This window comes from Moschus berezovskii, chromosome 1 (assembly GCF_049115385.1).
Source record: "Moschus berezovskii isolate FMDL1 chromosome 1, NW_MosBer_1.0, whole genome shotgun sequence".
In the NCBI taxonomy this organism is placed as follows: Eukaryota; Metazoa; Chordata; class Mammalia; order Artiodactyla; family Moschidae; genus Moschus; species Moschus berezovskii.
In genome coordinates this window covers 95,486,646-95,621,160 of record NC_142460.1, presented here as the reverse complement: position 1 = coordinate 95,621,160, position 134,515 = coordinate 95,486,646, and the positions used below count along the sequence as shown (strand labels likewise).

General features: G+C 37.9%; 1 protein-coding gene across 4 annotated transcripts; it reads left to right on the top strand.

Annotated features, from left to right (window-relative positions):
* Positions 1–31,581: 31,581 nt before the first annotated feature.
* Positions 31,582–118,260, top strand: OPA1 (OPA1 mitochondrial dynamin like GTPase). 4 transcript variants are annotated; one of them, XM_055407679.2, is made up of 31 exons: positions 31,582–31,793; positions 36,443–36,761; positions 37,423–37,519; positions 39,140–39,247; positions 39,866–39,919; positions 40,579–40,646; positions 50,102–50,212; positions 55,062–55,115; positions 57,984–58,088; positions 60,374–60,460; positions 61,082–61,195; positions 61,892–61,972; positions 62,099–62,173; positions 62,499–62,570; positions 62,653–62,752; positions 63,308–63,438; positions 66,533–66,605; positions 66,694–66,766; positions 67,889–68,004; positions 69,183–69,247; positions 70,009–70,085; positions 72,136–72,301; positions 74,268–74,420; positions 75,688–75,796; positions 76,251–76,330; positions 79,555–79,695; positions 81,433–81,549; positions 83,584–83,677; positions 85,434–85,544; positions 112,464–112,538; positions 115,085–118,260. In XM_055407679.2, the coding sequence occupies exons 1-30, from the start codon at positions 31,762–31,764 to the stop codon at positions 112,526–112,528; spliced, it is 3,048 nt and encodes a 1,015-aa protein (XP_055263654.1). In that variant the 5' UTR covers positions 31,582–31,761; the 3' UTR covers positions 112,529–112,538; positions 115,085–118,260. The 4 variants fall into 4 exon arrangements, with proteins under 4 accessions (XP_055263654.1, XP_055263662.1, XP_055263671.1 ...); XM_055407687.2 differs by lacking the exon at positions 39,866–39,919; XM_055407696.2 differs by lacking the exon at positions 50,102–50,212.
* Positions 118,261–134,515: the final 16,255 nt, after the last annotated feature.

The window sequence follows — 134,515 nt, the reverse complement described above, 5'->3', positions numbered from 1 at the left end:
ATCTGACTGTGATACTAAGCGACTTATTTTGCCTTATGAGTCAAGCAAGCCCACATTGTTTCAGAATTTTTCCATTACTTTCTTGAGTGATTATTAGTCCTACTGTTGTCTCCCCAATCTCCTAAATTTCCCTTTCTATCTACAATTCCCTAATAGGATTTCTAAGCTAACTATTTGACCATCCTATTCTGTCTCTATCAAGAGCACTGCCTCTGGTCAGATTGGTGGGTAGTATGACTTGGAGCTCCTGGTGTAGAGTGAGGCTGGTCTGGGTTTGGTATCCCAACTGTGGGATGACCCAGGAAAAGGGCTGAGCCTCCTTGCGGGAATCAAGAACAGGTCCCTGCTGGAGATGGAGTACAGTTCAGTCACTCAGTCGTGTCCAACTCTTTGAGATGCCATGGACTGCAGCACTCCAGGCCTTCCAGTCCATCACCAACTCCCAGAGTTTACTCAAACTCATGTCCATTGAGCTGGTGATGCTATTCAACCATCTCATCTTCTGTCGTCCCCTTCTCCTCCCACCTTCAATCTTTCCCAGCATCAGGAACTTTTCAAATGAATCAGCTCTTTGCATCAGGTGGCCAAGGTATTTCAGTTTCAGCTTCAACATCACTCCTTTCAATGAATATTCAAGACCGATTTCCTTTAGGGTGGACTGGTTGGATCTCCTTGCAGTCCAAGGGACTCTCAAGAGTCTTCTCCAACACCACAGTTCAAAAACACCAGTTCTTCGGTGCTCAGATTTCTTTATAGTCCAACTCTCACATCCATACATGACTACTAGAAAAACCATAGCCTTGACTAGACAGACCTTTATTGGCAAAGCAATGTCTTTGCTTTTTAATATGCTATCTGGGTTGGTATAATTTTTCTTCCAAGGAGCAAGCGTCTTTTAATTTCATGGCTGCAGTCACCATATGCAATGATTTTGGAGCCCCCCAAAATAAAGTCTGCCACTGTTTCCCTGTCTGTTTGCCATGAAGTGATGGGACCGGATGCCATGATCTTAGTTTTCTGGATGTTGACGTTTAAGCCAAATTTTTCACTCTCCTCTTTCACGTTCATCAAGAGGCTCTTTAGTTCTTCTTCACTTTCTGCCATAAGGGTGGTATCACCTGCATATCTGAGTTGATATTTCTCCCAGCAATCTTGATAACAGCTTGTGCTTTATCCAGCCCAGCGTTTCTCATGATGTACTCTGCGCATAAGTCAAATAAGCAGGGTGACAATATATAGCGTTGACGTACTCCTTTTCCTGTTCAGAACCACTCTGTTGTTCCATATCCAGTTCTAACTGTTGCTTCCTGACAGATTTCTCAAGAGGTAGGTCAAGTGGTTTGGTATTCCCATTTTTTTCAGAATTTTTCACAGTTTACTGTGATCCACACAGTCAAAGGCTTTGGCATAGTCAATAAAGCAGAAATAGATGTTTTTCTGGAACTCTTTTTTTGATGATCCAGCGGATGTTGGCAATTTGATCTCTGGTTCCCCTGCCTTTTCTAAAACCAGCTTAAACTTCTGGAAGTTCATGGTTCACATATTGCTGAAGCCTGACTTGGAGAATTTTGAGCATGACTTTACTAGCGTGTGAGATGAGTGCAATTGTGCGGTATTTTGAGCATTCTTTGGCATTGCCTTTCTTTGGGATTGGAATGAAAACTGACCTTTTCCAGTCCTGCGGCCACTGCTGAGGTTTCCAAATTTGCTGGCATGTTGAGTGCAGCTCTTTCACAGAATCATCTTTTAGGATTTGAAATAGCTCAACTGGAATTCCCTCACCTCCACTAGCTTTGTTTGTAGTGATGCTTCCTAAAACCCACTTGACTACACATTCCAGGATGTCTAGCTCTAGGTGAGTGATCACACCATAGTTATTATCTGGGTCATGAAGGTCTTTTTTGTATAGTTCTTCTGTGTATTCTTGCCACCTGTTCTTAATTTCTTCTGCTTCTGTTAGGTCCATACCATTTCTGTCCTTTATTGAGCCCATCTTTGCATGAAATGTTCCCTTGGTATCTCTAAATTTCTTGAAGTGATCTCTTGTCTTTCCCATTCTATTATTCTCCTCAATTTCTTTGCACAAATCACTGATGAAGGCTTTCTTATCTCTCCTTGCTATTCTTTGGAACTCTGCATTCAAATGGGTATATCTTTCCTTTTCTCCTTTGCTTTTTGCTTCTCTTCTTTTCACAGCTATTTGTAAGGCCTCCTTAGACAGCCATTTTGCTTTTTTTGCATTTCTTTTCCATGGGGATGGTCTTGATCCTTGTCTCCTGTACAATGTCACAAACCTCCCTCTATAGTTCATCAGGCACTCTGTCTATCAGATCTAGTCCCTTAAATCTATTTCTCACTTCCACTGTACAATCGTAAGGGATTTGATTTAGGTCATACCTGAATGATCTAGTGGTTTTCCCTACTTTGTTCAATTTAAGTCTGAATTTGGCAATAAGGAGTTCATGATCTGAGCCACAGTCGGCTCCCAGTCTTTCTTTTGCTGACTGTATAGAGCTTCTCCACCTTTGGCTACAAAGAATATAATCAATCTGATTTTGGTGTTCACCATTTGGTGATGTCCATGTGTAGAGTCTTCTCTTCTGTTGTTGGAAGAGGGTGTTTGCTATGACCAGTGCGTTCTCTTGGCAAAACTCTATTAGCCTTTTCCCTGCTTCATTCTGTACTCCAAGGCCAAATTTGCCCGTTACTTCAGGTGTTTCTTGACTTCCTACTTTTGCATTCCAGTCCCCTATAATGAAAAGGACATCTTTTGAGGGTGTTAGTTCTAGAAGGTCCTGTAGGTCTTCATAGAATCATTCAACTTCAGCTTCTTCACCATTGCTGGTCAGGGCATAGACTTGGATTACCGTGATATTGAATGGTTTGCCTTGGAAACGAACAGAGAGCATTCTGTTGTTTTTGAGATTATATCCAAGTACTGCATTTCACACTTTTTTGTTGACTGTGATGGCTACTCCATTTCTTCTAAGGGATTCCTGCCCACAGTAGTAGATATAATGGTCATCTGAGTTAAATACACACATTCCAGTTCATTTTATTTCACTGATTCCTAAAACGTTGACGTTCACTCTTGCCGTCTCCTATTGGACCACTTCCAATTTGCCTTGATTCATGGACCTAACATTCCAGGTTCCTATGCAATATTGCTCTTTACAGCATCAGACCTTGCTTCCATCACCAGTCACATCCAAAAGTGGGTGTTGCTTTTGCTTTGGCTCTGTCTCTTCCTTCTTTCTGGAGTTATTTCTCCACTGATCTCTAGTAGCATATTGGGCACCTACCATCCTGGGGAGTTCCTCTTTCAGTGTCCTATCTTTTTGCCCTTTCATACTGTTCATGGGGTTCTCAAGGCAAGAATACTGAAGTGGTTTGCCATTCCCTTCTCCAGTGGACCACATTTTGTCAGAACTCTCCCCCATGGAGATGGAAAGAGAAAGTCAAAACTTGGAGTGGCTACTGGGGCTCCTTGTTTGCCATCTCCCTTATGTCCACTTTAGGATGACTTTTGCTAGTTATGGTTTCCATCATTCATCAGCAAGTGACACTGCACAGAAAGAAAGAGATTCTCAAGTGTATCAAGCAGTGATATTTGGGAAGGGAGAAGAGACTGTAATGAATGTCTCATAAAGTTCAGAGCTTGTATTTGTTCAGCTTACAGGTGTCGTCCAATGCCTTAAGCAAATGGGTGCTGCTGCTGCTGCTGCTAAATCGCTTTAGTCATGTCCGACTCTGTGTGACCCCATAGACGGAAGCCCACCAGGCTCCCCCATCACTGGGATTCTCCAGGCAAGAACACTGGAGTGGGTTGCCATTTCCTTCTCCAGCAAATGGGTGAGGGAAGTGTTATTTCCTGATGGGAAACTGAGTAGAAATTGGAACTGAAGCACTTCTAGTACTCAGACCTGTCCCTCCATCGTGAGGTATCAAAGGGGGCTTGCTGAGGTCTTTGGCTTGCCCAGGCCCTCCACTAACTCTACTTAATCATCTTAGATTAATAATCTAAGGAAAAACTGAGTTTGTCATGCAAACACAAGTCTAAAACAAGTCCCCCTGCTTCCAGCTTAATCTCTGTTCTAACAGAGGTTTTCGGGGGGCCTTCTCTGTCTTGCCACTGACCTCCTCTGCAAGGCTCCGTGAAACATTGCTTTCTTCGCGTGTCTTCCTGGAAGGTCCCTGTTCTTCTCCTTGCACTGGGGCCTGAGCAGTTTGCTACCTCTTTAGTCTTCCTCTGGTCCCAGGACACTCGTCGTTGTCTGCCTGCTGTGTCTCTCTGGTAGTTTACATCCCATTCACCTTATAGGGCATGAGTTTACTTTTTCATTTGTGAAATGGACTAATACTGCTGCTCCACTCTGTGAGGTGGTTGTAAGGATGAGTAAGATAGTGTACACATACCCAGACTAGTGCCAAACAAATTATAAAAATATTTTTTAAAGGAAAAATTAGTGGAAGTTAAAGATAACTATACCTGGGAACTTTTTCTTCTCTAAAAATATTTTTATATGAAACAGATAAACATGTTTAATATACATACAAAGCACATATAAATACAACGCATATTATAAATACTATTTGTATATTTATTCTACATAGACACAGAAAATGGGGAAAAAAGACAAATCATTTTTATTCTAGCAGGGAGGGGCAAGATAGGGGTATGTGATCAGGAGATACAAACTACAATGTATAAAACAGATAAGCAACAAAGATTTATTGCACAGCACAGCAAAATACAGCCATTATTCTGTAATAACGTTAAGGGCAATATCATCTAAAAGTACTGAATCACTATGCTGTATACCTGTAAATAAACCATACTTTGATAAAAATAAATAATAAGATAAAATAATTTTATTAATCTTTTAAAATAAACACACACACAAACCAACTGGTTGAAAGATGTCATCATTTGGAGCAGGCCGTTAAGTCAAAGACATCCCAACTCTGGCCACTGTGCCTGCCTCGCTCGGCCTTGCTCTGGGCACTGCAGCCTGCCACCTACAGGCCTGGTTGTGCCCTATGTGCTCTGTGACAATATTACATAGTTTTTGGCAGATTGAAGAATCATCCAAATATTCAGTTACCTGGGCAAAATCAGTTTGGGAGGGTTAACAAGCTGATAAGAGAAACTCAGTTATGTCCCATGAAGTGCATTTGCAAGAACTCTCAAAGATACTTGAGGAATAGAAGAACAGAAGATTTAGGAAGCACAGGTTGGTCATCTGCCTGCTTGACATGTAGGATGGAGCTGACATTGATCTAGTGAAGCCAAGAGAAGAGTTAGGATTAATAGAGAGAAGCTGCTACCCAGTGTTGATGAGAAAGGGCTTCAGTCCTCTTGACTGTGGTGATCATCTCACAGGCATACACTTGACATATTTTATACTTCATGTATTCTCAGTGTGTTGTAGTCCATTTATACGGCAATAAAGTCAAAAAGCATATGAGCTTTTATGTCCAGTGTCTCGGGCTCCAATTATTGCCTTGCCACTTAAATTCAGTGTGATCTAAAACAAATTCCTTAACCTCTAATAAATCTCTTGCATTTTGATAAGAAGACAGGTGAGATAATGCATATAAAGTGCTTAGTGCAGAGTCAATGTGGCAAACATTTGCCTAGGAACTTTCTTTGAATTTCACAGGTCTCCTGCCAGTCCTAGTGGGGGAGCAGATTTGGGGTGGTAGATTTCCAGGGAATTTTGAAAGACCATAAAAGAGGACTGCAAAGTGGTAGAATCCCAGCCAAGTTTTGTTAGCCTCACTGTCCAAGGTGGGCAACCTCACCTTTTTAAATGAGAGGAATTCAGAGTCAGATAATCTTGCCATTAGCAAGAACTCTAGGGATTGGCTGGGGCAATTTCAATCTAGACGTCCCACTCTGTCCCAGCCTGCCCCTGCTCTCTACTTCCGGTACATCTGCACAGGGCACCTTCCTTGGTCAGCACGCTTCTGGCATCTGGCAACCAGGAGCTCATATACTAAATGCCTATTAATAGTCAAGTATTTGGGACAGCAGGTGGGAAACACATTAACTTCCTGTCTCTTGTTCTCTTGCTATGCGATCCTGACAAGCCACTTCACTGCCGTGAGCCTCAGTTTCCTCATCTGTTTGATGAAAGCTACAATTTGCCTCATCCTGTGATCTTGTAAAGCACTTAGTACTGCTCAGAATAGGATCAAGTACTCCATGAAGGGCAGATCACAAGTCCACAGTGAATGAGCATCATGGGAAGTAATAAAGGTAAAATCCACACAGAAGGGAGTGTCCAGGTCCTCAGTTCACCAACCTGTGTGGCTGCTGAAAGGAGCAAATCAAAGCACTTTCTTCCCCTCCAGGGGAAGAAACACAGACTCATATTATTTTTTTTTTAATTTTTATTGGAGTACAGTTGGAGTACAATGGTGTGTTTGTTTCAGGCGTATAGCAAAGTGAATCAGTTATATATATATATATATACACTATTTTTTAGATTCTTTTCCCATAGAGGCCATCACAGAGCATTGAGTAGAGTTCCCTGTGCTATACATTAGGTCCTTATTAGTTATCTAGTTTATAAGTAGTGGTGGTGTTGGGTTTGACCTGCACAAACCTACAAGGCCTGCGCTTGCCCAGCTTCAAGACTGAAGAAGGAGCCCAGAGTCAGCAACAGAGCCAATAATGATTTAATGGATGGGGGCAGTTTACACATCTGAAGCAAGGTCCTGGAGTAACACCCCACCATGTGTGGGGCACAGCAGGCAGGACATGGTGGCACTCTTTGTTCCCAGGGGGAAGGGGGTGGAGGAGAGGGGAGATGATCAGTTATAGGGGGAAATGAACTCAGATAGGCTCATTAGTTACTAGGGAAACCAGCAGAGGGGCATACCCCTCATCACTGCATGGATAAGCCATCATTAGCTGGGGCCTGGGTCAAGTATGCAGGAAAGTCAGTCATGTGAGTAGGGTGCAAGTGAAGCAAGCCCTGGTCGGGCGAGGGATGCACAGAGAGCAAAAGAACAGCCATCTTTGGAGACCTGACCATACACTCCACCCCTAAATCCCCTACACAACCCTTACAATCTCAGTCCGCCAACCCAGATGCATTTTAGACTGTGAGTCCCCAGATGCAATGCTCCACCCTTGCTGTTTTAGACTACTCTTTTTGATACCTTCCTAAATCCCAGTATCCTTTACTGAAATTTACTTCCTCGATGATCATCCTTAATTTAAGATCTCCCGGATTTTCCTTTCTGTGATCTTTTAACCTCTATGATAGAACAGATGGTCCCCAGCTTATACCTTGTCCACAACTGAATATTCCATTCCGATCTGGACAACAGTTGGCCTGCCTCCTTCCTCAAAGCACTGACCCCATTCGGCTTGTTTTCTGCCTTCAGTAATCTGTGACTGCTCCTAGGTGCATAGCCCCAAACCTGATCTGCTGGGGACCCCCAGTCCCAGGAAGATGTTAGGCATCACAAGAGCCTTGCATCTCTTTCCCTCAGGTGCCACAGTGTCACACACACACACACACTCACACACACACACACCATTCCAGCATGAGCCCTGGTCACATTTCCATCAAGATGCAATGGGGACATTTGTCTCACCATCCCTTTCCATGGTATTTCTCACCCCGTTAACCTAGTCTTGGAAGGGCTATTGCTAATTTCTTCAATTCCCTTATGCCAAAACCCCATTTCTTACCCCATATGTCATTCACAAAGCTTAGCATTCTGGTTCACAGATTTTCAATTACTGTTAAAATATTTAATGACGTGCTTATGTTAAGAATGACAAGGGGTCTTCTGGAAGGCTAGTTTTTAATATTGACCAAGTGTAATAGACTTGTAACAATTATATCTAACATTCATTGAATGTTTGCCATGTACCGAACACTGTTGTGAGTGTTCTAATTTCTCTGATCTCATTTTCCTGACATCAGCTCTCTGGAACACACACTTTTGATGTTGTTGTTGCTGTTGCTGTTCAGTCACTCAGTTGTGTCCAACTCTTTGTGACCCCATGGACTGCAGCACACCAGGCTTCCTTGTCCTGTACCATCTCCCGGAGTTTGCTCAAACTCATGTCCATTGAGTCAGTGATGCCATCCAGCCATCTCATCCTCTGTCATCCCCTTCTCCTCCTGCCCTCAGTCTTTCCCAGCATCAGGGTCTTTTCCAATGAGTTGGCTGTTTTCATCAGGTGGCCAAAGCATTGGAGCTCCAGCTTCATCATCAGTCCTTCCAGTGAACATTCAGGGTTGATTTCCTTTAGGATACTGCTGCTGCTGCTGCTAAGTCCCTTCAGTCATGTCCGACTCCGTGCAACCCCATAGATGGCAACCCATCAGGCTCCCCCATCCATGGGATTCTCCAGGCAAGAACACTGGAGTGGGTTGCCATTGCCTTTTGCAATGCATAAAAGTGAAAGTGAAGTTGCTCAGTCATGTCCAACTCTTCGCGACCCCATGGACTGCAGCCTACCAGCGACCCCATGAACTGCAGCCTACCAGGCTCCTCCGCCCATGGTATTTTCCAGGAATGGGCGGGTTCAATCTCCTTGCTGTCCAAGGGACTCTCAAGAGTCTCCTCTGGTACCATAGTTCGAAGGCATCAATTCTTTGGCACTCAGCCTTTTTTATTGTCCAGTTCTCACATCCGTACATGACTACTGGAAAAGCCATAGCTTTTGTTATAACCACTTTATTCCACTTCTAGAAATTTTTCCTAAGGTAATAATCTTGGCCATATTAAAAATGTACATATACAAAAAATTTATCAAAACATACTTAAAAGTGAGTATATCCAATATGATGTAATATAGTGGATATCAAATTCACAAATATTTAATAAAATGAAAAGGTAGTCAAATATTAAGTGAAAAACAAGATGTAGGGGACTTCCCTGGTGGTTCATTCGTTAAGATTTCACCTTCCAGTGAAGAGGATGTAGGATCAATCCCTGGTCAGGGACCTAAGATCCCACATGCCTTGCAGCTAAAAAACCAAACCATAAAGCAGGAGCAATATTGTACAAATTCAATAAAGACTTTAAAAATGGTCCCCATTAAAAAAATCTATTTAAAAAATGCAAGATGCAAATTTGTACATGCAACATGAACCACATGTTCAAGTTTTTTATCCACAGACACATAGATGAAGAAAAAAGAGGAAACACAGCAAAATTCTAAGAGTAAATACCTTTAATAGGAGAATTTTTGTTTGTCTGCATCTTCTGCAAAAAAAGAGAAAGTGAAAATCTTCTAAATTTCCACAACAAACATGCCTTAAAGTCATAATCAGGAAAAAGTAAATTTTATTAAAAATACCTTTTGCTATAGCATAATTTCTTCAAGTTCTACTTAGCTTCTACTAGACTAGAGCAAGTCTCTTACTTGCCTTCATTGAGAACTTTGCATTGTCAACGTCTTTGATGGGACCATCTGCTAGAAGTTAATATTATTACCAAAGATAAGGAGTTGGAAAGGTAATGCAAATTTATTCCAATTACACAGAAAATATCCAAATAAAGAGCCTATGTACCTTACTCTGTGGCTGGCAGGAAATTTGTCCTCATTAAGGAGCCACTGAATCTCCTTAACTGCCCAGAGAAATGGAAATCTAGCTACCACGCATTAGGTTTTCTCTTTTCAGCCAGAATGTTTCCTCCTTCCGGGTTTTTCTTCTCAGTGATGTTCTTTGTTTCTTTCCTCCCTGCCATCCCCTGACCCTCCAAATCAGACTGGCCCAGGTCCTGTTCAAAGCCTACCAAGCATCCTCCCGAGAGACCATCTCCCTCTAATCCTGTAAGCCAGGTCAGCATAGCCTAACTGAGGTCCTGGGTCCATGATGGTGCCCTCAGTAAATCGGGGGTGCTAGAAATACCACTTTTCTTTAACTACCAGAGAGCTTCAGTGAACAATTAACTGCAAGACAAATTCTTTCTCTGGGGAGATAAAAAGTAAAGGGAAACTCTTTCATCCAACTGCAGGGAATAATGTCTACTCCTCTTCCACTTTAACCATTATTTCTGGGCATACTGAAAGGAATATGGGTTTGTAGTCACTTCACATCTGGACATGAGGCCAGACTCTACTATAAAAGCAGGGGGAGCTTTTGCACGGCTGTGAAGAATGCTCATCTTCAAAATAAGACTAATAACTTTATAAGTTGTTGTTGTTTAGTCACTAAATTGTGTCCGATTCTGATTCTTTTGCAACCCCGTGGTCTGTAGCCAGCCAGGCTCCTCTGTCCATGGGATTTTCCAAGCAAGAATACTGGAGTGGGTTTCCACATCCTTCTCCAGGGGAACTTCCTGACCCAGGGATCGAACTTGTGTCTCCTGCCTTGGCAGGCAGATTCTTTACAACTGAGCCACCAGGGAAGCCACAGTTGGAAGAATAGAATTATACAAAATGTATAGTTAAGTGAACATAAATCTAGCACTCTGATTTTTGCTTCTAATACCATTCTCCAACAACAGAGACCAGGGCTTCATGGGAAGAAAAATGGCTGATTCCAGAACTAGGATTTTCCAGATGTTGCTAGTGGTAAAGAATCAGTCTGCCAATGAAGGAAATGCAAGAGACATGGGTTCCATCCCTGGGTTGGGAAGATCCCCTGGAGTAGGAAAAGGCAACCCACTCCAGTATTCTCACCTGGAACATTCCATGGGCAGAGGAACCTGGCGGGTTATAGTCCATGGGGTTGCAAAAAGTCAGACACAACTGAGCACATAATCCTTCTTTTCCAGAACTAAGGCAGCAAAGGTGAACTGGGAGCCTCTCAGACAGCCAGGAAGTTATGAAGTGCTCACATAAAAACACACAACAAAGACAAAAAGAAAAATGATGGGTATATTGAAAGGGTACTGGAGAAACTGAAAAAGTTTTCAAGGGCCGAAACAATCTGAGAAAGAAAATTTTTAAATTGGATTTGGATTATAACCCAAAGTATAAAGTAACTACCCGTGAGTCCACATTGATATAAACAAAGGATAAAGTAAATAAATAAATGCGGAAGAAGAGACAAATCTCTGAAGCCGAAGAATCCGTATAATGAATGTAAATACTGCCTCCTTCAGGAGGGTTACACAGCTCCCTACTCCTTAAGTGTGGGCACCTCATCGTGACTACCTTTCACAGCGACTGCAAAGTGAGGGAAGGAGTCAAAGAGTAACTTAGCAGTGGAGATGCTTGACAAATACTAGCCCAGTCAGGTGATCAAGGTCAACATCAACAGTCCTAAATCGTGTTCACAGTATGTACTCTCAATAAGATGAGATGAGAGTGATACTTTCCATCTGTGATATTCTTCTCTCAAATTCATAATAAAAGTCTAATAATGAGAAGAAGAAAAAAAAAAAAAACCACTAGCCAAATCCCCATAGAGGGACAATGTACAAAATACTTGACCACCATACCTCAAAACTTCCAAGATCATCAAAACAAAGAAATTTCAAGAAACTGTCATAGTCGAGAGGAACCTAAGGAGCCATGACAACTACATGAAATGTGGTATCCTGTAACAAATACAGAACATCACCGACTCAATGGACATGGGTTTGGGTGGACTCCGGGAGTTGGTGACGGACAGGGAGGCCTGGCGTGCTGCGGTTCATGGGGCCGCAGAGAGTCGGACACGACTGAGCGACTGAACTGAACTGAACTGAAGGAGAGTTGAATAAACTACACGCTTTGGTTAGTAATAATTTGTCAATACTGGTTCATTAGTTGTGATAAGTGTATCATACTAATGCCAGATGTTAGCAGTAGAGAACACTGGGTTTGGAACATATGGGAACTCTCTACACAATTTTCACACTTTTCCTGTAAATCTAAAACTATTCTAAAATTAAAAGCTCATTCTTTAAAAAGTAGTATGAATAAAAGTTTGAGTCACTGGAAACTGCTTATTTTAAATATATAGCAACTCAGTCTTTATCATCTTGTTAAAATAATCGAAGCCACCTAGGTGGCAATGTCAGGATTTAGATCTAAATTTGATAGTATAAACTGATTTAAGAAAGAAATAATACCTTAGTTTAGTGGGATAGCTCTGCCCTCTAGTGGCTTAATATAATGTCTACAATTTGTATCAAAGGACAGCCTTCAGCTCCAAATTTGATGTTTCAAAGCCTAGATAAGAGTCAGAGCCCTTGACCTCCTGGAGTATATCTCACTTCATTCATACACATAGATCTTTGCCCTTTGAGTAGTCTCTGAAGAAAGAGACATGAAGGAATCAGCTAATGGGAACATAAATGGTATGAACAGGCAAGAGTTGTGTTAGTCTCTCAGTTGTGTTCAACTCTTAGCGATCTATCCTTGGAATTCTCCAGGCAATAATATTGGAGTGGGTAGTCATTCCCTTCTCCAGGGGATCTTCCAGACCCAGGGACTGACCCCAGGTCTCCTGCATTGCGGTCAGATTCTTTACCTTCTTTACACCATTGGACAATGTGAATAGAAAGATTCAAAACTATTTATATACCTTTACCCAATAATTTCACTTTTGGAAATTGTTCCTCAGAAAGTAATACAAGTTATAGTAAAAGGTTTAAGTTGTTTTTAAAAATGCTTCATATAACAGTGAAAAATTAGAAACTAAGTAAATATCGAACAATCAGGGAAGTATGGAAGGAAGTAAAGAAGGAGGTAAGAGAGGAAGGAAGGAATGTAGGCAGGGGAAAGGAAACTATACCTACATGACAGTTTTATTATGCAGTCAGCAAAAATATGCCCAAGAATATTTAATGGCATGCTTAAACTGCTTGTGATAGAATGTTTAGTAAAACTCTATAAACAGTGTGATGGAAACTTTAGGGACTAACATAGATGACCACACATACATATATATATATATAAACAACGATGCGTGTTTCTTAGGTCACAGTGTGCAGGAAATGTAACTTTATGCTTTTATATCTCAACTTGATTTTTTCTTTTACTACCTCATTTTGCCTGATGGCAAGAAATGAATCTAGTCAACTATGAGTTAGCTAAGTCACCCCAGGATACTCCGAAGCACTTTGTATTTAAACAGTCAATTAAGGATTTCCCCCTTTCCACTTCTTCCATCAGATTCCATTCCCCAAATGTTCGTGTCCCAGAGCGGGGAAGACTGGCCTTTCACTGTCCTCCATCCTTCACTGGCACATGTTGAGCCATCATTTGCATACACAGTCATTTGCATTTCCAGGCTTGCATCTTTTGAGACATCTGTGGCTCTACTGTGGGGTGTACCTCAGCCTTCTCTCAGCGCTTCTCCACACCTTTAGGCCAAATGAAACACTAGGGCACTTCCAAAGCCTCCTGGACCGCCGTTAATGTAGGGGGTGAGCCCCTGCTAGGCTTTTCCTGCCTCGTTAGCTTCTTCACTTCTGCTGTGAACTCCAGACTTCTCTGTCAATGTCACTGTCCTCTCAGACTTCCCCAGGACTCAGGATCCAGTTCTCTGCTTGAGGTGCCCAGCCCCACTGCTCTGAGCCATCTGTCATTCCACAAGGTACAGGTGTGTCTCTGGGACTGACACCAGCACAAAACTCAGACTTCCCAAATCTCTCCTTCATCAGCTGTGAAATGTTTGTCAAATCTGTGATCCCAAAACTGGATCTTTCATTCGTTCTTCCAAAGTTTACTATTTATAAAGTAAAATTTAGCTTTTGTACAAAAAAAATCAGACTCTAAGATACAGAAGGACTTCTCTGGTGGTCCAGTGGTTAAGACTTAATGATTCCACTGCAGTAGGCACAGGTTCAATCCCAGGGCAGGGAACTAAGATTCTGTATGCTGTGCAGCATGGCCAAAAAGGAAAAAAAAAAAATTGCTTTAAAAAAGGGGGAAAATGACTCAGAAATCCTTTTTCTCTAAGTAAAGTATCTTTCAGAAATTTCAAGTCTATTTCAAAAACTTAAGTACTGATGATTGTCTCGTTTCTTTTTCTTTGCTTTCCTATTGTAAACTTACACTGACTGCCCATGGAAAAGTCTCGTTGGTGATTAAGCAATTGGAGAAAGGATAAAAGTAAAAAGAAGTGGGTATATGTACACATACACAAACATATATCGATGCTTAAACATACGTATTTATATAAAGAATAGGAAAATCAATTCAACAAAAAGATTTTAATGGTTACCTATACATTTATCCCCACATTTCCTAAATTCCTAGAAGGAATAGGTTTCAACTCATCAGAAAAGGAAAATGGAATATAAAATAGAATATAAAACGGTATAAAAAATAAATCAATGAATAAAATCTCTGACTCCCAGCATCAGCACCCGCAGTGGAGGAGGAAAAGCATGGTACCCAACCCATCTGTTGGCCTCACCCAAATTCCTCTTCTCATCAGTCTCTGCGTTACATGATCTTTGACCACTCTCTTCTTGAACCCTCTCTTTTCCTCAGTTTTCAGAGCACCAAGGTCTCTTAGCTCTTTTCCTAATTCTTTTATCCACCTCAATTCTGAGTCTGTTGCTTTAATAAAATGAGACACTTGCAGGTTCTTGGAGGGAAACAGGGCAATCTGCATGAAGGAGTACTGTCTGAATTTGTGGCCAGAGGCTGTACTATGGTAATAAAGATGACTGCACATTGGCTTGAATCGGACAGGCTCTGTGATTGCTTTATCCAATATGCCAGACATGACACTGAGGGGTCACACTTTAAGAGACTGGCAGCTTCTACCTCTGTCAGGAGGACTCTTTTCTCTAGGAGTCCTGAGCCACAACATGAAAGGTGAACTAGTCTGAGAATAAATACTCCGCTGCAAGGAGCCCAAGCTAACCATGTGATATGCCATTTGGAGAGAGGTAGGGAAGATCGAAGCAAGAAGAGAAGGGGATGACAGAGGATGAGATGGTTGGATGACATCACCAATTCAAAGGCCTTGAGTTTGAGCAAGCTCTGGGAGTTCGTGATGGACAGGGAAGCCTGGCATCCATGTGGTCGCAAAGATTCGGACAAGACTGAGCAACTGAACTGACTGACTGAGGATGAAAGGGTGGTTGTTTTAAGTCACTAAATTTTGGGTAGCGTCTATACTGCAATGGGTAATTAGAAAAGATTCCTTCCAATAATAAAAGGGGCCTAATACTACAATAGTTCTAGGAGGAGCTGTAATGAGAATTATCTTCACTGTAGGTTCCAGAATTTCTATGGGGGGCTTTTCTTTTTAGGAAATTACCTTGATAAGCCAAGATAAGTCCCTAAGAGGATGAGTTGGTACAGAGAAATAAAAAGATATAACTAAACCACTCTGATTTGAAAATGGACAGGAATTTGGAGACAGGGAAGAGGAAAAAAAGAGAGAGAGAGAGAAGAATGCAGTGATAAAGGAAGATAAATGGGAAAAGGGGCAAATAATGTGGTCAGAAGCTAGAAAGCAAGTTGCAGAAATGACCAAAACATTTTTTGAAAACATGCTGCTGCTGCTAAGTCACTTCAGTCGTGTCCGACTCTGCGACCCCATAGACGTCAGCCCACCAGGCTCCCCCGTCCCTGGGATTCTCCAGGCAAGAACACTGGAGTGGGTTGTCATTTCCTTCTCCAATGTGTGAAAGTGAAAAGTGAAAGTGAAGTCGCTCAGTCGTGTCCGACCCTTAGCGACACCATGAACTGCAGCCCACCAGCTCCTCCATCCATGGAATTTTCCAGGCAGGAGTACTGGAGAGGGGTGCCATTGCCTTCTCCATTTGAAAAATGAGCATCTAACAAATTTGTTTACATATTTGTGATGAAAATCTATTTCTCCACAACTTCCATCAAATTTGGTATTAGTATTAGATTAGAATGAAATTAAAGATTTAAAAAATTTTTTTTAATTTACATTGAAAAATTTTGGTGGAAATAGAGATAAATGTCTGATTGCCACATGTATACAGACTTGGTGAGAACAGAGACAACAGGTGGCAGTTCCTACACGGCATTAAGTTAGAATAGTGGTTCCAACAGGGAGTGATTTTGCACCACCATCCCATGAACTACAGGGAACATTTAGTATTGTCTGGGTACAATTTTGTCATTACTGGGGACACGGCAGTCATGACATTCGAACTGGCATTAAATGGGTATGCTGCCAAAAATTCCTTCAATGTATAGACAGTCACCCACAATAAAGAACTGTACAGTCCAAAACATCAATAGTCCCAAGGTTGAGAAATCTTGATTTAGAGGATACAAATGTTCTGAGTCACATGTGTCTGTGAGAACCCAAGTCTCCTACAGAATTGATAGAAATCTTGGAGAAGGTATTAGACTCTGCAATCCATGGAATAGAATTGCAATCAATCTTATCTAAATTATCAGGGAAGGGTTATTCTAGTCAACATTTGGGTTATGACATCAAATAAGAAAACTGATTTAGTTATGGTTCTAATTTGCAAGTAACTGAAACTAACTCTGGGGAAATTAAGCAGGAAAGGAATGTATCAAGCAACAGTGGGTAGCTCGTAGAGTCTCTGGAAGAGGTGGAGAATACAGGCCTAGAGGCTATGCAGAAAAGAAGAGTCATAAATGCATACTGCAGAATGGCTCTATGGAGACAGCGGTGCTCCCGTCATAGCACAGACACTGCAGGGATGAAGGCAGGAAGCATGGAGGTACTAGCGATTGTGATAGAACGGATGCTTCAAAGAGAAAAGGAAAAAGAAACATGATGTCAAAAAGTCTATTACAAAAACATACAAATACTGGGACTTCCGTGGTTAAGATTTCACCTTCCAATGCAGTGGGTGTGAGTTCGATGCTTGGTTAGGGAGCTAAGATCCCACATGCCTCATATCAAAGAAACAAAATATAAAACAGAAGCAATATTACTACAAATTCAATAAAGACTAAAAAATGGTCCACATCAAAAAAAAAAAACACTTAAAAAAAAGCATACAACTATCTTTAAGGCTTAACATTGAAAAAAACAACTTCAGCCATTTAGGCTAAAAGCTTCACTGTCACCTTTGACCTCATAATCCTAATCCAAGTCAGAACACATTGGATAATTAAAATATCCTCCTAAATGGGCTCGCTGCTTTTGTCTCCCACCTTTACTTGCCTGGAGAACCCCATGGACAGAGGAGCCTGGTAGGCTACAGTCCACAGGGTCTCAAAGAGTCAGACACAACTGAGCGACTTCACTTTCACTTTAAATAATACTACCATCCACTGGTAGATTAACCTCCACAGAGCATCATATGGATCATGGTGCTTTCCCACAAAGAAATTACACGTTCCTTTCGCCAAAAGAAAAATACCCAAATGTAATCTGACATCTTCAAAACACTCTTGTGTTTTGCTCTGAACCTACTTTTCTGTTTTCTCTTCCATTACTCTTTTAGGCAAATTGTTTGCAAACGGAGCTGTAAAAACACCATACTTGAACTTGAAAAAGTTCGTGTGAGCTTGATAAAATGAACATATTTCTCTGAACCCATAAAAATAGAACAAGGAAGTCATACAGTCTACACTGCTCCTTGGGATACTAGAACGTGGAAATCATATGGTCTACACTGTTTATCGGTCTCACTGGTAGCCCTAAATCCAGTGTCCAACATAACAGAAAGGTAAACATTAGAGCAAGTCTTTCTCATGTCTTTTCAGCCGATGCAGTGGGATTCATTTCCAAGTCCAATGTCTTATCAAATGGATCTCTAAGTTGCAACCCAGCATGTAGACATCTACATCCCACAAAAACCTTTCTGTTAGGGCTCTTAAAAGAACTAGGATTTATTAACAATTCTGAAAGTTGAAAATACTTCAGTTTCTTTCAATCTCTCTGCATAAAGTGTGTATTTAATGGAGTAGGTATAAATCACAGACTGTAAACTCAGGTGTGTGATAAATATTGTGTTTATTTAAATCAACTAAATTTTAATTATGAGCCTTCATGTATTTGGTTTCTGAGAAATTCAATCACTTTCAATATGATGGTCCTGTTACAGAAAGTAAAATAAAACTAGACTATGGGACTTACCAACTTGTCAGTGGTTAAGACTCTGCCTTTCAATGCAGGGGGCACAGGTTCGATCCCTGGTCAGGGAACTAAGGTCCCACATGCTGCAGAGTGTGACCAAAAAAAATTTTTTAATAAAAAATAAAGTTAGGGTATTCTCTCTTTATGGAGAATAAAAGTAATAAAAGTAGGTTTTAGAAACAGAAGGACATGAGTTAAAAAGTAATCTAAAACTCTAACTTCAATGGAAATATAGATAGCAATAATACTTAGAAGAAAATATCTCATTTTTGGAGAGTAATGAATGACATTATTCTTATTATAACTAATGCTTATATAATGAAGCATTAGCAGAGATAGGCACTCAGAACAACTGTCCATGTTCTCAGTAGTTTTGAGCTTTACTGGTGGTTAAGTTGGTCAAGGGACTATGTTCTGGCCAATAGAATGTGAGCAGAAGTGAACTTTGCCCCTCTTAACCACTCACATAGTGGTCATACTATGAAATCATTTCCAGCCCTTAAAAATACCAGACAACGCTCCATGCTCACCAAAGTGGCCTTGAAGGCCGAATGTTTCAGATGGTATAGGGTCAAGCAACTTGGGCATCCAAGTCAGCTGCCTTCAGGAGACCCTCCCTGCCCAGGGCACATCAGACTATCATGTAAGAGGGAAATAACTCTATTGGGATTAAGTCCTTGAGACTTGGAAGTTTATCTTCTAGAGCAGCCCATCTAAACCTGTCTCAACCTACAATTATTATGTTCTTGCTCTGTACCAGGCTTTGCTTTAAATGCCTCATATGTATTAACTCATTTTGTACTCAGATAGACACATCAGCATGTACTATAATGTCATAGTAACAGATTGATCTGTTGTTGTTCAGTTGCTCAGTTATGTATGACTCTTTGAGACCCCATGGACTGCAGCACACCAGGCTTTCCTGTCCTTCACCATCTCCCAGAGCTTGCTCAAACTCAAGTCCATTGAGTCAGTGATGCCAGCCATCTCATCCTCTGTCATCCCCTTCTCCTCCTGCCTTCAGTCTTTCCCATCATCCAGGTCTTTTCTAATGAGTTGGCTCTTCACATCAGGTGGCCAAAGTACTGGAACTTCAGAACGGCGCAGAAGTACAAACATAAAATGGTCAGTGACCCCCAGATTCACCACACACACCCTTATCGTATTTCTTCCCCCCATCCTTTCTGCTTGTCTAAATCTCACCCAACCCCTAGGAGGGCACAAAATGGCAAGCTGGGTAAGGTAAAGGAAACAAAAGAAGGTGTTCTAATTTGTGTTCATTTTATACAAACAGGTAAATCCAATTCTGCTTATTAAGAACTTCTTGGAGGCTACGCATTCCTATCATCTCTCCTACCAGTATAAGCCGATAAATGAATTACCTGCACACAGATTCAGTTTGCCTTCTCTAAGTGCAAGCACCATTGCTGCTAAGCTGGGTCTCCTGACCACGGGACGGTGGATCTCACTCTCATGGTGGTGTTTGTAAACTGGATCAGCATTGTTGTAGCAGACTGCTGCCTCAACCACCCATTTTGGCCCTTCCTGCCATGAAGGAAAGTTAAGGCGAACCAAAGTATGAGAGAATGAGGAGGCTGTCGACAATAGCAAGCATGTGGGAGCTTATCCCTTTGCAAGGCACACTGTTGAATCTACTTCTGCTGAGAAGGAAACCAGAAAGCTGGAAAACCTCGATTACCCTGCAATGTTACTTAACAGATAGTATATTTCTTGAACAGCTGAGCTTGGAAATCGGGGGTAGGTAGGGGATATGTTATTAATCTAAAAGACAAGAAAGGAGGAAATGTTTCAAAGTGTAGAGAAAAAATATCTCTAAGTAGGAGGAAGAAAGCTCAGAACCCCGGGAATGGAGAAAGGAATATTCTTCAGGCTTTAGACGTGACATTAGCCCAAAAGAAGACATGGCTGTGTAAGTGGCCAGAGGTACAAGAAATGTCAAAACAAAGAAAAAAAACTAAATGGCACAATTTTTTATTTGTTTGCGGGGTGAGGGGTGGGGGGAGATTGGTCACACCACATACCATGTGGGATACCAGTTCCCCAACCAGGGATTGAACCCATGCCCCACCTTCAGAGGAAGCATGGAGTCTTACTCATTAGACAGCTGGGGAAGTCCCATAAGTGGCACAAGTTTTCAGTGATGGAAAGGTGGAAGAAGAGTAGCCTGTTATCTGAGCACACATGTGCACACCGGTGTTGTCCTGGGAAATGTTCAGGAACAGCTCTTCCAAAAAAGCATGCATCCATATGCATAAGGTCATTATAAATTTACCAGGATTAAATGCTTGATTATTTTTATTACTATTGATACTGAAGAATGTACTATCAATTACTAAAGGTACTAAAGAAGTTGCTTATATCACTGGCCTATGAGTTCAGATCCGACACAAATATAAGTTGATATTCTCTATTCATAAACAAGTAAGAGAAATGTGAAATGACAAAGGCATTAGATCATCCACGATGATGTGTAAGATTTCTTTCCTGAATCAGATAACAGATTTTAAATACCAGAAGAGTATTTCCTCAATGTTCTGTGCTGTTCACAATGGAACAGCCACAGACACAACACACTTTTAAATTGAACTTGCAGTATTGCCATTTCTCTATCACCTACTTAAGACTAAGCAATCAACAAAACAATAAATCAAGTCTTGATTGATTTATAACTAATATAACTAATTTCAACCTCCCAGCAAGATGTCACTGAAAGAAGAGTTGGGGAAAGATACACAGTAGCACACTATTATACAGTATTTCCATCAGACATAAATAATAGACATAATAAATAATCGCATGTTTAAAAAATAACCACATGTAAAAAAAAATAACTTTCTTTACAATAAGTGGTCATAGATAACTTCTGGAGTCCTACAATTTCCTAATCTTCATCATGCCTTTGAATCTGATGAATCTGCTGTTTCCAATCATGTTTTTTCATTGTTTTTGTTGTTTAGTCTCTAAGTCATGTCTGACTCTTCTGTGACCCCATGGTCTCTAGCCCACCAGGCTCCTCTGTCCATGGGATTTTCCAGGCAAGAATATTGGAATGGGTTGCCATTTCCTTCTCCAGGGGTTCTTCCCAACCCAGGGATTGAACCCACGTCTCCTGCATTGGCAGGCAAATTCTTTACCACCGAACCACCAGGGAAGCCTATGTTGAACAATACATACTTTGCAATAGAAAACAAAGTAAACCTACTGGCCTAGAAAAGCAAGGAAGAAAAAGTGAAGCCTGTGAAAAAAATGTTATACAAAAGAATGGAAGGAGGGATGTGTAAAGAGGGAGCTTGGTGCCCACCACATTCAAAGAGCATCCACAAATACACCACATTAACAAACTGAAAAATAAAAATCATATGATTATCTCAATAGATGCAGAGAAAGCCTTTGACAAAATACAACATCCATTTATGATAAAAACTCTCCAGAAAGTGGGAATAGAAGGGACATATCTCAACATAATAAAAGCTATATACGACAAACCCACAGCAAACATTATCCTCAATGGTGAAAAACTGAAAGCATTTCCCCTAAAGTCAGGAACAAGACAAGGGTGCCCACTCTCACCACTACTATTCAACATAGTTCTGGAAGTTTTGGCTACAGCAATTAGAGCAGAAAAAGACATAAAAGGAATACAAATTGGAAAAGAAGAAGTAAAACTTTCGCTGTTCGCTGATGACATGATCCTCTACACAGAAAACCCTAAAGACTCTACCAAAAAACTACTAGAGCTAATCATTGAATACAGTAAAGTTGCAGGATATAAAATCAACACACAGAAATCCCTTGCATTCCTATACACTAATAATGAGAAAATAGAAAAATTAAGGAAACTATTCCATTCACTGTTGCAATGAAAAGAATTAAATACTTAGGAATATATCTACCTAAGGAAACAAAAGACTTATACATAGAAAACTATAAAACACTAGTGAAAGTAATCAAAGAGGACACTAATAGATGGAGAAATATACCATGTTCGTGGATTGGAAGAATAAATATTGTGAAAATGAGTATACTACCCAAAGTAATTTATACATTCAATGCAATCCCTATCAAGCTACCAATGATATTTTTCACAGAACTAGAACAAATAATCTCACAATTTGTATGGAAATACAAAAAACCTCGAATAGCCAAAGCAATCTTGAAGAAGAAAAATGGAACTGGAGGAATTAACCTGCCAGACTTCAGGCTCTACTACAAAGCCACAGTCATCAAGACAGTATGGTACTGGCATAAAGACAGAAATATAGATCAATGGAACAAAATAGAAAGCCCAGAGATAAACCCATGCACCTATGGACACCTTATCTTCGACAAAGGAGGCAAGAATATAAAATGGACAAAAGACAGTCTCTTTAACAAGTGGTGCTGGGAAAAATGGTCAGCCACTTGTAAAAGAATGAAACTAGAACACTTGCTAACACCATACACCAAAATAAACTCAAAATGGATTAGAGAGCTAAATGTAAGACCAGATACTATAAAACTCCTAGAGGAGAACGTAGGCAAAACACTCTCTGACATAAATCACAGCAGGATCCTCCAAGACCCACCTCCCAGAATATTGGAAATAAAAGCAAAAATAAACAAATGGGACCTAATTAAAATCAAAAGCTTCTGCACAGCAAAGGAAACTCTAAGCAAGGTGAAAAGACAGCCTTCAGAATGGGAGAAAATAATAGCAAATGAAGCAACTGATAAAGGATTAATCTCCAAAATATACAAGCAGCTCCTGCAGCTCAATTCCAGAAAACTAAGTGACCCAATCAAAAAATGGGCCAAAGAACTAAACAGACATTTCTCCAAAGAAGACATAAAGATGGCTAACAAACACATGAAAAAATGCTCAACATCCCTCACAATCAGAGAAATGCAAACCAAAACCACAATGAGATACCCTTTCACACCAGTCAGAATGGCTGCTATCCAAAAGTCTACATGTAATAAATGCTGGAGAGGGTGTGGAGAAAAGGGAACCCTCTTACACTGTTGGTGGGAATGCAAACTAGTACAGCCACTATGGAGAACAGTGTGGAGATTCCTCAAAAAACTGGAAATAGAACTGCCATATGATCCAGCAATCGCACTCCTGGGCGTACACACTGAGGAAACCAGAATTGAAAGAGACACATGTACTCCAATGTTCATTTCAGCACTGTTTATAATAGCCAGGACATGGAAGCAACCTAGATGTCCATCTGCAGACGAATGGATAAGAAAGCTTTGGTACACATACACAATGCAGTATTTCTCAGCCATCAAAAAGAATGCATTTGAATCAGTTTTAATGAGGTGGATGAAATTGGAGCCAATTATACAGAGTGAAATAAGCCAGAAAGAAAAACATCAATACAGTATACTAACACATATATATGGAATTTAGAAAGATGGTAACCTGAACCCTCTTTACGAGACAGCAAAAGAGACATAGGCATATAGAACAGTCTTTGGGACTCTGTGGGAGAGGGTGAAGGTGGGATGATTGGGGAGAACGGCATTGTAGCATGTATATTATCATAAGTGACCAGTCCAGGTTCGACGCATGATACAGGATGCTTGGGGCTGGTGCACGGGGATGACCCAGAGGGAGGATATGGGGAAGAGGGAGGTGGGAGGGGGGTTCAAGAAAGGGAACACATGTACACCCGGGGCGGATTCATGTCAACGTATGGCAAAACCAACCAATATATTAACGTAAGGTAATTTGCCTCCAATAAAATAAATTAAAAAAAAAAACAAAGAGCATCCACAGGTGACAGTATCACAACAGCCATAATAGACGGAGAGGAAGATGATATCCATGGCTTTACTCTCTATGAGATTCTTTACAAGGAAAAAATCTAGACATAATTTTGCATCTTTAAGATAATGAAAAATCTTTACCTCTACAGGCAGAGAAAGCAATAAAGATAAGTAAGGGCAATATCTCAAGATTTACAAGGCGGCTGCTGCTGCTGCTGCTAAGTCACTTCAGTCGTGTCCGACTCTGTGTGACCCCATAGACGTCAGCCCACCAGGCTCCCCCGTCCCTGGGATTCTCCAGGCAAGAACACTGGAGTGGGTTGCCATTTCCTTCTCCAATGTGTGAAAGTGAAAAGTGAAAGTGAAGTTGCTCAGTTGTGTCCGACCCTTAGCGACCCCATGGACTGCAGCCTACCAGGCTCTTCCATCCATGGGATTTTCTAGGCAAGAGTACTGGAGTGGCTTGCCATTGCCTTCTCCAAGGCTAAAGAATATTAAAAATGACTTAGAAATCAGGAAACACAACAGTACCATTGCAGAAAATGACATTTGTGACATGGAATGCACACTTGAGATTTCCCTTTAGACTGCAGGAAAAAAGATGACAAATGTATAAAAACATTAAAAATAAGAAAATGATAAATTTGTAGATTTAGAAGATTAGAAGTACAAATTTAAAACTACAGATATTCCCAGATGTAGCTGGGTGAACGGTGGAGCGTGATACTTCAGACACACACACACACACGCACACATACACACATACATCCCATAGTATCAGAGAGAGATCAGTCAAAAAATTTAAATGGAGCTGTGTTGTAGGCAGGAGAATGCCTCCCACAAAGTCCATCATAATTCCTGGAATTTGTGACTGTGGAAAGGTGAGCTAAGGATGCAGTTGAAACTAAGGTTGTTATCAGTCGATTTTAAAACAGGAAGATAAATGTAGATTATCTATGTGGGACCGATGTAATCACAAGGGTCCCTAAATGTGGAAGAGGGAGAAGAGTTAGCATCAGAGTGTTACCAAAAGAATGTGTGGGGTCCGTCTGCTCACCGTCCAAAAAGCCAATAAACAGGCTAGGTTGATGGAAAGGAAAGTTTGCTTTACTTCAGATGCTGGCAACTGAGGGCAATGGGTGGAGGACATCTGTCCAAAGGCCAACTCATCCCACTGGCCACCAGTGGGGCAAGAGCTTTTATAGGCAGAATGAGGGGGCTACATGCAGAAACAGCACAGTCAGCTCTGACAGTCATCTTCAAACTGGTCATCGATGGTCTGACCAGAGTCATCTTGATTATTTTAGGTACAGTTATTCTTCAGTTCCAAGGTCCATTTGTTCCATTTCTCTGAGGCCAATTCTCATAACTGTGCAGCTCCTAGGTATAGTCTAGTCATCATGTAGTTAACTTCTCCACCTGGTATTTCAGTATCTACAAGACAGCTCACAGGATATGGCTCAGAATATTATCTACAGCCCTTGAGAAAGAACTAAAGGTCCTTGACCATGCTTGATGACTACATTATTATTATTATTTAGTCTCCTTTGACTGTTTTCCTTTGTTTCCACATTTCTCATTTCTCTAATTAAACCTATCCTTTGACTAAAGTTTTTCCACAGACAAAAGGCAGACCGATGACACGGTGCGGGGGCAAAGACCATAGGGTCCTGCTCCATTTCAGCTATATGACTTAACATTCCCATCAGCAGTGCCTGAGAGTTCTGGTTGCTGCACATCTTCATCAAATGCAGTGTTGTAAGTCTTTAATTTTAGCAGCTTTAGTGGAAACATAATCAGTATCTTGTGATTTTCACTTGCAAGGAAATGGTAACCCACTCCAGTATTCTTGCCTGGAGAATCCCATGGATGGAGAAGCCTGGTAGGCTACAGTCCATGGGGTCGCAAAGAGTCGGACACGACTGAGCGATGGAACGGAACGGAACCCTGATGAATAATAGGGATTCCCTGGTGACTCAGTGGCAAAGAATCCATCTCCATTGCAGGAGCACAACAGATGCGGGTTTGATCCCTGGGTCAGGAAGATCCACTTGGGGAGGGCATGGCAACCCACTCCAGTATTCTCGCCTAGAGAATTCCATGGACAGAGGAGCCTGGTGAGCTACACTCCACGGGGTCGCACAGAGTCGGACACAACTGAAGTGACTGAGCATTACGACTGATAACACTCAGCACTTCATTTATGAGTTCCACGGTGTGTGCTGTGATGTTTGGATTAAGGACTTCGTCCTTTACCTTATACTTTGAATAAGATAACAGTTTGATCCTTTGGTTCAGATACTTTAAGGGCTGTGGGTTGGCACTCTCTTTGAGCAAATTCACTAAGGCCAGACCCATGGCCATTGATTTCAGATCAAATATGGGTAATAATTGAAGAAAGAAATGGCAACCCACTCCAGTATTCTTGTCTGGAGAATCCCATGGACAGAGGAGCCTGGCAGGCTACAGTCCATGGGGTTGCAAGTCAGATATGACTTAGCAGCTAAACCACCACCACCATGGGGTGTGTGTGTATATATACACACACACACATATATATTCCTTTATGTAGTGTTTGTTTGAATTTTTGCCCATTTTTAATTGGGTTGTGCCTTAGTCAATTAGGGCTGCTATAATAAAATACCATACACTAGGCAGCTTAAAAAGAATAGAAACATTTTTCACAGTTCTGCAGGCTAGAAAGTCCAAGATCATGGTTCCAGCATGGTCTCTTTCTAGTTGATTAGATCCTCTGATCTCTGCTTCATCTTCACATTGCCTCCTTCGTTTGTATGTGTGAAATCTTACTCTTGTCAGGATATATGTAATGGCATTTAGGGCCCACTTGAATAATCCAAAATACTCTCCTCAGATCAAGATCCTTACTATAACACCTGCAAAAACCCTTTCCCCAATTAAGGTAACATTTACAAATTCCAAGAATTTGGACCTGATATATACACAGGTGTCTTTGCAAGTATATGAAAACACAATTATTTTTTATATATACTTTTTTTGGGACTCAACTCATTGAATATTGCTACTGGCTTTTTTTTAAATTTCTTAAGGTTTTCAATGTAAACAATCAATTGAAAGTGTCATGCCTTGTATTTCTTTTTTTTTTTTTTGCATTATTTCACTGCATGTAATACTTTCAGTCCTAAAATATAAACATTATAAAATAATGTGGATTTAATAATTTATAAACAATTTCAAGTTCTTGCACAGTTTTACAAAGGTTAATGTCATTCAGTTTCACGTTTATAAAGACAATTCTCAAATCTGTATTGCAAGCTTTACCTCCCTCTGGAATTCCAGGATTTGATTTCTAAGAGCCTCATAGATTTTTCCACCTAGATAACTCATTAATGCCTCAGCATTAATCATCAATCCAAAACCAGCATGACTGTCTCTACTCTAGATTAGCTTCCCAGTATGTGACTACCACTAGCACTGTTCATTTACTACAGATTGAAATACCAATCATCTGCGATTCCTGCCCTGAATTTATGCATTCAGCTTTCCATTGCTTTAAATACTCAGAAATATTCTTTTAGATAATCTTTCACCTCTATCCCCACTGTTGTACCTGGCCCTCTCACACTTACATTTCTCCATAGCTTCTTATCTAGCCTTCCCAAAATTCAGTCCCTCTTTACAAATTCCTCCTTTTCTGTTTTCTCCAGAATTCTCTTTCTTCAGCCCACTTGCTTATGCTATAGTTCTGCCTGTAGCAGAACTTCCATTCCTTACTTGGGCCTCAGTGTCCACTCAACTCAATCTTTGTAAGCACTGTTTATACTGCTTACCTTTTTAGGTGTGGGTCTCTGTAGCCAGACCATGGACACTTGAGAACAGGGTTGGGTTTTACTCATTTTTGAAAATATATATCATTTTTTTAAAATCCCCAAATGACGATTTGTAGAAAATAATTAATAGATGTTTGTTGATAAAGATTATGACATCCTTTTTTGAAGGGTGGGAATAGTTTGATAACCATAATGGTGCAGTTACGCATGACTTAGCTAGTTTCTCTCCCCAGGAAACTGAGGAAGAACAGTGCAGTGTCAGGGAATTTGGGCATCTCCCAGGAAGAACCTGACAAAAGCTCCTATTATAAAAATTTTAATATACAACTTAAAAAATAAATGCAAATATTTCAGTTTCCATTAACATCTCCCTTTCTGAAGATCTCTGGGATTAAAAGATAAACTGAGTCATTAAAAATTTAAAGGGTTTATTTTTTAATGATGCTGATTCTAATCTTCTATTTCAGAAGTGCAGAAAGAAACATCATGCATACATCTTTGCACAGTTTGTAAGCAGATAAGGTAGAGGATCTGGAAACAGAAAATCAGATGTAGCTTTCTTGGCATGAGAAGTCATTTCCAGCCTAAGCCAATTTGTGATCTAAGCCTGGCCACAAAGCTTGTCCTCAGGTCTCAGGAATTAATGATCTTAAGGGAACAGAGAACTGGACCATAAAGAAGGCTGATTGCCAAAGAAATGATGCTTTCAAATTGTGGTGCTGGAGAAGACTCTTTAGAATCCCTTGGAGTACCAGGAGATCAAACCAGTCAATCCTAAAGGAAATCAATCCAGAATATTCATTGGAAGGACTGATGCTGAAGCTGAAGCTCCAATACTTTGGCCATCTGATGTGAAAAGCCAACTCACTGGAAAAGACCCTGATGCTGGGAAAGACAGAAGGCAAATGGTTAGATAGCATCACTGATTCAATGGACATAATCCTGAACAATCTCCAGGAGATAATAAAGGACAGGGAGGTCTGGCATGCTGCAGTCCATGGGCTCTTGAAGAGTCGGATTTGACTTAGTGACTAGACAGCAATAACAACAAAAGGGAACAAAGCAAAAGAATGCAGAAACAAAACTGTTATCAGGCAAGAGAAGCAACAACGCATGAGTTGTAAAAACTTCCAGTTCTAGTTCACTGGTAAAGGTTAGCCTGAAGCCTCAATCATCAGATCAACAGGAACCTAAGGGATGATGATGTTGACCTTTTCTGATCCATGTGACTCCAATCAGCTAAAGCTTAGATTCTGTTAACTGGCCAAGCCCCTTCATGAATATGCATGTACCTTTAGCTCAAAAACTTCCCCAGCTTTTTAAGAAAGGATGCACTGCTTTGGAAAAGATTCCCAGTGGTCTCATTCCGTTCCGTTCCGTTCCATCGCTCAGTCGTGTCCGACTCTCTGCGACCCCGTGGACTGTAGCCTACCAGAATTCTCCGTCCATGGGATTCTCCAGGCAAGAATCCTGGAATGGGTTACCATTTCCTTCTCCAGGGGATCTTCCCAACCCAGGGATCGAACCCGGGTCCCCCGCATTGGAGGCGGACGCTTTAACCTCTGAGCCACCAGGGAAGCCCGTGGTCTCATTACATGCTGCAAATGATAACTTCTCCCCTTTCCCCAGCTTTGGCTTAGTTGTGTCTTTTGGCTCAATATCCCCCAAGAGGAGAACCCAATTGTTGGGGAACGGATTCAGCAGGCTAAATGCCTAGAATTAAAATCACAAAACAAGAGTTTTGTAAGATGTAAAGATAACCCATACAGGAAAGGAGTTGCCATTATATGGTTTCCATTTTTTCCCCCATTAAAACAACTGGGACTTAACAGTAACAGGAATTTTTGCATAACTCCAGAGTTCTGCAAAAAGATAGTTTGTACAGATCAGTACAGCAAGTTCCTATTTGCTCTTTTCATTAACACAGTCACCACACTAAATATAATAAAGCAAATTCCCAGAGTCTTTCATGTGGGAAATTTACTACCAAAAGCTGGTGTCACTTTGAAGGAATGGATACTGACTTCAGTTCAGTCACTCAGTCGTGTCCAACTCTTTGTGACCCCATGAACCGCAGCACGCCAGGCCTCCCTATCCATCACCAACTCCCGGAGTTTACCCAAACTCATGTCCATTGAGCCAGTGATGCCATCCAACCATCTCATCCTCTGTCATCCCCTTCTCCTCCTGCCCTAAATCTTTCCCAGCATCAGGGTATAAATGAGTCAGCTCTTCGCATCAGGTGGCCAAAGTATTGGAGCTTCAGCTCCAACATCAATCCTCCCAATGAACACCCAGAACTGATCTCCAGAATGGACTGATTGGATCTTCTTACAGTCCAAGGGACTGTCAAGTGTCTTCTCCAACACCACAGATCAAAAGCATCAATTCTTCTGCACTCAGCTTTCTTCACAGTCCAACTCTCACATCCATACATGACCACTGGAAAAACCATAGCCTTGACTAGATGGACCTTTGTTGACATAGTAACGTCTCTGCTTTTTAATATGCCATCTAAGTTGGTCACAACTTTCCTTTCAAGGAGTAAGTGTCTTTTAATTTCATGGCTGCAATCACCATCTGCAGTGATTTTAGAGCCCCCCAAAATAAAGTCAGCCATTGTGGGTTCTGATAATTTAAGGGAAAGGAATTTTGTGTATAGCATGTGTGGGGGTGGAGTCCTTAAAACTAAGGGGGTTCTTAGTTTTAAACCCAGCCCTTTTATTTTGGTTCTGGCTATACCACTAATTTGGAGAAGGCAATGGCAAGCCACTCTAGTACTCTTGCCTAGAAAGTCCCATGGATGGAGGAGCCTGGTAGGCTGCAGTCCCTGGGGTGGCTAAGGGTCGGATACGACCGAGCAACTTCACTTTCACTTTCACACATTGGAGAAGGAAATGGCAACCCACTCCAGTGTTCTTGCCTGGAGAATCCCAGGGACGGGGGAGCCTGGTGGGCTTCTGTCTATGGGGTCACACAGAGTCGGACACGACAGAAGTGACTTAGCAGCAGCAGCAGCATACCACTAATTGACTTCACTACCTTTCACAGGCCATGTCCCTCGTATGGGCCCAGTCCCACATAAAAGATAGAATGGTAAGAATTGTAAGGGGAAAAAAAGATATTTAAAGTTATAGAACTGCCTTAGACTACTGGCAGAGATGATGAAGATAGAGATGGGGTCCAGGATTTCTTGGGCTCTGGAACAGTTCATTGAAATGCTGGGAGGAGAAAACAACAAAGGAAACTGAGGAGTAGCAGGTCCTGGAGAAAAGGTTTATGTGGGTCCTGAAAGCCAGGAGAGTGCTGACCAATATTCTCAGCTGAACGTGGAGCAGTCCAGTAACCACTGGCAATATGGAATTGTTGGTGACTTTTGACAACAGCAATATCAACAAATTAGTGAGATTAAAAGCCAGATGACTGCCAGTTAAGGAGTGAATGAATAAAATTATTTTTGATGCCTTTATAAACTGCTCATGCATGTTCCAAGTCTTCAGCTCGCCCAATTCATGAGCTTCTCTTGGATCTCCTTCAGATTCTAAAGCATTTAACCTGTCCATTACTCCTCTCAGCCTCCCGAGACTGCTCTAAACTTATTAAAGTTCTTCCTAAACAAAGACATCATACAAAGGAGCAGAGCAAAGAGGCAGCAGTGGGTTTTCATTCCTCTATTCCATTGCTCTATCCCTGTATTAATTCATTCTGTATTCCCTAGCCTCCTGTAAGCTCCAGCAATATTAAATTTTCTTAAATTGGTAGCCACCCAGTGAGAATTTATCACCTGTAATTCACGCCTTTCGGCCCCTGCCCTGCACCTCCACCCTTCCGCTCCTCAAGAATTTAACTAGAGAGGCACAAGTTCCCAGTTCCACCCCGGAAACAAAGAGGGCGGGGTGGGGAGAGGGCCGGGGGAAATAAAGTGGTTCCTACAGAGGCTTTGAGTGTGTGCGCGAGTCCTCCGCCGGACCGTTTTTGCTGCCCTCCTGGAAGAGCGGGGTGGAGGTTTGGCCGACGGACCGAGTACGGGTGCCGAGCAGGCTCTTACGGAAGTCCATTCGCCATTGGGAGGGCCGCAGAAGCTGCTCTGTGCCCTTGTTGCTGCGGGCCTCTTCCTGGGTCATTCCCGGAGCAGGAGCCGGACTGGGGCTGACACCGGGGCTCCCAGCTGGCCGCCTCGGCGCCTGTGTGACCTCCCCGCCGGCGGGATGTGGCGAGTACGCCGGGCTGCCGTGGCCTGGTAAGTCCGGGCTTCGACCTGGCCCCGTTATTTCTGGGGCGTCCAGAAAACGGGGCTGCCCCATCACTACCTCCAGATTGTGCAGGTAACTCTCGGGCCAGGCGGAGGGCAGCTGGATGGTTCCGGGATATTTTTGAGGTCCCAGAGTGACAGGAGCCCTGACTGGTTTCACCTGAGATGCTGGCCTCAGTGCTGGCCCCTGTCCCTATTACTCTCGGAAGATTCTGGGCCCATTTCAGTCTTGGCCTGTTTCTGTTGTCCTTTTGTGTCTGCCCCTTCACCCTTCTGTCCTCGCTGTTATCTCTGTCTCTGGTGGCTTCTGGTTTCTGTCCCCTCTCTCTCAGGCTCTATGGTGCTTGCTATCCATGTGTCACCTTTTCCGCGTCTTTTTCTTCTACCTCCACGCTAGGTTTACATTGCTTTTGCAGGTACCCGAGCTGTTCATTTCGGGTAAAGAGGACTCTGCCTCTTTCCTTAGTCCTCTGAAGAACATGATTTGGAGTCAGATTTGGAGCAGTGACGCATACAGTGTCAGAGATGGTTATTAGAGATATTCTCTTAATAGCAGCTTTCTCATCAGTGTTCATGGAGGGAGAGTTGATTTTTGGATGTGAGGTGGTGAATGTAGCACCACTTTTCTAATCACCGTGTTATTGTTGACCTGGTCTGACTTAATCCTAAACCGAAAATGATAGAAGTATTTACATTTCTATGGGTTGCTATGTGCATTTTAATGAAATTAAATTTGGCTCTAATTTTTACTGGTAGTTGTGTTCTCATGTCCTTAAATACCTTCAGATTTAACTCATTGTTGCAGGCATTCAATGAGAAGTAACATGTATCAAGCTAAGTTGGAAAAACCTGAATTTTCTGAATTAACTCAGTCTCTAAACACCTGTCCCGAATATTTTTTTAGGAGTGTTTTAAGTGGTGTAATTTATAGTGTTGGTAAGTGATGGAATCCATTTGCTTTATATTGATTAACCTTGAGTCTAAATTTAGAACTGAAAACAGCACACAATAGTTGTAGTTTTAGTCAATTAGAATACTTGGATAAGTTACTTCTGACCTCATGGAATTTTAATTTCTGAGTATATCCACAGCCCTTGGTACTAAACTAAGTTATTTACAACCTTTTTATTTCTACTTCTCAGTATTTACTGAGGAAATATACCTAGTTTTCTTTAAGAAGAGGAAAGACTTTTCAGAAAATAGCCCACTTTGTTGAATTGATTAAGATATTTAGGGAATGCTTTAAAAATTGAGTTTAGAAACAAACTAGATATCAACTGATAATTATTCAATTGGATTCTTTCAGCGAAACTGTTTCTAAAATTACTATTGACTCTATAGTCATGGTTTAAGATATCCTATGTTGAGTGCACAGTTTAACTGCCTGCCCAAGTAGAGATGAGGCAGGTCAGATGCCCCATGTTCTGGAGTTTGTCCTTTGATGTAGTTCCTATGAACGTTATGAGGGAGTACATTTAAATTCTTACTCTTTAACAAACATTCTTTGACGTGTATATCCAAGTACATACTCATAGACATGTAAGAAGACTAATGACCAACATTTATTTAGGTGCAATAAGTATTTGCATAAAATTGTTGAAAAAATAATTACATGCTCGGAAACAGTGCATAGGTTAAATGAAGATGGATAAATGAGAATAGATGATTTCTGGAGTGAGGTTCGGGGAGCCTTGTTTTGCATCACATTTGATTTTTAGTTTGACCTAAATATAGAAGTATATATTCAAATTCTTTTCCACCATTCACTAGTCATTCTACCTTAGGTGAAACACAGTTTAAATGTCAACCCACTCCAGTATTCTTGCCTGGAGAATCCCATGGATAGAGGAGCCTGGTAGGCTAGGCTGTAGTCCATGGGGTCGCAAAGAGTCGGACACGACTGAGCGACCACTCACTCACTCACCAGGTTTTTCTGAGAGTTAACAGTAGCATTTGTGCAAACATCTGACATAATGCCTGTCAGTTACATACCCTTTCCCCTTACTGTCCTTCTTCACAACATGATTTCAGTGTTCTTCAATTCCTTTTTCTTAAGATATTTCTAGTCCTATGCAATTAAATGTAATGTTTTAATTTTTTAGAACGGGGCCTGGCCCGTAGTAAGCTCTATGACTGTGTGTTGAATGAGATAATCAAGTGTATGTTTGTTGGTAGGAGACTTTCATTCTCTGCCAGGAAGAACAAGAGGGAAGAGCTCAGATAGTAACGTGTGCATTTAGATCCTTTTCCCTTTGGGGTTTTTTGTTCTCTTTCTGTTTCTGGGGAGGCTGGTACCTGAGGTGTTAATTTTTCTTAATTTCCATCTCTGAACCATCTCTGGAATGTGAGACATGAGAAGGCAAAGAATAGATGTTGTAGGCTACTGGAACTTTTGTGATTAAAAGTAAAAGCTTATGTGCCCCTTTTTGTATAGGTGCATCCATAATTCACATTTATTTTCTTTCTTTTAAAAAAAACTTTCAGTCATTTTATTTATGTCTGTGATAGGTCTTTGTTGCTGCACAGGACTTTCTCTAGCTGCAGTGAGTGGGGTCTGCTCTCTAGAGTGAGGGCCCTAGGGCACATGGGCTCAGTAGTTGTAGCGCTGGACTCAGTTGTCCCCCAACATGTGTAATCTTTCCAGACCAGGGATCGAACGCATGTCTCCTGTATATGCAGGTGAGTTCTTTACTACTGAGCCACCAGGGAAGCCCACATTTATTTTCATGTCACTGGTTTAACCTAACATTACATGAAGTCTTTTGGTGTATCTACATGGGCTTCATATTTATCACTTTAATGGCTCTACAGTATCCTCTTTTGTTTATAAGCCATAGTTGATAAATTTTTGCTCTTAATATTATATATTTAAGTGGTAACATTATTTTTTACTATTATAACACATCTTTTTTACCAGTTTTATTGAGATATAATTGACATACATCACTATATAAGTTTAAGGTGAGCAGCATAGTGATTTAAATACATCATGAAGTGGTTATGACAATAAATTTAGTGAACAGCTATAGTCTCATATAGATTCAAAACTAAATAGAAGAAACATTTTTGTGATGACAGTTCTTAGGATTTACTGTCTTAACTTGCATATATAGTATAATAGCTGTGCTAATTATATCTATCATGTCGTACACTACAGTCTTAGTATTTATCTTCAGTTCAGTTCAGTCGCTCAGTCGTGTCTGACTCTCCATGACCCCATGAATCACAGCCCGCCAGGCCTCCCTGTCTATCACCAACTCCCGGAGTTTACCCAGACTCATGTCCATCAAGTCGATGATGCCATCCAACCATCTCATCCTTCGTCATGCCCTTCTCTTCCTGCCCTCAATCTTTCCCAGCATCAGGGTCTTTTCCAGTCAGTCAACTCGTCACATCATCAGGTGGCCAAAGTATTGGAGCTTCAGCTTCAATATCAGTCCTTCCATTGAACACCCAGGACTGATCTCCTTTAGGATGGACCGGTTGGATCTCCTTGCAGCCCAAGGGACTCTCAAGAGTCTTCTCCAACACCACAGTTCAAAAGCATCAATACTTCGGCACTCAGCTTTCTTTATAGTCCAACTCTCACATCCATACATGACCACTGGAAAAACCATAGCCTTGACTAGACAGACTTTATTGGCAAAGTAATGTCTCTGCTTTTTAATATGCTGTCTAGGTTGGTCATAACTTTCCTTCCATGGAGTAAGTGTTTTTTAATTTCATGGCTGCAGTCACCATCTGCAGTGATTTTGGAGCCCAGGAAAATAAATTCTGACACTGTTTCCACTGTTTTCCCATCTATTTCCCATGAAGTGATGGGACCAGATGCCATGATCTTAGTTTTCTGAACGTTGAGCTTTAAGCCAACTTTTTCATTCTCCTCTTTCACTTTCATCAAGAGGCTCTTTAATTCTTCTTCAGTTTCTGCCTTAGAACTGTAAATTTGTGCCTTTTGACTGCCTTCATCCAATTCCCTCTTATACCACCATGCCTGTAGTAACCACAAATCTGATCTCTTTTCTAAGTGTGAATGTTTGGTTTTGAAATATAATTGACCTACAACACTACATTGGGTCCTATTACACAGCATAGTGATTTGGTATTTCTATACCATTTCAAAATGATCACAGTGGTAAAGTCTAGGTCGGATATGTCACTAAATAAAGATATTTTGTTTTCAAATTTACTGACAGCCAATAGCTGACAATAGCTAATAAAATAAGTCTCTTTTTTCCTTCAGTTTTTATTTTTTGGGCCATGATCATAACCCACATACAGTAAATCAAGGGACAGACTCTGGAGTCCCGCTGTCTAGGTTTGAATCCCTCCATTACTTTTTATATCAGTGGGGACCTCAGTAACTTACTTATATCTGTCTGCCTTTTCCTTGTTGATAAAATGGGGCTGATCCTGGTACTTTTATCATAGGATTATCGGCAGGATTAACTGAATTAGCTCCCACTGCAGCAGCGTCTGGCACACAGTAAATGGTTAGTGCCTGTGCATTGTTGTAAGACAGTTTAATTGGTTAGGTGTGCCCTGTGTGTTTTCCCTTTTGCATATTGCTTTTTTAATATCATTTCTTTACATTGTTTCCCTGTCTGATCTTTCTCCCACACCTACTTTTCTTACAGTGAGGTCTGCCAATCCTTAGTGAAACACAGCTCTGGAACAAAAGGAAATTTACCACTACAAAAACTACATCTGGTTTCACGAAGTATTTATCATACACATCATCCTACCTTAAAGCTTCAAAGACCCCAATTAAGGACGTCCTTGCAGCAGTTCTCCTCTCTAACTAGCCTTCCTTTACGTAGACTGAAACTTTCTCCAGTTAAATATGGATACCAGCCCCACAGGAATTTTTGGCCAGCCAGATTAGCAGCAAGACTCTTGAAACTCCGGTATCTCATACTCGGATCTGCTGTTGGGGGTGGCTATACAGCCAAAAAGGTGAGCTTGACTTTGCTACTGCTTTTCCAGTTATTCCAGCAAATATTTTAATGTTTCATAGCATATGTCATTTTTCTTTAGTGCCGTAGAATATAATTAAATGTTTAAACATTTATTGTGTGTGTCTGTCATGTGGTAAACTGTTTTAATGGTGCTAATAGGAAAATGCTCTCAGAATCTTAGTTATTAATAAGAAGTGAAGATGACCTAATGAAAGGAGCACTGACCTGGGAGTGAGAATACCTTGGTTTGATTTGCAACTCTGCCATTTAGTAGCCCAGGAAGGGAAGTAGGTGGCATGCTCCTGCAACCACTTTTTGGCAACTCTGGGACCAAAGACAGGGTCTCCTGATCCCTGGTTTGTCTTCCCTCTCTTCCTGAAATCATGTTTAAATTCAAATCATGAAACCTATTTGAAATAGAAGTGAATTTTGAATTTTTCCATTTTCTATATTTAGTAAAGAAATATTTACATGCTTTATACGCTTGTCTGTTAATTTATTTTTAGAAGAGCAAAGGCCACTTTGTTTCTCAAAATTGTGAACATAATACATTACTCTTAGCAGCTTAGCAAGTTTTAACAAAATAAATTTAGCTAGTTTTTCTTTATATTTTATATGGCATTCAGATCATTTGATTGGTATACTTTCTTATCTTTTAGACTTTTGATCAGTGGAAAGACATGATACCTGACCTTAGTGACTATAAATGGATTGTGCCCGACATCGTGTGGGAGATTGATGAGTATATAGATTTGGGTTTGTATCAACATTAGATTACTTTTCTTGGTTGTCTCTTTAGGAAAGAAAAATAGTTGTATTGAGATAGCTCCTTAACTCTAAATTTAAGGTTGCAGCAGTTTTATTTTTATGATGAAAGTAACAGACTAGCAGAGGAAAAATTGGTAAGAAACAAAAATAATCCACTGGTTTGTCACTTTAATACAGCTGCCACTGTAGTCTCTTTTAATTGTACCTATTTTGTGTATGCGCTTAATATTTTACTTTCCTTTTTAAAAATTGTGTAGTCATAGTGAACAAACACTTTGCCGTCTTGTCTTTTGTTACCTAGCACATTTGTCAGCGCTTTCCTCGCTGCCAAGCAGCCTTCTTGAACATCATTTTCAGTGTTGTATGTTACACAGAACAGCTTCACCTAACTAACTCTCTTTGTGTACCTAGGTTACCTCTACTTTTTATTACCAAGTTCCTTAAAACTCTGCTAGTGGCCAGAGTGATTTCTCTTGTTAGTCTGCCATTGTTCCCTTTTTCTAGAAGTAGATGAAAAACAGGTATATTTGATAGTTGTGATTGCCAGTAAGTCATGGTGATCTTTAGAAAAAAAGAATTGTCTCATGAAATTGTTTTCCTCAGGTCTCTCTTTATAGACTTTGTGTAGACTGTTTTTAGACTTTAGCTTAGGTGTATGCAGGGATGGATTTAATCTCTGCATGCATTATTCACAGCACTTCCTTAAAGATTGTTGCATTGATAAAGATACATACAGGAAAAGTGCGCCTTCAAATTATTTTTCTAACATTTATGAGGAGAGCTTTTTAACTTGATACATTCACCAGTAATACACAGTACTGGCTACAAGCCTCGGTTCTGAAGGCAGGCTGCCTAGGCTTAAACCTGACTGCCCCACTTTGCTGGGTGCACAGGTCCTGTTAGCGTTCCATTCCTTATCTGTAAAGTGGGGCTGATAACTGTTTTGTAGCTTTTCCACAAAGATGAAACAAGTTAATGCTTTTATTGCATTTAGAATAAGACCTAATAAATATTTTTATTTTGAGAAACTTTGTGTTTTATCTTCTCCAGAGAAAGTTAGAAAAGCCCTTCTTGAATCAGAAGACACTGTAAAGTTGTATCAAACTTGGACAGAATTGTTGAGTGTTTGTAAACAGAAATAAATACTTGGTCACTTTATAAATAAGGCTAGCAAAAGTAAAGGCTTGTCTTGGGTTCATACACAGTTTTTTCAAAATGGTAACATAAAAGGAGAAAGAGAAGTAATGAAATTCTGTTCTTGAGTTTAAACTGACATTATTTTTTAGAATTTGGGGCAGGTGCTACAAAAGATTTTTAAAGTACTTCTGATTCCAATCCAGTGTTAACATTTATACCTTGCTTCTGTTTCAAGGCATTTAACTTATGAATCAAAAATATCTAAGCCATATGTTTGAGTCTTTTTAAAAAATTTTCATGGCTTATAGAATATCATCAGAATAACACATTGTTTCAGATACATGTAGCAGTTATAGTTGGAATAGGGAGAAAAATGGAAAACCTATTTAAGTTTGTATATGATTATTTAAATTGTATGAATGGTTCATTAGTCACATTTTAATTTGGATACTATCCTTTTCTTTTCTTCAGAGAAAATTAGAAAAGCCCTTCCTAATTCAGAGGACCTTGCAAAATTGGCACCTGACTTTGACAAGATTGCTGAAAGCCTCAGCTTACTAAAGGACTTTTTCACCACAGGTAAGGAAAGACCTGTGTTTGAGCTCACTTAAAATTCAGGAAACACATAGGAAAGATACTTAAGATACATTCATTTTTTCCATTTTTTAAATGAAAATGTTTAGTACAAATAAAAGCCAGGTTTTTTAATTAGATAAAATTTTGTTGCTCCATGGTTTTAATTTTTTTTAATTTATTTTTATTTTTTGGCCACATTGCACAGCATGTGGGATCTTAGTTCCCTGATCAGGGATTGAACCCACGCCTCCTGCAGTGGAAACACAGAGTCTTATCACTGGACCACCAGGGAAGTTCCCATGGTTTTAATTTTTGTTTGGCCCAGCAAAATGAAAATTTTCAAGAACTTAAAACATCTTGGCTTTAGTCAGTGAGGGGAAAATAAGTCATTTGTTCTTGACAAATAGATGAGACTTCCTGTGTGTTTGCTTTTCATAATTGATTAGAGCCGATTTTAAAACATTCAATGGACCATTATGAGTAGAATTTGCTAAGGTCAATCCTGGTGTATTTGCCCAATTCTGCCATACCATGATATAAATCTGAGGTCTCAGACATCTTTGTTTGCTCATTCCTGTTAAATTTTACATTTCTATTTCCCCTTTTGCTGATTTTTCACAGGTCACAAATTGGTTAGTGAAGTCATAGAAGCTTCTGACCTACTTCTCTTGTTAGGTGTGTAAACAGATATTTTTGCTGATCTTAACATGTCTTTTAAATGCTTCTAATAAACTAGTTGCAAATAAAATTGCAGACCAAATTTATAATGCTGCTTGTGCTGAATTTTAAAATGTCAGAATTATATTGGGCAAATTCATTATCCTAAATTTAGGTGGAAATAATAAAATAATTATTTTGTAATAAAACTAAAATTCCTAAGTATGTATGTTAAAAAGAAAATTTGCTTAATCAAACTATTTTCTTGAACCAGATCTGGTTGTTTCTCATAATTGAAATAAAGTCATTTTAGTTTGTCTCATCTGTCCTGTCACAGTTGACATTTTTACATTTTTTACTGTATGTGATCTGTTATGGCAGTAGTATATGGCCAAACTGTAAGTACTCTCATGTAAAATAATCCTTATCAAGATTCTTATTTTTTAATTGTACTTTTCAGTGACATTTTTAAAAATCAGTTAAACAGGTCCTATAATGGTTTTGAAAATTTTTTTTCTTAGGTTACCACTTTGTTCCTTAAAATAAGAATAGCTTTCCAAAATGATTTTTGCTCTAAAAAATCCACTTACCTTTCAACTGACTAAATATAATACGGAATTTAGTTTAGACTTTTGGCTTCACTGGAGAATTTATAAGACTGCATATATATCTTTAAGGTTCACCTGGAGAAACAGCCTTTAGAGCGACAGATCCCGGATCTGAAAGTGACAAGCGTTATAGAAAGGTAAGTATAAAGGAGCATTCTTCACATAGGTAGTCTTGAAAGATTTTTTTAAAGTTTTTACCTGCCCTGGAAGATTTTAAAATGGTACATCTGAGAAGCAAACATAAAATTATTCAATGGAGATATTGTTATTATTCTTGGTACAAAATGCAAGGCATTTATGCAACAGTTCTGGAAATATAATTGGATAAGCCGGTTTCCCTCAAATATATTTGAGAAATATTAGTTTCCAGGGTTTCGGCAACAAAGGGTTTTGTTGTTAAATATGTGTGGGGGAAAACTGGTGTAAATAAAACAAGCAGGCTTCTCTTCTCCAGGATTTCTCAGAACTTGATATATGTATGTGCATTGTGAAGCTGTAAGAGATTTGTCAAAATATGCAGAGTTTTCTAGATATATTTACCAACAAAATCCTTTTTTCCATGAAATATCTTCTAGATACCAATGTTTCATGATATATACTTAGGGGAAATCTTAAGTAAATAGCAAGTTTATTACTGAGGGATATAGATTTCTATTACATTGGTAGTCAACAAAATTATATATAGAGTTATTTAGGATATGCTAATTTTCATACATGCTTTAAAATCCATATAAAGTTTTAGGAGATTTGCTGATATAAAATAACATACGTTTAATAAATGGTACAAAGCACAATGCCAAAAACATTAACAGTTAAAATTTCACCAAATGAAAAAATACTATAGAATACACAGTTGTAAAAAGCTACATTGTTATTTTACAACTGCCTCAGGCTGCAAAAAGAAGAAAAAAACCCAATGCCATACCTAAGTTATCCCTCTCTCAAAATAATGCCATTTATATTATAAACCACGAGCTCCCCATCAGAAGACGGGAACTGCTTTTGTTAATTCATATATATATATATATATATATATATATGACTGTATCACTTTGCTATACACCTGAAACAAACACAACACTGTAAATGAAATATAGTACAATATAAAACAAAAGTAACAGACCTTTGGGGCTTTACACTGAGTTAGAGTTCCTATCAAAGGGATAATAGCACCACAGCCGTACTGAATCCTCATGAAGGAGGCACACGAATGACTGGATTATAAGAGTTACAGGAATGAGAGCTGCTCACTTCCCAGAAACTACAGTTCACAGAAAACCAACAAAGGCACGAGATCCAGACCATTTACTTATGAATGTGTAAAACTCAAGAAAGTCCACATTATGCCTACAACATGTTGAAAGTGCTTCAGAATTCACACAATACTAATTTTCTTTTGGTTCTGGTTAAATTATATATACCAGTTTATCACAAATGGTAAAATCTGTAACTCTGTTCAAAGTTTTAAAAAAGATTACTTAAGAATGGTTTCTTGTATTTCTGTGCCACCTTTATAGTTCTGGTTTCTCATTTCTTAATTAGTAAATTCAGCATGCAGGTTCTATCCCAGGCTAATTTATACACTTCCGGAAGGAATGGCCTCTTGAATCCACAGAGTGTTGAGGTGGGGAACCCCCAATCACGTCAGATTCATTTCACATGTGATAATATACATGTTTCAATACCATTCTCCCATTTTTTTTCATTTGGTAAAATTTTAACTGTTAATGTGTTTGGCATTGTGCTTTGTACCATTTATTAAATAAAAATTTCAGAAAAATAACATACGTTTTGTGTATTTATATTCATGTTAGCCTGATATTGTCTTAATCTTCACTTTGTTCATCTTTTCAAAATTGTAATATGTGATTCTTTGAAAGCTTTTTTCATAATAATACCTAGATAAATAGATATCTGGAAAATACTCTGAACATTTAAAAATTAAGTGCAAACATTTAACAATTAAATAATGAAGGTTATTGTGGTTTTAGTGCATTGAGGTAAATAATTTCATGGCTTTTGGGGAAGCAGGAAGAAAACTAATTCCTTTGTGTAGATTTCCATCTGGTTTCCTATCCTTCAGCTTTGAACTTTTTACGTGATATTCCACGTGTCAATTATATTTCAAAAGATTTTTTTTCTTTTGTCTTTTAACTTGATCTTTTGGAGAAAACATTTTTCACGATGTGTGTATATGTGTGCATGTGTATTTGTCTTTTAATCATTTTTGATATCCTTTTCCTTTTCCCTTGGCATTATTTTGACCAGGGACACCCTAGACTATGCATGCTACTGGGAAGAAAAATCTGAATAGAAATTAGCCTATATTGATCAACTTTTTTTTGAGACAAAGGCTTGACCCTTGATGCAGGTGGATTTAATGTACAGAGAGAAACGAACGTATCTGAGGAGAAGGAACCTCTGTTACAGAGGTGGTAGTATGATTTTCAAGTGACAAGATTTCTTGTTGCCTGGATCAGTTAGGCGAGGCCTGCATCTCTGTTCTTTTCTGACATGGCCTTGATTGTTTTGGTTCATGAGAATTCTGCCTGTTTTGGACCTGACAGATAATTCCCTTATAATCCTGCTAAAGTGATCAATGAGTAGTAATAATTGATAAATTGTCAGGGGCTCTGCAGTACAGAAGAAAGAAGAGAAATAATCTCTGAAAATTTATTTATATTTACAGATTTTATTTTATACAGTAGACATGAGAGCAAATTTATTGCTTTATTTTATAATTTACTTTGCTTGAAGATAAATACTGCTGTAGACTATTTCTTTTTAACTTTTCCATAGTTTATGGTGATTATCTTTCCATTAAAAACTCATCAGTTATTTCCAACTATTTGTTATAAATACTACATTGAGTTCTAATTAAGCCATTTTCATAGGTTAAATCAGATAGTATTAAATTTAGTATAAATATTTACTATACAGAGAAAGTATTGTCAGCCTCAACTGGTGGTTTTGAATTTTATTAATATGCAGCATTTTTTCAAGGCTTAACTGTGTACCTGTGATGTTTGAAAATAATGAACTACTCAGACAAGATACAGATACATGGATTGTAAGAAACTTGTCTGTAATTGGATGGTTGAATGTAAGCATGGAAAGGGAGACCTAAGCAGAAGCCTCTTTGAAATTACTCTAAAACATCAAATTTGAAAATTTGGGCAATAATCAGAGGTGGTAGGATGATATCCAGAGTTCAGGTGGTGCCTTTTTGATTGGTTTAGTTTGGTGTCTGAGAGCCCCAAGATTTAAAATAATGGTCATGGCTTAGCTTAATGATCGACTGGTTTATACCAAAGTTTCTAGCTAGACTTATCTTAGAAATATAAATGTGAGTCAGATTTTTTTAATGTAATAAAAAACATTTCTATGAATAGAACTAAAAAGAAAAATGTGTTCTTTTTAATAAGAGAAAACATCTGGAAAAATACCGATGAATAGAAGGACAGTTAGGAGCCTTTGTAAAGTCAACTTAAGTGAAAGTGACAGGGAGTTGCAGGGACATTGAGGTCGATTGACTTGAGTCAACAGAATGAAAACAAAATAGATTACCTGAGGTTCCCAGTCTGGAGTTGTTAGACTTTAGATGTTCTGAAAAATTATAATTGAGGTCTTCAGAAAGTCAAAAAGCATATATTTCCACATAATGCTGCACAGGCTAACTAAACATCAATCAGATTTCTTTGATTTTGCCTGGATTTATATCTGTTCAGTTTGTGGACAGCAGTTACGTTGATCAAAAGTTCTTTTTTTTTTTTGTCCATTCAGATTTTTATTTATTTATTTATTTATTTATTTTTTTTCTAAAAAAGAATTTTATTAAAAAAGCACAAATGCAAAGAAATGAACAGGAAAATCCATGCGTCGAACCTGGACTGGTCACTTATGATAATATACATGCTACAATTCCATGTGTTTTTGATAAATAAAAAGTGGAAAAATACTGAAACTACATTTTAGTAAATGCTTTTAATCAGAAAATGTTAAACTTGTGTCCGCTATAGAGTAAAACTGGAAAGAGCCCTTAGTGTGAACTTAATAATGTTTTTGAGACCTGGATACTTGAAGACAAATTCAGAATTGGAGTGGCAAGCCTTCTTTAGTGAATTAATGGACTCACCTGATTTGTAAATCCCCAGATTTCTGTATTCAGTCATTATATATATAGTAACAGGACCACATAGTGTATATCCTCTTTTTAGATTCAGTAACATTGCTGTGTTCTAGTGAAAAATTTGTTAAATGAGACATTATCTGTGCTTTTGTTCTATCATGTTTCTGATTAGTCATAAACATCTCACAGAAGTAGGGAATATGATTATTCTGGAGGTTATAAGTACATTTATAATTTATAGAAAACATTTGAAGTCCAAATCATGAAGTGTTGTTACCATTTTAAAAATAATCATTAAATTGTAATGTTCTTTCTTTCCACATGTTACTATAATTCTTATTTGTGTGGCTTTACTTATTTTGTACTTCACCACTTCTCTCTTCCCTTTTCTCTGCCTAATTTTCCCTCATCCTCAAAGTCCAGCTTCATGAAGCCTTCTGTAACCATTTTAGTCCCAATAGTTATGCTCTTAACTTTAAAGACATTAGACAGATGAAACACTATTTACTTTGGGTTCCATTCTTAGTATTTAATGGGCTATTTCTGTCACAAAATCTCTGTTCTCAAAGCACGTAGGATATTGCTGAACTCTTAAAAAAAATAATCTGTCAATTGATTTAACTACGTAAAAGGCTAATTTAAAGTAAGTAAATTTGACTAATGCTAACAAGAGTGGCCCAAATTTTTATGTAATGTGTCTTTTTTGCTCTGATTACCTGTGAATTTCTCTTGGCCTTCAATATTTGAACAACTATTGAGGAGAATAAGAATGTGAAGGAGCACATGTACTTGGATTTCTGAATTGTAACAAAGCAGTATTGCTCAGGTGGGATTTACATTTCTGGAAATCCTCATGCAACAAATGATATAAACTGTGGCTAAATGAAATTCTCACAACCAGCACCATCAAGAAGCCACAGATTCAGGAAGCTTAAGTTTCCTAAGCAGCTAACAACTAGCAACTGTACGTGATTAGATACTTGTTTTATTCATTAATAATAAGCATATTGCATTTTTATGTTTTTTTTTACATTAAATATATAATGTCTACATAACACTACCTTCAGGTGTAATAATTTGAAACAAAGGGGATTTGGTAGAAATTGTAATTTTGATAAAAACTATTGGTAATAGACTGATTTGTTCATCTTTTAAAATTATCATTTGTAGAAATCGTCCAAATAGTATAATAGGATATGGTATTTCTGAATTGGGGCAAGTTAAATAATTCAAGTAGAAAGACTTATTTCCTTCTGATATCCAATATTAAACATATTTTGATTGGCTCTGAATATCTTGAGAAGAATTATGTATTACTAGGAGGGAGAAAAGTAGATCTTTATAGCTAATAGCAGAATTATTCAAACTTTGAAAAGTAGATTAGTGCCTAGAAATATTTTTTAAGTGGAACGGGAAAGAAGTTTTTACTTTCACAAAGTTGTTTTCTGGACCCCAAACTAATAGAACAGAGGTTGGCACGCTTTTTCTTAGAGGTCTAGATTGGAAATATTTTAGGTTTGCAAGCCATATGGGCTCAGCCAGCCCACTATAGTTTGCCAGCTCCTTCTCTAAAGAGTAATTTACATGTGTCCTCTGAAGTGTTGTAGCTTTGCCATTTTCCTTATTTATGTGTAGATTGAACCTGAAGGGTCAAAGACACTGAAAATAGTGAGACTGAAGAGCTCACAGGATGCTATCAGGTGCAGACGCTGGAGTCACATTGACTGTATTCAGACCCTGCCCTTCCAGTTTTCTGAGGTGTATGACCTTGGATAAGTTCCTTAGTTTCTCCAAGTTTTTGGTTTCCTCTTCAGTAATAGGGGCATGCTACCTGATAATGGTTAGTGTGGGCATTTCATAAATCCCTTCAGCACAAGATCTGGCACATAATAAAACTCAATAAATATTAATATGATGATATTATTAATATCTAATACTTCAAATTGTTGCATGAGTTAACGGCATATTAATGTTATTTGATGAATTTCTTCTTCTTTTCTTATTTCCTGTTGAGTGTGTTCTAGAAATTGTGATAAGTGGGAAAAATGGATTGTAGGGTTGATGTGTAGCTTATTTACAGAGTAAGCAATTTTTAGGAAACCCAATTTGGATTTTATGCTATAAACTTTGTGTATTTTTGCAACAAACATGTGCCAAGCCCTAACCTAGGTGCTGGCCATAACATACCTAAAGTGTCAAGACCTTAATTCTATGTGCTATAGACCCTGCTCTGCTATTACTATTTAGAATACTGTTAAAAATACAATATTTTATTTTTTTTGGCCATGCCTTGTGGCTTACAGGATCTTAACTCTCTGACCACCAAGGATCAAACCTAGGGCCTTAGCAGTGACAGCTCCAAGTCCTAACTACTGGACAGCCAGGGAATTGCCAAAATGTAGTATTTTAATGTATTCACATAAAAATGAGTCATAATTTCATGGTTTTTAAAAATAATAACCATCAACTTTTAGAGGTCTTTTAGCACTTTCAGTTTATGTCTTGGTTTTTGGAGTTATCACTGATTTTCTTGGTCTGACACTATACTTTTTAAAAGTCCAAGAACATTGTACATGCAGTATACCATGAGAGCAGCAGTGTCAAATTGCCAGTAACCAAGAGATGTTTTGAGAGTGTATCTCATGTGGTTGTTATATGAACTATTATTATAGACCGCAATTACTGCATTTTTAATATGTATCATTTAAAAATTATGTGCTGTTTCTTGAAAGAAAATGTCTGAACTTGGGAAAATATTTATTAAGTGTTTTGTTCATATAAGGATGTATCTTAAACAGGAGGCACACACATTTTTCTTACTCCTTATTCAACATGACCTTGGCTTTAAAAGCTAGCCTAGCAGTGCTTAGAGATGTGATGCCTAAAATAAAAGTAACCTTTTTTAGTTGTATAGTGTAAATAGTTTTTTTCTGTGTCTAATTCTTGTTTTCTTCCTACTTTTTTCAGGAGGTAACAGTTAATTTCAACTACCTTCACATAACAGTGCTTCAGTAACAGACTTGGAAGGAAAGTGAGGTGTCACTAGAAAGAGGGTGTTTTTCTTACACTTTAACAGATGTTAGAGTATTTATCATACAGTTTGTATATACATGTAAGCAATGGATTAGAGAGGGGTGTTTAAGTTATCAATAAATAAGAAACCTGTGCCTGAGAGACCAGCACAGTTTAGAAACGTGGAATATTTTCTTACTGCTTTGGCATTTTATAAACTATAATAATGGGGATTATGTTAATTAAAGCACAGGCACATTAATGTGTAAGCCAACATGGGATGCCTTCTTTAAAAGACAACTATTTTGAGAAATCTAAACACTTGGATGAGTAGAAGCTACTATGATAAATGACTGAATAAAAATGAGCTGGGTGATTTCTTTCTGCCTGATAAAAGGCAGTGATACATGAAATGAAAGAAAAGGACATAAAAAGTTATGCGAATGATGAGGCTAGTGAGTTGACATTGCATTTCTAGATTTATCAATGACCATAAAAATGTTTATTTAAAGAATATATCTAAAAGATAACTGCAGTTTTTTATAAGTTTATTTTGTATTTTTGGAAACAAATGTCAAAATTTCAGTTATGTTACTTGCCACTTTGATGTTCTCTTACTTGTCATGCAGAAATATCAACTAGTTTCATCCTTTGATTTATAGTAAGTCAACCAGTTTCATTATATTGGTACAGCTTAATGTATTAAACCTAAGAATCAAGGTAAAAATTCCCCTAATTGTTTGTTAATATTTCCCTTAAAGTGCTGTACTATAATACAGCTTTTCTTTTTGTATTTATTTCTTTTCTGGTAAACTTTTTTATTTGTATAAATCTTTGGATTATATAAAGTAACTTATTAAGCTTCCAGGTGAGTCTGCTAATTAAAATGCAAATGTATCATTAATCAATATTTCATTTTAAGAAGCTTTATGATTATGTTAAAGAAAATAAAATCTTTTTGGCAGTTATTTATAAAGCTGTGAGGCTATTTGAAACTCCTAACTTAGATTATTTTAATGAGTGTTAATTTTCCTAGCTTTTTATTTTTATGATTTAGTAAAAATTGAGCCCATTGTTCTCCCAGGTAAACTATTCTTATGAAGATTAAAGGGTGACTTCATTGCAACTTTACCTTTTTAGGGTTTCTAATTGAGAAAATATAAGGTTCATAGCATTGTCAGTTCCCAATTGTTACTTCTCCTACCTTTCTTGAGGTTGATTATCTAATAGACCAGCAATTAAAAACACTGTATAGAAAATGACATATATTTTAGTTTCATTCCACATATGAATGCACTGCGTTAGATGAGCATTTCATTATTATAAATGGAATGAAATTTTAAACATAGAAATGGTGATTACTTTGTACATAGGTCCAAACTGAGTTTTTTTCCTTTCTTGTTTTGGTAACAACTGTATTATCTTCATGTTTTAATTATGTTCTTTAATGGAACTTGTGCTTTAGTAGTTAATGTACCCTTGGTTATATTTTCAGAAGCTGTTTTTACTTAATGTCAGAACAGCTCATAAAAAGTGAAAATTCAGTCACACTTCTTATTTGTTGTTGTATAAAACTAAAACAGTACCTCAAACATTTTTTAATTAAACTCTTAAATTTTAATCAAATAAGATTATGTGTGTAGGCATGTAAAATTATGAATTAATGTAAAACCTTGATTAACTTGATGCTCAAAACTAAGTTTTCAGGGATATTTATTGATTTATTTACTTTTTGGCCATGCCACATGGCATGCAGCATCTTAGTTCCTGGACCAGGGATTGAACCCACGCTCCCTGCAATAGAAGCAGGCAGAGTCTTAACTAGACCACCAGGGAAGTGCCTTAAGGGATCTTTAGTTGAAGACATTAGATGTCAAGGAAAAATATTTACTTAAAAATAATGATTTAATAAGTAATTAAGCTATTATGTATTCTCCATTTAGTCTTAAGAGACTTAATGGTTGAGAATTAGATTCAGGCCCGTATATCAACACTTGAACAGTCCGTTTTGGGTTTATTTTTTGCCCCCTATGTATCAAGTCCGGAACATACACTGGCTCATATTGGGGGCTCAAACGTAAGGGTGAAAGTGACAGTGTCCCTGTCACTCATTTAGTTAGCTGAGTGCACTCCAGTCAGTCTAGGTGTTACTGTGTGTTGGTATTGTATCTGGCTCATTTTATTCAGCAAACACTCACTCACTGCATTTTCCTTTTCACTTTTTAGACTATGGTGTTTTATATTTGAGACATAATTTTACTGAGGGGAAAAGTGGAAATGTGGTACAGAGCCCAGTTATATAGTGGCTCTAAAGGTACATAACTGAGTTTCCATTTTTGTTACAAGCTATCCATTCCTCCCTAACTTACATCTGTTCCTTTCTTGTACCCTTTGGTTAACATTGTTCTCCTCCCCAATTTTCCTCTTCTCCTGGCTGTAAACTCATGGCAGGGTCTGCTTGGTGAGCTCATTCTCTTACAACAGCAAATTCAAGAGCATGAAGAGGAAGCACGCAGAGCTGCTGGCCAATATAGCACGAGCTATGCCCAACAGAAGCGCAAGGTGATGGATGGTTTAAGGGGGCTACTGATTTGTTTACACTAATCAGCCATTTCTGCCAATATCATGTCACCTTAATCCATTCATGGACTACAATTATGAGAAATTAGTTTTGACAAGATAAAAATATGAAAGATAATACAGATATGCAACTTTTTAGAGTATGCAAACAAACCCAAAATATTAAACAAAGTAATTTATTTTCTGAAAATTAGATTATCTGTGAGGGTTCATGAACTTGTACTTAGATAACTGTGAATTGCGGTTTACTTGGCCCAGTTATTGAGTCACACTAAATCTGTGGCCAACTTGTCTATTCTCTAAGTTTTCACTTCTAAAATGAAAAGCGTTACTGTGAATGACCATGTTAAATTAAAGAATGAAATGGTTTTGTTTTAGTTAAAATGATTCAGCAGAGAATTCTTGTTTCCTTCAAAATAAAACCATTTTGACCTGACTTTTGGACAGTTACTCTTAAATACTTTGATAAACTTGTAAAAAGACTTTTGACATTTATCAGCAAAGTCAGCACAGATTTTCACCTTGTCCACTGAAAAATTGAACATTGGAAATTTGATATAATTCTGGTCACTGAAGGACAGATTCTAATAAAACTTAGTGTAACACTGTACAAATATTTGCTTATAGGTGTCACCAAGAAATCCTTAAAAATAATGCTTTTGGCTTTAGATGATCCTATAGTGTAGATCCCCAGGTTAATGTCCTAAAGAGACTAGAGTCAAATAAAGTGTTTAAAATGATTTTTAAAATTTTATTGTAAGATCTTGACGTTGGCTAGTTACATATATTAGAAAGGTTTTACAGTTAGGTACAAATCTTAGGAAAAATGATCCAGTCATATAATTAGCTTCCTGTACATTCTGATATTGAAATCAACCAATATTACAGATAATTAGTGAAATGATCCTGCTGGCTAACCCTATTGCATTTGGTGGTGGTTAGTACTTAAGAGTACTAATCATAGTTTATTTTTTCAGTGTCGCTTCCTGGCTTTTCTCAATTCCATGGCTGTGAAATCAACTACTATATGTCATTTAGCTTTCAGTAAGTGAATAATATAGGTGGAAATAGAAAACAAATTATTTTCCTACTTGTGCTAAATCACAGGAGGACTTAGTGTAGATGGTGCTTTAGCACCATTCTCTGTTCCTCTTGCTGTTCAAAGTAACACTTAAATATACTAACAAGTTGGATGCTCAGGCTAAGCTTCTGTCCTTCATTACAAAAAAGAGGGAAAGGTACTGTTATGTTTTGGTGTGTTAGTTAGAAATACGAATATAGCTCTTGTTTTCAAGACCAGTAGATCTTGTTTTTTTCTTAATGGTAAAATAATTTACAGTGAGCCCCATAGATCTGCTATTTTAAGATTCTAAGATACAGTTTAAGATTATTAATATCCTATTGAATCTGACAGATTAAATGAAAGCAATAGTGAATCCTGTTTATTTTCTACACTGCCAAGGGTTAGTGTTCATTTGGGGCCTTTTTTCAGACCTAGAGTTATCCTTCCTCTTCCTAATATTTATTGGATTATCCATGTATAACCCTTTTATTCCTCACTCTCCATATTTGTGAAGGAGCTACTGACAGGGCTGTACCTCTGTCTATTTTGTTTATTAAGATGTGCTTAGAAGGGCACAAAACGGGGCTTGTTCCTGCCCACTTACCTTGTATGAAAGTAAATGAGACGGGAAACAATTTGTGCACCTCTGTAACAGTATCATTCTTCCACTGTCCTTAAAGATGATGTCCTTACTGTATCTTCCCTCCATTCCCCTTATAGTTCGTACACTGGTGACTTCAGCCTTACATTGTCATAATGACCACAGTGCTAATCTGGTGAGACTTTTATCTTTCCAGGCATTTGAGGTTTACTTGAGGTACAAAACCACAGCTACTTTTTGTCATTTTTTGATGATTCTTTCCTACTACATTTTGAAAATATTAGTAGGCCTTCATTTTTTTTTTTAATGCTTTCTTTTTTTTTTTTTTTGTAATACTGTGCAGCATGTGAGATCTTAGCTCGCTGATCAGGGATCAGACCCTCACCCTCTCCAAGGATCTTAACCACTGGACCTCCAGGGAAGTCCCTATTTATGTGTTATTGATAGCAGCTAGTAGATTTTCCCTGTATCATCCAAGCAGAGGAGCTCATACAGAGATAGTAGATTAAAACTGCCATTGGTAGATTTGCCTTCTGTGAATATGTACATACGCATACATAAAAATTTTTGTGAGTCTTATATATTTCCGTATTTCAGAATGGCTACAGTTGCTTAGTAGGAAGAAATACTTAAAATTTAAAAATCAGGCTTGCTTTTGTTAGGAGCTAGTAAAGGTTTTTCTCTTTCAGCTTTAGCTTGTTTCTGCAGAGGGTTCCGCTCTTTCTCCATCAGTTTTACAGCCCTGGAATTGTAGGAAAGCTCTGGTTTCAAGACTATTGATACCCATTTCTGTCAGGGTGAGTTTTGAACTAATTTCATAATGAAATCTAAATATATTAAACAACATGACAAGGACTTAATGTAAGTAGCTGAATTTTACTAGTAAAGTGCATCAAAATAAAATATATCCCAGGTTGCTAGTTAAGACCTCAAATAAGTGATAGACTAACAATAGCATGTATTATTCTCTTAAAATATGTCAAAGTATCTTATCACTAATCTTTAAGGCTTATTTTGTGAACCTAAAGGTTTTAATCTTGTTTCCTGTAAAATCCTAGATCTAATTCTTGACTCATCATCAACCTGTCTTTTATATAATATAGTATTAACCTTTTAATTTAACGTTAAGCAGATAGGAAGTGTATTGGTGAAACTATGCATGAGTTATTCCTAACAGTCATGCCAGAAGGGCACATGATAAATTTAAATACTCCTAAAAATACAAATTTATAAAAATCCTGAGTCGTTGTTACTAAATACTAATATTGGCATAAAAATTGTGTTTGTAATATTCTAATAACCTTATATCATTTTAACTCTTTATATATCTTTTTTATTTTACCAAATTGTCAAGGTTAGTCCTTTATAGTCCTTGGCTTGTATAAACATTCTGTTTTGTGTAATTATATTGCTTTCTTAATTATTGCCCCAGTTGTAGAGATATGTTGGATTTTCTACTGTAACTTATATTGCATGATATCATTAAATATTCACATCCTATACTAATGCTGTTTATACATTTCATACTACTTTAACTTCAGTTGGATGAATATTTAATGAAACAGTAAATCAGAGTAACTTTCCAGATGAATTGGGATTATAATCTGCATAAAAATTTTTGTGATCACATTATTACAGTGTGATGTAATGCCATATGATCAAAATATGGAATTTATTTCTTCATTGGCCTTCAGGATTTTGTTCTTTGGGTTGTGGGCTCCTCAACATGCTTGTTTTCTCACATTTTAGGAGATGATTAATAATTCTTGTCCATTTTACACAAACACATGGTCAAATGAAAAATGCTTCTATCCACTAATTACTGCTTGCTGTACTGGAGTAAGAAGCAGTAATGCAAAGTTTGTTTTATGTTGCATTTTTCTGATTTGCAAAATAAAATTTGAAATTTTTAGACGTAGGCTTTTTAGGAAAAAGCAATTATGGATTATATAACTATCATTTCTAGCAACTATTGTCATTTTTATTTAAAAGAAGTTTGGGGGGAATTTTGAGAAAGCATTTGGAAATAGGAATTAAAATCTCAAAATAACATTTTATTGCATGGATAAGAGTTATTAATGTCCACTTCAATAAGCAAATCATTTAGAATATTTTCATATGTATTTGCTACCATGAGGTCTTGGCTGCTTAAGTAGCCAGTGAAATCAGGATGAATAAAGATTTACCTGAGTTTTAACTTGATTTTTGTCTCCTGTGGAATAAAATCATGTTTAAAAATTTTGAGTACAGAAGTTAGATAATTATTTTAAGATTGAGAATGGCAACTTCGGCATCTCACTAAGGAGTCAAAGCAGTTATATGGATTTGTCATAAATGACATCATTTTAATTGCAACTGATTATTGTGTTTTATATTTAGAATTGTGATTACTTTAAAGCCTGTCGTAGAATCAAGTTCTTTATTTTGAATATCTTATCTTAGAACTATTAGCATTAGTAATAATTAGGAGTAGTTTCCCCAATACCTGTGGATTTTATCCTACTTTTGTTTTATTTTCAAATCAGTTTTGTTTGCTTTACTCAACTTCACTGCCTCTGATGCATTCGCTTTATTATGGGTTAGAAGATCTTGCAGTGGAACTAAATTTAAAAACAAGCATCTGGCTCCACTTAAAGCTCCGAAAATGCAATTGTTCTTTGCATATATTAAACACTTTCCTACTTATGGAATGGAAATGGATAAGTGTTTGCTTAAAAGATACACTGTGACCAATGAATTTTTTCAGTGTCTGTACATTATAATGTGTCTGACTTCCGAAAGCATTACTATAAGGATTTCAGTGCCTTATTTCTCAAGCATCCAAGTCCCTGTGCTTGAGTACAAAACAACCTGTCCTGAACATAGTAAATGTATGTGTTGATCTCTTATTTTTCTAACAAGCCAGTCATAAGAAATTACTAGAACGGCAATAGGAAGATGATTTCTTTTTAAGGTTTTCATTTATATAAACTTTCATGAGCTGTTTTTGTTGATGAATAAGACTACTTTCTTAAATAAGCATTTGATATAAAATTTCCATTGATTAAATATCTATATAAAGTGTATAGTTTCTACTCTTAAAAATGGTTTCTTTAAAAAGTTAACTTACTGTGTATTCTATATAAACATAATTCTATTCAAATAAAAAATTTATTTTAAATATTTAGGTGTCAGACAAAGAGAAAATTGACCAACTTCAAGAAGAGCTTCTACATACTCAGGTAATACTAATGTAATTCATAGTCTCATAGTCAGGTAAAAAGAACCAAAGAGTTTGTCTTGTACTCTAAATTTGCTGATGTGGAAATTTATCTTTTTAACCGAGCAAAGTTTGTAGTGATTTAATGATAGAACCTTATTATTATCAATAAATGCCCCCACAAATGCAAAAGCTAATTGAGAAATAAAGAATAATGAAGGAGCTTGATAAGTTTAATTAACTCATTTATGTGTAAAACCTATTTTTGAGTGAATCTTATGCTTTTAATTTTAGAGGAAGACTGGCAGAAAAGACTGGGGAAAGTGACTTGTCCTTGTATAAACCTGTGCTTGCATTTTTACATTGATTGCCTAATTAGAGTAACAGTTAAAAGAAATTGGAGTGGAATCTATTACAGTTCTCTAAAGCCCAAAGCCAATCAGATAATAATCTTTCCAAAGGTATTAATATTTCTGACACTACTTTAAAGAGTTATTCTCTTATAGTTGATGATACAATTATTATTTTAAAGACTTGTTCTGTGCAGTGTAATCAAGTAGAGAACATTGTCGTGAAAAATTGCCACATTATCCACTCTATCATTAATTATTCTCTATAGATACATTGATAAGTGGTAATTAAGTTTAAATTAAAAAGACTCATCAGGTCTCTTTTTAGGGAAAAGTACAACAAAGCAATTTAAATGAAATTAGGAACCAGTGTATGTTGAGTCTCAGGTTTTCTTAATATCTATGTATTGATTCTTATACTCAACTATATGTTAGAAAAGTGTGCTCTGAGCAGCCCTAACATTATTATGGCTTCACAGCTGGGTGATTATAGTATGCACTCAGAGATTAAGAATCACTGGGCTCAGAATGTGATCTCTGGAGCATTAGCATCAGTAATACTCTTTGGGAACTTATTGGAAATGCAGATTATTGGTCCCATCCCAAATGCACTGAATCAGAAACTCTGGATATGGAACTGAGAAGTCGTCTTTGTTCTTAAAAACCCTCAAGTGATGTTGATGAGTTCTTAAGTTTGAGAATTACTGGCCTGGAACTTTGCAGGATGGCCCAGTAGCACATCTCTGCATGAAGCCTGCAGACTGACATATACTAAAGAGTGTTTCCAGCCCCAGAAAATGTAGACCCCATAATTGATTCCGTATTTACCAAGTGAACCAGTAGAAATCCTTCCACCATTATATATACCTATTGATATCAGTCCTTCCATTTGTTGGAAGCTGCTAGGCATTGATGAAAGTACTTTATGGAGAATTCACGATATAATAATGGCATCACCGATATTAATAGTGTCCAGTTGAAATAAAATGCAAGCCATGTGTACTTTTAAATTTTTGCGTTAAAATAAGGATAAAAAGAAATAGGTAGAATTTTAATGTTAATAATATATTTAACAAAGTAGATCTAAAATAGTTACAGATCTAGTTAGTATAAAAATATTAATGTGGTATTTATGTATTTTTACTGAATTATAGAAATCTGATGTGTATTTTATTCTTAACACACACCTTAGTGCAGACTAGCCATATTTCAGGTGCTCAGTATCCATATGTGACCAGTGGCTACCATCTGTATTAGACAGCATAGGTCTAATTCTTAGATAACTACCAGAAGTTTGTTGTGTATACTGTTACTGAATATAAATGAATAAGTTCTGTAAAAATAGATTTATAATATAAACTAGCCTATAGTTCTACCTGTCTCATACTATATAATTTCTTAAATTTATCTTAAGTTGGACATTCTCTGAGAATAAAGCCATGATCTCTTATTATTTACTTTGTGCTTGGAAGATTGTAACAGCCTAACATATTTTCCAAAAAAATTTTCCATTTCTTTCTTTCCATTAACAAAAGACATGTTACTGTAAAGTTGGACAAAAACATCCAGTTGGTGGGATGGGGAGGGAGGTTCTGGAGGGAGGGGATACCAATGACTGAGTCATGTTGAACCAACACAATATTGTAAAGTAATTGTCCTCCAATTAAAAGTAAAATTTTTCAAAAATCCAGTTGGTTGTAAGAAACAGTAATTCTTAATTTTCTGAACATGGTTAATGTTTATAGAAGAAATAATCGAGTATAAACAGAGAAGACCAGTTAGAAAAGGATCACATTTATTGGAGAACAGTGTGTAGCCAAGCATCTAATTTGACAAAAATACTTGTATAAACATATTAGTCTTTTAAATTGTTCTTATGTCAATATTTTAAAAATTAATGTGTAATCTCTGGCCATAGAAACTTACAAAAACTTAAAAGAGCTTGGGCCCTCAACTCAAACCTATATTCAAAACTGTGACCTTGGTTAGGCTCCTAAGCATCTCTAACCTCTGATTCCTAACCCGTATAACCTTTGCCTCAAATGAAGCCTTAAAGGATTTAATACAGGTAAAACACTGAGTGGAGGGCCTGTCATGTAACGCATGGTCAGGTACCATTAGCTATTTTTATTTTATACCATTTTAATAAGATAATATAGGGACATAAGGAAAATTTGAATTTTTGTCAAATGTGCCTTAACTGAGATTTAAAATTTTGATTCAGGAAATAGTGCTTCATAGAGTATACTTAAGAGCTTGCCTTTTCAACTCCTTTTATTTTTAATATTTTTATTAATTTCTGCAACATAAACAGCAAAGAATGTCCAATAAGATGCCAGTTATAACAGAAAACTATGAAGTTCATTGTTTCATTGTTTGAGGTAATATTCATCATTATTTTGTTCAACATTTTCATAGTTGACTTTTAAATGAAATAATTCATTTTAAATGCTCAGGATCAAGGAAGATTTTAATTTATACTTGATGTTATTTTTTAACTGACTGGTTTCTTATAAAGTGACTGTGTTACTGTGTTGCAGTTAAAGTACCAGAGAATCTTGGAACGGCTAGAAAAGGAGAACAAAGAATTGAGAAAATTAGTATTACAGAAAGATGACAAAGGCATCCATCATAGAAAGCTTAAGGTAATTTAAGTGTGTCTTGTTAGCTCTCAAAACTCTGCCACTTCACATTGTATGTTTATCAATACCAGTTTTTAAGGAACTGCAAAGGGTTCTATCCTTTTCTTTCTAATCTTATGTCCTTGGGGGAAAGGGAGGTCTCCTCTTTTGTTAAGACTTTGTAAATTATAGTCTCTATTTATTTTTTTTTTTTTTACTAGATCCATAAATTCTTCATACTTGTGAATCATTGAATGAATCTATTTTTTTCTGAAGTATTTGAAACTTCCCCAGTGGCTCAGGTGGTAAAGAATCTGCCTGCAATGCAGGAGACCCGGGTTCAATCCCTGGGTGGGGAAGATCCCCTGGAGAGGGGAATGGCAACCCACTCCAATATTCTTGCCTGGAGAACTCCATGGAGAGAAGAGCCTGACAGGCTATAGTCCGTGGGGTTGCAAAGAGCTGGACACGACTGAGTGACTAACACTTTTATTTCTAGGCTTACTTCATTTCTGCAGCTGTAAAATCAGTAAGTTAATAGAAAATTACATATGTCCTATCTTTATTGCCTTACCTGTAGTCCCACTGAATGAAGAGGCCGTTTTCTTCAGTTTTACAATAGTTAACATTTTCTTCTGGAAGGTTCCTTAGGCATTTTAAAGAATTTTTGAAAAAACATGCTGGTATTGTTATCAGCACATTGATAATTACCATTATCAGTAAATTAAATATCATTATTCCCCACTAAATCAACCTGTATGTGCTACTTTAAATTGAAGTAATTATTTTTTTAACTTAAATGTCATATAAGTAAACAGAATGTATATGTATCAAAACGTCAATAAATCATGACACATGCATTTTGTGGCCAAGATCCAAGGATATACAGTTCTGGTTTAACCAACATGTATTAGTAGTTCTGACTCCAAACTGCAACTGCATAATACTGGCGTGACTTTATTTATAAGCCAATATGTGGCAGTTGGAAAAGTCACATCCAAGTGTTAATAAATATTGAGAATTTACCTGAGAAATTGTATTTTCTTTCATTAAGTGAAATAGTAATGAAGATTTGAAAAGTTTGTTATTTATCTTTAGGTTGAAGGGGTAATAGTTGCTTTCCTTTTAATTACTTTTAGGTGTTAAGTGATGAAAGGAACTTCAGGCCCTCATTTTATTCCTACTTTGGTATTAAAACTTACCTTTAGTTATTAAAGGGGCCATCTAATAAGCCACCAGGGGCTTCCCTGGTGGCTTAGATGGTAAAGTGTCTGCCCGTAGTGCAGGAGACCTGGGTTTGATCCCGGGGTTGGAAAGATCCCCTGGAGAAGGAAATGGCAACCCATTCCAGTACTCTTGCCTGGAAAATCCCATGGACAGAGGAGCCTGGTAGGCTACAGTCCATGGGATTGCAGAGAGTCAGACACGACTGAGCAACTTCACTTTCCTTCTTTAATTATTAAATGCTTGGTAGTAGCCTTTTTCCCAGGCCTGTTTGTATGTGCAGTCATTCCTCAAATCCTTGAAGTTTGTTATTTTCCAGAAAACATGTTTAACCCTGGTTTTACTGAGAGAACAGTACAGGGTGTCTGCTCCTGGTGCTCTCACGTTTTAGTCTGCCCACTTATCAGGATTCACTACTCGTTCTTACTAATTTAACAGTAATTTTGGTGATTCTTTCTCTACTTTACCCTTTCTTCAGTCTCTCTGTCCCTCTCTGACACATACACCAAACATTCCTTTCAGTTGGTACCTGGCTTATTGGACCTTTTTAGTGTTAATGGTCTTTCTTTGTTGGGCACTTAATATTAACTCTTCAGTATTTTTTTTTAATGTTTATTTATTTGTCTGCCTCGGGTCTTTAGTTTTAGCATGTGGTATCCTTAGTTGCTTTTAAGTTGCAGCATGAACGATATTTAGTTGTGGTGTGCAAATTCTTAGTTGTGGGCATGTGGGACTTAGTTCCCGGCTCTGGGATCAAACCAGGGCACCTAGCATTGGGAGCTGGGAATCTTAGCCACTGGACCACCAGGGAAGTCCCTAGCTCTTCAATATTAAACAATAATCTCCCTCTTTTATTGTTTAATTGGAAGATTAGGAAATCCTGAATTAACATACTGTGTTAAATCAGTGTCTCTTGAAATAAATAGGATAAGAAGGTATGGAATTTTATTCTGTACTGTTTTACATTTACTCAGAATACAATTATGGGAACTCTTTGAATTTGTCAGCTTTTTTATCCTGACACATCTGTGGGTTTTTAAAAATGTTTTCTGTATTTTATAATATTGATTTTTTGAATTTTATAGAAGTCTTTGATTGATATGTATTCTGAAGTTCTTGACGTTCTGTCTGATTATGATGCCAGTTATAATACACAAGATCATCTGCCACGGGTAAGTGAAAAATTAGTACACAGTGAAATTGCCCATTAGCAAAAAAGCACGTTCATTTTTTAAAAAGTTACGTGTGTGTGTATACATAGACAAAGACAAAATTTTCTTTATAATATTCATGTGTTCTAGGTGATGTCTCAAGCATTGAATGTTGTTTGACTATTTTGGTCCATTAGTTTACTTATATTTATGCATAATGAAGGAAGGCTTTCAGATATTTGGCATTATATATGCATGATGTCCATGATATTAAAATTCCAGAATGGTAGATAAAATTAGGTACATAGGAGAAATATAACCTCACAGAATTGACAGTGTCTTTGTAAAGAGTGAACTAGCTATGGAAGAGATTTATGCAATATTAATGTTAATCTGATTTTAAAACTAGTAGTTTAAATTAGCATTAGTAATAAAAATTTGGCTATAAATAATGGATCCAGTTAATGCTTTACTATTTATTTTCAGTACACATCCATGTATAAACTATCATTTTTTTTCTGGATATTTTAAAATCATTTAACTGGACAGTTTTTAAAGACTAATTCTCAGCAGCATTCCAAATGTATTAAATTTAAGTTCGTATCAAAAAATATGAATACGTGGTATTTATTTTGTGGTAAGGTTGTTGTGGTTGGAGATCAAAGTGCTGGAAAAACTAGTGTGTTGGAAATGATTGCTCAAGCACGAATATTTCCTAGAGGATCTGGGGAGATGATGACACGTTCTCCAGTTAAGGTAAGGAAATAGGTCCTCTGGGTTAATAGACTTATTGTGGTGATCATTTTCTAATGTATTTAAATGTTGAATCACTATTTTGTACACCAAAACTAACATAATATTGTTTGTTAACTACTTCGGTTAAAAGAAAAGGGCCAAAAGAAGTTCTTCAGGGAAGTAATCACTTTAACGAAGTTTGTCCATTGTGTTGAAATGAATTTTGACAAAAGAAATAATTGATATGTAGCATTTGGAATTATTCCTAGTGTAGAAGTTAGTAGAAGTCACCCCTCAGACAAGAATAAAGATCAGGAGTTTGGGGCTTGCCTGTGGGATGTTAAAGCAGCAGCTGGATATGCAAGTTTGGAGGGCGGTCTGGACTAGAAATAGAAATGGAGGAGTCATAATCAAACATCTAAAAGTGGTAGTTAACTCCCTAATGGATAAGATCGCCTAGGGAGTGAGTGGAAAGGGAGAAGACCTACAACCTCTGACACATTTAACTCTCAATAAGTAGATGTTAAAGAAATGAATTGTTACCTAAATTTACCGTTGATGTGAAATGCAAAACTTCCTTTTAGTTTTTCAAATTTTGAGATTAATGGTTTTGTGCTTGGTACTCTGTATAACATTGACTGGGAAAATGGAACCGTGTAAGTACTGTGGGAATTAATAGAAATTGTAAATACAGTCTCAGTTTTCTGTTAATTTCAGGTGACTCTCAGTGAAGGCCCTCATCACGTGGCCTTATTTAAAGATAGTTCTCGGGAGTTTGATCTTACTAAAGAGGAAGATGTAAGTAGGTTTCATATGAGATTTATATGTGTAATTTTTTATAATCTGTGTGAACTTATAAAAGACAACTAAATGAAATATTTAACTGACAATTTTCTTAGGATTTTGTTGTTTTTCCATTGATAGCTTGCAGCATTAAGACATGAAATAGAACTCCGAATGCGGAAAAACGTGAAAGAAGGCTGTACTGTTAGCCCTGAGGTAAGTGCTGCATTTCATTTCAACCATGCTTTATGGAAATCCAGTATTTTATGATTTGAAATCGTGATATTAGCATTGATATTTAGATTGAAGCAGTTCAAGGATACATAGTCTTTTTTAATATTCCAAAGAATGTATCATTTTGTGGAAAAGTTTTATGAAACAATTACTCCCATGATCAGAAAAAGCATAACTTTTTTTATGAACCACATATCTAAATGAGTGAGATAAAGAATTTTCAGGGTATGTGTCAACAAAAAAAATTCCTAACAAGCTGCCTCTCAAAGTTAGTTTTTTGGCTTTTGGATTTTTTTTCCCTGAACAGACCATATCCTTAAATGTAAAAGGTCCTGGACTACAGAGGATGGTGCTTGTTGACCTGCCCGGTGTGATTAATGTAAGTGGGTACAGAACATGTATCTTGTCTTACTCTGTTGTGGCAGACATTTATAATGACCTTTAAAACCTTTTTCTTCAAGACTGTGACATCAGGCATGGCTCCTGACACAAAGGAAACTATTTTCAGTATCAGCAAAGCTTACATGCAGAACCCTAATGCCATCATACTATGTATTCAAGGTAAATCTTATTGAAAGATTTTAATTGCACTAGTATTCTTCCTTATTTAGCAATGAAGGTTTGTTTTACGTATGTGTTACATAAACATGGGCTTCCCTGGTGGCTCAGATGGTAAAGTGTCTGCCTGCAACACGGAAGACCCGGGTTCGATCCCTGGGTCGGGAAGATCCCCTGGAGAAGGAAATGGCAGCCCACTCCAGTTCTCTTGCCTGGAAAATCCCATGGACAGAGGAGCCTGGTAGGCTACAGTCCATGGGGTCACACAGAGTCGGACGTGACTGAGCGACTTCACTTTACATAAACATATAAAATAAATGTTTTATTTTCTCTTCTTGTTCATTTTATTAGTAAGTAGAATTGAAGTTGGTGATATTTTGATGAATTTCATTGTATAGGCATCATATAAATTCTTATTGGCTAGAATTTCATTTCACAACTAAGATAAAATATTAAGAAAGCTGATTTTACTATAGTGTAGACACAAGATGTAGCTTCTTGAAGTTTTTAAAACCCACTTTATAACCATTACAGTGTCATTTTTCAATTTATTTTCAGATGGATCTGTGGATGCTGAACGCAGCATTGTTACAGACTTGGTCAGTCAAATGGATCCTCATGGAAGAAGGACAATATTTGTTTTGACCAAAGTAGACCTGGCAGAGAAAAATGTGACTAGTCCAAGCAGGGTGAGGGCAAATTCTTTATGCAAGCTTTAGTTATGCCAGAAACTGATTGGGGGGAGAAAGATTTCCTTGTGAAATACAAGTAGTAATGGGATTTTTCTTGGTTTTCATTAAAAAAACAAAGTATTATAAAGTTACAGTAAATTATGTAAGTGCCGAATTGAGGTTTAAGTGTAATTCTACAGTTATAATTAGTCTGATTCAAATTCTTAAAACTAATGTTGCTTACTCTAAATTTTGTAGGCTGACATAGTCATTAACCTCATTGTAGTATTTTTTAACATTAGTTAATGAAACTCCAATACTTTGGCCACCTCATGCGACGAGTTGACTCAGTGGAAAAGATTCTGATGCTGGGAAGGATTGGGGGCGGGAGGAGAAGGGGACGACAGAGAATGAGATGGCTGGATGGCATCACCAACTCGATGGACATGAGTTTGAGTGAACTCCGGGAGTTGGTGATGGACAGGGAGGCCTGGCGTGCTGTGATTCATGGGGTCGCAAAGAGTCGGACACGACTGAGCGACTGAACTGAATTGAACTGAACTGAACATTCGTAAATTAGCGTAAAACTAGTGACAGTTACTTATGTTACTCTTTGTTTTAAATTTTTTTATTTTTTATTCAGATAAATATTACCTTTCTTAACTGATTAAAGAGCGTGTGGCAGATTTTCATAATAAAGAAGGCATTGGATGGAGTGTCTAGGTTCAGCATTCTTATCCATGCTCTACCAACAGCTGGCTACATGTCCTTGGGCAAATCTTGTTAATTTGTTCTGCATCCAGGCAGTGCATAATCCAGTCTGTTAGGCTAGTTTATCTCTAGGGTCATTTTCATTTCTGATATTCTTGTGACTTCTATATGAGCTTCCCAGGCTTAGTGGTAAAGAATCCACCTGCCAATGCAGGAGACATGGGTTCAATTCCTAGGTTGTGAAGATCCCCTGCAGAAGCATTCTTGCCTGAAATATTTCACAGACAGAGGAGCCTGGTGGGCTACAGTCCATGAGGTCGCAAAGAGTCAGACGACTTAGCCCCTGAGCATACACGCAAACACGCACACGTGACATCTATACGTGGTGTTCCGTGTCCATTTTTTCCTCCTCCCTTAACAAGGAAAGAATTTTGTTTCAAGGTACCATTGTGTGCAAGTTTTACAAGGGCATGCTTTCTTCTTAATTGTGAAGGCATAATGTAAAAGTGGGTAAAAGTGCACAAACTAAGCCAGATTGTGTTAGTTTCCCATCTGCTGTGCTGTTGCTATGTAACATTAGGTAAGTTATTTCACTTTTTCAGTGCTTTAGGCTTTGTCACCTGTTGGAAATGAAAATATTAATGGTACTAAAATTCTGCAGCACAGGAGACCTGAGTTCCATCCCTGGGTTGGGATGATCCCCTGGAGAAGGGAATGGCAACCCACTCTAATGTTCTTTCCTAGAGAATCCCATGAACAGAGGAGCTTAGCAGGCTGCAGTCCGTGGAGTCATAGAGAGTCTGACACACCTGAGCAACTAACTAAGCACAAGCACATCTCATAGGTTATGAAGATTTATTGAGTTAAATGTTTGTTGTCAAGTGGTTGAACTTAGCATGAGGGTGTTACGTAATTGTGGCTGTCATCCATAGTTATTATAACTTCATCCCCCATAGAACAAGAGCTTGAAATATAAGTAGCCATCCCTTCTGCTTCTGTTTAGAACTTCTCTTTTTCTCACAAATCTGAAAATTTGTGGGACTATGCCTCTGTGGTAAGGATTCCCAAGAGAGACCACCCCTAGGTTCATTGATTGTCTGGAAGGACTCATAGGACTCAGTACATAGTCATACCTAAGAAGAAGATGCAAGAGATGATGTCTGAAGGAAACCAGGCTCAAGTTTCCAAGAGTCCTTTCGCAGTAGAGTCACACAGGAAATGCTTAAGCCTCCAGCAGCGAGGTACTAACTAGAGACTCAGCACCTAGGGTTTTTATTGGAGGCTGGTCACATAGGCACCCACAAGTACCAAAATTCCAGACGCCCAAAGGAAAGCAGATGTTCATAAACCACATTGATTGCACAATAAGCCATTGTTATTTAGGGAAAGTTCTGTATCAATGTAGGGGATTGTTTACCAGTTAAGTTCACAGATGCCAGCCAAGGACAAGCAGGCCTTTCTGAGGACAGCAATCTCAAGTCTGCTGTGTTAACTCTTTTCTGCAGTCTCCATGACCTTAGCTTTGCCCTATTTTCAAGAAGGCCTGCCATGGCAGTACTGGTCCTGATATGGAGAAGGGGGAAAGTGAGGTAGAAGCAGATTTCTTTGCTTTCTTCCCATTTCCCATCTTTTCTTTCATTTTCTTCTTTTCTTTAAGGTAATGAGCTTGTATTTCCTTTGAATACAATTGAAGCTTATATCAGTCTTTTCTTTTTACATTTAGCTTTAGCTTAAGAATGTTACTTATCTTCGAGGAGGGATTCTTACCTCAATATTTATTTGAATGAGTTTCTGGAAGTAGGAATTCTTTTATATTGTGTGTGACTGATCTGTGCAAATGTATATTTTTCTGGGGACAGAGTTTTTGTTACATTTAGAAAAGGAGATTTGACCCAAAAGAGTTAAGGACTAATGGATCAAAATTTTTTTTTTCACAGTTAATTAAAAAAGGCCATCCAACTTTGTTAGAATTTAGACATTGGGGAAATAATAATAGTAGCTACCGTTTACTGATTGCATCTGCATGCCTGGCACTGTGTTAAATATCATATACTCTTTTCAACTACCATTTTGAAAAGTTAACTTACTTAAGGCCACATACCTAGTAAGTGACAAAGCAGAAATTCAAACTACGTCCTGACTCTAAGCCACTGTACATCATTCCAAGTTCTAATTTTGGTACTTATGTTTTAATAATACATTTTTAATGTAACAAAATTAAATGTGTTTTATTTTTTCCTCGAATAGCGTTTGAAATATATTTTAGCACTTGTACAGACATACATTTACATAAACATATACATATACAGCATTGTTAAATTTGCTTTCTAAATAACATATTATGCTTTAAAATTATGTAAACTCACATGTCATGTTTATTTTTTCCTACTTTTAAAAATAGATTCAGCAGATAATTGAAGGAAAACTCTTCCCAATGAAAGCTCTAGGTTATTTTGCTGTTGTAACAGGAAAAGGTATGCAAAAATGGATCATTACAGTTTTTTGTTTTTTTCAAATAATAAAAATGAACTTAGTGAGAACTTTACCACCATCTTTCCCTAGGAAACAGCTCTGAAAGCATTGAAGCTATAAGAGACTATGAAGAAGAATTTTTTCAGAATTCAAAACTCCTAAAGTAAGTATCTTGTTGAAATATTTAAAGAATTAATAGTGAGGGAGTAACTTCAGCTGTTTTCAATTTAAAAGTTTCTCTTATAGCTATCAGTTTAATGTTGACTTTCCAGAGATGAATTCTCAAATAGTGATCTGTATCTAGTAAGCAAATCCTCAGACAAAGTTGGGAGCAGTTTATCACATAGTACAAAACATTGTGTCATAATCAACTGCCCCTTGTTATATGGGCACTGGAGACAACACCAGTACCTCTTAAGTTGTTTTACTTACAAGGTGATTTTTAAAAATGTATTTTTAAATACATGTCCAGAGTACGATTCTCTTAGAGTATTGGGGAAAGTTGGGAGTGAGAGGTGGTGGTGTCAAAGGGGTGTCCTTAAATAGATACTGACAGATGTTAACAGAAAATAAGATACTAACAGAAAAGCAAAAAGGAAATGCTAAAGAGCAACTGAATTTTAAAACATTGTAACATGTAGAGAGTCTTGAGCTGGAATAGTGTGTTTGCCTCTGTGCTGGTATAGTAAGTCAAGGCAGTCCTTTCACCCATAGTCTTGAGAATTATCTTTTGGGATGAGGGTAGAACTATGCTAGGGCTTGCCTGGTGGCTCAGTGGTAAGGAATTCTGCATGCCAAGCAGGAGACGTGGGTTCAATCCCTGGGTCAGGAAGATTCCCTGGAGAGGGAAATGGCAGTAATATTCTTGCCTGCAGAATTCAATGGACAGAGGAGCCTGGTGGGCTCCAGTACATGAAGTCTCAAAGAGTTGGACACTACTTAGTGACTAAGCAATAACAAGAACTAAGCTATTCGATACAGTAGTCACTAACCCTGTGTGCTTGTTTGAATTCAGATTAGTTAACATTAAAGGAACACTGGAGTTTCTCAGTCACACTAGCAACACATTTCAAGGCATCAGTAACCCATGTGACTTGTAGCTGCTGTATTGGACAGCACAGATATAGATTACTTTATTTATCGTGGAAAGTTCATTGGACAGCCCTAGTATAAAGCAATTAAGTGGTGGTTCTCGTTAGGTTATAACAAGCACATTCTCAAACTTGGTGATAGTATTGTCCTTTCTGCCACTTTAATGTACTTAACTCTGGTTATTGTTTTGTAGGACAAGCATGCTAAAGGCACACCAGGTGACTACAAGAAATCTAAGCCTTGCTGTATCAGACTGCTTTTGGAAAATGGTACGAGAGTCAGTTGAACAACAGGCTGATAGTTTCAAAGGTACGTTGGGTTTATAAAATAAGCTCTCAAATGTATGTATTTTATTACCTGACAGACTTAGGCATCCTTCAGATTCCTGACTTCCTTTAACAGTTGCTTTCCGTTCATTCACTATAATAGTATATGGGAAATGGAAAAATACCAGTCTTCAGTTGTATGAGACCAGGATAATTCCTTTCAGAGGAACAATTGCTAGGAGCACATTACAAAGTTTAAACAGAAAGTTTGCAGTAATGTTTGAGAGAAAGAGCCTAGAAAACTATAGAGAACTCAGATTCTGCCTTGTTAGAGCAATGAGAAGAAATGTGTTGGGAGGCAGAGCAGCCAGTGTACTTTCAGGTATATTGTACTGGTTCCTGAATTCCAGGCCTTCCTTTTCCATGGCTTTGCTTGCTTTCATAGTTTGATTTGGCAGGAGTATACCCCCCTTCCGTTTTCTTATTAGGAAATCTTACCTATTTATCTCATTAGTCCCTCAGCAATCTTGTATTATTCTCATTTTACCAAAGAGCAGATTGAGGCAGAGAATAACTTGCCTAATTGTAATAATGCGCCCAGCATCACACAGTTACAGATAATAGACCTGGGATTTGAATGGAGTTCAAAATCAGAATCGAGTTGGTAACTTGACTTCAGAGTCCCATGCTCTTAGCAACTGTACTAAATTGTGTCAGCTGTGTGATCTGTGGATTGAAAATGGAAAAACCAAAGTCAAAAGGATTACTTTGGACAGCTGTTGCAATAATGCAGATTCTGAGATATTGAGACGGAGAAGGACATGGCATACCACTCCAGTATTCTTGCCTAGAGAATCCTGTGAACAGAGGAGCCTGGTGGACTGCTGTCCATTGGGTCGCACACAGTCGGACATGACTGAAACGACTTAGCATGCATGCGTGCAGTGGAGAAGGAAATGGCAACCCACTCCAGTATTCTTGCCCGGAGAATCCCAGGGATGGAGGAGCCTGGTGGGCTGCCATCTGTGGGGTCACACAGAGTCGGACACAGCTGAAGCGACTTAGCAGCAGCAGCAGATACTGAGAGCCCAGAGTACTCAGCAGCTATCAGTGCACATTCAGAAATTCAGTTAATATACCAGATATGTGAGATAGCCTTTAACCACTGTGTCTGGAACGAAGGAGAATCCTCAAACCTGAGCATCTTTCCTTCTTCCTCAGCAACACGTTTTAACCTTGAAACTGAGTGGAAGAATAACTATCCTCGCCTGCGAGAACTTGACCGGGTAATATTTGTGTGCCTTATCAATTTTGTGTATATCTAATTTAATATTGTGCTCTAACAAAATTTAAGTTGATGAATAAGATCTGGTATGCTAAATTGTTTTTAACCATGATTACTAATTTTAGAGTTACAGGAATACATTTGGAAGAACAGTTGTCACTTCTACAATAATTTAAATCACTTATTACATAATACTAAAAATCAATTAGGAATTCCAGCATATGCAAACAAGTATTTAAAAAATTTTTTTCTGAGAAGTTGAAGACTGTTTTTTCAAGGTCTTATAAATTAACATGTTTATGTAATACAAACTTTTAAAAATGTTGCATCAGCTTTTTGACCTTTTTGCTATTTATACTCTAAGTTAATAGGACTTAAGTATTGATTTTCCTTTATTTTAAAATGCCATCAATTGTAAAACAGCATCAGATACTGTTACTACTATATTAAATTAATGTGTTGACAGCTGTCACATAACATTACATGAAAAACTTACCTAAACAAATGTTACATGAAAAGCTGCATTCAGAATTGAGTGAATAAGGTAGGCATTTTTGTCAGTTTTTGTGTCCTTATCTGGTTCTTGGCATTCCTAAAAAGAGTCTAGAAGAGAAGAGCATTACTTGCAGGTCATGGATGCTTCAAACCTAAGCCCAGCCAGTAGCCTGTCACAGGCTTTCCTTTTAGTTATCTCTGAAAATCATGGCAGGGCAAATTGACTGTCTTATGAAAATCTTACTTACTTGTATCTATGTTGCCTAGAATGAACTATTTGAAAAAGCTAAAAATGAAATCCTCGATGAAGTTATCAGTCTGAGCCAGGTTACCCCAAAACATTGGTGAGTATTTGACCTTTTCTCAAAGACTTTACTATGTGAATTATAATGGAACGCTAAAATTTAGATTGATAAGGCAGTGATTTATTGTAGCCTTGGCTCATCCCGCAAGCACTTAGTAAACAGACAAGAACATAAAAATGTCTTTTTATAAAATAAAACCACTATTTTAGTCTAACCAATTAAATATTTTAAGTATAGTGAATTAGGTATTTATTAAGTATCTCTGAGAAGAAATATTCTGTAAGATAGCTTTCTCCATGCTCTTTTGAAATCGTAATTCATCTTAGGTTTTTCCTTACTTAAAAAATACATAATTTTGATTTCTGTAAAATCATTTAGGTAAAAGTTATGTTAAATCATGCTTTAGCTAAGTATCAGTCTGTCAAAACTAGTTGTTCTTGTTTGATCACACATAGAGAACAAAATTACAGATAAAATTGATTTGTAAAAGGAGAAGAGTGTATTATTTTAAAATCCTCTTATCTACAAAAGAACACCGGTGCTTTTGTAATATGTGTCTAATATGTTTTGTGCAAATCACATTTGGAAATGAATCCTATTTGAGATTTTTTTAAAATAACAAGTAAATGTATTCTTTTGAAAAATACTCATGCAAATTGCTTTTAAGGCCAACTGTCATCTTCAGTTTATGTTTTATGTCAGTATGTTGAAATGGCACTGTTACCAAACTAGGGTCCATGTATCTTAAGCAAGTTATGTGTAAATATCCTTTAAGTTTTTATAATCTGTATTTTAATTAATAAAATTTACCTTCCTAATGAAATCTGTAGTATTTTAAGAATTTGTTAACCTCAGAGTAGAACTGTCTTTACTGCCATTTATTATAAATATTGTTTTCTGTAACTTTTATATGCTCAGTTGGAGATTATCAAAATTGAACATAGATAGTAGTATCCATTCCTGAAGTTTATATTCTGTGCTAGTTTTCCTACGTTGGTGCCCTTTCTTCCTCAGTAATCTCTTAAAGTAATCAAAATATGATTTTGACTTTAAAATCTTTCTCTCTTAAAGTAATTAAAATTTGCCTATTTTTAATCTCTTCTCCTTGTCCAAAAAAGAATTCTGATCTTACCTATATTTGTTGATTAATCTGAGCCATCAAGAAAGTGCACACACACACACATACAACAAATTTGTTATCTTTGTTGGAGATGCAAGTTCAATTCTTGGATTGGGAAGATCCCCTAGTGAAGAAATGGCAACCCACTCCAGTATACTTGCCTGGAAAATCCCATGGGCAGAAGAGCCTGGCAGGCTACACATGGGGTTGCAAAAGAGTCAGACACGATTTAGCAATTAAACAGCAATGCTTTTCTGTAAGTCATCCAGCTTTTGAAGTTTTCCAGAGATAGATATGTGTGTGTCTGCATGTAAACATATACATGTATACATACAGAATGAATAATACTATTGACCTTACTAGATTGTATGAGGATAATATACAAAAAAAAGTGATTTGTAAAACTATAATAACCGTAATGCTGTTTATGGAGGAAAATGTGCCTTTGTAAGTTTCTGGCATCATCAAATGGAATGATTAGTTTTGTTTGGACAGAGGAAGTTTGAAATCAAAGTATACCTACACTTAAGTGAGCCTAGAAGATAAACGCATGGATGGTGAAAGTGAATTGTGGAGGGACAAGAAAACTATATTGTCAGATTGCCTATTGAGCCAGCAAGGAGAGAACTAGGACATCTGGTTGCTAGAGATTTATTCTCCGAGTTGCTGGATCTTTTCATCACCACCCTTCTTTTTCCCCAGACTCTATAGATTAACACAAACATTTATCAAAATAGCAGGTCCTAATCTTAGCTGTTCGTGCCACGTTGATATCAACTGCACTGCACCCAAATGTTTTCTTTTTGTGGCAGTTTATGTTGTATTCAGTTCAGTTCAGTCGCTCAGTCGTGTCCGACTCTCCGCGACCCCATGAATTGATAACTTTAATGATACTTCAGTGAAGCTGTTTATAAAAACTTGATATTATGTTTGAATTTGGTGTTCTTAGAACTTTTTTTTTAATTTCAGGGAGGAAATCCTTCAGCAGTCTTTGTGGGAAAGAGTATCAACTCATGTGATTGAAAACATCTATCTTCCAGCTGCACAGACCATGAATTCTGGGACTTTTAATACGACAGTGGATATCAAGCTTAAACAGTGGACTGATAAGCAGCTTCCTAATAAAGCAGTCGAGGTTAGGATATAATTTAATTAAATGGGTAAGAAGCATTATCTGAAGAGAGTAGGACCTGTAAGTTTTATGATTTATTCCCATCACAGCCTCTATAGTTCCTTTGCTTCTTAAGCTCCTTTTATTCTTTATTCCTGATCTCTGTGTTGGAATTAACCTTAATGGTGGTATCAGTTACCACTATTAAAAAATTTTGCTAATTGCTGTGGTGTTGGTGTGAGGGTATTGGTTCTCCTTCCAAAGATGGCATTTAACAAAACCAGCAAAATTTGCTTGAATGTGAAATATTTTTAACTTCTTCTGTGGTTAGATATGCCATAAGGAAAATGTTTAACTTTGTTTTCTGCAAGGTTCAAATTTAATTAAATAGTTTCCTTAGTTAAGACCCTGCCAAAAGGTTAGACTAGGAATATAAGAAAATTACACTTTCCTCTTAGAGAATGCATTTCTGATACCTGTGTACCTTGGTTCTACCACTTTGCAACTGTGCGGTCTTTAGGCTATTTGCTTAGTAATGTTTCTGTTTTCTCATCTAAAATAAGGGCGAAAACGTGGCCTACATAAAACATTGTTATAAGGAGTCAAGAGTTAGCATATGTAGAATATGTAGACAGTGTATGGTCCATGGTAACGACTCAGTAAATGCCAACTGCTTTACAATGATGACCATCATCATCCAAATTGATCTTGCCACACACGTTACTCTGAAGAGTGATTATTGTAAGTCCGTGTGTTCTCTGCCTCTGTGTGAAGTTGCTCACAAAATTAGAATCCATGTTAAAAATAATTTTGTTTTTCATACTTACTAGAAACAAAATGTCAGTGTCTACTTATTCAAGTGTATTTTACCCTTTCCTATCCTGTCAGTCTTTGCTTCTTTATCTCTGCTCTCAATTTCCTCCAGTCTCTTTTTCTAAGAACTCTTGCAGCCCTTCTGCCTTCAGGTGTTCCTGACCCCTGGTCTCAACACATTTCCCCCTAAAGTAATTAGAGAGCTGCTGCCACCTCTTCTCACAACCGTCCCTGACATGGGCCATGTCCCATGATAGCGTATTTTCATATCCTAAGGTTCAAGCAATGGAAGCAGTCATAAAAATGGCAAGTGACTCTCTCTTTTGCTACCTTCTCCCTTCATACCTAGGTGTGGTAGAAAGAGGTGAACCTGCAGAAGGTCAGGAAACAGATTTTAATACCTCACTCTGTATTCTTGGACAGTCACCTCTTTTATGCCATAATTTCTTCATGTTTAAAATGAAGAGGGCAGAATATTAAGTACAACAGTAACTAGCCCACATAGTCCTAAGTAGGTTTAGTTCTTAATTGCTTTTGACACTGTGCTCCCGTTCACTGTTCAGATCATTGGGAGTTAGCAACAGTACAAAACTCGATAGTACTGACCTTTGTTTGAAAGTGTTGACACATTGCTTCATATATTTGCATAAGGGCAAAGATGTGAAAAAGACTAAATCATTAAGAAATTTAAAACTTTTTACAGTATGAAAGAGGCAGGCAAACTCAGATGTTGTAGAGAGTGAAGTAAATAAGTGAACTGAGTCTGGTGGCTGATGGGGGCTGCATGCTTTCTCTGCTCCAGTGGGCAGAGGTATGTCGAACGTGGGCCCAGTGTTGCTAGACAGTTCAAGTGAGACTGGGAACAGATTTTATATGAAGTCTCTCAATTTTTAAATATTGGTTACTAATTTTTTTTAAATTTAGGAAGCCATATATGTGTTGTAGCAAAACATATCATATCAGTAGGCCAAATCTATCCCACCAGGTACTAGTATGAGGTCTTTAGGGCAGAGTTTATGTTTGCTATCTTTTTTTAAAAATGTGATTTAATAATGTATTTTCTGATGAACTGATTTATCACAGCTACTTAGCTTATATTCATGTGTTTATTTTTCCTGTTACACATTAAGTGAAAGTATGAATATAAATACAGCTTTTTTCTTTTAACTCATTCTAGGTAGCTTGGGAGACCCTACAAGAAGAATTTTCCCGCTTCATGACAGAACCAAAAGGAAAAGAACATGATGACATATTTGATAAACTCAAAGAGGCTGTTAAGGAAGAAAGTATTAAACGTCACAAGTGGAATGATTTTGCAGAGGACAGCTTGGTATGTCATTTGTATATTGGGGTGCCAGTCTCATATTTTTGTATGATTTCTCAAATTGATATTCTTTTATAGGAGACTATTTTTATGAGTTTAAATTAGATTCTGAGTTGAAAATACTGAAAATAATGAAGGGAAGAAATAGATTTATAGAATGCAATCAGCCTTTTGACATTTCTCTGCCCTTTTAAAATCACCCTCTGCTCTTTCTTCCTTGGCTATCATTTCAGAAAAAAAAATCAAACCTTGCTGTAAACAGGTTTCTATAAACTTCCACAAAATTTGCATGGGCCTGAGCTATAGATAGCTGCTTCTCATTTTACCCTCAGTGATGACAGAAGGAATTAGATGCATTGGTTTTCAGTGGAGCTGAGTCAAAATGTTAAGACTCCTAAAATCATAATGTGTTGGATGCTTACATGGTACCAGAAGCTCGGCTGTGTATTTTATAAACATTATTTTATTTCATTCTTAAGTATATCTATTATTGTCACTGGCAAAGCTGGGATACATGCTCCCACTCTATCTTAGTTACAAAGAAAGGCCTGGCTCCTGACTTTCATCACCTGATAAATCTTTTGTTATGTAGAATGTTCTCATCACCATAGTCAAACCTTCATTAAGCACTGGTTCTGCTCAGTTACAGGAGGAACTGTTGGTAAGATTGCTGTTTTCTGGAAATGCATATCTCACTGTGGGCTAATCATAATTATAAGACTTTTTTTGAGAAATGTTTGTCTTCATATTTGAAAGCCATATTCATTCTTGTTAAGCATCTTAATAAGATTGGTTTTCTGAGAGAAAATGTGCCATTTTCATTCATTCATTAATTTAAAAAGTGTAAGATTTGAAAACCAATTTTTTATGATAAGTAACTCACATTTACTTAAGATTGTATAGACCTTTTAAGCCTCCTTCCATTACATTTTTCCATTGCTACTAACAGTGAGATAAAGTTTATTGCTTTTTTCCTTCATTTCCTTTTTTTTTTTTTAAATGCTAACACATAGGTCATACAGCAGAAAGAAGCAGTGGATATGATCTGAACCATTAGCTCCTGAGTACCAGGATTCTAGGGTGTAACTGGAAGTATACAGGACGCTGATGCAGGCAGATAATGGGACCCTCTGCATTTGCATGGGAGGGACGTACTTTTACATTATTGTAGATACATCTCTTAGTTTGGATATTTGCTGAGCTGCTGGTTAGAAAAAAGTTACTAAGATGACAAGACATAAATCAAAGTAGTTGTTTTTCTTTGTTATTTCAGAGGGTTATTCAGCACAATGCTTTAGAAGATCGATCCATATCTGATAAACAGCAGTGGGATGCAGCTATTTATTTTATGGAAGAGGCTCTTCAGGCTCGTCTCAAGGATAGTAAGTAGGAATGTGGATTATTAAGTTCCTTAGTATTCTCAGTGGAAAGTCATCTAACTTTAGTGAACATTGGTTAAAAAAACTTTAACATCTCAAGTTCTTTGTCAGTACTACTCTAGTTGAATATTATTTGTGCAGTTTTTCAGTCAACTGCTTGTAACCACTAAAATGTTAAAGTGGACACATGTTTATGTGTAATTCTAAAAAGCTGTAATTCAGACTTTTAGTATTTCCTACTATACTTATGGAAACTTCATAAGCAATTATAGTTTTCATATATTCTAAACATATAAAATTAAATTCGTTAGCTTCTATATGCACCATATCAGTCATATAATTTTTTTCTTTATTTCAACTGACTGTATTGACACAATGTTTTGAAGTAGTTAAGAAAGCAAGATAGTTATAGTTTATGTGCCTGGTAAGTGATAAATTTTTTTTTTAATTTTTCTAGCTGAAAATGCAATTGAAAATATGGTAGGTCCAGATTGGAAAAAGAGGTGGTTATACTGGAAGAATCGAACTCAAGAACAGGTAAAAACAAACAAATCTTTAGCATTTTAATTCAGGCATTAAAATATAATCTCTGAATGCCTCTAGACTAAACTTAATAATTTCAAATATTTTATATCAGCCTTCCTAAAATATAATAAATCTTTAGAGTAAACAATAAACTACAAAAGAAAGTTTTTTGAAAAGTGAGGTAGCTGTTATTAAAAAGAGTGATTGATTATTTTGTTCATTTGAAGTGCCTGTTGAGGTAAAATAAAGACTAAAGTTTAAACAGAAGAAAAAAATGATAAAGATTTCAGAGGATGTAGAATAAACGTGATTAGAATAAAGATATGATAACTGTTTTATTCTGTTATCACTGAAACTTTCTGTTGTCTATTCAAGTTATTTTATTCTTTTGCATTTTTGCTCCTGTGTTCACAAAATAAGTATAAAAATTCAGACAGGAAGTAGAATTATATAATTCATTCATTTTATAAACATTTAATGAGCACTTTAACAAAATGGTAAGGCAAATGTGAGTAACTTTATAAGTGAATAAATAGAAGGAAACTGTGTAGTCATTAAAATCCTCCCTCTCCCCATTTTTATTCCTTCCTTGTTACTGTTTCTTTTCCTGTTAACATTGAGTCTTACACTACTATCTCTTTCTTATGTTAATTCCTTAAAGATTGTAAATAGAATATAGAATCAAAATATATAGATGAAGAAAGTAGTAATGGATAAGAAAAAGAGGCATACAGTTCATTTCCTTTCTTCCTTTCTTGAACCCCTATAATTAGCAAAATGAGACCATCAAATGTGGAAATACTGAAAGAGCAGATAAAGAGAATGAAAGGTTACCAAATGATATATCACTTATATTTTTTTCATTTTTTTGTTTTCATTTTTAAAAAAATTATTTAAAATATTATATGATCAGCACCCTATTATTTTTTCTGGCTTTACACATTTCTTGTTTCATAAGCTGACTATCTTGAATCCCAGTTGTCTTAAAATAGTGAGGGGACAGTCTTCCTCCTTTCTTTTTCTTTCTCATTTGATTTTTTTGGGAAAATGAGTCATGAAGAGACTGAAGAGAAGCTGATGAAGTTGAGAGAATTACGGTTGGGTCTTGCCTGTGTTCCCCTGGAGAAGGAAATGGCAACCCACTCCAGTATTCTTGCCTGGAATATCCCATGGATGGAGAAGCCTGGCTGGCTACAGTCCATGGGGTCACAAAGTCAGACATAACTGAGCAACTTCACTCACTCACTCACTCACCTGCCTGCGTTCAGAGTGCATCAGTTACCTCTGCTCTTCAGATGGGCTGTGGGGAGGCAGTCTTTCAAAAAAGAATTTCAAGGGTATCCATCGGAGATTTCTGACTTTGAGATAGGAAGAGACATTAATTAGAAAGAACTGGTGTAAGGCAGATAAACTCCAAGGAAAATGGTGTCTGACCCTTAAGACTTAGTTAGGCTTAATTAGGTCTAGAACAACCAATGATGGAGAACTTACTTCAGCAACTAGTTGTCAATATGCTTTAACCAAACATTCTCAGAGAGGAATGGTTCCTGGTTGTGTGTTACTTTCTCAGGAACTTGAACTTAAAGGGAATCCCTTGAAGAGAAGCCGGGAAATTACTGGATTGACCAAAAAGTTCATTCAGGTTTTTCCATAAAAATCAATCAACAGGAAAAACCTGAACAAACCTTTTGGCCAACCCAGTAGTTTTAAGGTCAAAGCAAGAATCTGTAGAGGAAACTTTCTTCTAGGGTTTCAGGGCAGCGTGCGTAAGATCCATAGATGAATGGAGGCCATTCTTTGGAGAGGGGAGTGACAGGAAAATCAAAGGGGAGGTGTTTGTATATGTATGTTTTGTTTTCTCTTTCAAAACAAAGCTTCGTGTCAGAGCCACCGAATTAAGTTCTCCTTCTCTAATCTCTCTAACCCTCCCACTCCCAGTTGAAAACCACTGCTCTGGGCTTCATACCTGGAGGTTTTAGTAAGAAATAGATTCTAGAAGAGATTGACAATACTCCTAGTCTCATACTGCAAATTTAGATAGCTGTGTAACAGTTATTTCTTTTTGAATTGAAATTTCTTTTTGAAATTTAAGATTGTCCTGTGTTGAAGAGGAGAAATCCATGTTCTAAAAATTATTTTTTGCTTTTGTATTGTTATTTTTGCTTAATCTGGGAGGGAAAAATCCATTCCTTGGAAGCATTCTCACTTTGAGTTAAACTGATGGAAATCTTGGTCAGGATAGGCAAGAGAGTAGTAGTCTCCTGGACACCCAGTGTGATGGGGACAGGTGGACAAGTGGAAGTAAGACAGGGCAGGAAGAGTGGGAGGGTGTCATGATTAGAGATTTCCTTCCTCTCTCAGACCAGATAGCAGAAGTTTAAGAAAACAGTGAAATTTCTCTTTATTAAATGTCTTTTAATGTGTCATGTTTTCAGAGAATAGTATTTAGTATTTTCATTTGCAAGCCATTTCTCTGTGTTTAAGAGTTATTCTTATGGGCAAGGTGCTATGGCAGTAACTTGTTTCGTGTCATTCAGTGAATTTGAAGCTAGTTTCCTATACCATGAATTTGGAAAGGATGGAAAACTGAAAATATAAAGTTACTTTGGCACCATACGCTAGTTTTGCTTTCAAAGTTATCACTAGTGTGTGTGTTTTCCTCATTTGGTGAAGAGATTATAAGCAATATAATTGTTTAGAAGAGACTGGAAGTGAATTTAAAAATGATAGATACCTCACAGAAGCAGTCTAATAGTGTTTTTAATGAAAAGACTTAAAAAATAAAACTAAGAATTTCATATTTAATTTATCAGAAAAGGACTATGTCAACAGGCACAGGGCCTTATAGTCATCCAGTTCTTAGATATAAGGCATTCATAGAACATTATCTCTTCCCATGTATACAGGGTACTTTTTTCTAGATTGAACTCATTCCCTAAGGTCGAGAAAGGAAGTGCATAATAAGGTGTCTAGTTCTGTAACTTGGACAGTAAAACATTTCAGCCAAAGTAAACTACAGTAAATAGGGCTAATCCCCTTACCCCTGTGGCCCTTCAGATGTCCAGGTTGTTTTGCATTCATAATCTGTGCTGTTCTGGTCTTCCTTGTCTGTTATAATTGAGCATGTGTCACCAGTCGTGCCAAAGTAATATATTTATTAAAATTGGGACTCTGTTTTTATAATTATGCCGAATCATGAACTATCTAAACACAGTCCTCTTTTAAACGTTTCAAAGTGTGTTCACAATGAAACCAAGAATGAACTGGAGAAGATGCTGAAGTGTAATGAGGAGCACCCAGCTTACCTTGCAAGTGATGAGATAACTACAGTCCGGAAGAACCTTGAATCACGAGGAGTAGAAGTAGACCCAAGCCTGGTAATAAACGTTTCTGAAAACCATGAGTTTGCTTCCTAAGTCTTTGTTTCTTGTAGTAAAATGTTACTACTACTAATATATTACCTAGATACTTAAGTACTTAATTTGATTTTGATCATGGATACTTTTGCTGACAAAAAGAACTCAGTGATTTTGAGTGTGGAAAAAATTTGAAATTTTATCTCAGTATTATTTTAAGTGTAATGCTTTAGTTTGTAAATGGGGAACCTGAGACCTAGAAAAGGGAAGTATCTGGGCAAATTTAGCAGTTAGTTCTGGCAAAAGGGGATGAAACACATTCAGATCTCTACACCACATTACACTGGCTCAGATTACAAAATAAAATTTTTGCTTAAATATAGTTCATTTATATGTATGTTTTTTCAATCAGATATATCTTAATCATACTTAATGTGTATGAGTAAATTGGATAATGCCTTTGAGTTCTCTTTTTCCTTTTTTAAAATAAATAGGAGGCTATATAATTATAGTTTACATTTTTGCTTACTTTCATGATGCTTATTTGGAGAAAGTCTTTAAAAAGCAATTGTGTTTCTGGATCTGTATTCCCTAGTTAGGGTGTAAAGGATGAACTTCATTTTAATATTAGCTTAAGTGAATTCCATTTAGAAAAGTACTTCTAATGGGTAAAACAATCATTTAAGAAATTTCAGAGCCATACATAAATTCTTTTAAAGAGTATTTGCTATTTATATTTCTGTACTTGAGAAAAGAGTAAACTTATTTAAAAAATTAACCAGAGATCAGAACAAGAAAACTGATGAAAAGAAACAGATAAAGCTGTTATATATCTCATTGTTTATAAATTGAAAATGAAGTTAAAGCTAGTGATTACATGCAGTTATTAGTTGAATATAGATTTAATTTATCCACATTGGCTATATATCTTAACTACTTTCTGTGAGTAAGAAAATACTAGTTTTTTCCCCCAAGAGAAGCTACATTCACTGAACAAAGGACTGTAATCTAGATGGGCTCAATGTCAAGAGATGTGACTTCTGGTACATTTCCGTTCCGATAGCTGGTAATACTGCCTCTAACAATTCGTATAAATTCTCTCAGCCCCCCTTTCCCAACCGCCAGATGGTGTTGATCATGCTTGTTTACTTTCCCAACATTATCGTTGTCGTGCTCAAGAAAAGACAGTGGTGTGAGAGGACCTTGAACACTCTGACAGACTATATAGTAATAAAACAGTGGGGATCATATTGCCGAGCTAACAATGAAATTTAATAATGAGAAAGGAAATCTTGTTGGGTTGATGGACATGGTCTAAGACCAGCTTCCTAGTCTAGCCCTGACCTCAGTCAAGATTCACAACCTCGTTTGCCTCAGACACCTTAATTCTAACTAGGGGAAGATAATCCCCACCCTGTCTACTCTACTAGATTATTAAAAATAATGCTTGTTAGAAACAGTACAAATTTTGAAGTACAAAGACTGTTAAGGAGTCAGATTAGTAGATGGACAGGGAGGCCTGGCGTGCTGTGGTTCGTGGGGTCGCAAAGAGTCAGACACGACTGAGCGACTGAACTGAACTGAATCTTTATCTTGAAACAACTTTTTTAATGGATAGAAACAGTTGACAGAATAACAGCATTGCTCTTTTTAATTTTTTATAAATAAACTTTGTATATGACTTTTCAAAATGTGTTTGATCAACCTGGAGAGTATGCAGTAACTTTTGGGTCTTGGTTTTCTTTGTTTTTATTTTAGATTAAGGATACTTGGCACCAAGTTTATAGAAGACATTTCTTAAAAACAGCTCTAAACCATTGTAACCTTTGTCGAAGAGGCTTCTATTATTACCAGAGGCATTTTGTTGATTCTGAGGTAAGGTTTCCAAAAGCAAGGAGAAATGTTTTTTAGTGATAGTTGTTTAAGTGCTTAATAGTAACCTTGAGGTTTAGCATTAAAGTCTTTTGATCTTCTGAGAAAAAAAAGTATGCATTATTTAGAAAGACTGGCCTAACTCATATTTTTTTCAAAGATATTTGCCATTTTATAAGCACATTCCAGTGCTTATAAAACTGTGTGTGTATAATAGGCACTATGCTACTTTTGAAAGACTTTTTTAAGGATTAACTTTATGTTAGAAAGATACTTCTCCATTTTGGAAAGTAAATGGAATAAGTAAATGTAAAACATGCAAAAGTAAACAGTAATTTGTAATCCCCTTGAAAGTGAAAATTGCTCACTTGTATCCCACTCTCTGCAACCCCGTGGACTATACAGTCCATGGAACTATCTAGGCCAAAGTATTGGAGTGGGCAGCCTTTCCCTTCTCCAGGGGAATCTTCCCAACCCAGGGATCAAACCCAGGTCTCCCACATTGCAGGCGGTTTCTTTATCAACTGAGCTTTGAGGGAAGCCTATAATCTCTAGAAGTAATTTTAGTCACTTCTTTCTACACATGTTGTATGTGTGTTTATTTATAACATAATCGTCCATTTCATAGTGGAAATAATAATTAATACATTTTTATCGTGCTTTTTATCCATATTATAATTCTTTCTTTATATCATGAAAATTTTGCTTTAACTAATTCTTTAAAGAATTGTACAAAGTTCTTGAAATGGACAATTGCACAGTTTAATGTCACATTTTACAGAGTAACCCCTAGGTGGCAGTGTGTGTGTTAGTTGTTCAGTTATCTGGCTCTGTGACTCCATGGACCTAGGGAAGCCCCTAGGTGGCAGTAGACTAATGTATTTGAGCATTTTCATGCAAGCAGAAATGCTTTTCAAAGTATACTGAAAGAGCTCTGTTAATCAGCAGTCCTATTTGAGATCCAAATATTTTTCTTCTGAGCAGCTTAAAAGAAAAGTTTTGTTTAAATGTGACAATGTAAAAATTGACAAGTTTTTTCATCATTTTAATTGTTGGAATGTGGCTTCCCCAGTGGCTTAGTGGGTGCGGAATCTGCCTACAATGCAGGAGACACGGGAGACACAGGTTCGATCCCTGCGTTGGGAATATCCCCTAGAGGAGGAAGTGACAACCCACTCCAGTATTCTTGCCTGGAAAATCCATGGACCGGAGCTTGGCGGGCTACAGTCCATGAGGCCACAAAGAGTCAGACACAACTGAGCAACTGAGCATGCATGCAACTAAGACACAATTGTTGGAAAGACCTCTCTGTATAGAATAAGCTTTATGTCTCCCTCTTTTGAGAAGCAGCATGGTAGCTTTTTTTTGGAGTATATTTGATTTTACAAGATTAGTTTCAGGTACACAGTATAGGGATTCAATATTTTTATAGATTATGTTCCGTTTAAAATTGTTATAGAATACTGCTATGTTTCCCTGTGCTGTACAATATATTCTTGTAGATTATTTATTTTATACATAGTTGTTAGTACTTCTTAATCCCTATCCCTCTTTTACTCCTCACGCAGAGGATAAGCTTCTTTTTTAATATACCACTAATTTATTTTCATATGCAAGTGAATTTCAAAAAGGGCTTGAGTGCACATTCAAAGAAAAGAGGTTAGCCTGAGGACATATTTAAGATAATGTGGTTGTTAGCTGAAACTAAATGTTAATTGAGGATATATTTTGTGGACTTCTGCTTGTATAGAACGTAATGAAATGCTCTACCTCCCAAGTTTACTTGGCTTTGTCATTGAAGTCAAAACTATGTAGCTGTGAAGCAGATAAAACCCAAATCATGCAGAACTTCATGGATCCTATACAGAAAAAAAATCACTAGGTTCTTTCTATAACAGGAATATGTATATTAGATAAATCTGAATATTTTTATTGAATCATAAGCTGTAGGTACTGACTTTAGTAGTTATATGGGTTCATGATTGTGGTTTTCATTTTTAAATTGCATCTGGTAATCTTAATCACCTCATATTTCAGTTGGAATGCAATGATGTTGTCCTGTTTTGGCGAATACAGCGTATGCTTGCTATCACCGCAAATACTTTAAGACAGCAACTTACAAACACTGAAGGTAAGCCACAGAGGTACCGCTTTCTAATTTAACATCAAAAATAACAGTAATGTTCATTTTAAATAGAAGGATGCCAAAATACTTCCTGAAAAGTAGATTTATTAAAAAAAACAAAAATAATTTGCACTCATCTCACATGCTAGTAAAGTCATGCTCAAAAGTCTCCAAGCCAGGCTTCAGCAATATGTGAACCATGAACTTCCAGATGTTCAAGCAGGTTTAGAAAAGGCAGAGGAACCAGAGATCAAATTGCCAACATCCGCTGGATCATGGAGAAAGCAAGAGAGTTCCAGAAAAACATCTATTTCTGCTTCATTGACTATGCCAAAGCCTTTGACTGTGTGAATCACAGTAAACTGTGGAAAATTCTGAAAGAGATGGGAATACCAGACCACCTGACCTGCCTCTTGAGAAACCTGTATGCAGGTCAGGAAGCAACAGTTAGAACTGGACATGGAACAACAGACTGGTTCCAAATAGGAAAAGGAGTACGTCAAGGTTGTATATTGTCACCCGGTGTATTTAACTTATATGCAGAGTACATCATGAGGAACGCTGGGCTGGAAGAAGCACAAGCTGGAATCAAGATTGCTGGGAGAAATATCAATAACCTCAGATAATGCAGATGACACCACCCTTATGGCAGAAAATGAAGAGGAACTCAAAGGCCTCTTGATGAAAGTGAAAGCGGAGAGTGAAAAGGTTGGCTTGAAGCTCAACATTCAGAAAACAAAGATCATGGCATCTGGTCCCATCACTTCATGGGAAATAGATGGAAAAACAGTGGAAACAGTGTCAGACTTTATTTTTTTGGGCTCCAAAATCACTGCAGATGCTGATTGCAGCCAGGAAATTAAAAGACACTTACTCCTTGGAAGGAAAGTTATGACCAACCTAGATAGCATATTGAAAAGCAGAGACATTACTTTGCCAACCAAGGTCCGTCTAGTCAAGGCTATGGTTTTTCCCGTGGTCATGTATGGATGTGAGAGTTGGACTGTGAGGAAGGCTGATTGCCGAAGAATTGATGCTTTTGAACTGTGGTGCTGGAGAAGACTCTTGAGAGTCCCTTGGACTGCAGGGAGATCAAACCAGTCCATTCTAAAGGAGATCAATCCTGGGTGTTCATTGGAAGGACTGATGCTAAAGCTGAAACTGCAAGACTTTGGCCACCTCATGCGACGAGTTGACTCACTGGAAAAGAGTCTGATGCTGGGAGGGATTGGGGGTGGGAGGAGATGGGGACGACAGAGAATGAGATGGCTGGATGGCATCACCGACTCGATGGACATGAGTTTGAGTGAGCTCCGGGAGTTGGTGATGGACAGGGAGGCCTAGCGTGCTGTGATTCATGGGGTCGCAAAGAGTCGGACACGACTGAGTGACTGAACTGAACTGAACTGAAAATATTAATGAAAATAAAATCAAAATTGAGAAATATGGGAAATAAACATACTGGGAGTCTTTATTACCCAGAAACTCTGTTACGAAAGGGGTGCTAATCATCACTTAGGATTTGGGGGAATCTGTACTTCTGTGAAAGTATTAGGGCTTAAGAATAAGACTGTCTCTGAGAATATATAAAATACTGTATATCAGGTAGAGATTCTCTCTATAACTGAGAAGCCTGAACTTAACAATAGATTTACCATGATGAGAAAAACAGAACTTGCTCTCCATATATATTGTTAACTTTGTCATTCTTGTACGTTTGTAAAAATGGTGCTTCTTGTATTCCTTTATTTGCTTTAAACAGTCCGGCGATTAGAGAAAAATGTTAAAGAGGTATTGGAAGATTTTGCTGAAGACAGTGAGAAGAAGGTAAAATTGCTTACTGGCAAACGCGTTCAACTGGCTGAAGACCTCAGTAAGTAATCCTGCCTGCCCTCCATCTCACTGCCTTTTCCTTTCACCTTCCCCATGTCCATTTATTTCTCCATTTTATTTTTTAAACTTACAGAAAAGTATATGCAAAAAAACTTTTTTCCTTTGAAGTATTTGAAAGTTGCTTACAGAATCTGAAAAGCCCTAGTAAAAACCTTTCAAGAATAATGTAAGCAAATGTGGCTTTAAAGATATTTTCATTTACTAGAAAAGGAATGCAGCCTGTTAACCACACAGTCAAGACTGAAAACCAGGTGAGGCATGTTCGCAGCATCAGTGAGGTTATCACTCCTGTGATCCCTCCACGTGCCCAACCAAAAACATTATCTTAAGAAACAAGTTCCCAGTTTTGTGGACATGCGAATGTGAATGACCCTGAGGAAGTATGTGCTGTTTCCCCAAAACTTACATCATAACGCTGTATACATTGATTACATACTAACTTTCTGAAGAATCAGTTTTGCGAAACAACACTAGAAACAGTTTCAGTCTTTCTGTAGAGATTCCTTGCAGATTCCACCATGATTTGCATTTTCATTTGGTTTTAGAAGAAAATGCAGTTTCTTTCAAACCAGTGTAACCGAAGTGTTGCCCCTTCCTTCACCTTTACCCTAAAAAAATTGAGAATCCATTGATGTGAACTTCAACATTAAATGTGGGTAGGTGGGGCACTTTCACCCCCATTTGCTTGGAAAGTCAGGTGATAAACCAAAATTCTAGTGTTTACAATTTGCAACACTAAAAATGCAAATGACAGCTTGCTTCCTTGGTGATCCTCAAGCGGAAAATACCAGAATTCTTCCCTTCTGTTGGTAAACTGTAGTTGAGAAGTGTAATTTATATCTTTGAAGTCTATCACCTAAGTCACTTTTTAAGAAAAAGTCTGTATGAAAAGACAAGATAACTAATGCCATTTAGTCTCTCTTAAAATCGGCAGGACGAACATCTGTACTTTCAAAGGAACACAATCTGCTTACACAACAAAGGAGAGAAATGCCATAATCGACAAACCTCCCTCTCACCTGTCCCCATTCTTGCGCATTTCAAGGTGTAAGGCTCACTAAAAATTGTAAAGCTGCTGTTCCCATCTTTAAGAATGTGTAACTAAAGAAAAACTTCATATGCAAATCATGCCATGTTTATTTTTTTATTTAACTTGGGAATGGAATGGGGATAGCATACATTTTATTTGTACAATATTTAACAATCACTTACCCAAGGTGGGGTTTTATGGGACTTTTTTTTTTCCTTTTTTGACTTTTTGTTAAATACTTGCAGAAAAAATAGCAAGTACAATTTGACAGTAGTACAACAACCTGTGCCCAAAACACTGACAAGAAATACAGAGTAAAGCTAAAATAATTGTTTACCAATATTTTGAGAGGTAACAAATAGGATATGGGTTGAGACTGCATAAAAAATGTACTGCTGGTTGAATATCTGAGGTAAATGATGTTCAATCAAGATGCTACTTGTATCATTTTGCCCATAAATCAGTAAATAATTTTATGCACATTATACCAAATGTTCCTAAAAAGTAATATTTTAAAAAGGTAAAAAAGAGAAACTGGAAAATAAAAAAAAAAAAAAAAGAAAGTTGCTGTCCTAAAGTTCCATCAGTTTCAAGTATTTTAATGTGTGCTTTTTAGAAACAAGGATTTTCTCCTAGCAACAGTCAAAATCAAGATTTTAACAACAAGGATACATTACTACATACAATTTTTAGACTCCATTCAAGTTTCACCTGTTGTCCTTATAGTGTCCTTCCATATCACAAGATACTCCATATGCATCTTTTGTTTTCCCTGACCCAGCTTCCCTTTTTTGTAGAATGATATTTAGAAAGCACAAAGAGCCGGACACAACTGAGCGACTAAGCACAGCACAGTCTTTAGAAATCAAGAGCTGGGAACTAGATACGTTTATTGTTATTGAAGTATCACTGTTCCCAGAAGCGCTCGGTGGAGCAAGGGAACAAATATGCGTGTGTGTGCACATATACACATAACTGTATTCCTAATCAAATACTGAGCTCATTCTAATTTTCTCTTTCTGTAATTTTTAAAAATATTTATTTATTTATTTGGCTGCCTCAGGTCTTAGTTGCAGCGCATGGGCATGCAAGACCTTTTGCTCTGGCTTGCGGGCTCAGCAGTTGTGCCATGGAGGCTTAGTTGCCCCACAGCACGTGAGATCTTAGTTCCCCAAGTGGGGAACAAACCCATATCCACTGCCTTGGAAGGCAGATTCTTAACCACTGGACCACCCAGAGAAATCTCCCCTTTTCCATATTTATAATTCCTTTTTCTGATAATGAGAAATCTGGCTCTTAGTGTCCTTAATATATTTACTTATTTCGATCAGTCCTCTTTCATGTAACTAAACTTGGCACTGTCCCCTTCGTTGCTCAAACGTCCTCACCCAGCTCAGGTTCTGTTCACCTGACTTCAGGCCGTCACCGCAGTTCCTCCCCCTGTGTTAATACCCTTTCCACCTTATCTCAGTTGTGACATTCTGTGCCAGGATGCCCTTCCTCAGGGAATCCTTTTAACTGATCTCATGCTCTGACACTGCCAGGCGTCTCTCCTTCTCATTCTTCCTGCTCCCTATCCAACTTCACAAGGACTCTTCCTCACCTGAATCCCAACCATGCTTTTGTAGAGATACCATTTTTGTCTGCCTGTGCTTTGGCACTTTGCACTGCCTGCCTACCCTTCTCCACAAATCCTCTCCTCACTACTGGGCAGGTCACCACACCCCCATGTGAATGCCCTCTTAAACTTGGTCTGGCTTTAACAGTATACCAGGACAATATGGCTCCCTACCCTCAGCCCCCAATCTTGCTGGGCCTTATTCATTACTTTGTCACTTTGTTTTCAGGGTATAGGGGTCAGGGGGTTTTTTCCCGGGTGCCAGTGAATTCCTCGCTTTTAAGCTGTTTGGATTTCATGTTAAGATTTACTTAGATACTTCTGAATCCAAGGAAATCTGTGAAAGATTTATATTATTAAATAAAACTACTAGTGGTCAGTGCTTCTATTTGTATTAACCTTGTAACAAGTTTCCCTTATTTCAGCTTCACGAAACAGTAGTTTTTCCTTTCAGTATACACTTAGCTTTACTATCTATGAATTTTCTGATGTCCAAAAGATAGCACATGCTCAACAGAAAGCAGTTATTCAAATCTGAAAACAGTTTGTTTTTTTTTAATTTTCAAATTTTTTTATTAGAAAACTGAAATTTACAATGTGTTTATATCACTCACTGAGTATATGGCATTTAAAAACAACATCATTACAGAAAGATAACAAAAATACAAAGGTCCAAACCTACGGGATATGGAAAACATTATCCACTGAGGCCTTAAATGTAGTAGACTTTACATAAAAAGGAAAAGCAATGAGTATACAAGTATACAGCCAGTTTAAGAAGTTAGCAAAATAAACAGAATAGTCATAAAAGAAAGCAACTAATACATACCAGGTATTAATGCATTAAAAATAAAGATAAAATTGAGGGGCTCAACAGAGTCAAAGCTGCCTAAAAAGCTTCTCTAAAAAGGGAAACATCAGGTAACAATAATCAACAAGAAAAATCTTGCTTGCAAATAAACAATACTGAAAATGGGAATTACTCATAGACGCATTAAGAATATAAATAATAGAAACAACTTTATGCCCGTACATTCGAAGATTAGTTGTCTTATACACAGGGTTATTGTTACCGTCTTTCTAAATTCCATATATATGTGTTAGTATACTGTATTGGTGTTCTTCTTTCTGGCTTATTTCATTCTGTATAATAGGCTCCAGTTTCATCCACCTCATTAGAACTGGTTCAAATGCATTCTTTTTAATGGCTGAGTAATACTCCATTGTGTATATGTACCACATCTTTCTTATCCATTCGTCTGCAGATGGACATCTAGGTTGCTTCCATGTCCTGGCTATTATAAACAGTGCTGCAATGAACATTGGAGTACATGTGCCTCTTTCAATTCTGGTTTCCTCCGTGTGTGTGCCCAGCAGTGGGATTGCTGGGTCGTATGGCAGTTCTATTTCCAGTTTTTTGAGGAATCTCCACACTGTTCTCCATAGTGGCTGTACTAGTTTGCATTCCTACCAACAGTGTAAGAGGGTTCCCTTTTCTCCACACCCTCTCCAGCATTTATTGCTTGTAGACTTTTGGATAGCAGCCATTTTGGCTGGCTTGAAATGGTACCTCATTGTGGTTTTGATTTGCATTTCTCTGATAATGAGTGATGTTGAGCATCTTTTCATGTGTTTGTTAGCCATCTGTATGTCTTATTTGTAGAAATGTCTGTTTAGTTCTTTGGCCCATTTTTTTATTGCGTCATTTATTTTTCTGGAATTGAGCTGCAGGAGTTGCTTGTATATTTTTGAGATTAATTCTTTGTCGGTTGCTTCATTTGCTATTATTTTCTCCCATTCTGAAGGCTGTCCTTTCACCTTGCTTATAGTTTCCTTTGCTGTGCAGAAGCTTTTAATTTTAATTAGGTCCCATTTCCCCTAAAGTCAGGAACAAGACAAGGGTGCCCACTCTCACCACTACTATTCAACATAGTTTTGGAAGTTTTGGCCACAGCAATCAGAGCAGAAAAAGACATAAAAGGAATCCAAATTGGAAATTCTCACTGTTTGCAGATGACATGATCCTCTATACAGAAAACCCTAAAGACTCTACCAGAAAATTACTAGAGCTAATCAATGAATATAGTAAAGTTGCAGGATATAAAATCAACACACAGAAATCCCTTGCATTCCTATACACTAATAATGAGAAAATAAATTAAGTAAACAATTTCATTCACCGTTGCAATGAAAAGAATTAAATACTTAGGAATATATCTACCTAAAGGAACAAAAGACCTATATATAGAAAACTATAAAACACTGGTGAAAGAAATCAAAGAGGACACTAATAGATGGAGAAATATACCGTGTTCGTGGATTGGAAGAATAAATATTGTGAAAATGAGTATACTACCCAAAATAATTTATAGATTCAATGCAATCCCTATCAAACTACCAACGGTATTTTTCACAGAGCTAGAACAAATAATTTCACAATTTGTATGGAAATACAAAAAACCTCGGATAGCCAAAGCAGTCTTGAGAAAGAAGAATGGAACTGGGGGAATCAACCTGCCTGACTTCAGTCTCTACTACAAAGCCACAGTCATCAAGACAGTATGGTACTGGCACAAAGAGAAAAATATAGATCAGTGGAACAAAATAGAAAGCCCAGAGACAAATCCACACACCTGTGGACACCCTATCTTTGACAAAGGAGGTAAGAATATTCAATGGAGAAAAGACAGTCTCTTTAACAAGTGATGCTAGGAAAACTGGTCAGCCACTTGTAAAAGAATGAAACTAGAACACTTCCTAACACCATACACCAAAATAAACTCAAAATGGATTAGAGCGCTAAATGTAAGACCAGAAACTATAAAACTCCTAGAGGAGAACATAAGCAAAACACTCTCTGACGTAAGTAACAGGATCCTCCATGACCCGCCTCCCAGAATATTGGAAATAAAAGCAAAAACAAATGAGAACAGTTTTTAAGCTGATATGTAGCACTACAACACAATCCCCAGAACATCCAAGAAAAACCAGGCAGAGTTTTCCAGTCTTCCTCCCTGTGCTGGAGCAGTGTGTTCTCCTCCCAACTTACCTCAGCTTCTTATTTCTTTCTCCGTGCCTTTTCCTTCTTTTCTTTAGGTTCTCTTTCTTTGAAGCATATCTCACTTTAACTTTTGTTTCCATCTCCTGTTGCTCTTCTTTCAGTATTTCATGCCACTTTGGCAGTATAGTTTGTGCTGACTCACAGGTCTGTACTTAAATCTGAACTACCATGTACTTTGTTGTCATTGTTCAGTTGCTCAGTGGTGTTCTGACTCTCTGCAACCCCATGGACTGCAGCGAGCCAGGCTTCCTTGTCCTTCACTATCTCCTGGAGTTTGCTCAAACTCATGTCCATTGAGTCGGGGATGCCATCGAACCATCTCATTCATCTTCTGTCTCCCCCTTCTTAGGCAGGCTATCTCCACAGCCTTAACTTCCTTTGAAAGAGTGGTACTACAGTAGTTCCTTTTTTTATAGGATTGTTAGGGAAATTGGTTCAAAAAACATTTGTAAGCTCCTGGTTCATAATTTTATGCTGAATTAATACTGTTCAGGAAGAGATGTATCAGTTTCACAATGTATACAGATCTGTTTCTTTTGTATCTCTCAAGAAATAGTTATCAAGACCGTGAAGTACTTCCATGTGTTTTACCTGAATATGCATTTTTAAGTGATTAGAAAATGATGTGTCTTTTCTTAAGTTTTAGAATGGTCTTCTTTTAAAAAAAATATTTATTTCCTTGGCTGTGCTGTGTCTTAGTTGCAGCCCGTGGGCTCTTTAGTTGGGGCATGCGAACTTTCAGTTGGAGCATGTGGGATTTAGTTACCTGACCAGTGTAACCTAGGCCCCCTGCATTGGGAGCTTGGAGTCTTAGCCACTGGACCACCAGGGACGTCCCTTTAAAGTCTTGTGTAACCCCATCATTTTTCACTCCCAATTTGATTATTTAAAGAAAGTGTATTGCTGACACAGATTTGTGTACTGTCAAGCCAGTTCTTATGTTTTCCTGCTGTTTTTCCTGAAAAAGTACTCGTATGACTCCCTTGAAATGACTTACCACTTTTGTGTGTGTGTATAAATATATAATTATCATCATGTCTCTGTACCAAGTAACGTCCTTGGAAGCAAGTGTTTGACCAGTGACTCAGCCTCATCAGTCACAGTAAAGGAGATGAGACATGACTTTGTCCATTAGTTGAAAAAGAATCTTGAGAGTACCTTTTCCTTACTGTTATCTTCAGTCTAACACTTGGGAATATGGTCATGGATACTTTCAGTCAGAAAACTTTCAAAGTTTAATGGTTACTACTGTATTACACAGATCAAAGTTCCCAGTATAGCATATTCAATTAGCATATGTTAAGTTGGTTAATGAAATTTAGAGAAAGGGAGGCAGATCGGGCTTTTGTTTTGTTTTGTCTTTTACAATTTGAAATGGATACAGGATGAAATATTACACAAATTGGTACAAGTTTGATGCATCATATATTTTGCCAGTCTTAAGCTTGCCCATTTTCAAATCATTTCACCACTTTACTTTGGAGGTTCAGCAACTGATTATACTTTAAGATGATTACATAAAAAGTAGTGTGATGTTCTTTCATTTTAAGAAGAGGTTCCACGTTCAATATTGAAATGAAGCCACAAAACTAGAAAGATGAAAGAAGAATTTACTTCTTCTAGTCCTAGGAGACTCATCGGTTGAGGAGTCATACAAGGAGCCCAGACTCTAGAAGCACAGTGGATTCCATCGGTGGAACAGGGAAAGGTCAAGAGGACCCTGGGGCATCTTGCGGATGTAGAAAGTAAGGAAGTAGTTGAAGGATGATAGGGACATGTCAATAAGATACAGAAGCCAACATGCAGAGGCTCCTGCTAGCCAACACTAGGACAATTTGGGCATCAAAGTAAAGAAGGATGGTTTAAGGAAAAAAGAGTAACTGTATGTTGGAAAAGACTGGTAATAAGCACCTTAATCAAGCGTTTAAAATAATATTATCAGTAATGGTCAGATCAGAACTATGTGCTACCTTAGAGAATTCAGTAAGAAGAACCCAGTGTCACTTCTGTGATTTTCTTACCAAAGATGTATAACTTAAATTCAGTCATGAAGATACATCAGAAAAACCCAAGTTAAAGCACAGTCTACAAAATAACTGGCTTGTAATCAAGATCATGAGTGACAAGGAAAGACTGAGGAACTGTTCCAGCTTGAGGGAGACCAAGAACAGGAAAGCTAAATACAATGTATGTGATCCTGAACTGAATCTTTTTGCTCTGAAGGATATTAATGGGACAGTTGGTGGGGATCTGAGGGTTACATGGTAGTCATAGGTCAATATTATCAATTTTAAAATTTTGATTGTTAGATTGAGATTATTTAGGGAAATAATCTTATTTGTTGCTAACACACAATACAGTTGGGGCTTGTGAGGCATAATGACAGTAAATGATTCAGGAAAATTACGCTCTTTGTGGTATTCTTAAAACTGTTTTCTAAGTCTGAGAAAGGGACAGAAAAGGATATATCCTGATACAGGATCAGGGATCATATGAAAATAATTTAGAGAAAATGACGCTTTTGAAAACATCGTCTCAGAAGATGTTGAAAGACTGGGTCACCTCATGGACAATTTAATAAAATACATAACTGATCTTTCCACCTTAATCCCTTTTTTGCAGTGTCTACTCATATTTACAACTGCCCGGTATCCACTGTGACAATGATGAAATTCTTTTGATTTTGTAGTGGATATTTTCTCAGGATTTCTTTTTTATAGATATTTAAGTACAGCATTAATTTAGATAAAATCCATTTGGATTCCCAGCATAATTTTAAATAATGTGTCCTATCTATTTATTGAAATAGATTGCAGTTTTAAAATGCCTTCTTTGGAGGGAAAAATCAGCATGTTACATAGCTCAATTCAAAATTTTTCTATAATCTGTTTATGATTTATAAGGTCTATTTTATGATTGTCATTATATAAAATAATATTGCTAACATCTCGTAGACTTTTTTTTCGGAATTTATTCTCCACTCCAGTCCGGAAACTTAGTGTCTGGGCACTGGTAACAGCTGTTGGTAGTGTTGCTAAACTGAGTTTCATCAGTACAGCATGGGATTCTTTTGTTGTTTGCTCTATGAATATTGTATCAACAGTTAACTAGATTATCGTGAGTTTTTGGACCTTGATATCAGTTGCAAGGAGTTTAGAGCTTAGGTTTCTTTTTCAGCTCTTATTTGCTAAAGTCTGAGTTATACTTTTCATTCTCTGTGTACATAATCAAAGAATCACTGATACCCAATAATTAAAGGGGTATTAACAATCATTTAGATTTTCCTCTCCTTATTTTACAATAAATTCCTTTTCATTTTGTATCAGAACTTGATTCTGCTTGTGAAAATGAATTAATATTTAAATACATTTCCTATGCCAGATACTAGATTATGTGTTTAAAACGCATTTTCATATTCTCATAGGTACAGTCATTTTTTTCTCATTTATATATAATAAAGAGATGGAGTCCTAAAAACACCCACATAGTGGTAAAGCCAAGATTTGAGCTCAGGTTTTTTAACTACTGTGCTGAACTATTTTTTTAAGGAGAGACAAAAACCCCAAGGCATCAGACAATATAATTATATATAACGGTCTTGTATATTTGGAAACTTCCATAGTTTACAGTGTCCCTTATGGAGTGGGTCAGAAAGATATACTAGTTATGATAATGATTGTTATCATCCTGTGTGCTTCCTGTAGTACAAATGCATTGCAGCTTAACTTTTCAAACAATGTGAAACCTTTCATAGAATTAGAAAGTCTGGGTAGGAGAACACTAAAGTGTGAATGACACCAGTAAACATATTGAAGGAAGTTCATTTTCTTTATATGACTTGTAGACCTGTCTCTAAGTGTACTCAATCAGATTCCCCCATAGGTAAGTAGTATCTAAATTACCCAAAATCTCGACACAGCTTTCCAGTCTGATGTGTTTGTACTTAGAGACTTAAGATCCAACTGTAACAGATACAGAATCTTTACTTGAGCATAATGTTGAACTTTTTTGTTGATTTTTGTCTGGGAGTATTGAGATGTTTTATAATAAGCTTCAGTATATTTCTTGTATTTTACATGAAGAGAAGATATGCTTCAGTCAAAGCCAAATATTTCATATTTACATCTCATTTACTAACGAAATATGAAAACAGTCATAAACTTTTTACTTGGGCTACCATTGCACAGGCTTATTTTAATGATAATTTTGATGCCCTTAATGTTAAAAACAGCATAGATTAAAGAGGCTAGTAAATTAGAATTTTCCAATATCCGCAGCTTTTCTCTCCCGTAGTTAATTTGCTCTGCTGACTCCCTACACGAGGTGGCAACAGCTGGCCTTTTTACTAGAGCTCTAGGGATTAGAGTAGCAGTCGCAGCAGCGTGCTCGGCCTCTTGCCTCTGTTGACTGTTCTTTATTGTTTGATGCCTGAGCATCTCCCAGACAGCCAGCAATTGTTTCTCGAATCCTAAAGTTTGTTTCTCTTGGGAGTATACAATGCTGGTGGGGCTCCTCTTTGTATCTCCTCACTTTCCCAGTCTCCTCTTATCCTTTCTGTGCTTTCTCTTGATAATTAGAATGGAGTAAAGATACAAGTTTTGTATCTTAGTATGCAGGAGATTCAGTTTTGATGCTAAAAACGTAAAAATATAGATGACAGATGGAAATTTCTTTTTTTCTCTGAGCTATCAGATAGTAACAAATTACTTTTTTAATGAAAACTTTGTTCTTCATAATTAGTATACTGGTGGCTTTATAATTTAATTTTATAAATTACATAAAAAAGGGAGCAACAGCAGAATGATCCAGTGCTACATTTAAAAGCTAAGATTGGAAGAGAAATGCTCCTTAGCTGTTCCAGTTTAAGAAGTACCTTCATTATCCCTAAAATATAATTCTAATTTATAAGAGTTAAGTTTCTTCACAACATGTTAAAAGTTGGGTAAAAAATAGTCATAAAATATCAAAATGAGAAAAGCTTCAGCAAGAGTAATTTTGTTGTTATTCTTTTAGAAAAAGGAAATAGGTAACTCTTGAATATAATTTTCACTGGTTCCTCCACATTCCTAAACTTCTGCCATACCTACAGAATCTTTGAGGGCCTTTGTGGATGAGAATAGCGGCCACATGGCAGTGTGAGACTAAAAATTATCCTTGAAAGATTATACTCAGAATCAGAAACTTAAAACTGTAGAAAAGGGAAGTCATGTTTAAACTACCTTTCCCAGAGCCAGGGCTCTGGCATGTGTATTTTGCCAAGTCTCCGTAGGTGATTCTTGCCATGCATCACAACAGCTACTCATGCCATGCCCTCAAACCAGTGCTCTAGAGAGTTCTTCATGTTTACAGCAGTACAATGTGCCAAATTAGTAACTGGGGTGAAGTTGTCATGTATCTTCTTTTAGTAGAGTGTGATAAATCCTGTGACTACTGAAAATTTGTTATTTGAACTATCATCTGTAGTAGCATGTCCATTTTGTTTCTGTAAACATAACCAAAGAAAATTAATTTTGAAGAGATTTGATTTAAAGGATAAGAGGATAGTATTGAGCTGTAGAATTCTAGGTACCTAGACAATCCTTGTGGCATCATTTATATGTAAATACTGTTATTGTAAGTTTTGGCCAATAATTATAGAACCTCAACACTAGTTTCTCATCTCTGCTGGCTTCTAGCACGTTTCTAAGCAGTCTTTTTTCCTTTGTCCCTCTTTTTCTAATATCTCTCACTGTTCCTTCTTCTATGTCATTATTATCTCTTGGTCCTGAGCTAGTGTCTTCCTCCTCTCTGCTTTTTTACCTCCCTTCAGTGGTTAGAAACCTTACTGAGGTACTGCCAGTGTTGTTTAATCATAAAGCAGGCTTCCCACTATAGACAACTGTAGATCAACCAAAATAACCAATTTAAGAGAGTGTTTTTCATGTCTGTTATGTATGATCCCTTCTGCCCAAGTGATATGCTTCTTTTGTAAATTCACCTTACTTTGTAAATCATACATTGTATATGTTTGCTGAATGTTGAATCATGTTGCTTTAATACAGACTCTTCATTAGCCCACTTCTCTTAACTTAAAAGAGAGGGAAAAGGAAGCTTTCTCATCCTAAGCAAGCTTTCCTCTGTGTTGCCAGGAAATTTCCATCTCATTTCTCTTGTGGAACAGCTCACATTTCCTGCATTCAGCTCTGTATCCACACATTCCTTTGCTCACATTTTGTGATCTAGCTTTTATCCCTAACAAAACCCCTGCTTTCTAGGTCACCTGTGATGTCCTAATCACTGGCCCACCCAATTCACCAAAGCGTTTTCATTTTTGTGTGTGTTTATTAGGAAGTCTTAAGTCAATTGAAGTATTTTTATTCTCTCTGATATTTAGTACTTTTTGGAATGGTTAGTAGACGTGCATATATTTGAAAAATGGAAAGATGGGAATTTTTTTCTTCACTGCAGAATAAATAACTGCTTCCTGTGTTATATTACCAGTGTTGAGGTCTTTCAGGCATCTTCTCAGGGTAAAAGTGGTTGAGTTTCTAAATTCTGCCTTTGTGAAATATTTTTCCTAGTAAAATGAAATTGACAAAGCAGCTAAGAAAGAGAGTGAAGAGTTATTTTTACCTTGAGTCTGCAGAGATGAAGTAGAGTCTGCCTTTGTGTTGTAGCCCAGAAAAGGGAGAGAGAGAGAGTGTGTGTGAGTTGACACAAAGAATAAAGTAATCCTCAGGGAGAGTCCTCTGTGTTAGAGAAGTGGTTATTTACAGGCATGATTCCACACGATGAGTCCAAATTGTGTGCTTTCCAGGTTATTGATGAGAAAATTTAGACTCAAAATGGAGCTTTTAGAATCAAGTACATTTTTCATGCACTAAGTCTGTCTTTTAAGGACAGCGTTGAAGGATATTGATAAATTGGTACAAGATTAAAAGGATATTTACTTCTCTAAAATCTTATACAGGCTACTGGTATTCAATGTTTTACTAGCAAGTATGTTCATTTTGCTTAAAAGCCACATTTTTAACTGATAAAAGTCAGAATAAGGATAGGAAAGGACTCTTCAGTAATTTATGAATTGAATTTTGGTTATCATTTTAACGTGGATTCTATTTATGTGTTACTGTGTTATGTGTTTGTGTGTATATTAATATGTATAAAAAAGCCAGTGCTCATATTTAAAACTAGAAATTAGGCTGTTTTCCCCCTTGTTATTAATGCTTACCACTCCTTCAGTGAGAGTTTAGAATGAAATAATATCTTTATATTTGGGATTAAATTTTGATTTGTTTTATTTTTAATTATGTCTTTTGTACTGTTCTCTCCATTCTGAGATGGAGAGAAAAATGGAATCTAGTCATTGAAAACTAAATCGAACTGTGAAATAATCCATTGACATGTGTAACACTATATTAAAAAATAAAATTAAACAGAAATGAATAATTTTTTAAATTGTCTTGAAGGACAAACTGATGCATACTGAACTGGTAATCTTTACGAAATAGGATTCTCAGAATAGTTGGAGGGGGGCGTTAAGGGCAAAAAGAATTTTAATTTCTTTACCATTTTATACATTCCTTAACTGCTTCTTTGCCCAAATGAGCATAATTCAGAATTACCTTAGAACTTTCATATTCTTAACTGTCATTTTCATAGAAATGATAAAGCTGGTTTGTGATATGATAAATCTTAAGAGTGACTGTGATCTCTTCCCAAATAACATCTTGGTGATCGTGACACCAAGAGACATTTCATGGGGCCGCATAATAAGTGATCATCAACGCATCATCCTTTGTGGTAGGGAATTCACATTGAATTCTTCTCATTGCCTTCATGGATCTGTCACCTGTGAATGAATTGAAACCTTTCTTGTTGAACTAGTGACGTTTTTAAGCATGTGCAGCCTATTAAAGATAATAGATTTTGTCTGCTTCTTCGTTAGCTAGTGTATGGAAATGGTCTATTTTAATTCCTCTTAAGAGAATTCTTTCAGTCTATTCCTTTTGTTTTAGTGCTTTAAGTTAGATCTTTTTTTCTGGGTCAAGGAATTCAAGTCTTTTTTAGTCTCTCTTTTTATTGACACCACTTCATGGTGCCAGTTCTGAGTCATATGAACCTGTTTTCACCCAGTACAGCTGTCAGAATTTTGGGTGTTTTTGTTCTCATCTTTTTTTAAATCACAGAACTAGTGCATATGCATTGTGTAAAATTAGAAAATATAGATAGCAGAACTTTTTAAGCTATTGCCACTGCCCAGAAATAACCACTGTAGCTCTGTATTCTAATAAAGTTTTTAATGTGATCTTAGGGCCATAATTTGTGCCACACATCTGGAAAACATTTTTCGTGAAGAGATACTGGATTAGCTTCCACCTGTACCCTGAGTCTTGAGTTTGTCATCATTGCTTCTATTTCTGGTTTCTCATCTATCAGAGTAGGCTCAATTTCTTTTCCTTTTCGTCATGTAAACTTACTTCAAAAAGATTCATTGAGAGGAATAAGGAGCATTAGTAAAAATAAAAACTATGGCGCTCATTACTTTAAATAGATGAGGCATTCCAGAGGCTATCTTGTAAGAAAACATGTACTAAAAATTACTGTTTTTAAGTTAATCTCCACCTGTATTTAGGACCCTGGCACTTCCTGTACGTGCTTGTGCCTTCACTGTCTCCCCTTCCTTCAAAGATGCTTGAAGCATTCGCTTCTTAAAACTGTTGGGTCAATTCATGATTCTCTTTTAAACAGGAAAAGCTTTGAATATTTGGCTGCTACCTCCACTTTAAACCATCCACTCTTTTCTTAACTTTGTAACCTTTTATTCTCACTGAGATTGCTGACAATCAAGAAAGCAATGAGCCAGGCAAGCTTTAGGGAAAGAAAGTATTCTCTAGTAGCTGCATCATTAGGTACTTTGGAATCCCAGTCAAATCCTGCTTGGAACTCTGTATATATCCCTTAAATGTGTACAGAGCTTTACACTTTACACAGTTTCTTAGGTTTGCCTTCTAAAGGCATATAAGGCTTATAAGTTATTATCTCCATTGTTCAAATGGGAAAATTGATGTTCATTGAGGAAAATGGTTTAGCCAAGCACAAAAATCTTTATGGCAAAGCTGGGACTAACAACATGTATTAGAGATTGTATTCTTTTAGATTTGTTTTGGGATTCTGTTCATCTTTAGTGTGGGAATGTGCTAGTGGGTGACTGTATATGACCAAGTTCATATAGTTTGGCTTCCTTTTTTATATTATTTTTTAATGTGTTGGTTTCAGACCCTGCTCTCCTAGTTAAACTAACCATTAACTCTAGAACAATAAGTTGGTCTCCTAAAGACATGTAATGATTTCATTCTGTAAAAAAGATAACTCAGGCATATAAATCTATGCATGCTTATTGCTTTTTCAATTTTATGATTATTCCTCTTCTGTAGAAGAAATTATTATAATTTAAGGGTGATTTTCTAAGTTAGTGATTGCATGAAATTAATTCTGAAGTTATTTTTGTGTCTTTTAGCCTTATTCTGACTTATGAAACCAATATCAATAATGATACCTCTTTATAGGGTTATATAGTGAGAAATAACTAAAAACTTAGGAAATCAGCCTAAAAAAAAATGAATGCCTATTAGTTCTCCTTGTGATAAAATTAATAATACTTTGTTCTAATGCAACATTTTATTTGAGATAAAATTATATTTCATTTTTGTTTTTCATCTCACTTAATTCATAACTATTAAAGTCTACAGTTTTTAATTCCATACTTTCTACAAACTTTAGTTTGGTTCATAAATCAGAATGACATTCTCCCTTCTTGTATTATTTTCTTTTACTTTTAAAATTACATTAATGAGCTGACTGTTTAAGAATCATTCTCATGATTCATTCATCTGTTACTCCTCCCTTTTAAACCTTCAGAACTGAAGGTCTTTTGACAAACCAATATTTATAACAGTTTGACAGCAGGATGAGGAACAGCGTTTGTCTTTGTAACAGCTTGAAGAAAGACCCTTTCCAGGATCCAGTCATGCAGTTACAATCTTGACCTCTTTCTTATGCTGGGAACATACATAGAGCAGCACCTCCCATGTGTTTTCTTGTCCCATTGACTGTCCATTCACTTCCCATCTGTTTGGCAGTCTTAAAGGAATAGAAGGGGCCCTCTTCTTATAAATCTGTCTTTGCAAGTGATAAATGATGTCCTGTCTCTTTAAGAGCTGCCTGGGTGGTTTTCCTTTTCTTAAAATGTTTCAGTGTCTCTCCTAATAAAATTCAGAGTAAAATACACTTTTTAGAGTAAGAAGAAAATAGAAAAGAAAGAAATGAATTATTTTTATACATCCTAATTATTTGGGACTGAATATTTTACTGGTCATAAGGCTAGTGCTTTTTTAGCTTTCCCAATTAATTACCTATATGATAGTTGTTAAATTGTATTGATTTTTAGGCTTTCCTGTGGGGGGGGAGAAATTATTTACTTTGAAGTACTGTATTTATTTAAACTTTTTTTGAGGAAAAAATCAATATATTGTTAATGAGTTAACATATAAAATAACTTCTAAATATTTTTTCATCATAATTTTGAGTTGATAGTTGTATGAATATGGAATATTTTATGTATTGGATACAGAATGAAATAACTCACAGGAGATGATTATAATCTTATGGTAGAATCTAACTTTTTAAAAAAAGATCATGAATCGTATAGAAATGTATGATTTTTTTCTATTGCTGAAAATAATGACTTTAAGTATAGATATTTGTATCTTTGAGTTTTCTGAGAATTGAGCAGATGAACATAATTTATTTTTTCTCTCATGTGGAGATTGTTCATAGAAGGTTAAATGTGATAATATTGTTTCCCAAAAATGTTCTTAAATTACTGATTTTAAAAGTGCTGCTGGTATAAAAAGATCATTTTTAGAGTATTATAGTATATTGTATGAATCAGCTGCCTGTGGTGTATATTCTACAAACTAGCTTGTTAGTTTACAATTTGATGCAGCTTATAAAGATCTATCCTGTGCAAAAGGTAAGAATACTTAAATGAAAAGGGTGGAAGGGAAGAGAAAATCCAGGCAAGTGAAATAATGTGAAACTTAGGATGAGATTGGTGCTCTCGAGGGTTCTGCATACTTTGCTATAAAGAGCTGCCAATTCAGTCTTGAGCTTCCTACTGCTGTTGCCGAACCAGTCTCTGATCCCCTAGCCCTATGTACCGCAAAGCCAATCAACTGACACTGGATCGTGGTGAAGGAATGCTGTTCTTCTATCACTAAGTCGTATCCAACTCTTTGCAAGCCCCATGACTGTAGCACGCCAGGCTCCTCTGTCTTCCCCTGTTCCTCTGTCCTCCACTGTCTTCCTGGAGTTTGCTGAGGTTCATGTTCGTTGAGTCATTGATACTGTCTACCTCCAATACTTTGGCCACCTCATGCGAAGAGTTGACTCACTGGAAAAGACTCTGATGCTGGGAGAGATTGGGGGTGGGAGGAGACGGGGACGACAGAGAGTGAGATGGCTGGATGGCATCACCGACTCGATGGACACGAGTTTGAGTGAACTCTGGGAGTTGGTGATGGACAGGGAGGCCTGGCGTGCTGTGATTCATGGGGTCGCAAAGAGTCAGACACGACTGAGTGACTGAACTGAACTGAACCATCTCATCCTCTGCCACCGCCTTCTCCTGCCTTCTGTCTTTCCTGGCATCAGGATCTTTTCCAGTGAGTTGGCTCTTTGCATCAAGTGGCCAAAGTATTGGCGCTTCAGCATCAGTCCTTCCAGTGAATATTCAGGGTTGATTTCATTTAGAAGTGGCGGTTTGGTCTCCTGGCAGTACAGGAGACTCTCAAGAGTCTTCTCTAACAGTACAATTCAAAAGCATCGATTCTCCATTACTCGATCTTCTTTATGGATCATCTCTCACATCTATACGTGACTACTGGAAAAACCGTAGCTTTGACTATACAGACCTGTTGGCAAAGTGATGCCTCTGCTTTTTAATATGCTGTCTAGGTTTTTCATAGCTTTTCTAACAAGGAGCAAGCATCTTTTAATTTCACGGCTGCAGTCATCATCCACAATGATTTTGGAGCCCAAGAAAATAAAATCTGCCACTGTTTCCACTTTTTCTCCTTCTATTTGCTATGAAGTGATGGGACCAGATGCCATGATCTTAGTTTTCTGAATGTTGAGTTTTAAGGCAGCTTTTTCCGTTCTCTTTCACCCTCATCAAGAGGCTCTTTAGTTCCTCTTCACTTTCTGCCATTAGAGGGGTATCATCTACATATCTGGGTTGTTGATATTTCTCCCAGCAATACTGATTCCAGCTTGAGCTTCATCCAGCTCAGCATTTCACATGATGTATACTCTGCATGTAAGTTGAATAAGCAGGGTGACAGTATACAGCCTTGTCATACTCCTTTCCCAGTTTTGAATCACTTAGTTAATTGTTCCATGTCTGATTCTAACTGTAGGTTCTTGACCCACATACAGGTATCTCAGGAGACAGGTGAGATGGTCTGATACTCCCATCTCTTTAAGAATTTTCCACAGTTTGTTGTGGTCCGCACAAAGGCTTCAGTGTAGTCAGTGAAGCAGAACATAAATTATAATTTATTTCACAGACTTTTCTTATGGCAGCTTTCTTTCTAAATCATATTGTTTTGGGGTCTGAAATAAAACTTCTAAAACTTTAAAATCATCTTCTTTTTTTAAAAAAAAATTTATTTATTTATTTGGCTGTCCTGGGTCCTAGTTGTGGCATGTGAACTCTTTGTTGCAGCATGTGGGATTTAGTTCCCTGACTAGGGGTCGAACCTGGGTCCCCTGCATTGGGAGCATGGAGTCTTAGCCACCGGACCACCAGGAAAGTCCCTAAAATAATCATGTTTAATATTTAGATTAAATATTGGTTAAGTCAGATCACTCACCTGTCAATAAATGAGTGAACAATGAATGAATATTCATGGGCATTTATTACATAGCAAGTGTAGCACTTGCTGAGTGATTTTAAATGACAGACTTCTTTGTAACTAGATAATTCATATAAGCAGTCCTATTCCTGGGCCGGGGGGGTGGGGACAGTATAAAATGAATCTTTCTAAAATGAACCCTGCAGTCCTATGAGAATAATATTATCATTTGTGGTTGCAGTTTTTGCTAGTAGGTTAGTATCAGATAAAAAGATACTAAAGAACAAAAGATCACTAATAAGTTTTAAAAGGTGCAATTATTAATAACATCAGAATAGTACCTTTCAGTCCTAAGTTTTAAAGTACAATAATACAGACTTTGAATTTTTTAAGATATGTTCCCTCATTTTATAGATAAAGAAACTAGGACTGTGATTTGTCCACAATAGTAAGGTTAAAGGCAAAGCCAGGACTAGAAACTTAGTTCTCCTGATCACATTATCATATGCCTGTTAGTACAGTATGGTCTCATTTTTATAAAAATCATATGAAATAACTACCCCATTGATTATTAGGAGCATTTGACCAGGGATTCCTAACATTGTTTTTTGTCAGACATGAAGTTCGTGTTTTATAAGATTTGTCTATAATACGCTTTTATTTTTAATTTGAAACATAGAATTGCAATTATATCTCTTAATCAGCCCAAACAAATAATTGTTACAAGAGTAGATGTAATTCTAGCCCAAAGATTTCCATTTGAACTTTTGAAGCAATAGAAATAACCCAGAGAACTCTATTTCTACCTCACAGACCCCTGGAAGTCTGGAAACCACCCAGCTTTGAAATTACTGTCCCAGTCTCAAACAGCTTTCCCCAGGATATAGGAGATGATGCTTTCCTCTTTTGTAACATACAGAAGTCTACTGTTTGTCTTCATTAATGAGTATGTTTAAAAATAATCATACCTATTTGTAGGGAAGAGGAAAAAAAAAAAAAATGAGAGGGCCAGGACTCAGAAGATAAGCGTTAGATTTAAATGTGTATCTTTGACTCTATATCTCTTTGGCCTTTCCTTTCAGCTGTCAAAGGTGTACATGTTTTCTGGTGCTAAGTCTAAGATTTTGACTGTAGTTTTGAGAATCTTTAATCTGGTCTCGATTCACTTGTTTTTGGTTGGTGTTCTTTCCTTGTTTCCCTAAATGATTCCTTTAAACACTGAATTTCTAAAGAGCACTTATAGTGTAATTGTCTAATAAAAAGCAAGCCTGTTCAGGAACAGCATATGTAACATAATAAGAAGTGTTCCTTTAATTTTCAGTCCCTTAGTGAGTAGCTTTTTTCATAGCAAATTTTAACCTACAGGGTGTCCCCGAGCTTGGTAGAAAATGCTCACGCAGCGTGTCGTGAAACAGTTCTCTTAAGGAACATTTGGATCTTTGGATGTGTGCTTGTGTAAAATACACTGCATCCATAAGTTTGCAGCTCATTTCTCTGCTTTCTCTAAAAACATCAAAAGTTGTAAAAGGTTTATTTCAGTTCATGTGGTAGTGTTTTGTGTGTGATTCTTTGTTCCTGTTCTAAACTGTTATTAACCACTGAAGTGAACCTTCTCCCGGGTTTGGCCTTTTGGATTCACAATGTATTCAAAACCTAATTACAGATTAGTGTGTTTTTGAGACTTTTAGAGCAAGTATCAGAAGACTCAAAAAGAAAATGAGAGTAGTGGTATCATTTCATGTAGAGATAAAGAGACCCTAAACATGAATGGGTGTCAAGTCATCTGAAGAAAAGAAAAAAGAGAAGGAACTTCATTCACTGAGACTGATGGTTTATGAGTTGGAGATTATGGGAATATTCATGACTCAATCAAGAAGCACAATGAATTGATGTTTGAAATTGTTCATCTTTTAAGTAAACATTGGATAAATGGAAAGTAGACTCCGTATTCACTACATGTGGAATTGGCTGTTTCAGTGTACAGAAATAGCAGTTTGTTAATCCCTTCCTGAGTTGGTTTAGTTTATCAAGTAAATCAGAAATTTATAAGAATTCTCTAGCTATGTAAATATTTAATGCAAATATTTAATAGAAAAAGGAGTTTGCTCTATAATTAGCCTTGCTAATATATACACATTTTTCCATGGGAAAGTAAGTTCTAATGTTGATAAATTAAATACCGTTAAGATTTGGGGATTTGAAAACACTGTAATAGTGAGACATTAATTTGAAGGATCAGAAAGTGGAAAGTGTTAGTTGCTAACATTCCAACTTGATTTTTATGCATAACTCAGTTTCCTGTGCAGCCAGATACAAGACATTGCTGGAACTTTACATCAGAATTTAAAATTTTTCAAATACGGAAAAAAATGTTGTTTATTATTTGTGATATAACTTTCTTGCAAAGCTTGAAATCATGCTAGTGTGTGCTTATATAGTCATCATATTTTAGCCTTCTTAAGGTGTAATAATTAAGTCCTCCCTCCACTCCACCACCAATTGCTATTGTGTTCTAAGACCTGAGTATTCTCTGTTCCGTGATGTTGGGAGCCCAGCTTTCCTTGATCTTCATTGTCAATGTGTACCTGGCCTCTTGTTCCCAGACTTGCTCTAGCTCTTGTGATCTGGCGTAACATCCTGGAAGCACATTAAGTGCTTCTTTCCCCCTTCTTAATAACCTATAGCCATCATTCTCCATGCCATACTTTTGGTAACTTCATTTATCAAATATTTATTGAGCACGTATAGTAAGTCAGACATTGTTGTAGACACTGAAGATGCTGAGCTTTTTTGGTCCAGTTTCCTGCTCTTATATTGTTCTCCAAGGGTCTCTCCAACTGTGTATAGATCTAATCTCAAGAGGAAGAAGTAATAATACGCATCATAATATTCATATGATAGCATAATATACATTGTTTTTAGACATTCCTAGACACAGAATTACTAAGGAGGTGCTCAGTAAACTATCTTCAGTTCAGTTCAGTTGCTCAGTCGTGTCCGACTCTTTGTGACCCCATGAATCACAGCACGCCAGGCCTCCCTGTCCATCACCAACTCCTGGAGTTCACTCACACTCATGTCCATCGAGTCGGTGATGCCATCCAGCCATCTCATTCTCTGTCATCCCCTTCTCCTCCTGCCCCCAATCCCTCCCAGCATCAGAGTCTTTTCCAGTGAGTCAGCTCGTCCCATGAGGTGGCCAAAGTATTTCAGCTTGAGCATCAGTCCTTCCAATGAACACCCAGGATTGATCTCCTTTAGAATGGACTGGTTGGATCTCCTTGCAGTCCAAGGGACTCTCAAGAGTCTTCTCCAGCACCACAGTTCAAAAGCATCAATTCTTCAGCGCTCAGCTTTCTTCACAGTCCAACTCTCACATCCATCCCTATTTTTATTATCAAAATGTCTTGTTTCACAGAAGGCAAAACTTGCAACAAATACACTTGTAATAATAGCATTTGTTTTGTTACCATTTAGAGTCTGCATATGGTAGTAGATCTAGTATGTGTCTCTGAATTGGAGGAATGTGGACAAGGCTAACTCTCCAGGCTTAATAGCCTCATCTTTGGCAGTGAAACATGTGGGGTTATATGAGGACCAAATGAAATATGGGATCTGGAATCACACAAAACATAGTATACGCAGACTTAGAGAGAGGTAGAAGGTAAGCAGGGAGTTCTTCTTAAAGGCAGGGTATCATATGTCCCCATGTCACTTCAGTAAGTACATTATATACGTGAAGGAACAAAAGGAGAAATGAGTTTTCCAATTTAGTATTAAAAGGAAACATTTATCATAGTTATTCTTTTTTCTTTTAACTTTTACCTCCATCCTCTTCTCCTCTCTCGTCTCCTCCCATTACTTCCTAGTTACTTACTAGTGTTCTTTGTGTTATTCTTGAGGTTTCAGGGCATAGAGGTACAGTGTTTTCATATTCCAGTGGTAAAATATTTTGTAAAAACAACTTTTTAAAGGGAAAATTGGTAATTTTTTATTCTGTTTTCATATATAATTAGTTTTAAAAAAACTTTATGAAAAACATCACTTATCTTGAATTTTAGAAGAATTTGATTCAGATTCCACAGTTAGGCACATGCGTCACAGTGGCTCTTGGTCTCTGTCAATACAAGTAGATCTTGCTGTGAACAGTCTCTTGTGAGTGATGCTACTGTCCCACACACTCACAAATAGTCTGTCCAGCTGAGCATAGAGGTCATTGACAGGGCAAAGGATGGATAGAGATGGCCCTTCAGCTGCCTGATTGTACTCAGATGATAGAGCAGATGGATTGTGATTTACTTCCTTCATACAATACAGTTTTCCCACGTAGAAGTAGTGCTCAGTACAGTGTTTAGAGAGCTGCTAAGGCTCTGAACACTTGTTTGAGATTTCCATGTTTTGTGTTATTTAAGCTCGATGATTTTTTAAAGACCTCATCCATTTCCAAAATTCTATGAGATGGTTTAGAAAACTTTTTCCCCCTATTTCCCAACCTCCTTTAAAGAAAGTCTTCAACTGAGCTATAGTATCTGAAACTCAGTAAATGTTCAGTGAAGAAGATAGGTAAACTGTTCCTAAGTAACTATATGAAATAATTTTTAAAATAAAAATGTGGCCTTATTTTGTGAAAAGAAGGATGTTTACTGGTTTGACTGCTAGTTAAAAAAAACAAAACCCCCCACACAAAAAAACAAACTACAAAGAGTACAAACTAAATTTCCAAGAATCTGATTTTTTTAGGTAGAAACCAGGAATTCTTACTTATATTTAACTGTAACATATTTTCTCAGTAAATAATTTGTTTAAAATAATAGGGGATCCCTCTGCCCTGGCTTTTTATGGTGTGTATTCATCTCAGTCTAATACCAAGAATTAGAAGTTCTAAATTACTGGAAAAAGAAAATGAAGACATTGCTTTCTTTATATACAATTCTGGTGGGCTATGTTGAGTTCCTGCAGTGCTAACAAGAATTTACCAAAAGAACAGTTCTTTTTATTGACTACTCATCATGGCAAGCCACTCCAGTACTCTTGCCTAGAAAATCCCATGGACGGAGGAGCCTGGTAGGCTGCAGTCCATGGGGTCGCTACGAGTCAGACATGACTGAGCGACTTCACTTTCACTTTTCACTTTCACACATTGGAGAAGGAAATGGCAACCCACTCCAGTGTTCTTGCCTGGAGAATCCCAGGGATGGTGGAGCCTGGTGGGCTGCCGTCTATGGGGTCACACAGAGTTGGACACGACTGAAGTGACTTAGCAGCAGCAGCAGCATCACAAATGCTGTCTCATTGATAAAAAAGGATACTTATAGCTTCGATTGCAGATTATTTATTTTTAAATGTAAGATGCAAATATTGTAAATCAGTTATATTTCCATTTTTAAAAAATAAAAAAGGAAAGCTGAAAAAAAGAATATAAATATCCTAAGAGTAAGCTTTGCAGTTTTGCCTTTAGGTCACCAACTTTGAACCAGTAGTTTCACTTTAATTGATAATTCCTACTCACATGTTAACAGGATAAAAGTACTTGTTATCATGCTTACTATTGTTGTTCAGTCACTAAGTCATGTCTGACTCTTTGCGACCCCATGGACTGCAGCACGCCAGGCTTCCCTGTCCTTCACTATCTCCTGGAGTTTGCTCAAACTCACATCCATTGAGTCAGTGATGCCATCCAACCATCTCATCCTCTGTCGCCCCCTTCTCCTTTTGCCCTCAATCTTTCCTAGCATCAGGGTCTTTGCTAATGAGTCACATCAGGTGACCAAAGTATTGGAGCTTCAGCTTCAACCATCAGTCCTTCTAATGAATATTCATGGTTGATTTCCTTTAGGATTGACTGGTTTGATCTCCTAATTGTTTAAGGGACTCTCGGGAGTCTTCTCCAGCACCACAGTTCAATAGCATGCGTAACCTGTGTCTTCTTTTCCATGGGGATGGTCTTTTCCATGGGGATACTCCTGTCTCCTGTACAATGTCATGAACCTCCATCCAGAGTTCATCAGGCACTCTATCAGATCTAGTCCCTTAAATCTATTTCTCACTTCCACTGTATAATCATAAGGGATTTGATTTAGGTCATATCTGAATGGTCTAGTGGTTTTCCCTACTCTCTTCAATTTAAGTCTGAATTTGGCAATAAGGAGTTCATGATCTGAGCCACAGTCAGCTCCCAGTCTTGTTTTTGCTAACTGTATACAGCTTCTCCATCTTCGGCTGCAAAGAATATAATCAATCTGATTTGGGTGTTGACCATCTGGTGATGTCCATGTGTAGAGTCTTCTCTTGTGTTGTTGGAAGAGGGTGTTTGCTATGACCAGTGCATACTCTTGGCAAAACTCTATTAGCCTTTGCCCTGCTTCATTTCATGCTCCAAGGCCAAATTTGCCTGTTACTCCAGGTGTTTCTTGACTTCCTACTTTTGCATTCCAGTCCCCTATAATGAAAAGGACATCTTTTTTGGGTGTTAGTTCTAAAAGGTCTTGTAGGTCTTCATAGAATTGTTCAACTTCGGCTTCTTCAGCATTACTGGTTGGGGTATAGGCTTGGATTACCGTAATATTGAATGGTTTGCCTTGGAAACGAACAGAAATCATTCTGTCATTTTTAAGATTGCATCCAAGTACTGCATTTTGGACTCTTGTTGACCATGATGGCTACTCCATTTCTTCTAAGGGATTCCTGCCCACAGTAGTAGATATAATGGTCATCTGAGTTAAATTCACCCATTCCAGTCCATTTTAGTTCACTGATTCCTAGAATGTCTATGTTCATTCTTGCCATCTCCTGTTTGACCACTTCCAATTTGCCTTGATTCATGGACCTAACATTCCAGGTTCCTATGCAGTATTGCTCTTTACAGAATCGGACCTTGCTTCCATGAAATTAAAAGATGCTTACTCCTTGGAAGGAAAGTTATGACCAACCTAGATAGAATATTAAAAAGCAGAGACATTACTTTGCCAACAAAGGTCTGTCTAGTCAAGGCTGTGGTTTTTCCAGTGGTCATGTATGGATGTGAGAGTTGGACTGTGAAGAAAGCTGATCGCCGAAGAATTGATGCTTTTGAACTGTGGTGCTGGAGAAGACTCTTGAGAGTCCCTTGGATTGCAAGGAGATCCAACCAGTCCATTCTAAAGGAGATCAATCCTGGGTGTTCATTGGAAGGACTGATGCTAAAGCTAAAACTGCAATACTTTGGCCACCTCATGCAACGAGTTGACTCACTGGAAAAGACTCTGATGCTGGGAAGGATTGGGGGCGGGAGGAGAAGGGGACGACAGAGAATGAGATGACTGGATGGCATCACCGACTCGATGGACATGAGTTTGAATGAACTCCGGGAGTTGGTGATGGACAGGGAGGCCTGGCGTGCTATGATTCTTGGGGTCGCAGAGTCGAACGTGACTGAACTGAACCGAACCTGTGTTTTAAAATAGGAGCTACATGATTAAGTTAGTAGTGAAGTAGAATAAATCATGACTCTTTCTGCTTTTAATATTAGGTTAGCTTGCCATGTGAATACGTTTTGAAGGAAATTTTTATATTTCAGAGAGAATTTGTAGATTTTATTTGAACACCTAAAGTGAAAACCTGAAATTAAATAAAATGATGTAAATCTGTCTTCAGTGGCTCTGGTGTTTTTAAACTTTCCTTTCCTCAGCCACGGAAAGGTACTTTTTTTTTTTTTTTAAGTGTTATTGCCTTTTTCATTTTTGTTGAAGGTACTTCCTATAGTTTCTTCTTTGTCTTTCAGTGTTAGGACATTTTGACATACAAAGTGTACATTTTAATGTGGTCATATTGGTTGATCTTTGTAACTCTTCCTATTATTTCACACCTAGAAAGTCATTTCCTAGTTAAAGGCCAGTTATATAGTTACCTGTATTCTCTTCTAATTTTAAAAAATTGGTTTCATTATTTTATATTTTCCTGTGTTCCAGATAATGCTAACTGTGAGTCCTTGGTTAGACCCCAGAGAATCTTAACAACTTCTTAAAATTCTACACATAATTTTATGTGTATCTATGTCTATACTTGCCTTTTTCTGTGTAAGAATCTGCAACATTTATTAGATTCTCAAAAGGATCTGTCCCCTACACTCCTCCCCTTTCCGAAAAATTATTAGAAGGGCTACTGCTATAATCTGTTTGAACTTCATTTGGATATCAGATTGTGTGTCATGTGAAGGTAATTTTTCCCCTTTTCCTAAGTAGTTCAAGTATCGCAAACCATTGCTGTCAAGAAATAAATTTGTTTTTAATTAATTTGTTATCTTTTTATATCTACAGAAAAAGTTAGAGAAATTCAAGAAAAACTTGATGCATTTATTGAAGCTCTTCATCAGGAGAAATAAATTGTAATAAGTGAGTAAAAAAACCTCTTACTGCATTGGTACCGACTAAACACAAAATTTATATTTAAAACTTACTTTAATAGTTTATCATTCTACTTAACTATATCCTGCTGCTGCTGCTAAGTCACTTCAGTCGTGTCCGACTCTGTGTGACCCCATAGACAGAAGCCCACCAGGCTCCCCCGTCCCTGGGATTCTCCAGGCAAGAACACTGGAGTGGGTTGCCATTTCCTTCTCCAATGTGTGAAAGTGAAAAGTGAAGTCGCTCAGTCATGTCCGACCCCCAGCGACCCCATGGACTGCTTACTCCTTAATAATAATCTTAATGTAATTAAATAATTTAAAAAGCAGGAATTTCCAAAACTAGATTCTACAGTTTTTATGTATGGTGTTCCTTTGACTAATTTGAGCGCCTTGTGGCTGAACTAAAAATATCCCCTAGAACTCATTTTGAACAGAAAAAAGGTGAACAAAGCTAAAATAGTTCATGATGTGCTGGTGGCTCATAGATTTTCTGTTTATAAAGAATTGAACTGTTGCACTCATTTTCTCATTGTTCGTATTCAATGAATAATCACATATATGTTCACTTGAAAAGCTTTTTATTTTGGGTTGACTGAAAATTCTCATAATTATTCTTATTTTCAGTATTTAAAAACATTTAAGTAAACTTTTTCAATTTAAAATAACTCAGCAGCTGTAGAATTTAGGACTCTTCTGAATGTATGGGCTCTTGTCTAATTCTGTAGTGTGGCATTATAAGCAGTGCCTAATAAAATATTATATTTGAAGACTTCCCTTAATAGCAGAGTTAATTGCTAATTATTGCTGAAAAAACATAATTATGAAGTCTTTTACTGAAGAAGTTGAAAAAGGGAAAATGCTATAATTAAGATCTTATCACTTATTTAAAATATTTAATTACTCACTTTATTTGTGAGTCCTTGCTCTGTAGACAGCTTGCAACACAGAAGTAAACGGAGTAGAAATGTGAAAGTTTTTCTCCCTAGCTGCACTGTGTTCAGAAAAGGCCCTTAAATCAGACTGCCTACTTTCTTGTACTGTCGAGGCAATATATTTGAGAAAGCAAGCTAGAAAAGGGAAGCACAGCTCAGACCAGCATCACACAAAACGGTCCACCAGCAATGAATCAGAGAGGAAGGAGTAAAAAGCTTTAGAATAATGCTCTGTTACTTTGTTTCTCTTTCATAAGCTAAGATAGGTATATGGATGTATACAAAAATGTGTCTAGAAACTAAATATTAATCATCTTTCACACAGACCAAAAGTAATTAAGTGTTTTTAAGTGTCTATGCTCGGAAACGTTGTATACAGTTTCAGTGTCCGAAAATTTTCTTTTAAAACCATGAAATGTTATGATGTCTTCCTCATTGTCATAGTTCCTTACTAGCAGTAGTTATGTTAGAAACATTTGAGAATCTTCTGGGTTTGGAGATTCTCTTTGTAAGCATCAGAATTTGCTTGATACTTTTGTTTACAAATAGTTTTTTTTGGGGGGTGGAATTCGCAGAAAACCAATTAAAAATATCAGGTGCATTTCCCTCTCTTTAATGAAATAAGGAAGCCCAGAGCCAGCCAGGTCAGTGTCAATTACCTAAGCTGGTCAGTGTGACATCTGAAGTGATTGTTGCTGCCAGGAACATGCCTTTTCCTGCCAAAGTTTCTGTCCCAGGTGAAGGCCGAGACAGTCCTATGAGGCAGGTTGTGTACCAGAAAACAGTCCCAGCTTTTTTTGTTCCCTACTTATCTCTGTTCTCTAAGGCACTTCCCACCTGTTGGGATTCATGGCTCTGTGAACTGTTATATTTATCTGTGAGTTGGATAGATGATCTATTTTGTATCCTGCAAATCCACTGAGCGACTTCACTTTCCCTTTTCACTTTCATGCATTGGAGAAGGAAATGGCAACCCATTCCAGTGTTCTTGCCTGGAGAATCCCAAGGACAGAGGAGCCTGCTGGGCTGCCGTCCCTGGGGTCACACAGAGTCGGACACGACTGAAGCGACTTAGCAGCAGCAGCAGCAAATCCACTTAAAAGAATAAATCTGGGACTTCCCTGGTGGTCCAGTGGTTAAGACTGTGCTCCCAATGCGGGGAGCCTAGGTTCGATAGGTTCCCTGGTTGGGGAACTGATCTCACATGCCACAGGCGAGGCTAGAAAAAAAAAAGTAAAAGAATAAATCTGGCAAAACTGTAGCCTTGCTTCATTTTGACCATTTAATAAAAGTTGCCAGGCATCTTAAGGAATTTGTATTCTTCTCAGTGAGTTTTGAGATGCATGTAGTTACTCAGCCTGATCATTTTGAATAACTGATACTTGCTGAAGATGAATTCCAATATTTTTTGAGTCATACATCATATTTGATAAAACTGTTGTATTGTTCTGGTGGATATTTTAATTTTAATAAAGCTAGCAAATTAGACAGTTAAGCTTCCATATTTTTATGATCATACAATAGTAAAATTTACTTAGAAATTTTACATTTGTCTCCCCAGACCTAAATTTACCAATGAAAATTCTGTTTATTTTTACAGAATCCTACTCATCATATAATCACCTCAGCATACATCTGAAGAAAGAAAACTCGAAAGTCTTTTGTCTTGCCTTTTTTTTCTTCTGCTATTCTGCCTTTCTAAACATAAAATAAAGTCATGGAATAAAAATAATTTATGTGTGTTAGGCACTTTAACAGTCAGCTGCCTTTTGAACGGAAGAACGGTGGAAATGCCATTAACATTCTGTTTTATTGTATTAAAGTGACAAATTGGGATAATTTAAGTGGTGTGGCCATTAGGCTGTCCTTGAAGATAAGAAACTTGCACTCCTGCTTGTTGTCTCATTTCTAGTGGTACGAGTTCAACTAACTCATTAGCCAATGTTGCTCGATGTAATTTCTTTTCCAGAGAAGGAATGTTAGGTGTTTTGAAATAAAAATTATGGCAATTTTCTAAAGGCTATCAATTGTACATAAAATGATGGTAACCTGCTGAGTTGTTGTCTGTATCTACAGTGTTCTGTGTACAGAAGCTATTTGACCAGGATAGTTCGGTTTAAATTTACTTGAAAGAGAGTTAACAGAAAAACTCTTCAAATAGATTAATTTGTATTACAGTTCTGTGTACATTCAGTGAAAGATTTCAACCCTTCTTTGACAGCTTAGAAGTTGCCTTAGAAGCTAAGTCAGTAGCAGCTTACCTGTTTGATTCAGTTGATGTTTTTGTACTGTCTCTATCCATTTGAATTCATTCATTTTGGATGTTTTATACTTGAGCTAGACTTTCTTGTTGACTGTTGTTTGGGTTTTTTTTTTTACCTGTTGACAGAGCTGTTGGATTGTGATGGGGAAGATTAAGAATAATCAATTGACTAATTCATTTAGACTATTGTCAAACATTTCATTGAGGCCTCAAGAAAAGCCTTCTTTCATAAAACTGTGTTTTAAGTGGAAATTATTTCAACAATTAGAATTATGTTGACCATTCCCTTCTTCTCTGGATGTTTAAAGAAAAATATAAAGTTTAATTCATTGCAGTTCAATTACTGTAATATCCTCACATCATGTTCATTTTTTTAATAAATATTTTGTAATGACTAAAGGACTTTAAAGCAAAGAAATAGGACATTTTTGACTTTCAGTGTCTTTGCCATTTAACTCTGCTTCTTGCTGCCATTTCATTACACTTTTAGTATTCTAATAAAAGTGCCCATTTTGTGACAGTTTTTATTTTACTGTTTACTTAACTTTTAAATTTCTTGGAATTATGTTTTGGTAACAGTTCCCACATTTTTTTAAATGTAACATCAGTACATTCTTTATTGTGATCTCTATCAAGATCTGACACAATATGCAAGGTTAAAGCATACCACAAAATATTTCAGAAATTGAAAATTCAGGAATTATTTGTTGTATACTGTTTGATAGGATGGAGAAGGAAATGGCAACCCACTCCAGTGTTCTTGCCTGGAGAATCCCAGGGACGGGGGAGCCTGGTGGGCTTCCGTCTGTGGGGTCACACAGAGTCGGACACGACTGAAGTGACTCAGCAGCAGCAGCAGCAATGTATTTTATTTGGGAGCTGAGTCATCGAGAACATTTCCGTATCCTTCAGACCTAGGGACAGTGAGTGAGTGGGTGGGTGGGTGAATGGAGAGGGAACAGAGTGCCTTTATGTTCTGTCCAAAGGTTAAGAGGTGCCCTTACTGGTTAACTCCCTCTAACTAGTGCTGGCTAGTGGGTAAATACCCTCACTGAAGCAGACTTCATTCAGTTAGTAATTAATATTTTTGCAGTTGTAAAACACAGCAACTTTACAACTACAAATGTATTTCTTTAAAAAAAAAAGGAAAAGGACCGTATTTATTTCTGTGAGCTATGGATAGGGAAAAATGCACTCAGCTGTGTTTCTACAGATTTCCCCCAAGCAAAAGGCTGATGTTAAGTCAGTGCTTTTATTGCGTCTCTTTCTATAAATTTAAGAAGGGGTGGTTAAAGGAGATGTCTCCATTTCTTTGAGATCAGTATTTGTGATGTAAATATATAAATAAATAATCAAATGTTATTAACAATCCCATTTTAGAGTCCAGACATTTCCCTGTCCTACTCGGTAATATGACTTCTTTCATGGATTATATATTGTTTTCCTTTATGGCTGATCTCACACTAAGCATGCTTCCCTCACCACCCAAAAGCTAGCTATTTCTTAAAATCAGATGTTTTAAAAGAAAAGACACCTCAGATTCTCAACAGTAAACTGTGTTGTGTCAGTACAAAAATCACAAATAATTCAAATGTAAACAAATAACTATAAAAAGTATAAAAATGTAACAAATAGAAACAAATTCAGTATACGAAAGTTAAATTCTAATGAGACCAGGAATCATTTTGTTTTTCACCACAGAATTTGCAAAGAATAGAATGAACAAAGCTCTGTACTGAAGACTGAACAACTGTAAATAGATTGAAAATTTCCTGGATCCAGGTATCAATTTAAGAAATCAAGCTATGTAGGCAGTGAATGATAGGAAATGAGCGGTTCCTGCAGCTTCACGGTTGAACCATAGTTCAGCTGAGCTGTAGTTACAAGTGGAGCAGTCAGCCTTTCTTAGCTGCTTAATTATGTCCTCTTTTCTCTGTATTATTCCCTCTTTCCAGGCTTTACTCCAACACACTCCTTCCCACAAATTATTTAGCCTCCAGATACAAATGAATAGTGTACAATGAGTAGGGAATGTTGCAGAGAGTGGTATTTCCTGACCTTGTAATTTGGGAATTTTGCATATGATATTAAGATTCAGAGTGTAGGTTTAAAAGGTAAATCCCTTAACCAGTCAATAATTTTATTTTTATTTATTTTAGATGTATTTATATGCTAAAAGAAATATGTTTTAGTTTTCAAATAAAGGGGATCAAAGTTTGTTGGCTTTTTTTTTTTTTTTTCAGTTTTGTTTCTCTAAGCTGGTATATGCTATAGTTTCAGGAACTTCAGCAGTATAGAAATGTGCTTATATATATGCTTACCTTTTAAATAATCATGGCTTTGTGTTTAAATATTTAAAATTTAGCTTTGTTTTTACTTGTGCACTATGAATGAACTTTGTATTATTTTTTTAAAGCGTTCACACTATATGTAGATGTTACTGCAATTTATATTTTGCCTGTGCTTGATCTAAGATCACTGGTGTAGATGAATAATTAAAGACACTGAAATCATGTTATTGGAGAGCATCTTTTAAGTTGTCTCTGTTATAATGAGGGGGAGAGAGAGAGAAACTTATGCATCCAGGATGATAATTGACTCCACAGTATAACCAAATTCATGGTCTAACAAGCCTCTTAACATGCGGCTCTTCTTTGAACGCTTGATTTTCACATGCCTTGCATTGCACAGTTGTAATTCATGATCTAACCATGCTCTTTCTATGTCTTGATATTTGTCAATACACTTTGGTATTTTCTTTGGTAAAATATATTTTTTAATGTTTTTAATCGCATTTCGCTACCATGGCCATCATTTTCATTAATGATGCTAACCTGTTTAGTCATTTATGAGGCTGCCTAAGAAGGCATCATTAAGTCTTAGAACCAGAAGGAACCTTAAAGATCACTTCATTCCATCCGCCACCCGATTACAAACTCCCTTTTTTTTTATTTTAGAATTTTTCCCAGAACTTTGCTCATGTGTGTGTTTAGTTGCTCAGTCGTGTGCGACTCTTTGCAACCATATGGGCTATGGCCCACCAGGCTTCTCTGTTCATGGGGATTCTCCAGGCAAGAATACTGAAGTGAGTTGCCATGCCCTTCTCCAGAGGATCTACCCAACCCAGGGATCAAACCCAGATCGCCCACATCGCAGTCAGATTATTTACCATCTGAGCCACCAGGGAAACCCAGGAATACTAAAGTGGGTAGCCTATCCCTTCTCTAGGGAAACTTCCCAACTCAGGAATCAAACAGGGGTCTCTTGCCTTGCGGGTGGATTCTTTACCAGCTGAGCTAAAGATTTAGTGATCATTAGATATGTAAAATAAGACAGAGCGTGGGTGTACGTTCTGCCTAATTCATATGGTTAGCTAAAGCCAAAACCAGGAAGAGTCTATAGAGTCAGGATTGCTTCCATAAGTGGTACACAGTCGTTGGATTGTGGTATATTTTCTGGTGAATAGATGTTAAGACAGTCTTTAAATTCCTTTAGAAAATTTATAGGGAAGGACATATTTCAATCATATTAACAGTTATTTCACTTATCAGTGCTAACAGACCACTCCTAGTGTGAGGCCCCAAACATAGTTGCATTTTAAATTATTTCATCGTTTGTGTACTTCAAGATCTTCATAAGTCAAGAAAGTTTGAAGAGTTTGCTTCCTGAAGATTTAATAGGGTAATTTATCTGTTTTCTGCCAATACTTTCAACTGAAAAATTAGCATCTTTGTCAAAGTGAACTAGCTACCATGTGCCTATAAATAATAAAGATGTATTATTTAATTGCATTACAAAGTGTGTTTTAAAATAATAATTACTATTTAAATTTAAACAAAATATTCAACTTGAGATAACTAAGTCATAAATAATTTCTGCACATATTAGACTAAGTTGATAGGTGTAGGAGTTAAGACAGGTACTATAAAAGTTGTCAAAGATTAAAAAGCAGTGTCTAGAGTTTAAGTGTGAGTGATACTTAGCCTAAAGACACTTTTATAAAATAAGTTGAGAAAAGATGTACCTCATAAGGCATTGGGTTAAGTGTGTATCTTGAAATGAGAGTTGAGTTACCAGCTTGTCAGAGAAGGTGTACATGATCACCCTGTGAAGCCTTCATGTGGGTTTTGTTCACATTCTACAGGATCAGTGTTAAGGTTTATTTGGGGTCAAGTCACTGACCGGGGTGACTACAGCTTTTAAATGTTTTTATAAATCAGTTCCTTATTCTGTGTGATAAAGAATTCTTACTATCTGTTTTGTTTTTAACTAATTAACCTATGTGTAGTGATTCATGGGGTCGCGGAGAGTCGGACACGACTGAGCGACTGAACTGAACTGAACTGAACTGAGCATGGTTCCTATCCAAGTATTTGAGAAAATGCAAAAAGTCATTTAAAAAATTGTAGGCCAGAGACCCCACTGAAGATCCAAAGAAAACTGCCAGCAGTCTCCAGAGAGGCATGTCTTATGGTTGAGTTAAGAATATAGGTTTCACTCCTTAAGAGTTCAAAGAAGAATGTCCATTTTGAAACTGTCTCTTGGAATAACTAAATCATAGCAAGAAGCCAATGGCAAGCCACTCCAGTACTCTTGCCTAGAAAATCGCATGGACAGAGGAGCCTGGTGGGCTGCAGTCCATGGGGTCTCTACTAGTTGGACACGACTGAGCGACTTCACTTTCACTTTTCACTTTCACTTTTCACTTTCACACATTGGAGAAGGAAATGGCAACCCACTCCAGTGTTCTTGCCTGGAGAATCCCAGGGATGGCGGAGCCTGGTGGGCTGCCATCTATGGGGTTGCACAGAGTCGGACATGACTGAAGTGACTTAGCAGCAGCAGCAACAACACAGGAATTAGAATTTTATCCACTTGTGAAAAATTATGGTCATGGTGTACATAACCTATACATTTGCCAAAAGCTTGTGAGACTTCTAACATTTGTGAGAAAGTATGTAGGGAATAGGTTAACTCTATCTTCTCATTTGTTTTGCTAAACTTTATCTGAGAATTAGGCCAAATCAGAAAGCAATACTGCCTGAACTACTTACCTTTCTTTACCCATGTATTAATTTATCTAATATGCCCTTTGCTTTCACAGACAAATATTTTATGATGCACCTGTTTGAAGAAAATACACAGCACCTTTTGCAAAAGTAAAATGACATGTCTTAATTAACACTTCTGTTATTTAAAGTAAGGATTACTAGATAGTTCAGAACCAGCCAAGTTTCCCACTCCAGACCAAAGCATATAGTGCTTAAAAGTGTTAATCACTCGGTCATGTCCAACTCTGTGAATCCATGGACTGTCACCTGCCAGGCTCCTCTGTCCATGGACTTCTTCAGGCAAGAATACTGGAGTAGGTTGCGCTTTCCTTCAGGGCTTCTTCCCGACCCAGGAATCAAACCCGGGTCTCCGGCAGGGAAGCCCATATAGAGTGCTTCCCTTCTGTCAAAGAGAATTCAAGACTTCACCTGTTTCTTTTGCCTCAGCTACCAGGAAATGTTGAAATTAACATATCTCTTAAGGAATGAACCTATTCTTTTCTCTGCTTCCTTCGTTTGTGTTCCATTTTTATTTTTAATCTCTCTTTTCCATACATCTTAACACAGAAGTAGTCATGGATCATTAACAAAATCGTTAATGACTGTTTTTTAACAGTTAATTAACTTTTTTAATTGTTAATTAGCTTTCTCTATTAAGACCTGTGTTTGTCTAGAGGGCTTAAGTCAAAAGTTCTCACACTAGCAGTCAGTGGTGCTCCAGGTGGTGTGCAGCCAGTACTTTGATCAGCACAGGAGTTCTGACCTGCGCCATTCCACCCCTCCTGAGGTAACTTGGTAGTCCCCCACTCCCAGGAGGTCACCATATTGGTGCCAAACTTGGTGCAGACACACAATCAGCATAGTGCACTACAGCCCAGAACTCCTGGGCTCAGATGGTTCTCCTGCCTCAGTATCCCGAGCGGCTGGGCCTACAGGCACATACCGGCTCACAGAGAACGTGCCTCCCCCTGCCAGCAGCAACACTAACGGGAGAAGGTGGTGCTTGATGTGTTTTCGGAGGAAAGCCACCTCAGTCCACAGCATTGCAGGGGTGGCCACACACCCTGAGGAGGACTCCCAGAAGGACTCTTAGTGTCCATGTAAAGGACAGCAGGGGAGTGGACTGTCACTGGCCATGAGCTTTTGGGGATCTATCTAGAAACCCCCTGAAACCCTTTTAGGCTACTCTTCTGTCTTTTCCAAGGATTAATCCCATGAAACTTCTTTGACTTTCCTTTTAAATTTTGAAGAAAGAAATTTAAAGCAAAGGAACCAGTACATCTTGTGTTATGCATCCATTGTCACAGGCAGGGTTATTTCCATTTTATAAATGAGGAAATAGGCTCGGAAAAGTTTTAAGTAACCAATGTCATTCATGTGAATGGAGTCTAAACTGGAAAACAGATCTGGTTACATACAGGCCACTGTCCAAAGCATGCTCGCTCACTCTCAAAAATACTTTTAGGAAAATGAACTTATTTATAAATGCTGAGTATATTAGGGCACTGATATACCTAGAAAGTGCAATTTGAGCTAACTTTACAGAAATGTCCTAGGGTGGCTTTCCCTAACTATATGAGGTTTCTGCTGCATCACGAGAATGGAAAGCCCTGCAGAGAGATGTGGTTGCCTACAGGGCCCTGGGAGGCAAGGCGATATTAAGATTCAGGGGGGGTTCTAATCTCAGGGCTATCCCAAACCTTAAGTTATAGGAGTGGAAATGAATACTCTTCAGTTTTCCTTCAACATCTTAATCATGTTAATTTTCCCATTTTACCTCTACAGATCCTCTCTTTTTGAGTTAGCCCAAATTCTGTATCTATTAAGATACAGAATTATTTTTACGTGTTTTCAAAACCTTGATTGAATATTTTATACTTCCAAATTTTGACTGCCTTAAACACTTTCAAAAAGCTATTAACAGAAATCTTTGCAATCTTTAATAAGTTTATTTTTAGGTATATCTTATATATTCTTTAATTTTTTTGCCCTGAGAGTTTCTAGTTTCCCAGGACTATTAGAATAGAAATAGATAATAATACTTTCCTGCCAACATTCTTGTGAGCTTCTCTATTCCTCTGATACCCACTAGTGTGAATGCCTAGTTAAACATCCCTGCCCTCTGCAGCCTCTGCCGTATTGAAGACTCTCAGCAGAAGCATGAGGCCACTCCCATTTTCATACATTCTGATTTCTCTTTTTAAATATCTGAGACACTGACGTTCTTGCTAATTATACTAATTGCTCTGGTCATCACTGAATCAGGATCCTGAAACTGTGGGCCCTTTCACTTCAAAAGTTCTGTGTTTTGTCACTGTAGCAGGGAACAACATTTGGATCTTGTTCTCTGGGCCAGGCGGCCCGATCGGTACAGTTCACCAGCTGTGTGCCCTGTGATTGGCTGGGCTTTTGATGTGCAGATACTACGAGTTGGTGACCAACTTGTGTACAATGGGCGTGTTCTGGTTCATGTGAAAATCAACATCCTTTTTTTGTGTTCCTGTGTGACAGGATGCTACAATACTATTAGCATTTGCAAAGAGTGCGCTCAGTCCAAGGGTGTAGCCGCAGATCGTGTGCTGCTCAGTTTGTGTTTCTCTATTATGTGAGAGACACAAAGAAGCTGAAGGCTGGCAAAGGCCTGTCAGATCTTGTAATGTGGCGCTCGACCCCCAAACTCCACTTGGCCTCCAAGGGGCTCTTGTTCCCAGTCCCACCCCTTCCCCTGAATGGGCTCTGAGGTAGGTAAATGAATTCAGGGGCCTGGTAGGCGGGGGATTCCTTTCTGACCTCATTCCTGTACCATTTGTTTGCAGGCTTGTTGGGGGAGAGAAGGACATTTTGGAATCCTTTGTGTCAAATAATTTTCTTGCAGGTTGGGGAGTTAATGGTAACTTTGTCTGAAGCCACCAGAGCAGAAAGCCTCCACGGCCCAGGCGTGGCATGCTCAACCTCAGAACGACAAGATGAGAATGTGGAAGCAGGGAAATTTCCATGGCAGATGGATATGTAGCAAGTCTGCATGCTCAGCATCTGGTGGCGGGCAGCTTCCATCTTCCCGAGCGTATGAGACCCAGCACCTCGTCCTTTAAAAATAGCTTCCTCTTTCTGAGTTACCATGACTTATATACCGGTGCCTATAGTTTGGATAATCTTTTGTGTTAACAGTTATATACATTCTTAAACATTTTTAAAACCTCCTACCACCTGGCTAACTGTACAGAGTTATGGTGTGATTTCCAGAGGAGTTGTATCTTTTTTTTTTTCTACCCTCAGATTCACTTTGCTTATCTAGAAAATGAATTATAATTTTAGAACAACAATAGTTCTTGTTTTGTTTTGTTTTTTAAAGTAGAAGAGAAAAAGAGGTCCAGAGAGAAGTAATTTGTTCAATTAGTGGTCTAGCTGAAACCCTTGCCTCCTGACTCCCCAGGGAAGTATTGTTTCTGTTCCATGAAGATTTATGTCAGGAGACACAGATGTAGTACCTCCAAAGCCAATCATTTTGTAGAAGTTGGGGATCCTGAGAATCCTGTGAAAACTTCCTCTGAAATGTTAGCAGCTTATTTTAAGAATCTTAATGTGTGAGTCAGACTGAAACATCTATAACACACTACCTACACTACCGGGTCACCATTTGAAATCTCTGATTTAAACTGTAACTTTATGCTCACCTCTGACCTCAATCGATTTGAGTGACAGTATTACTAGGGCTTCTGAAAATAATATGATTCCTGGTCATTCTTAGAGATGCATAGGTTTTTAGCTTCATTTAGATACACAGAGCTCTAGCTTCTCTGATGATGAGGCTGGACTGAAGGGAACATGTTACCAGCAGTTCAACTCTGGCTCAGAGAGGCTACCTGCAGTCTCAAGACCGGCTTGTTGGCCAAGTCTTTCTGGGATCCCAGGTAGGTTTGAGCACAGAACCTTGAGCAAAGTGCAGGTATTGGATGGGCTGGCCACGTGCTAAACAGCTCTTTCCCTCCCCTCCGCAACTTTTCTATGGCAGTTCCTTTTCATGTTGTGAGCAGCCTGGCAAAGAGGCAGGTGTGTTCATAAAGGGAGAACTGGATGCCCTCCTTCCAGCATGATTGGGCGAGTCAGCGCTCAGGGAAAACCCTGACTGAACGAGGTGCACAGACTTACATAAAAGTGTTTCGTTCTAAACATCAAACTGTTCAATTCTGAAAGTCACACTGGTGAACCTCAGTCAGGGAAAACAGCCCTTGTCATGCCAGTTTTTCTATTTCCAGTGAGTTCTGAGTATTCGGAGAACATTATTTTTAAGGTTTATTGAGGAAGAGCTACTGGGCTTCCCCATTGGCTCAGTGGTAAAGAATCTGCCTGCCAATGCAGGAGACCCGGATTCAATCCCTGGGTTGGGAAGATCCCCTAGAGGAGGAAATGGCAACCCACTCCAGTATTCTTGCCTGTAGAATCCCATGGACAGAGGAGCCTGGCAGGTCACAAAGAGTCGGACACAACTGAGCACGAGGAGGAGGTAATCCAGAATCTTGGTATTAAATAATTATTTTATATTATTTGTGGCACACGTTGAATAAAACCACTTCAATCACTAAAGCATGCTTTGTCATAAAGGAAAGTCTATTGAATACTGAGTGTGTGTGTGTGTGTGTTTCCTGAATTTGTAATCAAGAATTCATCACTGGTTCCAGAAAAAGAATTCCACTTGGACAAATTCCACCAGAAAGAAGGCAGCTACTAAGAAAGGCAAGGCCCTGACAAGCACATACATTTGTCTTGACCTATGTGTTTATATGTAGGAGAGCAAAGGCAGAGAACAGGCCATGCAGCCAGAGAACTGTGCTTCTAACTATGCTCTGTGCCCACGTGATAGTGACCTTATCAGAGCCCCTTCCTCCTCTGGGATGGTCCCGAAGGCCTCCAGCCCAGATGGCCTATGAGTTTCTGCCATTGATTACACTTGGCATCTAAAAATGTTTTCCCAAACGCAAAGGAAAATGTCTCCTGGTCCAGCTAAGTAAGGACAGGACATTTTCCAGATTACATTCTCTTTTCAGTGGAAAGCATCATATTTGCCTCCAAACTGGGTACAAGGTGTTCCCTAAATCCTAAATAATGATAGAAACGTTTGCTAAGTGCCGATTATGTGTCAGGTCCTACTGTAAACACTTAACCTACATGAATACTGTTGGTTTCCACAGCTCTGAGAGCTCAGTTCAGTTCAGTTCAGTTCAGTCGTTCAGTCGTGTCCGACTCTCCGCGACCCCATGAATCACAGAACGCCAGGCCTCCCTGTCCATCACCAACTCCCGGAGCTCACTCAAACTCATGTCCACAGAGTCAGTGATGCCATCCAGCCATCTCATTCTCGGTCGTCCCCTTCTCCTCCCGCCCCCAACCTTTCCCAGCATCAGAGTCTTTTCCAGTGAGTCAACTCGTCGCATGAGGTGGCCAAAGTATTGCAGTTTCAGCTTCAGCATCAGTCCCTCCAATGAACACCCAGGATCGATCTCCCTTAGAATGGACTGGTTGGATCTCCTTGCGATACAAGGGACTCTCAAGAGTCTCCTCAACACCACAGTTCAAAAGCATCAATTCTTCGGCGATCAGCTTTCTTCACAGTCCAACTCTCACATCCATACATGACCACGGGAAAAACCATAGCCTTGACTAGACGGACCTTGGTTGGCAAAGTAATATCTCTGCTTTTTAATATACTATCAAGGTTGGTCACAACTTTCCTTCCAAGGAGTAAGCGTCTTTTAATTTCATGGCTGCAATCAGCATCCACAGTGATTTTGGAGCCCAAAAAAATAAAGTCTGACACTGTTTCCACTGTTTTTCAATCTATTTGCCATGAAGTGATGGGACCAGATGCCATGATCTTCGTTTTCTGAATGTTGAGCTTCAAGCCAACCTTTTCACTCTCCTCTTTCACTTTCATCAAGAGGCTTTTGAGTTCTTCTTCACTTTCTGCCATAAGGGTAGTGTCATCTGCATATCTGAGGTTATTGATATTTCTCCCAGCAATCTTGATTCCAGCTTGTGCTTCTTCCAGCCCAGCATTCCTCATGATGTACTCTGCATATAAGTTAAATAAGCAAGGTGACAATATACAACCTTGACGCACTCCTTTTCCTATTTGGAACCAGTCTGTTGTTCCTCTGAGAGCTAGATTCTGGTATTTCCCCTCTTTTATAGATAGGAGGGGAAGAAAAAGAAATGGAGTCTGAGTTGTTCAAATTGTCAGAGTTTGCTTGGCTTGTCAGTGGCAAAGTGGGGATTTCCACCTGGGATATCTGGCTTCTTGTGTCTGTACACTCAACCACTGCCCTGGAAACTGCCTCTCCACTAGAAATAGCCTGCATCGCTTAGCAGGAAGCCTGAGGCTGAAGCTGCTGTTGGCAAAGGGCGTCAGAGAAGTTTGAGAGGTTGTGAGTTCAGAAGGCAAGCATTTGAGAGTTGTAGATAAGAAAGTTCCAGCTCCCTCGGGAATGTTTGCAAATAGAACATTTTTCTATTTCTAGGACTCACTGCCACACCTCACCACACCCGAGACCTTGGGAACTGGGCTGCCCAGTCTTGGGATCCCCTGACTGCCAAAGAGACAGTTCACGCCCAGATCTCCTCCCAGCCAGAGGGAAGGGCACGAGCTTAATTTGCACTGGAACATGGGAGGGAAGAGGGCCCAGTAGGTCTTTGAAGACTGTGGATTGGCTGTCTGGGAGGATGCAGTGCAAGCTGTATGAATCCTCATGTTCCCGGGGGCACAAAGGGACTGGCTCAGTATTGCCTACTGGCCCTGCTAACAGGCCACACTTTATCACGCGAGTGTAAGGGAACTTGGATTTGGGGCATCGTATTCAGTATGCCTGCTTGAGTTAGCTATTTTTACATTTTTCTAATTTGAACACGTTTTCCTTCATCGTCCACTTTCATACCACCATGTTATACCTCCACTTCATCCTCCACTTCATCCACCACTTTAACTTACTGTCTTCTGAATCCTTTGAGTAGAGTTATCTGGAAATAAAGCAAGTTAACCTTTAAAATGTCCTTGAATCCCAGGATCTAGAAATAAATCATCATCTCCCGTGAAGCCTATATAGCTGTAAACTACGCACAATCTTTCTTTTCATTCTCAGCCAAGCTCCTTGAAAGAGAGATCACCACCATGTTCATTCTTTAACTCACTCCAAGCTGGCACTTCTTTACCTGCTGGGCCTCCCTCCTCCATGCCATCATGCCTCCACCACTGCTTCTCACAGAGGCCCCCAGCGGCCTCCACGCTAATCCCCCCAAACGCTTCTATACTTATTTTGTTTGACTCATTAAGTCCAGTTAATACTTTGTGACATCTGTTCTCTCTCTCTCTCCCTGTCAACTCTTATTTCTTTGACTTCTGTCCTTTCATGACCCCACTTCCTCCTCGTCCTCCATCTTGTAACAAAATGGCTGCTGGTTGTCAGGACTGTTCACCCACCTTCCCAAGGGTGGGCCTTTCTCAGAGTGCTCCCTTGGGACTCTCCTTTTCTGTCTCCATTCTTCCCACCTACTCAACTTCCAGCCACATTGCTTGTGACTCTAAACTCTCCAGTTCCATCCTGTTCCTCTCTCTCCGCACCAAACACCAGCTCCAACTCCCTGCGTGCATGCACCCTAGACGTCTTACACGCAACTTGTCCAAAGTGCAAGCACCCCTTTCTTCATTAAACCTGTTCCTTCTCCAGATTTCACTGTTTTGGTGACAGGCACTGTGATGGCTGCCAAGACAGACACCCAGGACTTCCCCTGTCCCTGATACAAACAACAGACCTAGGCATCAATGTCTACAGTTTTGACCTTGGTATCTTTCCTCCTGTCTCTGGACACCTCAGATGGCCCCATGGCTCATCTCTATTCCCACCACATGCCTTCATTCTCACTTCTCTTAAGCATCCTTTACACTCTTGCCAGAAAGAAGAATCTAAAATGCAAACATGACCATTTTTTATTAAAACTGTCTCCAGCCAACTTTCAAATAAAGTTCAAAATCTTTAGCACAGAGTTGATCAGGGGATGGGATCTTCCCATTTCTCTAGCAATTCCAGTCACCCGCCTCAGCCCACATTCGTATGGAGAACCACAGACCTTCCTGCAATCAGCCCACCTTCCTGCACACACACTGCTCAGGATGGAACATCCTCCTGGCTTTGATAACTCTCATCCCATCCTTGGGGTCCCTGATCCAGCACCACTTCCTCTGGGAGACTTTTGTGCCTCCTCCCTTCCTCCCTGACTCCCACCTGAATTGGCTGCTTTCCCATTAGCGCCCCACGCGTGTGTCTGTCTTGACGCAGCATTGTGCACTGGGATTGCTGCTTCATCCACATGTTTCTTCATGGGACTGGAAGATATTTAAGGGCAGACACCGAGTATTACAGATCTCCTTATCCCTAGCATTTAGCACAACATCTGGCACATGACAAATGTTAAAAAACTATTTAAATGAGTGAACTTTTCATGTCTGTAAAACATGTAGACATTGAGTTATGTATAAGGTATTTACATTTACTGCTATCTGTGTGTTTACTCAAGTTTACGTGTTTGTGAGCACATGCACGTGTTCTATTTTTTCATTTGCTATCTGGTATAAATAACTTTTCACTTCAGTTGGCAAAAAACATTTATGCACCCATAAACCAGGATTTGCTATAATTTGGAATGTCCTTTGCGTCTTTATTAATTTCCTCATTGGTAAAATATGAGGGTTTGATTGGCTGTTCACTAAAGGTCCTTCTAATGCTGACATTTGTAAAAAACCTTTGATACTATTTTGATATAAAACTGCCCTTTCTAAATAGAACTGCCCTGAATTGGGATATAGCTTTCAGAGTTATTATCTCACTTGATCTTTAAAATATAAGGTAGTCATTGTGATGAAATGAGTACATTTCAGTTATTGGCTTATTTTAAGAATTTTCCAACCTTAATCAAATAACTTGATTCTAGCACTAAATTTCTGAAGTATTTATCACTGCAGCACAGGATACATTGCTAATTCCTTTAGCCATCAGAGCCATGCTCAAGATACAAGCCGTTTTCAGAGGGAAATCCTCTTCCTTTTTGGCATCTGGAATCTCTTTTAGAGTAACTGCTGTCTTAGATGCCAAGTCTTCTACATCAGCAGCTGAGAAGAGTGGTCCTTAAGACCCTTTCAGTAATCACGTGGTCAACATGATGTTATAATAGCACTGGTATTCTGGTTCTTCTTTTCACTGTGTCGACGTTCACTGGCTCTGTGACAGCAGTGTGGGTAATGCTGCTTAGCGTGAAACCTGTCCTAACGGTGCTGTGTCATCTTTACTAAGGTGCTCTCGTGGTTTAAAACAAAAAATAAACAAGCTAGGTTAATTAAAGAGTGGCTTGATGAAATAGTAAAAATCATTCATTAATTTGTATTGCTATGTTATCAATGTATTTTATTGATTTTTAGCTTTATTTAATCTCAACCCTTAAGTACATGTTTTTTTTAATAGTCCGTGACAAATTAGGAGTGTCCCATAAAAAACTGTTTGCAATCCAGAATATGATGGTCATATTGATAAAAGATACTTGTGCAATTATTTGACTTATGACTGAAGCTGTCATTTTTTTCAAGGAATATCATTTTGCTTAAAAGAATGACTAATAGACTGTGGTAATTCAAACTGACTCATAAAGCAGATATTTTCTCAAAAATAAGAGCAAACGTGCCACTTCAAGGAAAACACCTCTGCTGTATTGGTTACCAATGGTAAAACTTATATATTTAAACCAAAATGAGAATTTGGAAAAACATTACAAGTCTGACAGCATCTCAGTATTTTTCTGATGAGATGGAGGATGGTATTCAGGAATGTGATTTTTTTGTTATTGTCAAAAGAAATGTGTCAGTTGGAAGATCTGCATAACCAAGGAAACCAATATTTTCTGATCAGCTAGTGTGTGACAGATCTAGAACAGACTTGGGGGGAAGTTCCTCTCTAAGCAGGGGGTGGACCAAGGGATTTTATGTCACAAAGGATAGGTTCACTGATTTGTTAAGTGTTGGTGTCGCATCAAAGAAGCTGCACAATTACCTGGAAAGGCTATTCCCATTCTCCTTGTTTTTTCTCATCCCATTATTGTGTGAGGCCAAGTTTTCTTCACCACCTTCAATCAAAACAACATATTGCAACAGATTGAATCTAGAAGCAGATAGAAGCATCCATTTATCTCCTATTAAGCTGGATATTTAAAGGATTGCAAAGACTTTTAGAAGGCTAAAAGTGTCACTACATTCTTTTGTTTTTCATAAGAAATATAATTTATGTTAAAACATGGAATCGTTTTATTTTTAAAGTTTTATTAGAGTAAATATTTTAATTTTTTATGTTTCAGTTTCTAATATATCAATATCAAATATTAAATATCATTAGCCATAAACCCGTGTCAGCAAAAACTTTGGCGTGCACAGTACTTTTTAGAAGATTAAAACTTTGAAAATGATTGCTTTGTACTATAAGGCTTAGCAATAGGATCAGAGCCTTTGTTTAAAATATCTGCAGCAATGCCGACCCGGTAAGAATTATTTGTTTGTTTCCTAGCCTGAATGCAGGATTTATTTTAAATACAATGGCAAGAGTAGAAGGAAGTCTAGTGAGTGAAGTAATCATTGCTATGTGAGTTGTGTGTTCAACCATTTTAAAGCGCAGTTTAAGGAAACTTAAACCAGAGATGACATTTTCAACCCAGTACATAGTGTTTTTGTTTGAAGACTCATCATCTCACTATTCATGGGGATGGGGTAGGGAGCAAAGAGTTTCAGGCCTTAGTTTCTTTTTCTTGTTTTTACATTACATTGTTTTTATTTACTTACAATTCTTTTTTACTTGAGTGTAGTTGCTTTACAATTTTGTGTTAGTTTCTACTGTCCAGCAAAATGAATCAGACAGACATATATGCATATCCCCTCCCTTGTGGATTTCCTTCCCATCCAGGTCCCCACAGAGGATCTAGAAGAGTTTGGTTTGCTATACAGCATGTTCTCCTTTGTTATCTATTTGATACATAGTATCAGTAGTATACATGTGTCAGGCCCCAGTTTCAAGAACTGTGCTTCCCCTGAGTGCCTGGTGTGCTCTGACCTTCTGTCAACCATTTTTCTCCCTTTTCTTTGGCTGCTAGGAAGCCGGAAGCTAAATTCTCAGCTGAGCCTTGCTCACAAATGGAAATTTGCATTTACATATCTTAGCTGACTTCACTCTGCCTCGATTTAATTTTGCTACTTCCCCTGCACTTATCTTTGAGTTCTTCATCTGAATTTTCTTGGATATTTCCAAAAGCGACCTTCAATCCTCTTGCCAAACAAGGTAAAGTGTAAACATTTAAGTGTGTGCAGCTATCAGCGATACAGGAAGTTTCTTTTTCTCTGGGCCTGAACCCAACTCCTTTCTAAGCATCAGGGTGCGTGTCTGTAATATCTTTACTGTTACTTTCTTTAATTCACCTGTAAAACAGGGACATGGATTCGCAATGGAAAGCGGCAGAGCCAGGCCTCTGGAAAATCTGAAGAAGCCAGCTGGGACCCAGAGGCTGTGGAGCAGAGAGAGGGCAGGCTGCAGGTAGGAAGGGGTGGCAAGCCCCCAAGCCACCAGGGGGAATCTGCTTCTTTAATGAAAGGGTCCTTCTTTCCAGGGGATTATAAGAATATTCATGACCCTTGAGATCAGCAGGTGAGGCCCAGCCCTCCCTACTCATCCTTTGGGCAAATAGTCCAGAAAGCAGAGATTGCTGGGATAAGAAAGGAACAGTGGGAGTTGGGAGATTTCCCCGCTTCTCTTGGCCCCCGAGCCCCTGTCTTTTGGGGTGGGCGTGGGGGGAGTGGTACTTGTCCTGAGGTGAAGCACGGACTGTGTCTTTCATTTCTAAAGAGCAGACCGCAAGGCCCAGGCAGAAGTCCCGTGACATGACTTGAGACACAAAATGGTATCTTAGCATCGAAGACCCCCTTTGACAACAAGAAGAAAAGCCCTTTTCTTCCCAGCCCGGATTAGGCGAGGAGGGAATTCTCTGGAACATGTGTGCTTTGTTTCGCGGAGGGCAGCCAGGCTGGCCCGGGGCTTGCCTCCCAAAGTCCGCCCAAGGAAGCTTGTCCCCGTGTAATTAAAAGGGAAGGGGAAACAGCAGGGTGTCTTGTTCCGCTGCTGCCCACCAAAGTGGGGTCCCTGGGGAACGGTGGGGCCCAGGAAATTGGCTAAATTAATGGTTACTGAAGGCCTCACTGAATGTGTGGGCCTGGAGGCAGAGGGAGGGGCAGGGCACAGAGAGCAAGCTCTTCTGACAAAACGGGAAGAAGAGAAACCCTCTCAGACAGCAGAGAGGTCTGAGCCTCTGGTCACCTGACAGGACAGCAAGGCCGCTCCGGAGACAGGGCACCTGCAGCGAGGGGTCAGCCCCTCGTCGAGAGCAGAGCCCCAGGGTGGTGTATCCAGGCCCCGGCTTGTCCAGCTGACGCAGGCTGGCCCCTTGCTTTCTCCCGCTGACAGCAAGACCGGGGGCCAGAGGTCACAGGCCACGGCCGGCCCTGAGGCCTGGGGCTCACAAAGGGGAGCGGGGGCTTCCCCTGGCAACACGAATTTCTGGAAAGTGGTCTTGGTATTTTTCAGTGGTAGAGTGTCTCACTCAGACATGACTGGGAGCAGTAAAACACTCGGTTAGAGGCTAACAAGCTTGGCATTTATAGAGTGTGATCCAGTTAAGGAGAAAAAGAAAAATTCTTTTTCCTATAAAAAAAGAAAACTTCCTTATGAAAAACTTTCCACTGCCATTTTCCAAAAACTTCAGTTCCAGATGTAAACTTTATGCTTCATCTTTCCAGCTCTCCCTGCAAATCTGGCAGGTCAGATTACAAAGGATTTGAGGGCGTCTTCAACAACAGTCTGGAAACTCATGACTCCCTGCTTCACCAGGAAGATGATAGTAACAGTAACAATAGTAACAACAGCCCACTGGTGGGGTTTCCAGGACCCTGCACCATCTGCCTAAGGCCACGCACGTCCCAAAGGCCCCAGCCATGAGCCCACAGGCCTGGGCACTCTTCTTCTGCTGGTTAGTGGTGCATCTAAGTCAATATCATAAAGGCGACCTGGCCCTTCTGGCTCCGCAAATATTGGAACAAAGCCTTGAGCAGTGACGCTGTTGACAGTTACGAGATGGTGGCATTGTTGCCTTTGTCACCGTGAAGTGCAGCTCAGCGGAGCCTGGCCTAACACCCTGTGTACACAGAGGAGACAGTGCACTCAGAGGCCTGGATGTTTGCTCTGCCAACAAGCGCAGGCGACCAGCCCTCCAGCCCCTGCCCAGGGGCACAGCTGGGGTTGCCGAACACACTACCCTCCGTACCATGGGGCAGTCCAACTATATTCAGGCCACATACTGCCTTTCTTGTCTCTTTTCATTCGTTTGTTAAAAGTACATTTTTATTGAAATGTAGTGGACGCATGTCACCTGTCCAGCTTGATGGGAACTTCCACATCCTGTACCTAGCAGGTCAAGAGCCTGGATGTTTCTGGCATCCCACAGCCCACCTGGGCTCCCTCCCGGGATCGCCTCCTGCAAGGGTGACCACTAACCTAACCTATTCAACCCTCGCTTGCTCAGTTGCTAAGTCATGTCTGACTCTTGTGGCCCCAAAAGACCCTACCAGGCTTCTCTGTTAATGGGATTA

What these genes read in the sequence shown, in the direction of transcription:
- OPA1 (XM_055407679.2), top strand. Translation starts at nt 31,762, where the DNA reads ATGTGGCGAGTACGCCGGGCTGCCGTGGCCTG. An exon ending in AAAGGACTTTTTCACCACAG is followed by an intron (nt 39,248 to 39,865) that starts GTAAGGAAAGAC and finishes GATTTTTCACAG; the next exon opens with GTCACAAATTGGTTAGTGAA. An exon ending in TCAGGCTCGTCTCAAGGATA is followed by an intron (nt 75,797 to 76,250) that starts GTAAGTAGGAAT and finishes TAATTTTTCTAG; the next exon opens with CTGAAAATGCAATTGAAAAT.